At 39.6% G+C, this 144179-nt stretch overlaps 1 protein-coding gene across 2 annotated transcripts; it reads right to left on the minus strand.

Annotated features, from left to right (window-relative positions):
- Nucleotides 1–42283: 42283 nt before the first annotated feature.
- cplx1 (complexin 1) lies at nucleotides 42284–107131 on the minus strand. Of its 2 annotated transcripts, none has more exons than XM_006798911.3 (4): nucleotides 106743–107131; nucleotides 105854–105972; nucleotides 52529–52704; nucleotides 42284–46005 (listed from the first exon to the last, which is right to left on the minus strand). In XM_006798911.3, exons 2-4 carry the CDS (start codon nucleotides 105882–105884, stop codon nucleotides 45811–45813), a joined length of 402 nt encoding a protein of 133 aa, XP_006798974.1. In that variant the 5' UTR covers nucleotides 105885–105972; nucleotides 106743–107131; the 3' UTR covers nucleotides 42284–45810. The 2 variants fall into 2 exon arrangements, with proteins under 2 accessions (XP_006798974.1, XP_006798975.1); XM_006798912.3 differs by lacking the exon at nucleotides 106743–107131 and adding an exon at nucleotides 106202–106398.
- Nucleotides 107132–144179: the final 37048 nt, after the last annotated feature.

Genomic DNA, 144179 nt, shown 5'->3' on the forward strand with positions numbered 1-144179 from the left:
TAATATTTCAACAAATCAATTGCCCACTTAATTGCCAGTCCTTCTTTTTCTACTGTAGAATATTTTTTCTCCCTGTCAAACAGCTTTTTACTTAAGAAAAGCACAGGTTTTTCTTCACCAGCTTCTCCCTGAGCCAGTACTGCTCCAAGTCCAACATTAGAGGCATCGACTTGTACAACAAATGGTTTGGAAAAATCAGGGCTTTGCAAATTAGGGGCTTCAGAAATCTGTCTCTTTAAAGATTGGAAGGCATGTTCACAGTCATCATTCCACATCACTTTGGAAGTGTGTTTCCTCGTGAGATCTGTAAGAGGGGCTGCCAAGGTTGAGAAATGGGGAATAAACCTCCGATACCAGCCAACGAAGCCCAGAAATTACCTCAATTGCTTCTTGGTTTTGAGTCTGGAGATTGTTTGTATAGACTTTACTTTTTCAACTTGTGGCTTTATTTGTCCATAACCAACAATGTATCCTAGATACTTCACTTCTTCTTGTGCCCAGGCACACTTGCTCACAGTCAAACCAGCCTTCTGGATCTTTGCCATCACAACCTTTAGATGCTGCAGGTGTTCCTCCCAAGACTCACTGTAAATCACCACATCATCCAGGTAGGCAAGCTGCAAACATGGAACAACCATTAAGGATAATGTCCATCAACCTTTGAAAAGTTGCAGGTGCCCCATGAAGACCAAAGGGCAACACAGTGTGCTGAAATAAGCCCATTCCTGGAATTTGGAAGACTGATGTTTCCCTCACCACACCTCTCTGCGTAACAGACCACAATAGGCACCTCTGTTGCCCAAAATCTAGCCCAGGGCTCATTGCTTTTGCTCCATGGAGCACCACAGAGCCCCACGGAGCACAGGGCAGCCCACCCAACCCCATCGCAGAGGGAAAACTACACCCTTTCACGCATTCAGTCAACGACGCCTGCACAGTGGTCTGCTCAAACGTAGAAAGCACCTGCAAATGATGGTAAAACTCATTTTCATCCTCAGTAGCCACGAATGACAAATTAACAGCTTTAACAAACTTAGGACAGAGTGGGACAAATTTGGCCTCACTGAGGGAGGGATGGCAAATTTGAGAACAGAGGAGATTCAGCAATTTCAGGTGTAGGTGTAAACATTTCCTACAGCTACACCTTTACCAAAAATGATCATCAAAATTCTCTGGAGTGACAATTATGGACACACCACTACTTCAACAGATCCTTCCACTGGGGTCGAATGCAGGTGCACCATATGTGTGGGTGCTTTGAGTGCTACTGGGGCGATCATGGCTCGAGAGTTGGCAGTTTGTCTTGTAATCGGAAGGTTGCTGGTTCGAGCCCCGGCTCCGACAGTCTCGGTCATTGTGTCTTTGGGCAAGACACTTCACCCGTTGCCTACTGGTGGTGGTCAGAGGGCCCGGTGGCGCCAGTGTCCGGCAGCCTCGCCTCTGTCAGTGCGCCCCAGGGCAGCTGTGGCCACAATGTAGCTTGCCATCACCAGTGTGTGAATGGGTGGATGACTGAATGTACTTTAAAGCGCTTTGGGGTTCATAGGGACTAAGTAAAGCGCTATACAAATACAGGCCAGTTACCATTTACATCTTAACTCCTCCTACTAGCATGTTAGAGTTGAAGGAAGTCTTATAGAAAGCAGCAAAACAGTGCTCCACATGAACAAATTGTAAGTACCTGTCCCTCTGAGAACAGTGATTGGCACCAACTGTATGTGTGGAGAGAACGTGAGACCCCAGCTTATTAATTTATTTTGTTCTGATCTTCAATTACTGCTCACATCAATACACACAACTGGGAATCTCCAATGCAGCTGACTTGGAACTTAACACAGACCCTCAAAGATCAAATATTTGTCTGTCTCATGCCACTAAAAGTCTGTTATTCAGGGTAATTACACTCAAGTTTTCAGGATGTAGTGTTATTTGATCAAAGCACAGTTTTAATTCAAGCACTGTCAGACAGCAGAGTCAAACATGCGAATATTTCTCAGCTCGAATAAATTTACTAGGCCACATAAACACGTACTCCTTCAAATAAGAGAAATTTTGTCAGTTTAAAGCTCATCAACTTTTTAGGCTTTTACTTAAAATATGACATGTTTTTTGCTTTAAATAATTTGCAACAGGCACAGAAATGACTGCCTGTGAAGTGAATTTTGCAGTTTGTGTGACTGAAGCATAATGCTCCTTGTCATGGGCCTGGGTGGACCCAGGGCTCATGTGTTATTTTTGGGAGTACTGAATATGATAAGTCTTATTAGACTATCTGATTGTTTATTGTTGTTTGTGGGTGTGATCTGCTCCTGGTCTCTCGTTTCCCTGTGTACACGTTTGAGTGTGTGTGTGCTGTGGTGTGTGAGTTTTGCTGCCACACTAGGTATGGAGAGTCGTCTCACCTTTGAGCATTCCACACCTGGGAGTAATCACTCACCTGTTGCTGATCAGGAAGCCCTACTTAAGAGAGTAGTGGAGCAGCAGACTGCATGGCAGTGTTATAGAGGATTGTGGAAACATGTGGAGGGAGCAGAACACTGATGTACACAGGCACCGAGGAGGACACAACACTTACAACGAATCAAGGAGGAGAATCACTGCATGGGGATTGGAAATTGGTGCACGGAGCACTCACACACTGTGGATTGTTGGCACTGTTTTATGTTTTTTTCGTTGTAAATACCACACTGTCTTCATCCAGAAAGTTCTGCGTTTGGGTCCTACTTCAACCAACCCTGACACCTTATCATATCTAGTATTTTACTTCCCATTCTGCTGTCACCACTAAACTCTTGGGTAAAAAAGAGAACAACAGAAAAATAGTGCAAGGAAAAAAATGTCTCCTAACTGTCACACAACAAGATTTCAGTCTAAAATAGGACATAAATTAGGGCTTGGTTCAGTCATGATTTGAGACAGTCTGCATTTAAACCTGAAGATGTGTGTTATAAATGTAGCCCAGGTTCTGTTACACAATACTGCTTCTCCTCTTTAGTTTGATGAATCCAAAAACTCATCAGACTGAGACTGAAGAAGTCACTTGGATGAGTGACGAAACGTTTCTTCCACTGAAAACTTTACATCCAGATGAGCAGAATTAAATTTTTAGGATTTCCTTGCCTGGATGATTGAGCGTACATCAAGACAAATCCATTAACACGTTCCCAAAAAGCCACTTGAAGAGCATGTGAGGCTTTGGAGACGAGAATTTTCAGAGAATGAGCGAGCCGTATTCAACGCTGCTGACAGAATCTTTTATCTACAGCGAATGCGTAAGAGGTTACCTTGGAGAGAAGTGCACTTGTTAGAAGTCCTTAAGTTTTCCTGAAATCACCCATGAGTTGGAATAGTGCAAGTTCTTTAAATGTTCCATTTGAGTGAGGCTGTGAAATAACTCAAACGCTGCACTGTTATCGTTAATATTGAGCAGTCAAGGTGCACCGAATGGATCAATAAAGCAACCAGTGGCACAGGCTTCATTAGAAATATCCAGGCTAAATGTTGCAGAAGCTTTGGAACAGTTTTGGAGTAGCACTCGTTTAATTTGTCTCAGGCGACAGAGGTCTTCAAATTAGAGTCAAACTGAAAATCTCCCAGAGACAAAAACATTTCTCTTTACAATGCAGGAAGTGAAATGAATGAGAAATTTTTTCTCACCCCGTTCTCTCAGACATGATGGTTGACCCTGTACTCAAAATAATAAAAATGCGTTATTGTTGATAAAAAAAACTCCACTCAATTATAACCTGGAGTAAAGCTTCATACCTCAACAAATGCACACTCATATAGCAGCGCTCATTGTCTCTCACCTTTATTTATTTTGAACAATTCATCGCATCTTTGCCCTCTGAGGCATAACCGATTCCTGCTGTAAGTATGTCAAGCTACTTTAACATACATTTTGAGTAATACATCACATGGGTTTATGAAATGTTGAAATTTGACTTTTGGATATGACAGTGATCATCAGTCATCAGTGTTTTTAGGGCAGCGTCTAAAATATCTACTAAAATGTGTGATAAATCATATCTGGGGCAATTCTTCCCACATGTACCTTTCTATCTGACATGACATGAATATTTCAGAATCAGCTCCTTTGTTTCCTGCTGAGGAATGTCAAATTTTGTACTAATCTCTGTGTCAACATTGACTCTCTCCCTGTTGTTCAAAAGGAAGCAGAGCACTCAGTTTTTGATTTGCTGCTTCACAGCTGATGATACTTTGCTTAAGCAGTTCATGGCATGTCCCATCCTTAAGGTACTTTTTCTGTAGGTGGTTGCTTAGTTTTACCTGCACATATGTGTGCTCTGCTAAACCAAAACACTTAAAACACTGTGACAACACTTCCTCCTCTCAGGTAATGTCCCTCCCTCCTGGCTACAAAGTCAAAAGTTAAAATGGCTCCGCACACCCCGGCACTTCTTTCATCTCCCTCTTCCTGCTCTCTTCTTGAAGATGGTGGGCCTTTTCTTTGGGAAAGCCCCAAAGGCAGCCTGGCTTGTGGTCTTTGATGTTTTCTCCCTGTCTCCCATCTTAGAGACCCCAAGTGCTGAGAAAATGGCTGGAGAACTGACATCTGGGATACATGAAAAGACAGGTTAAAATGCCCCTCAATTAGATATATTACTTGAAACTTAAGTATTACAAACACAAGCAGAAAAATTCTAATAAATTATTCATAGGGGCCTTCTAATCCAGTCGTTAAGTCTGACGTCACTAGCCGTGTCTGGGCCTAAACTCTGCTGCAGGTCCATATATCAAACGATCACTATGGCATTACTGAGAGTTGAAAAACTGTCTAAAGTCTTTCATCTTTAATAAAATGATCAGCGTTCTGCTCTACCAGGTGTAACAATTGAGTTTAACATCCAGGCATTCATGAAAAAGGAATTTATGACATTTAACGGAGTTAGAAGTTAGCAGGAAGTTAGCTCGCTAGCTTCTATCTAAATACAATATAGCATGTCCTGACTGCGGGGATTTAGAAACAAATTAAAACGTACAGCTCTGTTATCACTTCCAACATAAATGAAGACAGAAAACGAAACAGCAGTGACGTTTGTAGGGTTACTGAAGTTTGGCTAGCTGGTATATAATGATGTGCTACGTGACCGCTAGCGACACAGCTATGTTAGCATAATATAAACAAGCTAATTTTTTTCCACTCGATAAAAGTTAACGTGAGTGTTCTCGGTGGTCAGGAACAAATGTAATTGCATGGCAGGATGCTGTAAAAGGACCAAACTTCAGCCAGGAGAACAACTGAGATAATCCCTCCACAATACGAGGTTAGTCATTCATATACTGCTGCATGAGCTCTGCTGTAGTTACATCCTAAGGTTTTAAAAACTGAGCTTAAATAAATGATTAGCGGTAATAAAAGCCGGGGGAGGTCAACAGTGACTACTTTAGGCCCAGAAGTAGGATTCGTCACGTCATCACTTATCAACCGGATTGGGCCTGTTTTCTTAAAATGTGAACTTGGGAAATGTTAGATTAGTTCAGAAATTCCCCACCTACTGGAAGAAAAAGATTTTGGCTTCTTTCCCAAGTTGTGTGGAAAGAAAGTCAGGCAAACTCTTAAAGCACTCTTACTAATAATGAAAAACTGAACTGACTCTGAGATATTTCCTTGAGGCCAAGGAGGTCAATATCATGGGAGAAAAAGTGTTTCAGCTTTTCCCTTTCTGAAGATAAATGTGTTTGTACCTGTTAATAATTGCCACACAGAGGAAAGGTGAAAAACCTGCCGTCACAAACTCATCCTGGTATCATCACTCTTCCTCTGTGATCTTTCATAGCTATATGGCTTTGTTACACTAAAAACAGTGGACTGCGATGCACACATGTGGACGCTCTCAAGGAGCTCATTAGGCAGCCTGAAAAAAAATTGCAGAAATTCTTTTTTCAGTCAATTTACGATAAAACAAGACTTTATTATCTTAAACCAATTTCTTAAAAATGTTACCCAGAAAACAGCATCTTAACATTTTTTAAAGATTTAGTAGTAAATTTAAAACTTTAAGTCATCATTGTAATGCAGCTCACGCTTCAGTGGTTCAGGTAACATCATAAACATATCCCCAGTGTCACAGTGGGAAAAAAATCCATAAATAAATAGCACAAACATGCATACCAGTTCTGTTCCTCAGTGAATTCATGACCCTAAACAGTCAATCAATCATGTCTTAGATTCAGCTGAAGCCCCCTGGGAAATTTGTGGGGTTGCAGATGATCCCTCGTCGTGGTCTTAGAACCAACTCCCCCTCTGAGAATTACGTTTTTGTGTGACTCTGGGGAAATACTGCAATATGTGCAAAATAAAAGCAGGTGGATATTTTGATTTGAATACACCAACCAATAAAACCACAGATGGGTGACGTAAATAGCACTGATTACTTCATTCCGGTGCAAGTTTCTGCTGGAACACACTGGATACTGTGATCTATCTGGGTATTAGATTGATGTGTACCACTCATCCAAACACACCTCACATAGGGACAACCTCCGCCAAGAGGATTAGCTAGTTTATTCTGCAATGTACAACATCACAGTGCATAAGAAAATTAAAATAGGCTGAAGTTTAGTTCAAAGAACATGACAAATGGCCCAAGACGTTACGCAGCCTCCAAAATCATCACATCCCTGAGTGTACAGACTCTGCCAGGCACCAGAGGACATCCCGGGGGTCCTATTACCCTGCTGGCTAACCACGCCTCTGCTGTGCTGGAGGTGTTTTTGCCAGAGGGACCTATACAATGCTAGGCAGGCCTTGTTTAAGTTGTGGTTTGTGTATGTGTGTTCAGTGTTGGTACAAAGTCTCATTTTTCTTGGTCTTTTGTCTTTGAAAATGAGCCGTTTTGTTCTCATTGTTTTTGTCGTCACTCATCCATCAGCAGTTTCCTACCTAATAATTAATATCTGCTGTTATTTCCATCAAATAACAGACAGCGAAGCCTATTGATTTGTGAGCATTTGTACTATAAGCATCACACAGTGTTTGAAATAGTTTCTTGCGACATATTCCCTACATTTCTTATTCATTCATTAGGAAGAGTTATCCCCTCCTTTACCTCAAAGAAATAAGAGTAGCAACTAAACAGAGACTAGATTAAAGTCCAGTGCTGTAGGTGTTTCAGGATCATGTAAAAAAAAAAAAAAAAGCTCTTTCTTTACAATCCTGATTTAGTGATTTGGAATTTAAAATGTAATTTGATGTGCCTTAATTGTACCCACATAAAAGTGTAACAGTTTTGTTTCTGTAACTCTATATTTACATCCTCACCAAATTAAAACAGCATCATCTAGCAGCGTGGTTGTTGTCCCACTTACATGTTGTGGGCAGAAGCAGGCAGCTCTGCGGAGAAGAACACTCTCAGCATGGAGGTGGCCAAAAGGCAGAACACTGTTTGGCAAGAACATAATGTGTCTGGGTCTATGCTTCATGGTCCTCGGCTACCAGTGGAGCAGCTTTTAGGTATGTACTGGAAAATAAAATAATTTTAGTCCAATTTTTTTTCTGAATACATCACACGAGGCAGTGGAAACATATTTCAATATCACTGTTCAACACCAAAATGTCTTTTCAGAGCTTATACACACATACACACACACACACACACACACACACACACACACACACACACACACACACACACACACATATTGTTGCTATTTTGAGGAGGGTTGATAGAGCCTTTACCCATTTAGCCATTTGTAGGAAGACCTGAGCTTTGCTAGCTGCTTGTTTGTTGTGTAAAACAACACTAAATGCTCTTTCCTGCAGGAGAAAGTGCATGTAGGCGCTGTGTGGAAACGTAAACCATGAAAAGGGGATGTTAAGCCTGCTGCTGATCTAGTCTGCTATGATAAAGTAACTTTTGATGGCTCCTTTTTTCATAAGGTATCACCACAGGAGGTTGCTCTGCATGTTTGATTTGGCAGGGTTGGCAAATATCCCTCTTCAAATTTGGCAGATGTGTAAATCACTACACTTTGGAGCCTTCTCCTCTACTTGACATGAAGCACAAAAATATACATACATGCTCATCCTCCCAAACCTGGTCTGACCCACATTTTTAAACATTTAGACAAAAAATTAGAGAAAACAAAAAGGTCTGCTATACTATCTTTCCTGAAATTATCCAAAAAGATGAACTGAAATAATTTGTAGACTTAATTCCATGTGAAGGTTTTCCACTAGAGAAAAAAAAGCTTAAATATTAGTGATTTTCAGCCAATGTCAGGGTTTGTATCTTATTTGATATGAACATTTAAAACAGGCTGAATCCAATAGCACTTATTTAAAATTTCAAGACACTTTGGTTAAAGTAAAACCTCAAGCTTGGTAAATGTAGAAATCAATACATAATAAGATGTTGTAACACTCTTAATACAGAACAGAGAGTTCAAGGTAGGATTTCAGCTATTTTACAACATAATACGTTTTGGAATGAATGCGGTCTTCATATGTAAATACACGGAGGTACACCATCTGCTGCTCTGAAGCTCTCTCTCTGCACTCTTGTTTCTTTTTAGGGGTTTTTCATTCAAGGCTTCTTCATGAATATACTCCTCCTGAGCTGCTACTTTCATCTGCATACAGCACAGACAGCGCACCCCATTCAGTACAATTTCCACTCCTTGTTGCCCCACTTTTTTCATTCCCCTGCTGAGGAGAATCTATAAAAGCAGCTGTGGCTTCAAACAAGACCTACACACTGAGGAAAAAACAGGGAGGTGGTTGAATGATGAAGAAAAAGGAACAACTCTTTAGGAGGGGGAACTATCAGTGCTGTTGCTGCTGATTAACCTTTAATTGTGAAATTTAAAAATGCTTTCATCGCTTCACCGCTAAATGCATCCAAACAGAAGACCTTAAAAGTAAAAGCTTATGTAAAACTGTCTCAGCTCTTTGCTTGTCAGAAGCTTAAATAAGCTACTTTGCCTTGTATACAAGGCGTCTCCACAGTGGATAGCTCCACATTTTTGATTTGGCAGTGGGTTTTTTTCCCTGATGGCCTTCCTGACAACTCCAAAGGGGATTTGTCTTGAACCATGGATCTTTCTCTTGTTAGGCTAAAATAGGTCAAAAAAAGAAAAAGGTTACGGTTTGGCAGCAGTCAGCAAACATAGATGCGTGCTCAAACACCAATAGCACACACGAGTGCTGCTAAATGGCTGCAGCATAGCGCAATAATAACATTTGACATGCTGCAGGGATCGGTTGGTCGACTGAGGGTAATGGCTTCAGCAGTGCATAGAATCTGACCGTACCGCCGCTGGTAATCCTGTAGGGAATTGTGGCTATTATAGAGATGTAGGCGACAGCCACCTTGACCAGCTCTGCAATGTGGCGAGTGACCTCTAAGCGCAAGCAAGGCAATTAACAGCAAATGAAATCCATGGAAAAGACTTGATTGGATTATTTTGGTTGCCTCTGCAGTGAGTTTTTTTTTTCAGCATGGGGAAATGAGAAGCGAGCTGTAAAGCACATACCAGGAAACCTATTTCTGCCCCAATTACTGTGGTGTCTGTGTCTTTTACTAGAAGGACAGAATGGAGTCTACCATGATACAGCTCTCAGGGTAAGCACAGTGGACCTCTTGTTGTGGTTCAGTAAGCTTTGGGCTACTGTTGCATCAAACATCGGACTTCAAAGGTTTGTGGCGTCATCAGAGAGAGTTCCCTACCAGGTGTGCAGACTCTAAAAAAAGGGCCCAAGCATAGAAAATATTGCATGCTCTCTCAAACCTCAAATGCAACATATTCACCTATTATGGCTGAGACAAAAGCATCTCTGTGCACAAATGTAATGCTATCCTAGAAGCTTGGTGGTAGAATTATTAGCGTGAACACTTGTATCCTGCCTCTGCTATCCCATCTGTAGCCTCTGGCTCACATTTTTCTGATTACTTAGTTTAAAGATTTTACTTGTTTACTATGTATGGTGGATTTATTATAGGTGCACCTTCGGGCCATTTATTCAAAGCCTCACAGTTCTCTACTTCAAAAGCATGCATGCAAAGTATCGTCTTTACTTGGACAAACCTATTTGCGTCAGTTCTTTTGTATTTACATAGCATTAGGTCCCCATATGGCACCACGTTTTGCATTTCATTACACCGATAGTGGTTTTTTGCTTAGCAGGAAGGCTGAACGTACATGCACTGAATCATTTATCAGCTGAATGCTAATGTAAATGAGTGTATTTGTCTTTTTTAACTGTGCCAATCACACAGCGGTCGAAACCCAAACACACCGTTTAAATTTGCAGAGCAAGAGTGATGAGCAGAATGCTGTGCCAGGCATCAGGAGTGTCACAGGAGATTTACTTTATATGACGACCAACGTATTTAACACAGGCACTGCCATCAGTATATTGTTCTGTCATTTGTAAGATCCATGTTTAGATTGCCAGTTTGTCTGGCAAACATGCTTTTGAAATGGCAATTGCTTGAAAGAGCACTTTGAATCTTAATGTCATAAATTGCAAGACTGGGAATCCCACTGACATGAAAAAAAAATGACTAGCTTTCAAACAAACAAGAGACAGAACAAAGGTTTGGTTTTCTCATCTCTTTTAGTGAGCATCCAGAGCTTTACTCTCTCGGGAGAGTGACTCACAGCTTCTGCACGTATCAGTTCATCCAAGGATTCAAACCGTAGTGGTTCCAGTTACAACCCTTTTTATGCTACCTTTACAGTACAGCTGACCTTTAAGTTGGTCAGGAGCTAAGTGACTATTCCTGTAGAAATCCCTGATGAGATTCTCAAAGACAGTGTCAATCAAGACTTGATAAAGTAGACCAAAATAAAAGAGTAGCCTTAATCATCATGCTGAAACAAGAATCCAAACTCAAACACGCCACAGAACCCTGAGACCATAACATCATTATTTTAATCATCATGATCATAAAAAAGTTATGTTTATGCACAGTTCTTTCAACAAAGGCAGTGAAAAGTGAGCGCTGTTGGTTTAGTTGGTGAATGACCGTGGCACGTGCTTCATTTGTATGCATGAGCAATAGGGGGAGTGAATTGCGTAAAGCTGTTAATTACATTTCAGGGAGAAAAAAAAACTATTGGAGATGAATGTTGCACCAGTATGATTGGCTCTGTTCAAATTAGTTGCAGTCCTGTAAGGCTGAACTTGTGAAGTTGGAGGAGGAGGAGCATTTAAGCACGTGCATCAGGGCCGTAATTATGTTTCTACAAGCCACCGGCACGCCACATATTGCCTTGGGAAGTAGATGTGAGAAACTGATAAACACGGTCCCTCCCCAGTCACTTGTTCACTGTATAAATTTGCATATGGAGCTTCTCCTACTCATTGTAACAGCTAAGTGTTTAGCCTCGCAGTTTCATCTTTGAAACTGCAGAAATTCACAAATGTAGCAGCAAATCATTCATTTGCCCTTAGGTTTGAAAACATATTTATATATTCTATGAATAATGAAAAATATTCAATGAATCACTTCAACATGTAATTAAAGTTTGAAAGGAAAGCATAGCTCTTTCTTTGTACTTTGTTTTTTGTTGGTGGTTCAGCATTAGGCAAATATAAAAACATCTCCAGGAAAAAATAAATAAATAAAATTGGATCAAAATTGGTTTTCAAGATTCTTGTTGTGCGGTGAAATAAATGTTTCTGTAAATTTTAGCAGGTTGAATCTTCCATTCCAAAAATGAGAATTTTTCTTTTTCCTTTTTGAGTTGTTCTTGTTTCTGTCTTATTTTCACAGGCCAGTGGTAATAGATCCTCCACTGTTTCTATTGTATTCTAAATACATTTGGAGTACAACACAATCTATAATTAGAAAATGCTTTGAGATTTGTAATAGCTTTAAATGGGCGTGTGAGAGGTGGAACCTAGACTCTCTTTGCTTGAACTGGGGCATTAAGTGCAGACTGGTGGTGTGACTGACTGTCTTGATTTTCCAAAGGTAGACTGAGTTGGATATTGTAGACCCCTGCCGACAGATTAGGCCATAGAAATTGAAGTATTTTACTGTGTCAATGTGACGCTTAGTGTTAAGGGTTATGCTTAATGTTTAGGACAAGACCCTATTTTTGATTCCAGTCAGAAGCTCACAGCACACCTAACCACCAGTGAAAACTTAATCTTGGGTCTGGGAGCTTAAAACAGATGAAAATAGGACCAATATCCCCTCTGAGGTACCTTTTTATTTGTTCCTTAACCATACTCATGCCCTACTCCAACTCAGATTTCCAGGATCGACTGCTGCTTTGCCTACATGAATCCCAGGTTACGGCACACATGCTGTTAAATGTATACCGTCTTAATTTCTTTTATTTTGGGAGAGGTTCTTAATTCATTAATTATGCACAGCATTGTATGTCATGGATATGACGCAGTATAGGAACACTCTTTACTTAAGTCTAATTACCAATTCATCTAAGATAGTTCTTGTAAAGTGTTGCTGATGGCTTTAACAAGTCATTCACTCAGGCTGAGCCTCCTACAGCCTCTGCTTGGTGAAGATAACTTCTGGGGGAGAGAGCAAGATAAATAAAAGCTAATTTCCATCACTGGGTGTAATTTCTGCTTCACTCCTCCTGACAGCTGGACGAGAATTGAGAAGCAGAGGCCCATAAATCAATTCACTAGGGTGTTTGCCCCAAGACAATGCTTTCACAGCACACAGTAGTAACAATGCTAACTTGGTTGGATGAGGACAAAGGCATGAGGACAATTCAATAGTTTTCATGTGGCCTGGAGTCTGGAGCAAAGAAAATGACAGAAGCTCTCACAGAATAAAATATTTTAGAGTCAATATTCAAGAAGGGAGTAAGCTTCCACATCCAGATGAAGACATTTTGGAAGTTTAATCACATTACAGCAGCACCAGTGCCCCATCTCCAAGAGAATCAGGTACTGTTTTTAAAGCAGCTCATTCATCAGTCATCTGTGATTGCACTGACCCAGTACACAGAGGCGCTTCATTCACCAAACATGGGAAAATCAAAAACTCGCAATCATGACACGCGTTTGTTGTTATGAGACACAGATCACAAAAGGGACAACAGCAAGATACAATTAGGACTAACTACAATGAAATATTTTTACATTCCTTATAGCTGTAGGTGACTCTTGTCATATCCTTCTCCCAAAAACAGAAAGAACATGCTGAGCTATCCACTGCAATAAAACAACAAAATATCCCTTCAGGAGCCTGTGGATGGTGTTTATTCTTCAGGCTGTGATTACACTAAATAAGCATATAGATGTAAAACAGGATACAAATTTAATGCACTGGAAACAAGAAAAATGTGTTCCAAGGCATCCCTAGTCAAGACAAGTATACTTTTCTTATCTTTGTATCTAGGCCTCAGGGCAACAGACTACAAATCCCATGTGAGTCCCATGCTGGAAAGGTTAGGTAGCCTTTGCCTCCAGGGCCAAGCATGCAGGCACAGGCATAAAAAAAAGCTGCTGACCTGAAGCAGTGGAGCACATATCTCAGATGTTTAGTGCAGTTTTCCCTGGACAGATAAACTGTGTTAGTATGTAACAATACCTTCTCCCAGATGTTCCTGGGTTGATGCTAAATTTACCTGAAAAAGGTCACCTCTAAAAAAAAAAAAAAAAAAAAAGATTTATAGAAACAAGGGGAAAATTAGCAATTTGTGAGTCTTTTCTTATGCTTCTACACATCTCATAGGTTTGATTTGTCATCTTCCTGTCTACTGAAGAGTTTATAGTACAAACAGAAAAATCCAATTAACCAGCTCGTGTGATAAAGTTTCATCCACAGGAAGTGAATAATCTTGTACTGTTGTTACCTTCTGTAACTACGTGCTATGTTTCTTCATCTTCTTTTCCCACAGCAGCCAGCAGATACAAACACAACCACAAGCACATCTGTCAGAGAGCAATAAAACAGACAGCAATTCCAGCAGCGTCATTGATACAAACATAGACGCAAGCTGCAACTGAAGAGAACCAATACATCAACTCACTATGAGCCTATCACACAAGGATACGAGCCAGCTTGCCATCTTAAGGAGATATGATTATTCTTCCACAAGCTGTAGCTGACAGCACATTTGAAGAAATAAGACCTGACAAATTGCATGTCTTTAGATCTCATGTGTAGCAGGCCCTGACCTGGTAAACGATATCTAGTCAAATACGTATTTTCCCCATTTAAATCTTCATGAGTCATTTTAAATTGAAAAACAAAATTCTTCACATTCTGAAAGGGTTTTCCCCATTTTTTACAACACAGAGCCTCTGGGATTTTTAAGAGCTTTTCCAAACTGTTTAAACATCCTTGATTTTTATTTTCAAAGCTTACATTTTTTTTTTTTTTTTTTTTACTTTGACCCTGGTATTTTTTGGTTTTTGTGAAAAATTGTGTTCTGTGTGCATAAATATTAGCTCCCCTGATAGTAATAGTGTCATGTACATCTCCTTAGAAATTGCAGCCTATTTTTCTTTTGGAATGTCTCAGGCTCCTCAGGCCTGTTTATGCCCTGTCCTTATCTTCAACGTCATGCTGCTCTGTTGTATCTTAATTGCCCCTTTGGGGATAAATAAAGTCTTTCTGATTCTGAGATTTGATGGTCTTCTAATATGGACCTTGGTCTTTAGTTCAGCCCACAGATTTTCAGAGGATTCAATTCAGGGCTTTGTGCGTGCCAGTCAGTAATGTTCACTTTGGACCTTTGGAGGTAGTTCTTCACCAGAAGCAACATATTTTTGGCATCATCGTTGTTTTGGAAGACAACGTAATCACCTAGACCCAGTTTTGCTGCTCACTGCTTGAAGTTTTCTTTCAAAATCTTTACGTCTTTTCTTCATGATTCTTTCCATCTTGACGAGATTTCCAGTTCCAGACTTACTGAAGTCACCCACAGTAAAATACTCCCACCACCACCGTTACTGTGGGGGATGCTGTTCTTTGGTTCGTTAAAGTTAAAGAACATCATTGTTGTTTGTGCTATGGCTCAATAAAAATGTCAGCTTTTCAGGGGGCTGATAATATTCGTAATTATTGGAAATATTGGAAAACGGAACAAAACTACTTTGGTTAGAAATGCTATACTGAAAATCACCTGCTCTGTTAAAAAAAAAAAAAGCATTTGGGGAGACTGTTATTTTTGTTAGCAGTGGTCTATGCATTTTATTGTAATTTCTGGCCATTTGATAAAGAAATTCTAGTTTATGTTTGATTAAATATCTCCCTGCTTTTAAAAATATATAATCCTAACTTCAGGGAGTTACCAGAAATATTATTTTGGGTTTTAGTTCTGTTAGTTTAGATTTACTAAGTGTGAAACTGTTGGCCATTGAATGGTTAGTCCAAGTTCTTCCTCACCCGTTTCATTTTTATTTATTTTTTTGTTAGGGCTCCCATCTGCCTTCCTTATGTTGTTCTTTAGTAGTAATTATATTTCTACTATTAAAAGTGTTTAACTGCAACAGCATTGTGGCATCTTATGTTATGTTTCTTTGAGTTAGGGATTTAGGAAGAGTAATATATTTGGGGGAGCTGTGAGCGGGATTTGAACACAGGACCTCTCACACTATGGATAGAATGCCAGAGAGCAGAGATTGATGTGAAATAAACTGGCCACATTCATTTGCTGTGATTCCATCAAATGCATAACGCAAAATAATAGCTAATGTGTTAGCTATTAACATCATAATTAAATTTTTTAAAGAAAAAAATTGTTTTTTGGTTGGCTGGGAGACATTGTTCTTCACCTTATGTGGCATTTCAATGATAGTTTTGTGTCTTTATTGTGCATCTTCCAGCACACTGTCTCCATTGCCTCCATCAGCATCGACATTATTCCTCAGTTGTTTTTGTTGGTTTTTTTTTTATTATTATGTTCAGAGCTCAAACAGAACAGGTAGTCCTGCTTTCAGCTTAGTTTGCAAATATTAATTTAGGGTAGTGGTGAGCAATTCTGCAAATTTTGGTTTCAATCCTGTACTAAGTAAATAGTATTGTTGATACCTTTAACCTTTAAAGGCAGGTTATGCAATGTGTCATGATTGATTACATGAATCATCATCATCATTATGTAAACTGGTTAATGGACTGGATCTTACGCAGCACTTTTCTACTCCGAACAGTCAAAGCACTTTTTTCCAACATATCTGATTCACAAGCATACAAGCACTTTTTTCTATGTTAAAATGCTTTTTAACAAAAAAAAAAATGTGTGTAAATTAAGGCTCGAAATAGCTCAGCTCTTCTTACTCAGGTATTGCCCTTCCCCCCAGGCTTTGTGATGGCTGACAGGCACTGTGACTACTGATGTGCTGTAACTTCTGGTTCAAATCCACTTTTGAGCATTATTTGGAGGACAGCAGTGTTGGACTAGTCTTCCAGAAAAACTTAGGCACACCTCATTACATTTTTATACTTCTGTGCCCTGAGGCAGAGATGCCTCCTTTCCTTCTTTTGTATCACAGTTTGATGGGAAGACCAAAATGTCCAAAAGAATAGAGAAAAAAACCCAAAACGTACAGCTTATCTTTGAGGCGATGACAAGTGGGGATTCAGGAAACAGTGAAGGCACAAAGAAGAGTTTCTAAAATGTCTTGGTGAGTGAAGACCACCTAACTCAGCAGCTTTCCAGCTCCAGCTTTCCTGGAGCCACACACTCACATTACCCATGAAGCTCAGGGCTCAAGCTGACAGCAGCGTGTACCATGCCAGGCACAGTTAGTGTTGAATTTAAGGTGGAATAGAAATGTCGGAATTTTGATTTGTTGTTTGTCTCCCTCACCAGAGACACTAGCTCTAATTAAGAAAAAAAAAAAACTAAAATAAAGCTGTTGTATGAGTATATTTGCAATTACAAAAAATTCATGAGAAAAGTCTCTGAGATGTAAAATGAAATTCTGGCCTCAGTTTGAGATCCCCATTAAGTTTTCCGCTGGCACCAGAGTATTGATCCAAAGTCCAGTGTCCCAGTGCCATCATTGCGTCTTTATATTAGACTATTAAAACTTGCGAAGCATTAAATTAAATACAGAAACATGTGATTGCCCAAATATTCATCATTTGCTATGAAAGCTTAATTAAAAGGAGAGAAGTTAAAATCATATTTTTAAAAATCTTTTTTCTTTATTTGGACATTTAGCATTGATATAACTAGGAGAAAAACATGCCTGTATTTGCTAAATGTAGATCCTCCTAAACAGCCATTATAACTGCTTTATTCATGATTATTTTACACCACTGGTGGGTAAAAATATACACTGTATATAACTATTTGAGATCATGGTCCAGATCTTCAAAGTTCAAGAAATAATTTTATTGATGAGCAAACAAGATGCCACAGCTAGGGAGCCATGCTTTAATGACACCATAAGAACTATGAATAGAAACAAAAACAGAAAGCTGCCATGCTTGAAGATCCTGACTATAACGGCTCAGCTTAACTTACCTTTTACTAATTTAAGTAAAGTTTACATTAATATTAACATTTAGCTTTCAACACAGCACTACAGTTTAACTGTTAACTGATAATTATGTCACAATGCATTTTAGGTCATGCTAGGTGAGTTATGCAAAGGTAATAAAACAAGTAGTGTAATTACTATACTTTATCCTGTGAGTAATTATGTACTGCACAAATTAATGTTATGCAATACTTTGAGTAACTCCATCATTAATGGAGGAAATATGGCTGTTTGGATTTATAAACAGTAGAGACACACAACTTCCTGTACAGTGCTGAAACATGGCATTAGAACAATCTGCAGATTTGAGATAATGGCTTACCACTTAATACAGGAGCACAACATGGCAGCTGTGAAGTTTGACAAACTGACTTTAAAGAACCTAGATGTAAAACAAAGTGTAACTTGAAGAGTAAGGGGGGGATAGAAATGCAGTGCAGGGCGTCAGTGCACAAAACTGTGACGCTTCCCTGTTTGTGCTTCAGTGCTCGCAGCTCTGGTGCTGAATGTTAGTGAAGCAGGATGCTGTCAGAACCTCCCTCGCTGTTCTCATGAGAGGTTTACTCTTCAGTTAACAGTGCTTTTTGCAGCCCAGCAAGAGAGATGCTCGGTGATGGACTGGAATTTTTTCAATGGCATACTCCTTATTTATGTGTGTGGAAATCTGATATTTTCACATGACAGATAATGAAAAAAAATATAATAAAATGAGACTCTTACTTGTCTGGGCTGTGTTACAGAATTATTAGGGGACTGCTGATATTAACTTGCGCCATAATGTGCAGTTACTGTAATGGACACTAGAATTTCTCAAGAAAAAAAACAAAACAGTTTAACAGTTAACCTTGTTAATAGTCATTATTTTCCGGTATAAATCGTTGGTTACTACAATAAAAAAATGTCAGTTAAATATATCATATAGGAGACACACACAGTGATATTTGAGAAGTGAAATGAAGCTTATTGGATTTACAGAAAGTGTGGAATAATTGTTTAAACAAAATCAGGCAGGTGCATAAATTTGGGCACTGTTGTCATTTTAAGGCTCACCTTATGATCCTATCCCTCCCCTTTTTCTACCATAGGTCTAACCATTTTAACCATTTTAAATAGCAGCCTTACTTCAGGTATGGTTCCAAAGAATTTCAAAGATGCAATTGTGTAACCACTTCTTAAGAAATCTGGGCTAGATACAAACGCTGTTGAAAACTTTAGACCAATATCTAAGCTGCCCTTTTTATCTAAAGTCTTGGAAAAAAAATGTATATGACCAATTGATCTCATACTTGAATGCACAAAATGTTCAGGAGATTTTTCAATCTGGTTTTAAAGCAATGCATAGCACTGAATCAGCACTTTTAAGAATTTTTAATGATATATTTTTATCATGTGATTCTGGTGAAAGTGTCATTCTTATTTTACTCGATTTAACTGCTGCATTTGACACTGTAGACCATGAAATTTTAATCTCGTGTTTGGAGCAGTGTGTCGGTATAACAGGTGTGGCTCTGAAATGGTTCAGGTCTTACTTAACAAATCGAACCTTTTCAGTTCGCTTAGGAAACTGTGAGTCTTCCCGTGCTCCGTTGTCTCATGGAGTACCACAGGGTTCCATTCTGGGCCCTATCCTGTTTTCACTTAATTTACTTCCATTGGGCTCAATTCTTAGAAAGCACAGACTCTCTTTTCACTGTTATGCAGATGACTGCCAGATTTATGTTCCTCTTAAAAAGAAAGATGGGTCATCTGTAAATCGTTTGCAAACATGTCTGGAGGACGTCAAGTCGTGGTTGGCGCTAAACTTTCTTTGTTTTAACGATTCTAAAACTGAACTAATGGTGTTTAGACCTGCCTCCACTGCTGTTCTGTGTGTTGATCTGCAATCCCTGAAATCATTCTGTAAACCAGAGATTGTTAATCTGGGTTTTAAAATGGATCCTGAACTTAAGCTTGAAAGCCAGATCGGGTCGGTTGTAAGGTCTAGTTTCTTTCATCTGAGGCAACTGGCCAAAATTAAGCACTTTCTTATGAGACAGCAATTTGAAACAGTAATCCACGCTTTTGTAACCGTTCGGCTGGATTACTGTAATTCTCTTTATTTTGGGGTGAGTCGATCTTCTGTTTTTTGACTGCAGCTAGTCCAGAATGCTGCTGCACGCCTTTTAACTGGCACTCGTAGATACGAGCATATCACCCCAGTTTTATATTCACTTCATTGGCTGCCCGTGCATTTTAGGATCCATTTTAAACTGCTTTTATTTGTTTTTAAATGTTTGTCCAATGCTGCCCCTCTGTACCTCTCTGAGCTTCTTCATCCATACATACCTTCCCGGTCCCTCAGGTCGGCAGACCAGCTCCTCCTGAGTGTGCCCAGGACTAATTGTAAGCTCAGAGGGGATCGGGCGTTTTCTGTGGCAGCACCAAAATTGTGGAATGAGTTGCCTTTACATGTTAGACAGGCACCTTCCTTATCTGTTTTTAAATCATGTCTTAAAACATATTTATTTACCTTGGCTTTTAGCACAGCAGGATTTGATGTCTCTTAATATATTTTCTTATTAATTATATTATTTTTAATTTTAAGATATTTTATATGTAATTTAAACTGTTTCCTCTCTGTTTTATATTTGTAGCACTTTGGTCAACATTGTTGGATGTAAAGTGCATTATAAATAAAGATGCTATGTTATGCTATGCTATTTTATTGATTCCAAAACCTGTAGAACTAATTATTGGAACTCAAATTGGCTTGGTAAGCTCAGTGACCCCTGACCTACATACACAGGTGAATCCAATAATGAGAAGAGAGTATGTAAGGGGGTCAATTGTAAGTTTCCCTCTTTTAATTTTCTCTGAAGAATAGTAACATGGGGGTCTCAAAACAACTCTCAAATGACCTGAAGACAAAGATTGTTCACCATCATGGTTTGGGGGAAGGATACAGAAATCTGTTTAAGAGATTTAAGCTGTCTGTTTCCACAGTTAGGAACATATTGAGAAAATGGAAGACCACAGGCTCAGTTCAAGTTAAGGCTTGAAGTGGCAGACCAAGAAAAATCTCGGATAGACAGAAGTGACGAATGGAGAGAACAGTCAGAGTCAACCCACAGACCAGCACCAAAGACCTACAACATCATCTTGCAGCAGTCACTGTGCATCGTTAAACCATTCGGCACACTTTACACAAGGAGATGCTGTATGCGAGAGTGATGCAGAGGAAGCCTTTTTTCTGCCCACAGCACAGACAGAGCCGCTTGAGGTTTGCTAAAGCACATTTAGACAAGCCAGCTTCATAAGGTGCTGTGGACTGATGAAACTGAAATTGAATTATTTGGGCATAACAAGGGGCGTTATGCATGGAGGAAAAAGAACACAGCATTCCAAGAAGAACACCTGTTACCTACAGTAAAATGTGGTGGTGGTTCCATCATGCTGTGGGGCGGTGTGGCCAGTGCAGGGACTGGGAATCTTGTCAAAGTTGAGGGACACATGGATTCCACTCAGTATCAGCAGATTCTGGAGACCAATGTCCAGGAATCAGTGACAAAGCCGAAGCTGCGCCGGGGCTGGATCTTTCAACAAGACAACGGCCCGAAACACTGCTCAAAATCCACTAAGGCATTCATGCAGAGGAACAAGTACAACGCTCTGGAACGGCCATCTCAGACCTGAATATTATTGAAAATCTGTGGTGTGAGTTAAAGAGAGCTGTCCATGCTCGGAAGCCATCAAACCTGAATGAACTAGAGATGTTTTGTAAAGAGGAATGGTCCAAAATACCTTCAACCACAGACCAACCAGACTCTCATTGGAACCTACAGGAAGCGTTTAGAGGCTGTAATTTCTGCAAAAGGCAGATCTACTAAATATTGATTTCATTTCTTTTTTTTGTGGTGCCCAAATTTATGCACCTGCCTGATTTTGTTTAAACAATTATTGCACACTTTCTGTAAATCCAATAAACTTCATTTCACCTCTCAAATATCACTGTGTGTGTCTCCTATATGATATATTTAACTGATATTTTTTATTGTAACAACCAATGATTTATACAGGAAAATAATGACTATTAACAAGGTTGCCCAAACTTTTGCATCCCACTGTATGTTACTGCAAGCGTGGGACACCTATTTTGAGCAGATTCTCCCTTTGCAGAACTTCTCTACCTCAATCAGGTTGGATGGAGAGTGTTGAGGCACAGCCAGAGATGTTCAATTGGGTTCAAACTATGAGCTCTGTCTAAGCCATTTAAGGACATTAAGAGTTTGCTCCCAAAGTTGCTCCTTTGTTATCCTGGCCTGTGCTCAGGGTTGCTGTCCTATAGGAAGATGAACCTTAACTGCAGTCTGAGATCCAAAGCACTCTGGAGCAGGTTATCATCAAGGATGTCTCTATATGTTGCTGCATTCAACTTTTCCTTGACCCCGACTAGTCTCCCAGGTTTGCTGCTGAAAACATCCCCACAGGATTGTGCTGTCACTACCATGTTTCACTGTATGGATGTTATTGGCCAGGTGCCTGGTTTTCTCCAGACATGATGATTGGCATTAAGGCTAAAGAGTTCGATCGACTAAATTTTCTAGTCTGAAGAAAAGAAACAGAAATGGTTGTCCTTCTGGGAGGTTCATCTCTTCGTAAAGCAATCCTGAAGCTCTGACAGAATGATCATCGAGTTTTTGGTCACCACCCTGACAAAGGCCCACTCTAATGCAATTGCTGAGATTTCTGAGATCTGGGCGCCCAGATCTCGGAACAGTTCTGATGGTTCCAAAATTTAGGCCACTGTGCTCATTGGGGCATTAAATTTGTCTTTGAACAAGTGAAGCAGTGAATACTTTCCAGATGCACTTTATTTGTAGAGTCTATTTTCACAACAGCTTAGGCAGATGCAAATCTTTTTTGATACAGCTTCACTGGCCAATTCATCAATTACAGGTTGATAGTCCTGGGTTGGAAGAACCCATGTGAAATGCATCTTCATAGAATCAATTCAGAAAGGTGAAACAACAAAAGCGCTCCTGAGAGATTTTGGTTCACATTGAAACAATAGCATCAAACAGTTGCTGCAGAGTTTTTGGTTGCACATCCATGAGACTCCATTGGATTGAGATCTGGTGACTATGAAGGCCATTAGACTACACTGAACTCATTTTTCTATGCATGACTCATCCCTATGTGACTCATCTCTTTAAGGGATGGAAATGGATGACTTGACAATCAAGATTCAAAGTCATAGTCTTTGCAGTACTGCTGCCCTTTTTGTCAGCACGCAGCAGTCTGGGCATTCTTCTCTAACCTCTGACATCAACAATGCATTTCCACAAAAAGAATTAAGCTCGATGTGTATTTTGTGCAGAAAATCACAGTAGGTCACCAGTTTCTGAAACACTCACACCTGCCTGTCTGGTACAAACAACCATGCCTTTCTTCCCCATTTTGATGCTCTGTTAGTTCGTGACCATGTCTACATGCCAAAATGGGTTGCCGCAATGTGATTGGTTCATTATGTGTTAACAAACAGTTAAACAGGTATACCCAATGAAGTTGCCAGTGAAAGGAGGATACACAGACTCTGGTCCGGTCTGAAATGCAGTGTCATTTTTACCGCGCATGCTCTTTTCCTGACTGTCACATCCAAATATTCAATTAACTGGAGTTGTCATCCATGACCAGTAATGTCAGCTGATAGAGCAAATCTGTCGCACATAAATTAGTCTTCGAGATACCTCCGTGCTCCCTACATCAAACATGGCTCAACTAATTGGTAGTTTGAAAGTGAAAACACAAAGTTGAATGTCATTCCAAAGAAAATTAAAGTGCCTTAAGAGAGCCCCAAGAGAGCCAGCTCAACCTGAATGCCTTCGTAGTAGCACATTTTTATTTTTTATTTTTTTATTAACCTTTATCACATAAACAGATGATGAACATGAACTTCTTGGGTGACCTTCCAGGGTTGTCTGTTAGGAAGTGGCGGGGGAAGAGAGAACACCGGCAAGCTTTGAGAATGCTGATGAGGAGGTCAAGAGTTGGAAGCGAGAAAGTTTGACACTTTTTAGCCATCTGGGACTCAGGTGTGGATAATAGCATCATGCTAATCATCACAGCTTTGGCGGTATGTGACTGAAGTTAATGAGCCTTTTGCTGTGCACATCAAAGGAGCGTAAGACTGAGGCTTTGCTGTCCTTCATGTATCACTGACTCACACACCTGAGTAATAATCCTGCCAATCAAACTCCGAGCTGGACCACAGAGCACCTGCACACAGCTTTTAAATATTCACTATTGAGTTTCTTTGTCCCTCTGATGACTGCATTAATGTTCTGGTAACTGACTGATTTAGGGCACACATATGCTTTTCCATACAGTGTTTTTTGATATAGTTTCCCTTTTCTTTTCTTTTTTTTGAGCAACAGCCTTGAGATTTTAGGCTCTTGTAACAAAATTCTAGTGACGTGTCGAAATTAAAAGAGAATTTTTCAGTGAATAGCTACCATCAGGGTGCCCTTCGACAAAGAATTTAATTGTTAATTGAATGTTATTTTTCAAATGATCTTTCTCGCTGGTTGAATGGATCTCACATGAAAAAAAAAAGTTATGTAGTCTACTGTATCCAAAGAAAATTCTCAATTAAAAAAAAATACAAAAACAAGATGATGAAAGGACATTTAATTTATGAAAAGACAGACTGCTTCATTATTGAAGTCAAGATGTTACACGTTATGCTATGAACCATCTTACATGCTCTTTAGGTCTGACCACATGAGCTTAACTGATGCAGTCAGCTGGCATGTTTTCTTCCTGTTACTTTCCTGGCTCCTCCACCTCCTCACTCTGTCTCATCGTATGTCTCCCTTTAAGTCAGATCTTGTGTACATATTCTTTTTGAAAGAAAATGTAGTTCCCTTTATCATGTGACATTAATGAAACTGGACTAAAAGTATCTAAAGAAACATCAGTGATTTTACGACAAGGACAGTCTCAAAATAAATCTCCAACATCTTCTCCGTTTAGGTAGGACATCATCAAAAGTCCTCAATATCTAATATATGTTTTTATTTTATGTTGAGAGAACCCACTAGAAGTGGTAGTAGCAGTAGTAGTTGCTTGTTATTAGGGTAGCTGGCATAATTATTATTCCTCAACATTTAGAACAGAACATGTTTGATACTGCAGTCAGTATGAGAAACCTTTATGACGCAGTATGTTATTCCAAATAATCATTTTCAAAGAATCAAGGAATTTTTGTGTATAACTATATAATGATGACAAAAGTATTTTTATTTAATTTTTAACCAGCATCTAGGCTGGTTTCGTAAAATAAAAACAAAAATGAAGAAAAAATTGAAATATGAAAATATCTGACTATATCTGACTGAAGTTTGTCCAGTTATCCTATAGCAAAATCCTGTTTGACACAGTCAAATACACATCTGCAACTAAAAAACAAAACAACACAAAAAACCCAGCTGCGAACTGTGACCTCACTGAATATTTCCTTCAATTAAATAAATTCTCTCCAGTCTTAGCATATATGACTCATCACTCACAAAGTCAATGACTTTGTCCCATTTCTGCCATTTCATCGACAAGCGGTGACTTTCATTAAAGACGACAAAATATTACACAGCGCCACTGTGGACCCTTCTGAGGTGACAACATGCATTTTCAGAGTCTTGCTACATTCATTTCCCATTTTCCCTTCAATCATATCTTCGTGCCTCTGTATAGAGTGAGAATGCTCTATAGGGAATTGATTTAATTATGCATGCAAGCAAATTGATATTCTGAGCTAAAGGTGGTCCTTATCATTAATTGTTCTCCTCTTCATTATGCTGTTATAATTCAAATAAATAATTGAAAATTCAATATTGTCAGTGTAATCAAAAGATGTCTCTAAGTGAAGAGTCAGCTCTTCAATTTTAGGTATTATGGGTTGTCATGGGTGAAGCAAGCAGAAAAGAATGAGACTTAGATCTGAACTTTCCCTCTTATCTGTATCATTACTAATTCTTATAAATTGCCACTGCTGTTCAAAATGATACAAGGATGGTGATCCGAGTGAATCTTGATCAAAAGAAACCCTACTAATGTTTTCAAGGGTTTTCAGCCTCAGAAGTACGCATTCATTTTTCAGATTTTGGCCCACTGCAGTGAGTGGACAGATGCGTTTATCTAAAACAAACAGCCATAACATACCATACAAGTGCAAAGTTTGGACCCAAATGCAGAAGCCTGGAGGCAGACTTGGCATTTGTTAGACTGGAAGAACAGAGTCCACAACAAAACTACAAAATGTGAAAAAGATGAATTTCATTAATGAGACTAACGAAAGATTGGCTATTACAGATGACCACAAATGGGGAAACCAACAAAATACAACCATAACAGGCTCTGTGACAAAGGATGAGGGGAAGACAGGACAATTTATAAACACATGGCTGATCAGGGAAGTGAAAACATCTGGGAAATGAGACACAGGTGTAAACAATCAATAACATCGCAGGGTGACAGTAAAACTCAAGACAGACTCGCAGTATACTTGGAATGAGGAAACTGAGACAGGAACCAAAACATCAGTCAACAAACGAGTCCAAACTCCAGAACAAATTAGTGATGTGTTGTTCGTGAACAAGCTAGCGCCAAGTGCCAATTCGTTGTAGCAAACAGCTATTTTCTGCCCTGCTGGAAAACCATGTAAGCCAGGGCGGGACTTCATTTTCATAAGCACACCATGTAGCCAGTGATATGCAAAGACAGACTAGGAACATACCATGATGTGCAAGAAGGAAGGGGGGCAGACACTCGAGCTAGTGTAGTGGTGCAGGCCAAGTAAACAGAACGGTTCTACCTATTAGTAAATACAATGAAATAAGACTTTTAATAAAACCCTAGAAAATTGCTTCCCAACACACAAACCATTCACAATTACTAAATTATTCACAAGTATTATATGCAAACAAAGTTTTACAAAAAATTATTAAATAAATAAATAAAACGTAATTTTTTTTTAACTGACTTTGAGTTCTTTGCAGGTTCCTGTCTGCTTTATCTGGGATTTAACAACAACCAACAAACAAGGTAACTTACCTAAACTACAGTGACAAACCAAAAGCACTTAAGGCAGCACTCCTACAACCTAAATGTGTCTAATTAGACAAACCTTCAGGATCCATGGTATGGTGGAAGGTGTAATCTAAGCTTGAGGCTTGGCCAGAGAGGCTCTTCACAGGTACAAGAAAGAACCTTTCAGTCTGTAAAGCAAACCAGCACATAAAAGGTGGGAGTCAAGGATTTCAGCCCACACCTACAAGTGTGCTTCGTTAATGACTCACAAAAAAAGAATACCACTGCAGCAAATGTAAAACAAGGTACAGACCTCTAATTAAAAATAGAGAGCAGCAACAAGGTGCTAAAATAAAATCACAGCCACCATAGCTAACAGCTTAGCTGTTTCTTTAGGTAGGTGAGATAGTGAGCTGGGGCACCCTGATTGGACCATGTGGCTGGGGTGGCAACTCAATAAGGCACAGCATGAAGGAAAAGCAGAACTGGAACATGGTACATGCCTACAGGAAGAAAAATAAAACAGGGATACAACACAGTTTAAAGCAGTTAAAGTGCAATATATCTGGCAAGACAATGCTATGTTCTTTCATAACCTTTATGAACTGTTGTTTTCATTTGTATTATCCCCTACCTCTCAGTGCTGCTGACACACAAACCCACCTGTACACCTTGATTTCATCTTGCAGTACTCTTATCAGTGACCTTGAGGAAAACATACTTGTGACCATGCAGCCTTTTGTATGAGCAAAATCTTCACAAATGTGACTAATTTAAAACAATCTCATTTACACTGTAATGCAAAAACGATGTTGCACACTTAAGGTGGTAAAAGCACAGTGAACAGCGTTAAAAGCTATCATAGGCTATACAGGCTGTTGAAAGGGGCCGATCGATAAGAGAGGACCAGTGGGTGTTGGTCAGTGAGGGGCTCACAAGCTGCACTGCACCAATCCATCATTTTAAATTTTCTAATCTTTTCCACACCTACTGCATATTGACATAGTGGATAATACAGGGTCATGAGGTACTTGGGTTTTATAATACAGTGTATAGATTTTTTTGTTGACAGACAACAACATATATGTCCTTTCAACCACTTCAGTGACTTTGTGAATAATTTATTTGCCATCTCTTGTGTGGTAGCTTAAGTGTATGTAGGTCAACATGTTGTGAAACCCCTCTTCTGCTTCCCCATGGTAATTCTGTGCAATTTGATAGCACTGGATATTAACCAGCTTCCTTTCAGCTCTACAATTGTGGCTTTGATGCCAAGTCTAGTCTGTGTTTTGATCTCAGATCACAAAAGCCAGCAAAAATCTGGTCTGGCAGTAATTTTCAGTTCAGATGGCAGATCAGGGGAGAAAAAAATCCAGATCAAGTAAAAACCAGCAATGATCACAAACTGGAAGGTAGTCATCTCCAAGGAAACATATGTGACAGAGAAATATGTGACAGAAATATGCTTTAATTATAATTTCCTTGCTCTTGTAATTTAGAAAAAGAAGATGATTATTGTGGTTTGTTTTTACTTTTCTCGCATAATGTGTGGGGTTTTTTTATATTTAAAAATAATCTTAATTATCCTAATATCCTAACCTGTTCCGCAGCCGCTAACATCCTTATGGCTGTTTTGCCCTTATAATATCATTCAAAACACAAAGAGAATGGCGTGTAACAGATTTATAATGCCACGAATCAATTTGTAATGTAAAAAATTAATATGGTGTACTATCAGTGTCAGCTATGATATTAGGACGTCTTTTTAAAAGGTTTTTAAATGAATGAAGTGCAAGGGGTTATGAACTGTTGATGGGTGGGCAGTTGTTATAATTAACTCTCCTACAAGAAAACTCAAATCACATATCTGGATATTAAAAATATCCCCTTTCACTCATACGTATCACTACTGCACACAGTGGTATGAAAAAGTGTTTGCCCCCTTCCTGATTTCCAAATGTTTTGTATGTTTTTCACCTTTCAATGTTTCAGATCAGCAAAAGAATTTAAATATTGGATATAGATATCACAAGTAAACGCAACATGCAGTTTCTAAATGAAAGTGTTATTTAATAAGGGGAAGTAAAACCCAAAGCTACATGGCCCTGAGTGAAAAACTGGACCTGCTGTGGCAAATGGAACCATGGATTCTGCTGTCTACCAAAACATCCTGAAGGAGAACGTCCGGCCATCTGTTCATGACCTCAAGCTGAAGCATACTTGGGTCTGCAGCAGGGCAATGATCCAAAACACACCAGCAAGTCCACCTCTGAATGGCTTAAGAAAAACAAAATGAATACTTGAGAGTGAACTACAACAAGTCTGCAAAGTTGAGTGGGCCAAAATTTCTCCACAGTGTGGTAAAAGACTCTTTGCCAGTTATCACAAATATCTGATTGCAATTGTGGCTGCTAAGGGTGGCCCAACCAGTTATTAGGTTTAGGAAGTTTAGGGCCCATGGAGGTTTGGATTTTTTATCCCCTTAATAATAAATGTGGCCACCTTCCCTGAGCCTATGGTTCATTTGTAGATTTCTTCCTGTTAAAAACGACTTTCTTTCTCCCCACTCTTGAGTCATGGACTTGAATCATGGACTTTAACAATAGTATATCTTACAATTTAATAAACTAACTTTAAATTTGCTCAAGGTTACTATTTCTATATTTGAATTCAAACGAAATGCTTGCTGTTGCTGCTTGTGTTGAGCAGATTGCAAACTTTGCTGCAGGTAACACAAAAATAACCACAACTCAAATATTCAAAATCATGGAGTTATATATACTTCTCTGGGCCTTGACTCACATGTAAAGTCTTTGTTTCGTCCCTGTTTCTTTCATTTAAGGAACATCTCTAAACTCCAACATATGGTTTCCTTAGCTGAATTAGAAAAAAATGTTCATGCATTTGTGTCATCACGTTTAGATTATTGTAATGCCCTGTTTACCAGCTCGGGCAAATCATCTCTTTCTCGCCTCCAAACGATACAAAAGGCAGCGGCCAGGCTACTAACACGTTCTAGTAAGCGTGCTCCCATTGCTCCCATTTTATATTCTTTACATTGGCTCCCAATAGATTTTAGAATTCGTTTTCAAATTCTTGTTTCAACATATAGAGCACTAAATGGCGAAGACGAAAGGGGAGAGAGCCTTTCAGTCTTTGGCACCACGGCTGTGGAACACTCTACCACCACAACTACGTTTGGTTGACTCTGTGAAATCCTTTAAAAAGCAGTTAAAAAGCTTTTTTGTTTAAACAGGCCTTCTTTTAATCAACGTTTTTGAATTGTTATATCTATTTTATTTTACTTAACATTTTCCTTATTTTAACATTTGTGTATAGCGCTTTGTGACTGCCTGTCTAATAAATAAACCTTACTTACTTCCAAAGTTCAACAATGGTGAGGTTATAAGGGCAGACTTTGTTATGCAAGATTCATATCTAAGTATCAAGATTCATATCTAATGCCATTGTGTGGCTGCATCGTGAGGGGATCTGGTGTGAAAATTAAAAACTGCCAAACTCTGTCACTAGCGATCTGTCACCTGATGTCATGACTTCTTGTGACAAACGAGCGTCCACAAGTAGCTTTTATATCAGTAATAATGAAACTTAACCTGACATGTAACACAGACTTGTCGTCACTTGGATCAATATGTGAGTTTTCTCCCTCTTACAGAATAAAAATTCTCCACTCTTCATCTGCAAGTTAAAAGCGAAAATATTTGTCAGATGTCACACATCGTCAGGGTTCTGTGAGAGAAAATTAATAAGATTTTCTCAGTATACCATCGCAGTGTTGTCACAGCTGGACTTGGAGTGGTTCGGTGCCCTCACTGGGGATCCTTGGTGATAAATCTTGTTATTCCTGAATTAATAGCTAACTATAGCACACCACAGGATGACAGTTTGTCATTAGTTTCTGAAATATCAAGCAAAACTGCTTTGCTAAATGAGCTGCTGCTCTAATTTTATTCCCTAACATATGTCTTCCCTTTTTACTATAACAGGACAGTGAAGAAAGTGGTTTGAGTTATTTAGAAGATTCTACTATGTAAGTGTTTCCTGGAGGTGACTGGGACTCTGTGTAGTGCCAGGGGACGAGTACATGTGTGCCCTCCACATCAATGTTTCAGGGTCTGTTCACTCCACTGGTCCCCACAGAAACGAGAGCACTGCTCTTTTTGCTGTAGGCCACCAACAAACACAGTGTATGGATCCAAAGCAGGGGTGAAGAAAGGATTGTGTTTTCTGCTGAACTGTTTACACACAGAAACATTTATTTAATCAAACACGACCTCTCGCAGTTCAGCAGCTAGAGTAAGACTTTTATTAAACAGATCCTCATGAGCCTTATTAAAAAACTAATTAAAAAATACAAACGATCACCTGTTAATTCAATTCATCAACAGATTGATTTTTTTAGAGATTGTAAAATATTGTTATTTTTGCCTAACACTATTTCTAGTATCAACAATCAAATTTCACCACAATATTTAGAACAACATGAATAAAAAGTCCTTAAGATTGTCTTGAACATGGAAATATAAATCCTCCATTGCAAAGATCAGTAGCTCCCATTGTCATTAACAGCTACAGGAATATTTTTATCAGTACAATTTTCTGTACATTTTACATTGTAACTCTCCCTTCTTGAGTCTGATAGGATACAGTAACTACATTATGAATAAGAGAGAGGATTTTGCAACCCTTCCTGCATTTAATTACACATAATTGTTAAACACTTGGTTATAATCAAGATCATTATGAATGAACTGAATATTTATAAGGCCTAAGAATAGGTCATGTGAAGATAATGGTGTTAAGCAAGTACCAAATGAAATTTAAATGACTGGTCTAATTAAATATCTAAGAGGGCACATGATTCTTTGAAAAGTGCCACACTTGTCTTTATTTCTAATTGAAGCTGCAAAGTCTGCTGGACCTGGAAAATTCTTTGCAAATAATCACCAGATTTTATTCAGTGATGTGACTCTTTGTAAAAGACAGCTGCATATCTTCATTCATGCTTTACAGCAGTGTTTTGAATCATAAGTTGTAATTTTTGCATGAATATCTATTGCAGGAAGAGATAAATTATCTTAGGACAAATCCCCTGGGACCCCTCAGCAGATCGTGTTTACAAAAACACTGAGAATCAATCAAAAGCAAGTCCTGACATGATAAATGGCAGCCCTTACCAACACAAAGTGAATTAAACAGCCTCACAGCGAGGCGGGGGGAAACTGGGTGTCAGGCTACAATCAGAGGCAGAGGCCCCTTGAGGTTAATCTGATCTCTCAAAGAAATCCAATTAAAAGGCCACAACTAAAGAGTCATACATTACTGGGCATCTTTTATTGTACATAGCTTCTGTACAAGAGAAACAAATCACCATGACACCTGGGGAAATAAAGCCTGGTTGCTGTGGCTATTATAAAAGTCAGCATTTCCTTTTGTTCAGGGGAAATGTGGAGTCTGTCTGATATGAAGACTCTTTGTTTCTCTGCTCTGATTGTTTTCCAGGGGTCACTTTGCCATCTTTCTTTGAGGTGACAGAAGGGAAACGTTAAGACCACAGTAGTAGCCACAATTAAAGTAAACAACAGGAGAAACTTTGCACCAAGAACATTTCTGCTTTTACTGGCTCATGTTGTGAAAAGAGGAAATTAAACCTTGAAACCATGCTATGCTCCAGCCAGCCACAAATTATTCAGCATCCATCATGCCCATCGAAACACAGTCTAAAATGGCCTAGTCGGTGATCTGTGATCTGTATAGGTATTAATGTGATCGTAAAATGTGTACCTTTCTACTAATGTTTTTTTTTAAAAAAGGATTCAAATAAGTATCTCCCTGGTCACTAATAAATACAAGCAGTGTGAGAGCTATGTCTCAAAAACTCTATTGACTTTACATGTTATTTGATCTTTATTATAAATTAGGGCTGGGCGATATGGCCTAAAATCCATATCACAGTATAAGTTGAAGCATGTGTGGTAACGATATATATATTGTGATATATTCTTTTCTTCTGTATAACAGATTTTACACACTATAAGGCACACTTAAAATCCTTTAATTTTCTCAAAAATTGACAGTGTGCTTTATGTATGAATTCTGGCTGTGCTTACTGTCCTCGAACCGATTTTATGTGGTACACGGTGTGCAGAAATCTGTCAAAAAATGTTTTAGTGCGACTTTGGTAAGCTATGAAGCCGCACCGCTTGATGGATTGTCGGAGCATTACGGCTACCGTAATCAGGAGCCTTGCAGAGTAATCTGGGTCCAAACTCCGTCAGCTTCAGGTCCCAAAGTCAAACGAACAGTGCGGCATCACTGAGAGTTAAAAACTGTCTAAATTCTTTCATCTTTAATAAAATGATCAGCGTTGCTGCTTTACCAGGTGTAACTATTAAGTTTAACATCCAGACATCTATGAAAAAAGAATTTATTAAATTCAACAGAGTTAGAAGTCAGCTCGCTAGTTTCCACCTAAGCATGATATAGCATGTTCTGACTGAGAGATTTCTGAAAAAATTTAAACGTACAGCTCTGCTATCACTTCCAACATAAATGAAGACTAAACAGCAGTGACTTTTGTAGGGTTACTAAAGTTGGGCTAGCTGGTATATAATGATGTCCTACATGATTGCTAGCAAAACAGCTATGTTAGCATAACATTAGCACAGTGAAGCTGGGGGATGACGCTAACTTTTTTCCACTCGATAAAAATGGTAGTCAGGGACAAATGCAATTGCATGGTAGGATGCTATAAACGGACCAAACTTCAGTCAGGAAAACAACTGAGATAATCCATCCACGATATGAGGTTAGTCATTATTATACTGCAACAACATGGGAATAGAGCAGCTGCGAGAGAATTCAACATTAATTAATTAATGGTAGGGAAGTGGAGGAAGTGCAGTTTTTGGCTTTCCCCATATTCCAAAAGTGCTTCGACTCTTTGCTATTACTGTCGCCCGGTGTAATTTGCAGATGATGTTGTTTGCAGCCGCTGCAATGCTTTCGACCAAAACAGGCACAGCTTGATGACGCCATCAGCAAAATAGAGCGGTATAGTCAAAGTCTCTACCGTTGGCCAAATTTATATAGTTTCTACTGTATACCGTTTATACCGCCCACCCCTATTATAAATCCAGTATTTCTTTAAAACAAAATCATGTGCAAGTCTTCACCATAGAAATATCATGTTAGTTCAGTCCTTTAAAAGTTTAAGTAACCACTGCAGATATCGAGTACAAACTACTTCTTCTGCTCCAAATGTTAACATTAGCAGAGAAAGCCTTGCTCAGAAACACAGGCCTGTGGTGCTGTTATCTGATTTACCTTAAATAAAAAGAACATGAGGTCATAATCACAGATGAATCCTAAATCCTGTCTTAATCCACCGCAGCAGCAACGAATAAGAAAGCTGAGTGAATTAGCTCCTGCAGTTACCCATCTAGCTGATCGCTCCTGAGCACCCACAGTTGAAGGTACACCTCATCAGAGAGAAGTGATGCAAGGAAATTCTAAATAATGCAAGAAAACATAAAACCTGAAATGAGGGAAGCTCCTAAAACTTGTGAAGAAAGGCAAAACTTATTCAAAGTGATTGTAGAAGTAGATGAAATTCTCAATTTGACTCTTTGGTGCTCTAAAAATCTGACAATTTCTTGTTGAAATATTGCAGGTATTAAAAGAACTAGCCATTCACATTATTGGATAGGGAATGGTTAAAAACACTATTTATTACCTGGAGTTGAAGTATGTGGGCTAGCTGATGCTCCCAAATGATTGTGGGGACCAAAGTGTTCGAGTGACCCATGCTCTTCTTTTTTCCAATTATAATGACATGCAAGTAGATCATGTTTGTTCTCAGTAGTCCTACGTCATACTATAGACATGGAGGTTCACTAAATAATTTGGTACTGTGCTCACCCGGTGTCCTTCAAGGTCTGTTTCTATTTTTAGTTCCAATTAAAGCTGCGAGAATCTCTACTGTTGAATTCTCCGCAGAGAAAATTGCATGTGTTTTAGGTGCACTCAAGCAATCGCATGCTGTGCCTGGCTTAATGAGCAGTCTTATCTGGAGCTTCTAATAATACTGGATGCAAGTCGAATGTGTTTAATGAAAATGCATGTCGCTTTTCTAACTTATTTTGATTGAAGAAAATCATTTTGTTTGGATTTATTTGTTCCGAACAATCATTAACATTAGCATGACTTTAGATGCTGTGTGTTGTAGATCTGTTAACAGACTATTTTAGACTCACATTGTCACCATTTTATCAGCTCTATGATTGCTAGGTCAGAAAATCCACCTATCCCTAATATCAACACAACCTACATTTTCAGTTTATTCTTGCTGAAGCTGAACATCCATATGGATACAGAGATAAGGAATGTGCCACAATAAAAAACAAAAATATGGGTGATCTATTTTCATCTCTAAATGGGAAATTTTTAGTGATTGCAAGATGACTTTCTAGTTTATAATCCGACATCTAATTTTAAAGACTTCAAAAGAGGAGCCCATGAGAAAAATCAGGTCAGAAATCTTACAGGCATCGGCATGGGAGATTACCTAGACAGGGAACTGGACCTGGGAACCAACAACACTCCGATTTCTGATCCAGTCGATGTATGATGTTCTGCCAAACCCTTCTAACTTGCATTGTTGGGTTCTTGCACCTAGCATACCCACTGTTCCAGGCAGGATGTTTCCTTGAGCATGTTTTGAGCTGCTACCTCAAAGCCTTGGTAAAGTAAAGAGATGCATGGCGCCACAATCAGTATTTGAAGGCAGTAGCTGACGCCATCTGCACCTGGATCCAACAGGCCTAAACTAGCCGTCAGCAAGGTGAAACATTGTCTTCACTGAGGCAGCGATTCTTTAAGCAAAGGTAACTTCCAGTCACAGAGCATTAAAATTAAATTTTGTATTTCAGTGTTAAATTTTGGATTAACAGTATAAAGCAGAGCTCTGCTGCTTAACGTAATTGGGAATCTGCATTTTAAGCACATAAATCTCCTAAAACACACTGCACTGACAGGGATCTCAAATTAAACGACCTGCTCTTTAAGTCACTGGCTTCAGATTGAAGATCACAAGCTGCCCACTGGTTCCTCTTATACAAAAGCCAGCATTTCAATTTCAAAGCTTCCCATTTGTTCAAAGCAACACAGCATCTCTTCTGCATAAATTGCTGCCCATCTCTTGACAGTGGAACAAATGAACGACTTAAATTAAATTTGAGTCAATTAGGCCGTCTGCTATATGTAATTGGTTTTCTGGATGGATCACAGTGCCAGCTAAGGCTTGGATAAGAGGAAATGTGGGTGGATTCAAAGATGCAACAAGGGGGAACATGGACTGAGAAGTTCCAGATGGTTCAACAAATAAAATACTAATAAGATATTACAGTTTTTGACTGGGGACCGGTGCAATCTTTACCTCATAGTCTGATTTCCTCTTTTTGTTTTTTCCACCTTTACTACATTGCCAGCCCACTGATAGCCATATAGAGGGTGATTTACCTTATAGCGCTCTCTGCCACAGCTACTTCAGAGTGAGAATTCAGACATCAGGCTCAGAGCATTACCCTCTGTTATCAAATTTCCATAGACGACTGGCAGTTCAATTTTGCAGCTCAGCAGAGCTTATTCCAAAAGAGCACTTTCTGGGAAGTAAGGCTTCAGATTGAGCTCGGCTAAATGTACTGTTATAGTTCATGCATCACGTTTGAAAGTAAGTAAGAGTACACTGAGGAAGCTAGACCAAGACTCTGATGTTGTGAGATACAAGGCGGCCTTTTTTATGACCATAACATGTAATGTACTGTGTGGGATCAATAACTAAGAAATAATTTTGGTGACAAAGTGTGTCATATATTTTTAACAGACACCAAGAGAACAATGCAGGAAATCTTTTTAAGTGTAAAAGGGAACATTTATGATCTCCCTTGTCCACTAGAAACAGCATAAAAATGTAAACGGAGAAGGCAAGTGAAGATGCCTAAAATGAAGTTAATGCAATCAATGAATGAAATCCGCACAGATGATTTTTCCTAATGTGTTTTAAAAAGCGGCGTCAGTCAGTCTCTAAAGACTGTTGATGTCTCTGAGGCAATGGGCCATAATTTCCATGCTCAATCAGTGTAACGTAGTTCCAGTTTTAATTAGAAACAGCAGTCCTCCCAGCCTGCTCATCAGAAACCATCTCCAGATCACATAAACCCAACTCTTTCAGTTCCGACTTTTAGCTGTAATAACGGAGTAAAATGTGAAGGACGTGAGACACACGTGACAAAACATACATGTGTTAGTATCTAAGGACATCTTAACCTTAGAAAAATAAGAACAGGTTGGAAAAAATTGACAACTCAGCTGCTTACATTTTTTCATCGGGGTGGAAAAATAATCGAATGGTAAATTGCCTGTATTTGTATAGCGCTTTATTTAGTCCCTAAGGACCCCAAAGCGCTTTACACATTCAGTCATTCACACTCTGGTGATGGCAAGCTACATTGTAGCCACAGCTGCTCTGGGGCGCACTGACAGAGGCGAGGCTGCCGGACACTGGCGCCACCGGGCCCTCTGACCACCACCAGTAGGCAACGGGTAAAGTGTCTTGCCCAAGGACACAATGACCGAGACTGTCTGAGCCGGGGCTCAAACCGGCAACCTTCCGATTACAAGACGAACTGCCAACTCTTGAGCCACGATCGTCAAGGTAAAAAAAAAAACTATTCTAAAGCCGTTTGACTTTTGCTGCCATGATGCCAGGTCTCTCTTGGAAATGAGATTTTTACCTGGAGAAATAAAGGATTAATAATTTAAAAAATATATAACTTGCTGCGTGCTTTTGTACAGATCATTGAGGAAGTCTGCACTCTGGGTTTAGTGAGAAAAGTCTAGGAATCAATTTGGATGTTACTGAGTATATACACATGTTCACTTATAGATCCAAAAAATCATTATGGAGGTTGCCAAAATGCAAAAAAAAAACAAGAGAGGCTTCATAATAGTACTTCTCAAACCAATGATTGTCATCATGCTGCAGGCTGCAGTATGTCCATCTTTTATATTCAGCCTAGTCAAGGTCAAAGCCTGCAGGACTGTCATCACAGTGTCTCTATTGTAGAAAAAAGGGCAGGGCGAAACAGTTACACACTCTGACACTAATAAAAATTTATGTCAGGTAGTACCACATTTATTTAGCTCTGAAAACAGAATAACAGAAAAGTTTGAGAATCCTGAGCCACATCAGCTGAATCTATAGCACAGCTGCTATCCCAGTGTGAATGCTGGTTGATTTATTTTATTTTTCTTTTGGGAGACAGAAGAAGCAGCACTTCCGACTGACAGATTCCCAGAAGGAGACGTTACTGAAGCGCTGTGGTATTTATAGAAGGAGGAAAACATCCTGTTTACCTCCTTCAAATCCTGATTGGGGGGTTCATGCAGTATTCATATTCCCAGTCTCCCTCTTCTGTTTTTAGATGGAGGGAGTTTTATAGATAATGCAGGTCAACTCGCTTAAGGTTTCGAGGAACAGTGACAAAGACTGCGCATCATCGCATGTCAGCTATGTAGCACTTCATACTCGGAGGAGAAATGCTCGTTAATTGAGGTCAGCAGTGCTCTTTAACTGAACTTTTTAAATCCTTTTCTGCCCATTTGTCTGCTCCTTTTAACACAGTGAAATGGAAGATTGTTCCCTGGGAGTCCTCTGCTTAAATTAAACGCCTTATAATACGTCCGACCTCTTGTCACCAAGGTGGATAAAAAACCGCAGCTCCCTTGTCTGTTGCTGATATGTGTGGGGAAGGTCTCTGAGCTACTTTTTCATTAAATGGACCTATTATAGCTTCACCTGAGCTTTGCCGGCTGCTGCAATCTTATGTCAGTGGACTTGTCAATCACAGGGTCCCCAGGATGCTGCTGATACCTATCTGAGTCCAGTGGATACAGGGCTGAAAATGGAGAGTGAGGTGTTTTCACAGACTTGAATCACATTTACTTCCCAAGAGTTAATTTGCATATACATAATCACCATATGCTAATCAGAGGAGTCAGCAGGCTTATCTGTTTGGAGCAGTGTGTCCATTTTGGATTTAGTTGAATGAGAAAACACACAAACCTTTTTCAGAGTGATTTCCTGTTTCTGTGTTTTGGTTTTGCTCTGTAGAAATATGACCACACTGAACGCACACTGTTGGTCCTACTGTATGTTTCACTGTAAAACTACACAAGCACACACATGTGTACTGTTGTTGTTCGCAGACCTATAAGAATAAACTTAAACTTACAGGAGATAGAGCTTCTTTAAAAGTAAGGCGTCAGTGTGTGGAACGGGTTCACCAACTTGCTGTTAATCAAATGATTGTGGGTTTGAAATTATGCAATGAGCCAGAGAATTAAGAACGGTGAACATTCTGCTGGTATTTTGGTTGCTGCCAAAAGCATCGACTACAGGATCTCTGAGCTGATGGCCTTTGGGATATCATACAAGGACTTCAGCTGCTGATCCTTTAAGCCTGTAAGTTGCAATTTAGGATAGCGCTTCATGTATTCCCAGCATGATTTGTTCCAATATGCTTATTACAACTGACTGTACCGTACAGATTGTGTAATTATGCAATAAAAACCTATTCATTTCATCTGTCAGATGTGTTTTGGCATCTGATTCAGAAAACGATTCCCTCCAGCATCCCCGTCACGCAGAATAGCAGGTCAGTAAGAGCACATAAAATATGCACTGATATTGTTAGTGTCACATGTTGCCTCACCTTGTTATTAAAAAGCTTCTTCTCTGGTAAATATAACCAAACTTAGATCTTTTCAGAAGAAACCTGAAGTAGTTCTGTTGCTGTAACCTAACCAAACAATAACTTAAAAAGATAAAGATAAAGATAAGATGAGTAAAACCTCACAAACTAAAGTCTGAAAACACTCTTCTGACATTACGAGGCACAAGTCTCTTGGTAAACAGTCCAGGAAAATGACCTGTCCATTCACAATAGCCTACAGAGTTTTTCAGCAAACATGCACATACTGCATGTATAATGCTCCTTCCATTCAGTGAAGACCTGAGGATCCATCTTGAAGAGTTATTATTCTCACACGTGTGATCGGCAAAGAGCTGTAACAACTGTTGATGACTTTTTAATGGTCTGATAAATGTAAAATGACAACAAATCCACTTTAATGTTGGAGCTCTGATTTATGTCCACAGAGATTGGAGAGTCACACTCCATGAAATCATTTCAGCTGAATCAAACTGAATTCACTTCAACTTTATTCAAAGTGCCAAATTACCACAGCAGGTGCCTTAAAATACTTGTAAAGACCCTACAATAACACTGAGAAAACCCCAGAAACCGGGCACCGCCTGTCAGCACGCACTCGGCAACAGTGTGAAGGAAAAACTCCCTTTTACCAGAAGAAACAGAACCAGATTCAGGGAGGGGCGGCCATCAGCCGTGACCAGCTGGTGGGGAGGGGAGGGAGAATTTGCTTTAGCATCTATACGGTAAATAAATATTACGTAAAGAACTAAATGCAGTATGGCTGAGTATTTTTCATTTGCTTCATTCAGTATTGTGGGATTATGAAAAAAGCTATAAAACCTGGATTGTTAGATCATGAATTAACTGTGGTTAACCACAAAAAGCATCAAGTCATGCTAGCTTTAGTTGGACATTTACTTTTTCACATATAGACAAGTAGGTTTGGATAGCCTCAGGTTATTACTCAGGTTATCTGGCTATTATTGTCATTTAGATTTATTGTTAATAGAGTTATATATTATATCACAACAGTGCGACAGCAGTTCTGTCCATGTTCCCATTAAGTTTTTTATAAAAGAGAAAAAAACACTGATTCCCGTTTCAGTGTGAATGGTGTAAAGCCAGGAGTCAGTGCCCAGTAGAGAGCAGTTAATTGACATCGACTGTTGCATGTCTATAGGACACCAATAGAGCTGTGGCTCTCCTGCTGCCTAAGTGCTGCTCAGAGAGCACAAAGGCTGCTGGGTGTGAAAAAGCTGCCTCAGTGCATGAATGCTAATGGAATTGATTTATACCTCCATTTCCTGCAGGGAGACTTGTGGACTTTTATTGCAGAGGGGGAACCAAGACCCTTCTGTGTGCTCAAAAGTGTGAGGAGGTTGAAATCGTAGGAGGCAACTACAATCAAGATTTAAAGAGTCCAGAGCTGTTATGAAAATCCACTGGGGAAATGACTGTGAGAATATAGTGGCACACACAGAGACAGATGTTGGTGGTTTGGGGTGTGTTTTAATTTATTTTGAAAACTTTTTAAATCGTATGTAAAGTGAAAGAGAAAATCTGTCCCGTCTTTTCTTTAACAGCGATCTCAGTTAGCGTAGTAGTAATTTCGCAGCCTCGACTCAGGTGAAAATAGAAGAATATATGGGTTCATGTACAAACACAACTGACATAAGCCTTGTTTCTCTGAGTTAAGCTTGAGGAAATGCTTTGAATACATCTTTGCTTCATTTGGTGTTGTGAATGACTCCAGGTAACTTTAGAAAAGACATTTAGTCCATTTTTTATTCAAAAATATGAAGGTTGTATTTAGTCGTTAATCTTAATATATTGCTGTTAATGCCATTTTAAATACTAATAATAACAACCTGTCAAGTGATGGGGGTATCTATGCGTGAAGAGCCGGAAGAGCATAAATTGCTCAGCATCTGGTGGAACAGACAGTAAGAAAGATTTTTCCCCATGTGCACTGGAAACCACATGTGGTTTCTGAAGTGCAACAGAATGCATCCAAATTGCCTGATTTATCACACAAGTGAAAATACTATTATTTATGGATACATTAACGTGTTTGTTATTCTTGTAAAAAAGCTGTGTATTTCTGAAAACGCACGGCAGCACTGCAGAGAAGAATGAAGAATGTCAGCATACCTTTACCAAGTGGAACTTGCTGATGCATGAGTGGGAGGTACATAAATGACAAGCCTTGAACAGTAAATGCTAAAATGTGATGCTTGCAACCTTGTGGGCAAGCAACATTAGAAATCCAAAATAGTGAGATAAGGAGTAAACTCAGAAATGTCAAAACACATTAATTGAATAATTTGGTTTTACTTTCTGCCTGCTTTCTGTTCCCAAATTAAAACCAGCGCAAAAGTCGGGCACCATCCCTAATCCCTCCTCGGCATTCCTCCATTATCTTTTCAGTGGATTTGTTTGATGTTAAAGGTCTGCCGTTACTCGTAAACCCATTATGACAGATGCACTTATGGCAACCAGTTTGCTATGAGAGATATGCCATTTGCATCTCTTTGATGTCTATGTACTCACTGTGACACGATCACAAGTCAGGTCTGCCTCCAATCACGATTTGAACGACAAACTGCATTCTGTTTACAGCCCTTTTCGCTTTTATTGAATAGATGTTGAAATTCCTTCTGAGAAAAAAAAAAAAAGTAAAAAATGCACAACAGTCATGTTGAGATGAAAAACAGGTTTGACTGACACAAACAGTAACATGTGAAATACATTAAAGGTCTTTGCACATACTTCCTCAACGAATGCCATGCAATGGGATATGATCCATGACGGCAGGCCACGTCTCAGAGTCACAAAGCGGGGATGATCCCGCCTCCCAGAAACACACTACATCACTCTACCACTCCTTCCATATATTGTTTTCTTTTTTTTCTCTTGTACACACAGGTAGCCAAAGACTTGCTGCTGTACTGTTTGAATGCAGAAACACAAGACGATGAAAAATCATATGAAATCACTTTATTCTCAGTGTGCGGTGATTCCATTTTTGCAGGAAAGTTACAGACCGAAATATTAGTCTAAAATGGCATGCATTGAGGCTAACAGGTGGAGCTTTGAAACACAGAGAGGACACAGAACGATTATATCAACAACCTTGCCTACATCGCACACCATAAGCATGCATACATGTTGGTCAACAAATAGGGAGCTACAGAGAAAGAGAGAAAGAGAGAGGAGGAGGATGAGAAGATTTTGCAGTACAAAAGAATACACTAAATGAACATGTTTTTTTTTTTCTTCTCTCAAAATATCAACCACCAGAGGACAGGACCGGCTACAGACAAGAAAGAAAAACATACTGCACCAGACTAAATATCTTCTCAACAAGTACAGAAAAGAGAGAGACAGATGCAAGAAGAGAGAAACGTCAGACAGTTACATTCAAGTCACATCAAAAGAATTTTTTTTTCCCTTTTTTGTGCCATGTTTTTCAGGCAGCTTTTTAAATTCTATCAATGGCTGTATGAGCGGCACAAATGACTGACTGGGTGTCCGACACAGTCTACTGGACAACAGGATATTGATTACGCATGACTTGGGCAGTTTGTTTAGGCAGTGATCAAAAAGCCATTTGGAGCGCAATCAACCGACATTTACAAGATGATGATGATGATGATGATGATGAATGAGTCCATGATGATGTCAGTGGATGAGAAGCAAAGCTTGATCTGATTTCAGAGCACACTCACTCATAGCCTGAAGGAATGCACGCGCTAATGACGTTTGCTAAGGTGTTGTCGTCCTTTGCAGGGGCAGTAATTGTAGCTTTCTAGATTATTATCTGGGCCAAAAAAAGAGATATTTCACTCATAAAGAAAGAGCGTAGCTATAAGCTTGCTAATCTGCTAGCAATGAAAATATAAAATACTTTAGCCGAGAACCCAATGAAACTCTAAGTGAAGGCTAATTATGTTTAACGTCTATGAAAACATTACTAGAATACCTGAGAATTTTAAAATAAATCAGATATGCAGGAACTAAATGGGAATGACACCCCTTGACTAGGTCTAATACTACCAGCACTATTCTTTGGTTTGACTGAATAACTGCTGTGATGATGGATTTGAGTGCATGAAACATCTACTGGCTTCTAGCTAGCTGCTAACACACTGTAGGAACAGAGGCTGGCAAAGGCAGTTTACAGGTACTATAAAATCACAGGAAGTTCAATAAATGTGCTCTACAGATGATCTTACCACACTGTGCCATTTGATTTTGTTTTAACATATTCAGGGTATATATGTATATATTCACCATGATTACAGAGCTCACAAAACACAGAGAGAAGCTAAATTTCCCTTTCTCTACGCCACAGAAATACACAAGATCAGAATTAGTGTCATTTCATGGTTAGCTAGCTTAATAAAAACAGTCATAATGTGGCGAAACAGCTGGTTTTGAAAACCCTAATTTAACACCTACCTATGGCTACTGTGCACAAGTGGATCACAAAAGTATTTTCCAACAAAATTTGTCACAAAATTTAACTGATCACTGCAAAAAGCACATTTATGATTTCCCCTAGACTTCATGCGGGACTTTTCCTAAATGGCAGCTAATATAACCTCTCCGCAGCAACATTTTAGTGCCATTAATTTTGCGGTTACAGCATCAAATTTAAGTTATTCATTGTGATGTACTTGTAGGCTGAAAAGGCATTTACTGAGGTGTAGTGTAAATCTAAGTTTGCGTGTTACCAGCTCGAGTCTGGTGGAATGTCTGAAATATCTGGAATGTTTAACAAGACACTGGGAATGATGGAGAAATTTAAAGAAAAGGCATGAGGAGAATATATTTATTCCATCCTCATTTGTTTTTAAATTTGTGCTATTACAGTTACCTGCAAGGCAGAGTAAACTGTAAGCTATAAACAGCAGGTAAATGTTATTTTTTCATGATGCCAAGGATGACTTTGATTTGTTAATGTCTGCTTGTAAAAACCTGCAGTTTGTAACTTTGAACACAAACCCTGGATGCCATATGTCATGTGGATGAACACTTCTCACAACATTAAACGAATCATCCCACTTTCTCTCTTCCTTGTTTTAAGTAAATACCTCTGACCAATGAAGGCTTAAGTCTCGCTACAGTAAGTAGCCACCCTCGCGTCTTTAACATCGACTAACATTAAGGATTAACTTCAAACACACAACAATGAAGATTGTCTGTTATTGCTGATTTGGGACGCGACTCCCATCAGTTAAACCAACGGACACGAGACAACTTCATTTTGAACAATATATTGCACTATTGTCACTGTCTGTTCACATATAGTGTATTCACAACATAGTTGTGTTTGGGAAGTGTCTTTTTAAAAAGTAAAATGATGAAAGTGTTAGCACGATTCAAAATTAACAAGCCTGGCCAAATGTTTACATTTCCTATTACAAAAAGCTGAGTGCGCAACACCACAGAAGGAAAAGAACTTTGTTTTTTTTTAAGCCTCAAACATGTATAGCCAGTGACTTTATAGAATTTAAGGATTTCATCTTACTCTTTTTAAGACAAACTTTATGGAGAACATTTATAATTTCCTCCATGGAAGAACATTTTAGACACAAAGTCAATTATCGCTTACTGTACACGGTGGTGGATGAGACGTTAACTAAATAAAAATGGAAAACCAGTTATTGCCTCAAATTTTCAGTGTATTTTGCTTCATCATAACAAAGGAAATGGTATCCATATATGTACTTCACAACTTTACTGCATGCTTAAAAAAGTAAACAAAACAAAGCAAAAAAAAAAAGTTTCATTTCAACTGAATTCCTTCACTTTTGAGTTTACAGATATATTGGCTCTGCCAGTGTTCGTACTACACGTTTACATTAAAACAGTGAGAACATATGGGACAATTTGTGGGACTGATCCTAACCAAGGAGAACCAATAAAAATGCAAGTATATATATATACACTGTATGTATCAAATATTAGCAAGAACATAACAGGACGATTCAATTAAATTTGATATGATTTGGATCATTTCTTACAAGTTAAAAATATGGCTTATACTCTTAGTTATCTTGTTATACGTCATATTTCACTGATATATAGTACTCTTTTTATATAACCGAGGCTATTTACAAACAAAAAGGGTGGATGATGGGTGATATCTGGTCGTATTCTAAGTGCTGGGCATTTTGAAAACATGCCATCAGTTTGCCTTAAGTAAAGACATTCGATCTCTGTAGGTGTTGCATACTTTTTAAAACACGATAATAATCACAGGTTATCAAGAAAGATCTCTGTCAGAGATATTAAAAAGTATGACTCACCGTGAGATCAGAAAGTTTAACTTAAGGGCAAAATCACAGCGTGTTGTGTAATTCCAGGACACTTAGAAGTTGAGTTGACTGGGTGGGAGGGAGGTGAAGAAAGGTGTGGCTGCAGCTGGAGGTGGGGCAGGGTGGTACAGCATTGATTAGATGGACGTTGTAAGAAGTTAACCATTTTTCTGCCAGAACGCTGTTACTTTTTATTGAACATATCCATGAGTGGTGCAGGGATGAATTTCATGACCGTATCCACGATGCTCTCTTCTTCCTCCTCATCGCCGCAGCCAGCAGGAACTGCTTTTTTCGGGCGGGTGAGGCTGCCCTCGGAGGCCTGCTCCATAGCAGCTGCTGCCTCGGCTTCCTTCTCCTCCTTCTTCTTGATGCCATACTGCACGGTAAAAGGGAAAACGGGTAAAAACAAAAAATAGTTAGAAAATGAACACAGTTTAGATGTTGCAATCAAGACAGAAGCAAAGACAGAAGCCTGCAGGATGTTACCATAAAACCACCAATTCTGTACAGGTAGGCTAGATGGATGAGTTGACTAAAAATTGAATTTTAGCATAATTCCTTTAAGTTCATATAGTCAGTTTTGTTACAATGATGAAAATGGTTCTTTCAGTTGAATAAAGTCTATCCTTCAAGCTTGGATCCTCTACCAGAGGCCTGGGAGCTTGAGGGTCTTGCGCAGTATCTTAGCTGTTCCTAGGACTGCGCTCTACTGGACAGAGATCTCCCGATGTTGTTCCCAGGATGTGCTGGAGCCACTCGCCTAGCTTGGGAGTCACTGCACCTAGTGCTCCGATTACCACTGGGTCCACTGTTACCTTCACCCTCCACATCTTCTCCAGCTGTTCTCTGAGCCCTTGGATTTTCTCGAGTTTCTCGTGTTCCTTCTTCCAGATGTTGCTGTCATTTGGAACCGTTACATCTATCGCTACGGCCGTCTTTTTCTGTTTGTCTACCACCACTATGTCTGGTTGGTTAGCCACCACCATTTTGTCTGTCTGTATTTGGAAGTCCTACAGATTCCTTGCTCTGTCATTCTCCACCACCATTAGGGGCGTCTCCCATTTTGACCTCCAGGCCATACTTGGCACAGATGTTTCTGTATACTATACCAGCGACTTGGTTATGGCGTTCCATGTATGCCCTGCCAGCTAGCATCTTGCACCCTGCTGTTATGTGCTGGATTGTCTCAGGGGCATCTTTACACAGCCTGCACCTGGGCTATGCTTCATGCATGAAACAACACCCCATTCTCATTCACATACTTCCACTATGTGTCAAACCTGCTTGAGTCTCACAAGATACACAAAGTGTCCTTTGTTGTTGAGTTGTGTTGCCTAAACATAACAAAGCAATGACCAAAATTTCTAAACAGAACAGTGTCCTGACTGACAAACTTAAGCCTTTCCCTACCACAACCCCCTCAAATCCTATTTACCTAATTTGTGCTGTTCTTTGTTACCCGATGAAGGAGCTCTAAAATCACTCAGCATCTGATATTAGTATGAAGGGTTCAAAAGACACCTTGTATCTATCGCTGCTATGACAGCAAGATCTGACAGCAAAGCTGTATCTGATGACAAGGGATTAGAATATGCAGTTTTATTAAATTTGTATTAAATATTCACCAACCAACCTGCATAGTTAAGGCCAAAATTCTTCACCAATTATGATCAACTAATTTTGTCAAGAACTTAGGGATAGAAATATGAATGAGTAATAAATTTTATTGTTACATTTCATTAAGCAGTATATTTGCGTCTGTCCAAAAACGTATTTATTATATTTGTAGACACAGGGCCTTAAGCTAGTTAATTGCTTTTTTGTTTGTTTTGTTTTTGTTTTTTGCTTTAATGCTGGTCACGAAGCTTGCAGAGAAAACTAGGATTCACTTTAAAATATCAGTTTCTTTTAAATATAGGAACATAAAGACATGAATATTTCAAGCAATTCCAGGAGGTGGTGACTGGTTAATTGGAAAGCAATAAGTATTCTTATAAAGTAACAGATTTCTTAATTTGCATGGTTTAGCTTGAGGCTACACGCAAATTAAGTTAAACACAATGTATACAGCAACCTTTAGGTCCTGTTGCAACTGATTTCTGCAATTAGATGCAGAAAGAAGTTCAGGTTCTTGTTTTATTTTTGGTTATGTTTTTGTGGGTGTATATGGAGGCTTGAACTGCTGCTAGCTCTAATTTAACCTTCCTGGATATTTTATGTAGCAATTACAGAAGCACTTGGCAGGTGTCCTGGACAAGGTTTGCTTTTAAAAAGCCCATTATTAAGACTACTACTAAATCAAGAGTATGTTTGGAGAACAACAAGCTTGTTAAAACATTAAAGACATCAGCTGGGAAATGCATTCCACTAGTAAGTCCACTGACACAGCCATACTGTAATGTCTGTGAAGAACTGCATGGAAGATAGTATGGAAGTGATTTTGTATTTTATGATATACCCCATAACTAACCAAACACTGTGACAATATGACATGAAACATGAAACAAACACGTCCAGACAGGCTGAAATAATTCATCGTTATTTCAACACGTTAGTTCAAGCACCACAATTGAACCTGAATCTTTTATGAATTCAGAATAGATGGATAGATTAAATTTGTTGCCATACGGAAACTAGGATCCTGACCTCAATTTCTGCATTAAACCTGAGGATCTGTGTCCAGTTTGGTGTATTTTGTGCATTTGTGGTCATAGATTGAGAAAAATCAATACGGGAGGACTGCAAGGAAAAGGTTGCAGTGCACGGGGAGGTCAGCGGGCCGATTGATAGTTGATCTTGAGGCAGGGAAGGGGAAAATGAGCTGCACTCCTCCATGACCTCTTGACTGCTTTGCCAGGCACACACTAATGTGATTCTGTGGCAATAAATATCTTAAAGGAGGAGTTGCATTTCCACTGCAGAGAGGAACAATGTGGGTATGTCTGTGGAGTGAAGCTGTACGACTGTTTGAGAGAACAACAGCTGAAAAAAAACTGTTGCTTTAAATATTTTTTGTTTTTTGCCTTCATGACTAAACCACTCTTTTGTCAAGATCTTGTGTTTTTTTCTCTTTGAGGTTTGAGCCTCAAAGACTTGATTACAGTTTAAAAAATGAAAAGACAATCTTGGAAATAAATATGTATCAAAGAGCTGAATCAACGGAGTTGGACACACTGACAAAGCACTTGTTATTTCTGGTTTCTCATTATTTTACTTGAAGCAGTTATTCTGGAGCCAGTCATGACAGAGATTATATCTAACATGATCTGGTCTCTATCCTCAGAATGTCTTTGTCTAAAAATACTGGCTACCTACAAGATGTTCCAGGGCTTTATTACATTTTGACAATTTTAGGCCTAAATCAGGTATCATAAGGAAAGAGTGGGAGTCGACCCTGGACAGGCCAACAGTCTATCACAGTACTAACGCAGCGACAGACTATAAGTCACATTTATGGCTGATTTGGATTAGCCAACAATGATTTTAGACATTATTTTTCAATTATAGCGCATACTAAATTGTGTTTTATTACAATAAATTATTTTAGGCTAGACTGGCTCAGATCAGGCCAACAGAAGAATCCTTCAGAACTGTTGGATTGTAGGTTTTCATTTCCTCCTCGGTTCAGTTAAATCCACTGATTTTCAGAAACGGCATCAAATACTGATGTTTTGTCACATCTCAGCCTTAACCATCAAATGGTGAGGAATGACATCAATGCTAAAGGACAATGTTTGTGTATCTTTAGGTGGGTCAAACTGACAGCTCATCAGGTGTGTTTGCTTGTAAACAATCCCTTGCATACATACACTGGGTAATATGCAATGTTAATGTTAAGTTAACATCTTTTCCAAAACCTAACTAAATGCTTTTGGTGTCCTAAACTAAGAGGTGTCTTAAAAACAAAAAGAAAAAAGAAAACCTAGTGAAAATTAAGCAAAACAAAGACATGAAACTTCCATATAGGACACAAACTGCAGTTCCTAGCAAACATTTGACTCACTCAGCCCCTCCAGGCTGCAAACGGACTGTCAGAGGTTGAGTGGTTGGTGGATGTTGTTGCCATTTTAAAGAATGACGTAATCTCTCAGCACTGATGCTTTCCTGTGTCCCCAGTAGTACACATGAGCATAGATATCTCTTACGGTGTCGACTGCTTTACTGACAACATTTTATATACGGGTAACAATTCATAAACTGTCACAAATCTTTCAATACCAAAATTATATTAACACTCCTGTCATGGTCCTGGGTCGGTGACCCAGTGTTTTTGGTTATGTACTTTTGATGGTTTTGTATTTTCTAGGGTTTAGTGGTGTTCCCTCTGGTTGGTGTCTTCCCTCCTTAGTGTAGTAGGTCTCTGTGTTTAGTCCGCGTCTCTGAGTCTGTGTCATTACGTGTATATGTTTCCTGTTTTACTTTGAAGGGCTGTGTCTTATGCCAGCGTGTTCTGTTTACGTTTCCCCTGCCTCGTCAGTTGTCATGTATTCCAGGTGTGTTCCCCTCCTGTTTCCCATCCCCTGATTCCTGCCGTGTGTATTTATAGGGTGTGTTACCTCATCCTCGTGCTGGTTCGTCTGTGTTGTTTCCCCTCGGTCTCCCCGTATGTATTTCCCCGGACCTCCCTGCATCTTCGTTTCTGGTTTGTTTTGTTAGTTTTACCCAGTTTAGGTTTTCCTGTTTCACCTTCACCCACGCCATTGCTGTTTGTATTTTCTTTTGTTAAATAAACACTCATCTGCACCAGAGCTGCCGCATTTTGGGTCCTATCTCCAATTCCACACGTCTGCCACACCGGACGTGACAACTCAAGCTGCTGCAGTTGGAAAATGTGGGAATCCTCATATACATACCTTCAACAATGACTATTTTAAAGATGTGACTATGAAGAAAAGTTTAAGTTCAGCAAGATCGAGAAACTAAATATTTTTTGACTGGGTGGAGGGGTGTATCTTACTTCAGTACCTAAGAAATATTTCTTCTGAATTTCCGACAGAAATAAAACAAACATTGGTGTAATTGGTTGATGTAGCTCTCTTCTATAACTCCCTCTGTTTCCACTCAGTCTCTCTCTCTTTTTTAGACTTGTTCCACAGTGACAAAGACTTGCATCAGTTGAAACGAACAGCCCCTTAGTGCTTAGTCAGCCCCTCTCACCTTGCTATAATCAAACGCTTCCCAAAGATATGCTGTCATATTGTTCTTTTTTGCCTCTTTTCTACCATTGTTTCAAAAAACAAAAAAGACAGAGAGAGCTAGAAGAAAAAGTGCTGCGGCTCAGCAGAGTTTAGAGTTGATCCCCAAACTCCAAACATAGTTTTATAAGAGCTACACATAGAAAAGTTTCAGTCTCTCTCAGGGCATTCAAGTCAAATATCTAATGCATTATTAGCAGTGTCAATGGTAACCCTTCCCGGCAAGCTGCAGACACTTTGATCATCATATCTTATTACAGCTTAATCAAATATTAATTTATACATTATCAAAGCCAGAATTATCTTGCTGACATAAAAAGGGCCACTAAGTCAAGAATTTCTATTGAACTTTGAAAATGAACTCCAGAAGGGAATATGTTTAAGGACCTATATGCAGTAATTAAAAAAAATAAAATAAAATTAAGAGTGCAGAGTTTTAAATCAAAACAGAAGGACTAATATATAGTCCAGTTTTTTAAACCTCCATTCTCCATTAGCTAATTCATTTGAAAGTGCAATTTGCAGTATAAAGCTTGATTTATAGTACTTGCTGAATCCTTATAGAGCCATGCCAGAGAGGCTGATGCTGTTGATTATATTTGTGCAATGGTCTCGCTGCACTGTTTTGTGACCATGAGTGAAGCTGAGCTGTTTATGACGGGCCTGAAGCTGATCGATCTCGAACAGCAGTCACCAAAATGCAAGAGATGGTTTTTTTTTAGAGCAGATTGAATTTATTGCAGTCAGTGTATAAAAGATGGATGTAACCACCATGACTTCACCCTCTGGTTCTGACCCTGCAGTTTGAAGCCTCAGTATGTTTATCACTATGTTTTTCTGTCAGATGTTGCAGTTTTTGGATCAGAAAGGGTAACTGTTGAGTTATTAGCCAATACCACCTAGACTGGTTTGCAGCCTGGATTCATGGCCCTGTGTGGGCTGAACACAGACACATATATCACTGACGACTTTAGCTAACAAACTAGTAAAACCAAAACTGAAGCACAAACTTCTGGACAGTCTGTACCTCATCACAAAAAACAAATATTTCTCAAATAATTTCATTACAAAAGCTCAAGCAGCATAAAATGAGCAGAAAGGTCCAGATCAGCGACTCCAACTAGTTTTTAAGGAAGCCTGAGGAAATGCAGTTTTTGGGATGTTGAGTTTGCTGCTTGGTTTATAGACATGTTAGCAAAACTATACGAGAAGCAAAAGCAGCATCTCTCTACGACTAAAGCCAATCCCACTTTGTTTTACAGAAGTTATATTTGTTTTTTTACACTGTTTCTATTCTCTCCTTGTCCAATTTAGGGTCAGTCGGAGGCTGGAACGGGCAAGCGTTCACACTCACATTCACAGCTAACGTCTATTTAGAATCACCAGTTAACCTAACCCTACAACTTGCATGTGTTTGGACTGGGAGAGAAAGCTGGGGGAGTACCCGGAGAAATGACACAATCTCCACACAGAAAGGCCCCGGACAGGTGGCAGAACTCACAACTTCACGACCTTCTTGCTGTGAGGCTGTAACCATGCTGCCCAAGTTTACATTGCATATTTCTACTAAACAGACCTGTTTGTAACCCTGTATAACAGCTGAACAGCAGTTTGTTTAGTCCGTGGACTGGATAACAGTTTAAGAACAATGAGAGCTCTTCGACCATGATTAACTCGTGAGGCTCTATTAGTATTGAAGTTTACCTTATCCCTGATGCCCTGTCGGATGTTTTCTCTCTCTGCCTCCATTCTTGCATATTTGGCCTTCCTCTCCTCTTCCTGTTGCCTCAGCGCTTCTTGCCTTTCCTCTTCTTTTTTCTGAGCATCAGGATCCTTCTCCTCCTCTCCACCAAGCATCTTGCCCATGTCTTTGGTGGCCCCTGTTGTTGGTAATAGACAGAAAGAAATTGTGGAATAAAAGAAATTCAATCATTTCTTTTATGGAGTGACACTGGCAGTTCATAGCGATTGCACATAATAGATCACAGCTATTGGGCTGGTTTTCAACATTTGATGTGCCCAGCAGTACATCTGAAATCTGGATAATTCAATAGATACTGCTTTGTATTTAAATCCTCTCTCAGGCCAGTGAGAGAGCAGCACTTGACTGAACCGAAGACAAAAGGGTCTGACAATAGAGAGAACAAGAGGTGAGCAGCACGAAGAGAGCTGAGATAAAAGACACTGTAATAAATTATTAGCAATTCTCTTGACTGCCTTTGTGCTGCTCATTTTGGCCCTTTACTATCTCCAAGAGCAATTTAGATACAAGCGCCCACTCGGACCATGGGTTAAGACCAGAGAACAAAGGGCATGGGGAGCTTTTGAAGGGACAATAACAATCAGACACAGGGGCTCATTCTGCTACTGACGTCTGAACTTATTAAATATGTAAAAACTGAGGATGGAGAATGTGGTAAAAAGATCATATCTTCTGTGCTTCACAGCTGGCTGCTGAAGGTTTAACCAATGTGTGTCTTATCTGTTCAATTTAAATGCTGCTTATCTTGGAAATTAAACATTCTATCACTGATCTGAATCTTAAATGTGAATGTTTGTCAGCGATGTTTACGTGGCATTAATGAAACACCTGATTCTTAATTTCGGGAAGTGTAAAAAAGAATAGGGAGAGAGAGATGCCAGAAAGTCTTTTTAATGGGGCGCTCTCTTGATGAAGGCTGGATTATCGAAAGTCCTGCTGGTGCTAGCAAAGCTGCAGCAGGCACTGTCATACTGCTCTATCTGGACCACTTCTTTTGTGTATGTGTGTGTGTGTGTGTTAGTGGATTATCTGGTGTGTGTGCTGCAGGCGTCAATTGACATTCCTCATACGTCACTATATGGCCAGTGTGTTTATTTCCACCCCAGCGCCTCTTGGAATCATTCTGTAATTTACATCAAGCTTCAGCCAAGGAACACGCCTGCCTTTGTAGAAATACACGGGATGTAAGGGTCTGAACATTAATCACACACGGCAACCGTGAACTTTTTATAGGAAGAAAGAATATTAAAACATCGGCTTTGGAAAAAAAAATGCATTAAACATGCCGGCTCCACACTGTCAAAGCTGTCAGAGCTCAAAGTAAGCCAAATACTGCGCTGGAAATTAATCAAATAAAAATATCTTCCACACAGATCTTTGCCCCTGAGAGGAAATATTTTGTTTGTTTTCCATTTTATTGTGTTTTAAAAGGTATGATTACTGGCCTAAGATAGAAATCCATCCAGGAAAACATAACACTCACAGGTATTGATGCTTTATGCTTAAAATGGTGCCCGGTGTCATTTCAATGTTAAGCAGTTCAGCTAACCAGTTCACGACCCTTTTAGTGTCCTTCGGGATGAGTGTCCCACAGTTTTATTCAATACACTCAGAGCAACAAGAATGTTGGTTTAAGTGAAAACCCCCCGCTAACATCCTTAAAGTGACAATCACTTGAAAAGCCAAAGATCAAATCAGGAAGTTACCCAGGCTAATCCTGACTGTCAGTCTGCATGTTGAACTGCTCCCGAGGTGCTTTTGCACACTGGCTTAACACGGAGCCCAGCCTGTATGTGCAAACTCCAGAGGCATTAGCTCTTCTTTCCAGCTCGCTGGCTGGAAGCAAGCCAGCACTCTAACTGTGGTCTGACGAATCTTGAACCCATGACTCTCTGCTCACTTCCAACTTGAAAGAAGGGAATTGATTTTAATGAGAACTGGACCTTTGGACATGGGTAAATTTGAAATACACTCGGTTCTCCCTCTGCCCTTGGCCCAGCGTACTTGCTTTCACTGTTAGGGCTTTTGCTTCCTCCACCGCTCTGGGCTTGACTGTAAAGCTGAGCTTCACTGGTTCTCTGGAGGAAACACTCAAAGACTGAGCCATCTGTTTAGGCGGTGAAATTGATGAGACAGCGATGACCTTAAGGTTCTTGGCTGTAGTTTGAGCTTGCCATTTTGACATACCAGTACAAGCCCCAGTCGTTACTCACAAAGCGCAGGGCGATTGCTAATTAATGTTTCTTCACGGTAACTCTTTAATGGCTCTCACACGTGGCATGCTGTCATATTGAGAAGGTTGTGCATCATCATTGATATCTGTAAGATTTTATGATATACATGTCAAACATCTGCTTGCACAGTGAGCAAACGTGAGCCCTTTAATAGCAGTCTATGTAAAGTCTTATTTTGATAGTTTTATCACTGCTAACCAGGTGGCACATTGCTTTTGATAGTCCTCAGTGTCATCCAGCTGCCTCTTCAGTAAGTCTCCTCGTCTCTCAGTGACCACAGACAGACTCTCTATGCCATCTTGGGCAACTTGTTCTTGTTCTGCTCTCCAGCCTTGGGGAGCTTGGCATAGTAGCCTTTCTACAAGTGCAGTTTCTGGTGGGAGTATCCCTACAACTTGCAACAAAAGACTGCTGCTTCTAACTGAAATCATGAAATCATAGAAAGAAGAGAATCTCTGGAGATGCCATGACAACAGTGGCCTTCCTAACCTGCAGGTAGGAAAACTAAAGATGGGACGAGGTGGAGGAGGATGGCTGGTTACTTACAACTACAATTTTTACAATAAAGATTGTATTTGTTGTCAGTTTTCATTGTCTCTGCGGGTAGAAAGAAATAGCTGCTAGCTGTCATTATAGTTTAGTCTCTCTCATATTTGCTATAGATGCCATAGTTTATTTCCATTTCATAATATTAGTTAATTGATCAGGATTACGATGCTGTTTTCATCTGCTGTTATGATCCTCTTGCTTTCTGTGCAATCACATGTTTTCCTTGCAGGCACCAAGGAACTCTGGGGTTTAATTATTTAAAACATTTTCTATGCATTTCTAAAGAATTCAGATTTGTTTTAGGCTACTTTTTTGGTATAACACAGAATATGTGTAGCCTAGAGATTATTTATTTTTGTCTGTGCCTTGCCTCGGGTTGAAGTGCTGAATTAAACTTTGCTTTCCTGTGACTTTGTTGGTAGCTTGAGGAGATTTTCCAAATCTTGTATGAGCAGCAATCGCCGCAGAAGCTGAGTAGACTCTACAAAGAAGATACCCTTAATCACTTAGGGCTAATACAGTCTTCTTTGGCCAAGCTGAACAGAGAAACTTTTAAAACTCAAAGTAGTTATTATACGTTAGAGTCTGCAGACACAAATTAAAATGCAGCACGACAGATACTGTTACCTTGTCTGGGTTTATACTTTATTAGATATATATTCCTACATTCCTGTCATCATGAGCTATTCTCACCATCTCATTTGCACTTCCACTGATACTGAAATGTAAATTTATGCTAGCAAAATTGGATCACACTATGCAGAAAATGTATTTCTACCCCAAATTAAAGTCATATATAAAGGAGGTTTTGAAGGGTGTTTGATTTTTGTTTGATTAAATTGTACTCATCAGTATTGTCTCATATAAATAGGTTTTCAAAGTGAATCATATTCTTCTTTTCCAGTTAACGGAGATATTTCTAATTGTTCAGATGAATAAGCTGTGTTATATTTAGGCATTTTTCAATAGAAAGAAGCTGTAACATCAGACTGATATATCGTCTGTGGCTGATATAACTTTTTCTTCCTGATTTTTTGTCAGTTCCCATGTTGCTGTTATTCTACGCTCGCTTCTCCCAAACCTCTGCATGACTAATCTCAATGCTCAAGCCTAATTAGCTCATCTGATTGTGACAAAGTTGTTGTGTAAAACTATGAGACATTTATTGTTCCCCAAAGCCTTGGTATCATCAAAAGATGCCAGCTATGAAGTCTTGAAGTAGTACAGTGAGAAAGCCCTAGAGGAAGAGCTAAGAGCCTCAGTTATGGTTAGAAAAACATCATAAGATGGTTTAGAGTACTCCATTAGAAGACACAATGCACCACAAAATCAGTCTTTTACAGATTTATAAGATGACTTGTTGTTGTTGGTTTTTTTATGTTAAGACCATAAGGTTTTTAGTGGGTTGCTACATTACCTGCCCTTAGAGATTATTTAACCAAGCCAATCAAGCTCATGCACAAGGAGATATGATCTGTAATGTTCAAGATCAAAGACACATCATCTAAGTCAACCCGGTTAATGTATCCAAAAAACATTATATTATAAACCTTTCATCATACCCATGGCTCCTTTTTAATGCAAAGAGAAAGAGAGCGGTTCTTCATGGTATCTTATAATGTCTGTTAAGTAAGAAAACACTGTTGAAATAACTAATATCAAATATATATCAAAGCAATCCCAGACTGTATGAGGATACCAGATCCAAACTGCAACATGGTCAGCAATCAGCCAGGAAACAATGAACAATAAAAATAATAATCTTAAACATGGGATAGAAAAAGCCTCCAAAGTCTCAAGACTATTTGTTGTACTATTTGAAAAAAAAAAAAAAATAAATAAATAAATATATATATATATATATATATATATATATATATATATATATATATATATATATATATTACCTCAGACTGTGAATAAATCCACACATAATATACATTTCATTCCACACATATTTAAAAAAGTTGACTTCTTTATCTTAAACTCAGAATGTATTTTCATTTATTCAGAATGATGCACGCTACGGTGCAATGACTTGAAACATGACATAAAACAAGACAATTATGTCTGTCTGCATGCTAACACATACAAAACGTATACTGAGGAAAACCAAACTTTTAATTTCAGTATATAATGAAATTTTTGGACTGATTAAACACTTGAGATTTGAACACGGGGAAAAAAGACCCTAAATCTGACATTGCAATTGAGCCACCAATCTGAACATTTCAATCTGAGCCACAAATATAAAACTGCTGATATTGCTGGAGGAAAATATAACAACAGGACCACTGAGTTCTGTAGCAAAGTTCATGGCAATCCATTCAATACTCGTTAAGACATCTAATTATAAAAAATGTCAACCTTAGGGTTGGTGAGCAAAAATCTCTTTCAGGGTACCATGAAAGGCAAAACCAAATTTCAGTGCAATTGACTGACTGGCTGAACTCATTCAATACCTGACAGACAGATGTTGCCATTTCATAAATTATAACGCTTGAGTGTCTAAAACCATTTTTTTCAGTCACTGCAATACACCAGAAGCACACTATCAATGCTAATAATCACATCACTTCTATAAATACAGTAAGCTGTATTTATGCGTGTCGTCTCATCACGGCTTTTAGGGGCCTTTTTTTTTTTAGTTCAGCTGAGACATAGGGGCTGATTTTAAAGGAAGAAAAGACTTGGTGAGAATAAGGGCGAAAATTTAAAAGGGGATAAGGAAGAAGTTGGAAAGTTGTGGATGGTTGAGTCTAGGGACGGATTAAACTGTGCAGAGTTACATAAAAGCTGGCATTGGATTTGGAAAAATGTGGAAGCATCAGTGGTACTCTGCATGTGTGCATGGATGAAACACTGGAAAATGAAAACAAAATGTACAGGTCTCCATTGTGCTATTAAAGTAAGATTGAGTGCATGTCCTCCAGGTGCATTTGAGCTCCAAGAGCATTTCCTCTGAGTAAGTGCGTGAGCTACAGTAGCGTGTTTCATCCTGATAGACTCGGTGAGATCACGAGATGTGTCCCCTGTGGAGCACAACACATCTCAAGGACAGAAAGGGAAATGGGAGCAAAGTCAAAAGAAGGGAAAAGGGAAAGAAAAAAAAACCAAATAAACAAGGTAACATGTAAAGTGTGCGCAAGCAAATTAGAGGTTGAAATAAAAACTGGCAGTTCAGAAGATTTAGAAGAAAACAGTATATCCGAGATAAGTTAAAGAGCTAAAAACAATGACAACCAAAAAAAAACAACAACAATTAAAAAGAAATCAAGAGAAGAAAAGAAACTTTTGTGTATTCAGTTAGGAGAAAAGACATAAGCAGAAAGACAGGGCAGTGACTGGTAACAAAGGAAAAGCACAGAGAATGATGACTGAATGATAAATGAAGTTAGGTGGGAGAACAAAAGAATAATGAACATATTCCTAAATGACAAAAGATTTCTCAAAAATTATTTAGTGCACTGTGAGAATGAGATTGCTGCTGCAGAAAAAAAGTGATAGCATAAGAGAGGAAAACAGCGGGACCAGCTCAAGGACTCTGTGTTCCTGCTCTCCCATCTGTCACTACTCCTCAGCAGTCCCATAGCTGCCTACTGACAGGTCCCCCTCCCCGTCTTGACTCCAGTGGGTCGGACCGTCTTCATCAGCCTCCCACCCCAACCTGGATGGTCCATAATCCCAGTGGGAAAAATACTAAAGACACCATGCATGGCTGCATTCTCTTTCAGTGCCTTCCACAAGTGGGATCCCACATCTTTTAGAAGCTATGACTCGTTCCCTCAAATTGCCAGACAAAATAATATATAAAATATATTTTTAAAACCTCAGAATGGTGTAATGTTACAGAGGAGGAAATTCACAGTATTGCTGATAAGAGGTGAAATGTGGTTTTAATTTATGATGGGCAAAAAAAAAAGGTGGGGCACATCCTGGAAAGGTCAGCAGCCCATCACAGGGCGAGCACAGAGAGAAACAATCACATCCACGCCAGTTAAGTTAACAAGCATGTCTTGGAAATCTAAATTGAGTTATTTAGATCAATGAATGGGCATGACGAACATCAGAGGAGGTATTATGTACCATGACTCATCAAAAACCAAAGTAAAGTAAGCACAAAGCTTTTACATTTACTGATAGATTAAAAAGGATGCTCCAGTTTTTCACGATTTTAGATTTAAATAGTCTAAATACGATTTTAGATTTAAATAATATAAAATAACTATGTGACAAAATTGCTGACCATTTTTTAATTGGATTCAATAATTACCTCACATGCATTTTTCCTTGACTGGATTAAAACAGTCATGCGGATGTCAAGGAACCAATGGGGCGTCAGCGTAGGTGTTTATAAAGTGTCAAAATTTCTTGCCAACTTTTTAGAGGTGCCATAGAAGTTGTGGTTGCATCGTGATGCTTTAGATCCGTGGCTGTGTTTCAACTCCTACACAAAGTTTTATCAGTGTCAGACCTTGAAAAGATCTTTTGTTGAAGCAGCACTGAGTCACTTTTCACACTGAGCTGTCTGTTCCAGTCCTAACTATTGACTCGTTCTCTGAGACTAGTCTGGTTTTTGGAACACAGCTGTCCTTGGAGAGCTCTAGCCACACTTAGTGTTGGAGAAAAGGAGAAAGCCCCATTCAGTACAGAAGATTACTTCTCTATTGCTATGAGTGACAGGCTGACCAGGGAAAGATTTTATAATGCAACTGCGCCAAGTTAAATCTTCTCTGTCCTTGAGCGAGAGACAGAACCATCTCCTTTTCATTCCTTGTACATTCTTATGGATAAGAGAGTGGCCTTTAAGTGGCCTTATGTATAACACTTTTCTTCTACCAAGGTAATTGAAAGCATTAACTCACTAAAATGAAAGCATTACGCTACGACAATAATAAGGAAAAACGGATGGCATATTGGTGGATAGAAAACAGATTCACTGTACAAGTTTGTATAGGGATCCCATTGTTTCTTCATTAACACTTTGCATTATAGCATATCATTACAACAAGCCAATAAGGATCAGTTTTATTTAAAAGAATTACATAAAAGACACCATGTAGCCTTCACGGGGGACATGGCTAGCAGAAATAAAAATACTATGTAAATGAGGCATAAAAGAAACACCGAGCATTCTGACTATCACATCTATGAAAACTATAAAGCTCCAGATTTTTTGAGTGTACACAGTAGTCCAATACAGATGCTATGACACTGAGAGAAAAGACTGGTGTAATACCAACCTAATGCCTAATTATGGTAACCAAGGAAAAGCCATGCAATGTGTTTGTCATTAAGCATGTTTTTAAAGCCATTAAAGCCATTATTCTCTGTAAATGTAACCAAAGTGACAGAAAAGTTAAAGTCAAAACCAAAGTAACATGAAGCCAACCCTACCCCATTGTGTTAAATAAGTTTTGGAAGAGTGAAACAATGCGATGACGCGTTGGGAACTGAGTCTGTCCTTGCTGTTATAGGTTAAAAGGCAGTATGACAAAGGTAAGCTCAGCAGTCTTTTCCAGGGCCAGTACTGACAGACAGAAAGACATTCACAGCTCTGACCAATTTATAATCAGGACACCTGCACAGCCACAGGGAGAACATGCAAACTCCACACACACGGATGCTAAAGTAAAATTTGGATGTCCTTTTTGATCTGAACAGGACACATTAAACTGCTCTCCTTCCCTGTCAGCCACACACAGCCAAGCAGTTCCAGTGATATTAAAGTAACACTAGAGAGTGTTGTTTTCAACTTCCTGTGGTATTTTTAGTGATTGCTTGAGAGGATCGGGAATATGACAGCCCTCTAAAGTGGAGTGTGACTGGCCCTGATTTGTATCCATCTCAGGAAATCCCAGATGGATGAGTTCAGATTTACTGAAGAGATGCAATACAGAAAAAGATACATGAAATAAAGAAGTGTGAATGAGGCCATATTGTCACCATCTGCAAATTCAGAGGAAAAACAATGTTTACTGCCCCATTTGGTTACAAAATTTGATTTATGATGACAATCAATCTAGAGGATTTTGGTTGAGTATTTTTCTTTAATTTTACTTTAGGAATAAATGTTATTTAAAACCAATTTGAAGAACTAGATTAGAAAAGTATTTATTGAATGATGTGGACATCCCAGTGTTCCAGCAAGTAAAAACTGATAATGCACGATGGGGGTAAAGTGGCCTTATTTTTCCAGATTCACTGAATACCTCAGTAAATCTCTGGGGCACAAGGGAAACGGAGGCTTGAGCTACATCATTCCTGTGCTTTATCACCCATTTGCAACCAGTATCATTGGAAGACAGCCTCGCAGAGGTTGGCCTTGGAGATGTGCAAGCAGCGACAGAGCACATTCATCACCTCTGAGGATGGCACCAAGCACGAGGCAATCCATCCATCCTCTTAAACACACACCACACGCAGAGTTGTGTATCAGTAACTTGAGGAGACATTAACTTAAATCAGTTTCCTAAAGACTCTAACTCAATCTCTACCCAAACCAAACATTACTAATACAGGGAACACATACCTACACATTTACACAAACAAAAACAAATCAAAGTGTTGAATTGAAAATCAAAACAGCTGTATTATCGCATCATATTATGCAAGACGAACATTTTATAAGAACTTTATCTATCTAGGGGAAAAAAGGCAAATCCAAGTAAGCCTTGAACAAAATCAAGTCAGGGATCATTTCCTTCTAAGATTACATAAAAAAAGCCCAAATAACCCTAAATGTAATAATTTCTGCCACAGTTATCTCCAGGGTAATACCACTCTAGGAGCCACTTTCATCATGACATCCAGGCCTCATTATGATAACTGGCTTTGTATATGGAATCTAGGTCTGATTTCCTTTTCTGCCTCTTCCAATAAGGACTATCAGCGTTAGAGCGTGTTCACCCAACCCCCCCCACAGCTCAGGGTGTCACGTTTGGTCGCGTGCCACAGATCACTGAGAGCAATAGCAGAACTTCATAAGCAGTTACTCTGGAGTCACTGCAGTAATGAGTCATAGGAGGGGACACAGCAGCAGGCTGAAACTCCACCAGCAGCACCAAAGATACTGCCCCCATTGGAAGAAGAGGAGCAAGAAAACAGCAAGAAAATAAAGATCAAATATCAAAGTTTTAAATGGGAAAATCCCAAAAAACAGATTACGTTGAAAGAAGCACACACACACACACACACACACACACACTGTGCTGGTGTTCTCAGCCATGCCCTGCACAGTAACCTTTAAGCAAAAGTCACATAACTGAACTTGAAAACAATGTAGGAGTACTTTAGGATGATGGACAGCAAACATTTTGGCATCAGAATATCCTCGATAGATAATTAGATTCTAGTTTCATTGATCAAATATTTGGTTTCTACATTGTTTCAGCTGTTGTTTTGCTGTCCAAGGGGACAAAGAAGACACCAAAAGGCAGTTTACTGGTTTAAAAAATAACTTTACTGCAGGACTCTTTTTTTATTTAGCAACCTTTACTATAAGATTTAATGATAGTATTCGAGTACTTCAGTTAACTGACAACAGCAAGTCTAGTTTTACAGAATGAATAGCTGATGAACATGTGATGTAGATTTCATGTACAGAAATTTCTCATCCTAAATCAACAACTTCCTTCTCTCACCTCAACCGGTCGCAGCAGATGGACGCCCCTCCCTGAGCCTGGTTCTGCCGGAGGTTTCTTCCTGTTAAAAGGGAGTTTTTCCTTCCCGCTGTCACCAAAGTGGTGCTCATAGGGGGTCATATGATTGTTGGGTTTTTCTCTGTATGTATTATTGTTGGGTCTAACTTACAATATAAAGCACCTTGAGGCGACTGTTGTTGTGATTTGGTGCTATATAAATAAAATTGAATTTAACTGAATACATGAAATTAATTCATTATATGACACTAAGCTTTTGGTGACTGTGGGTGGCCTTGGTAATAAAGATTTCAACATTCTGTCATAGTAAATTTTCCAATTAGTTGAGGAAAAAGTGTGGTATCATAAAAACCTCATTGTCTCCTATGCCATCTGTTGTTTAAGCATTAAAAATTTGGCTTCTTCTAAAAGTTATTCATTGACTGTCCCCAAACTTGCACAGTCAACATATACGACCATGAAAGCGTCCATAAAAACACATATAGGAGCTTTTTACAAACACATCTGCTTCAATTGGGAGACAAATTAACTTTCAGCTGGGACCAATTTTTAGGTCTTGATTTCACTTCCTGTTCACTTGTGTTTGGTATCTGCCCTTACTATTATTGGAACCCCCACTGTGTAGGTTTCCAACTCCATCTGAAAAACAATCTAAAAATGTAATCAAACAAGCCGGTGTTTAAGCGCCTGTTAAATATAGCTACAGTGCAGGTTATAATAGCAACTTACACAAATGACCTATCGGATCATTTACTGGGGGAGGGCAGTCTCCACAATTTATGAAACTGCATGGCTGTGTGGAGGTTAAGTCATCAATTCAAGGTTTCAACCTCTATCATAGCACTGCTGAAGAGTTCTTCAGCAAATTACTGCATATTTGACTGCTTCAAGGGCCCTGCTCTAAAAACCACAGATCTGTTATGGCAGACTCTGACCTGTCGACAGGGGATGAGAGATCAATAAGGTATCAGACAGTGCTTTGAAGGCATAATCTTATACCACGGCTCTTTTATTGCTATGTCTGAGTTTCTGAACGTTGCATGTGCTCGCATTAAAGAAAATATCCAAACACAGCCAGCAAGACAGCTCATTAAAGCAGCGAGAGATGAAGTATAAAAGTTGGCCTTTTAAATAAAATAAAGAACCTTTGTGCACTGAAGGCCAAATTTACAGTAATCTTCAGGTCAGATTTTAAGTTTTAGTTACAAAAAAGTAGATGAAAAGTGGGAGCTACCTCTACTGACCTGTCATTTCCCCTTCCAGTTCAAATCTTCTCAGCCCATTGAACTGTTTAGACAGTTCAATGGGCTGCATCAAGCCAGAAGGTGAATAACCCCAGAAGTAACTCCTTTTGCATCAGTCTGAAGAAACACTGTGGAGAAGTATCCTCTACAAATCTGTTTCATTTTGGTGCACTTATGCTCAGAAACATTTGACTGCATGTATCTATACATTTTTGTGTGTTAAAATGTGTAGAGTGTTACTGAGTCGTTCTTATCCTTGGTGCTTTTCAAGTCTTGGATTGTTCATTGTACATGTTCAGTCATTTACTGATGAAAATTAAAAAGCACCTGTTTCATCTGCACCACACACAAAACAAACAGCAGCTGTCAGCTGAAGGCCACCTGGAAGAGAATGAAGCAAGGCTTTACATCCATTTTTGATCCTTGCCGTCAAGATAACATGCACTCTGCACTCTGCTATAGGACGATCTGAGGTGGCGTTTTAGTTGCATAAAGCCACAGTGACGTGTGAGAGCTCACCTGGGGGACGTGTTCTGAAAAATTCAGACATTCCTCTGGTTTACTGTCCTCATTTTAAGGAATTATTAAAGAAAGCACTGCAGCTTTAAGCCTAAAAAGTTATTTTAGCATTAGTTACTGCTCTACTACTTATCCACACATTCACTCCATTCATATTTCACTTCAGCTCTCCACTGCAGTTCAGACACAAATGTTGACTAGCAAGCTAATTAGCTCTGTGAAGACGCTGTTATGTGACAGGGGAAAAGTGAGCAGGTAATCAGCTCTACAATCACATTTAAATGAAATGTTCATTGATTAAATCTTTTATTGCTTTTCTATGAATGAACAATGGGAGTGTACTAAACATAGTTTTTTTCAGTATGCTGGGGTAGTTCAGCACATTTTAAGGGCATTTCGCTGAAGCTAACAACCAGTTAGCTCACAAATTACAAATGTAATATAAATACATGTGTATTAAAATGTTTTTAGATGGATCAGGTGATTTTCCAAATTTTGTCTGAATGAAAAATCTGATTCACTGTCAGCTCTGTAGCTCTCTTATTGACAAGAATATTATCAAGGACATGCTACAACACAGCAATGAAAGACAAGTTAACCCAAGGAGCCATGCAAGAGATTTGCTTTGAGATAGTAAACGGAGAAATTTGTTTTTTGTGGACAAATATTTTATTAACATGAAGACCTGTGACTGTATGTCCATATAAACTAAAATGAGTGTTGCACAATTTTAATATCCTATAGAATCTACGATTTGATTTTTACATATTTCAGCCACTTTAATGTTAAAAACATGGTTTCACAGCAGTTGCTACATTTAAAATGTCCTCATGTCTTAAACTGTAAAAGTGTAAACTGCCAATGAGTCACTTTCAGGGCTGATTCATTAAAAGTGTTTTAAAAACAAGCTGTACAAACCTGTAGATGTAAATTATTCCTTCCTCACAAATTCCTGAATACATTCGCTTTATTTTCGTGTCCTATTTATACATGTTTTTTTTTCTACATATGTGAGATGTGACTTCTAACACATCAGAATTCATACCAGAGCTAATTAACAGGTTGATTAACAAATTCCTTCATTTTCCCTTATTACAGCTCAGGTGAACAAACTCTCATGCTTTATAATATTCATTAGCAATAACCAGGCAACCAGGGGCTATGTTTAGGAGAATCCAGCATTCATACATTTACATTTAGAATTAGTATTTCCCACATGGTTAAAGATGCTAATGCAACTCCCTCGTCAGCTCTGCGATAAAATTCCCCATCAGCTATTCAGCAGACAGACTCTTTGATGTTATGGACAACAGCCTTTTCCAACATGACTTTCACTTTAACCCATTTCTGCATCTGTCATCTAAAAACCAATCATCCAATCACTGCCATAATGACATCCCGATCTGCCTGAACAGCCCATCACATCTAAAGGCTAACATTAAAGTAAAAGATCCTCATGATCATTTAAAATACAGGAATAAATACAACTAGACGTTTTAAACCAACCAGTGAGATTAAGAATCTAAGCCTGCAGCATTCAAATCCCAGCAAGATGATTAAAGAGAGAAAAAGCTAGATGTTTACAGTTTAACAGACTTCTTCAAGTGGGTCAAACTTTTTTTTATAAGCCAGCTTGTTTACATTATTAGTAAGGAATTGGGGCATCTCAAAGAGTCAGTTCTCTGCTGCATTGACATTAATGAAAAGCTGACTTTATAAATTGATATTCAAAAATTCAATCTACATAAGCCAAGGTAAACAGAGTCTAAATCCCAAATTGTGGAATGACCTTTTTGGAAAGTCATCTTTTCAAATCCTGCAGCTCCTTAGAGAGCAGCGTGAAGCTGCTGTCGCCTCCTGAAACAGGAATTATGAAAAAGCCAATGGAACCGAGCTCACTGAGATCCTCCTCGGGTATGTGTTGTCAGTATTATGCACATGCATATTGATCCCTAAGACCCTAGGCTTTGCTTGCCTTTCACCCTCCCCTAATATTCTTTTAGCTTTTTAGCTCCAGTTTTGCCTCCTGCCTCTAATATCAGGGGCTGTGATTCAATCCTCTGTGCCTCCTGACAGCTTTGGAGAGCTTCGGTTTGGGAATTAGCTAGATGGATTCATGGTATCCTGCTATGCGTTATCACTCTAGTCTCATCTTCCCCTGCCACTCCCTGAGTATACTCATCGATCACGTGAGGGAAATCTGATTTCAATGATAACCTAACACCATTACTCAAACATGAGATCGCGCCGACCTCCACGCCGTCACCCGTGCTTTGGATTTGTGCAGCTTTGGAGCATTTTGAGTGTGTGAAATATGAAAATGCAATTCATACCAATCCCTCGCACAGCATGAGTGGTCATGCAGGGGCGAAGACAGTGCGTGCATACAGAGCTGGACTGTGGAGCTCTGCATGACTCAGATGAGGTTGCAATTTATAAATCTGCAGCTACAAGTGTGGAAAAACAACAACTGCCACTTTATTTTATTTAATCTGCTGAACTATGCTTGTCTGCAGTTCAATGTTCAACTCATGTCATTTTGAGGTAGTTGTAGTTTAAATATTTCTATTATAGACTAATTAATGGATGAAGGCACACTGTACTTTGCTGACAGAACAATTTTGCTGCTGCTCCTTTATGTGCCACCATAACAGCCATGACCCCCTGAGGCTTGGAGTGCACACGATTTCCCTGTTGTCCCTAACACCAGTATGTTAATAGCCACTAATTTAAACTGACTGGGAGCCAGCATTGATCAGTCTCATTACAGCACATTTTCCATCACATAGAAGCTTTAACCTGATTAACAATAGTTCTCCTCATTAAGTATTTTGACTTGAGAACCAGCTTTCTGACTTACCACTAAATACTAAAATATAGCTGACAATCATTAAAACCTTAGATAACAGAGAAATTTTATAAACATGTTTTTTAGGTTGATACAAGCACCAAAAAAATAAGACCACGTAAACCACCTCAAACCTGGGTGTCGAAAATAAGACCAGGGACTCAATCCGGATCACTTGTGAATGTGAAGGAAAGCATAAATTTTTGGACTTTTAAATGTTTTTTTAATACCTTTTACATCTTTTTCTGGTGATAAAGGACTCCCACATGGCCATTCATACTACACCACACTAATTAAGTAACAGATAAACAATTAAATGACTAAAGAAATCTGCCTCCACAAAGAGGCCTTTTTTAAAATTAACATAAACTTTCTATTCCATAATTACAGGACAGTCTGGTCATGTGATGCCAGATTTGTTTCTGTAATTTTACACATTTATTTCTTCAAAAATGTATTTTATTTATTACAGCAGCATTTCTATATAGTGAAAATTTGGGACTGTTGGAACTGCACTTCTTTGTCATATATTAAGCTGTCTCAGGGATTACATGTGCTGTCAATTTACATATTCCTACTCTCACCTATGGTCATGAGCTGTGAGCAGTGATGGAAAGAATAAGAACATGGGTAGAGCGAGCGGAAATGAGCTTGGGTTGAAGAGGTTCAGGCATCTGACCAGGATGCCTGTGGGGCACCTCTTAGGGTCAGGTGTGGAAGGAGGTCTTGGGGCAGAACCTGGACACGATGGATTGATTACACCTCAGTGATCCTGCAGAAAACTTGGAGGAGGGCACCAGGGAGAGGGAGGTCTGGGCAACTCGTTTTAAACTGCTACAATCTGGACCCGGATAAGAGGAACAAACGTTTTATGAAGGAGCAAAAAATTTTAAAACTACATTTAAAAGTGTAACGGGAAAATACCTATAAATATTTGCAGTAACAATCTGCATCCTTATACACAAATTACTGCTTCTGTTTCGAAGATTAAAAAGTCTCTCTGTCTCTCATTAGTGAAGGTTCAAAGAGTGAATTCTAAATTTTAAAATCCCAATGGGGTGATATCGTTTCCTATGATTACACTTCTACAGAGAGACCAGGTGCTCTTCATAGTTTATACATTCAGACTTGGGAACTGGGTGAGTGCAAAACAACGTAAAAAAAAAAGTGACACTTCGAAGTCAACCTGGCCTCAATGAACAAGTCTGACTGGCGGAGAAAGAGATGAATACAAATGCTAAAATATATTTTAACTCTTGGCACCGAGAGTAATAGAAACTCTGACTTTCCACTCCTGAATTATTCTGACTTATCATCCTGTCTGGAAGTAAAGCGACAGTTGGTAATGGGATACAGCCGAACTGATTCATACTGTGAATCAAAACCTGTTGAATAATTATGGCCTCTCTCTTTGTCTTCAGCTCCATAGAATCTTCTACTGAAATGATATGTAATGTGATATTATCAGTGTTGGGACGGTTACTTTTAAAATGTATTCCACTACAAATTACAGAATACATGCCCCAAAGCGTATTTTGTAACGTATTGCGTTACATTACTCAATGAGAGTAACGCATTCTGAATACTTTGTATTATTTAATATATTATCATGCTGTTTACAACTACATGAATGTGATTTATTACTGTTACTGAAGGTCCGCGGCTCCGAACCGTAGTAAAGGGACCTCTGGCTAATACGTCGGGTTCCGTGTTGGGCTCATAGCCGAAAACTAGCTTTACTTTGTTGTCTGGGTCAAGTTTGCTAGCGAGAGACAGAGAGAGGCGCTGAAAGGCTGCTGCAACAGAACTTATTGTTTCGGAGGAAAACACAAACACAGTGTATAGTCGAGTCTTAATAGCTTACTTACAACTGGGCTCGTCAGGCACTCTTCTTGGCTGCAGTGGTTATTATTATATTTACATGCTTCCAGCTCCCGTTTCTGCTCAATGACAACTCGTACTTTTCCACTCTCCTTTTTCTACCACCTCGCGCTCACAGACACATAACGGGTATGGCAGTCCATTCTCCCTGCAGCACGGACTACACTCAGTGTTGCCAACTCCTCAGTAAGGAAAATCACTATTGGCTGTCCTAAAAGTCGCTAGTAGTCGCCAAATGATGTCATCGCCTAATTTGCATAATTGATCATGCTAATGTAATTGTAACCTATGTTGTTGGAGAGAGAAATAACATCGTGGAAGACACATAAAGTGAGTAAAAAATGTCCTAAATGCAGTTAGAATTTGTTTAGCACTACAAATTAAATTTCTTTTAGCAATTATTGTTTTTTAATGTCACAATTCCAACCCTGCTCTTTTATCCGGGCCTGGACCGGCAAAAGTGACCCGAAATTGGCACTCTGGTGGAGTTACTTTGTGTGTGAGAGTGTTTGCTTATAAGTAGTTCTAAACCTTGTGATCCACAAACAGCATAACAGTAAAAGAACTGACTGCGCTTTGGCACGGGTGAGGTGCCCAAGGCAGCACCGCTGCTTGTTAAGAGTAAGAGCGATACGTGTTTTCACGTCAAAAAGTCGTCATAAATAAGTCTCCAGTAATACCAGAAAAAGTCGCCAGATTTGTCGCTAGTCGCTTTTTAGAAAAAAAGTCGCTAAGGGGGTCTGAAAACTCGCTAAATATAGCGACAAAGTCGCTAAGTTGGCAACACTGACTACACTGCCCATGAGGCTACATTCTTTAGGGCTATGTCTGTAACACTCTGCCTTTTAGCTTAGCACAACAACAACAACAAAAAGGCGCTCTCTCACCCAGGAAACAGACAGTCGCAAAGAGAGCGTCACCATGTAACCATGGCAACCGTAACGCTGCCGCCTGGAACAACAGAACGTATTATTCCCCAACACTGGATATTATGCAATAAAACGTTTCCTGTACCCCATCATAAAGGGTGGCCTTATTAATTATCAGACTCATGAATTTGCTGAAGATGCATTTGGATTTATACCATTGCTTTACACTTCATGAAACGCATTAGTAGCTTTATTATGAGCCTCAGTTCGGCTTTTGCTCTGTAGCTGCTCGCCATTTTGATTTCTCGCTTTGCATTTCTATCTTACCTGCAAAATACTCTTGTCATTATACCTGATTAGACAGTGTGCATACATTACTGTCTTTAAGTATACTAATTCATAAACAAATAACAACAGAACTTCTTATTTAGTGAGCTTTACATGTGCTGGTAGGCAGGCACTCATCTCCCAATAGAGCTGTTTTTAGCGTTTGTGCTTAACCTATAACACTAGCCCTCCTGTCGCGTTCACCTCCCGCCCCGTGTTCCCAGTCGAATTTGACCGGTATGTTTTAACAGCTCTTAAATTAGCACAACAAACATTTTTCGGCACCAAATTCAGTTCGGTGGGGGTCGTTCAGTGGGCCATTCAGTGAGTAAGTGAGTGGATTCCCATTAATTTCCTATGGCTGTCACTTTTGACCGGGAACACCATAGGTGTCACGGTCCTGGGCCTGTGACCCAGTGTTTTGATTTGTTTATTGTTTATTTGCGGGGTTATTACTGTCTGTGTTTTGGCTTTGGTTCTGGTCTCATTTGTTCCGTCTGTGTTCAAGCCAGTCATGTCCCTGTGTGAAGCCCATGTCCGTACACTTCCTGTTTTACTTTGGTAGTCTTCAGTCTGTGTGCGTCAGGTTCTGTTTTTTTCTGTCCTCCGTCTCATCATTGTAGTTCATGTCAGCTGCATCTCCAAGGTGTTTGCTCTTTGCCCTGTTTCCCTTTTGTATTTAGTGTCTGCTCGTTGTCACGTCGTACCCTCAACCAGCTGTGTGTTCTGTCTGTCTATCTGCCTGCCTGCATACTTAGTTTGTATTCTCAGTTAAGTTCAGTTTGTGTACAGCAATAAAGCTGTTTTTCAGTTCACTTTCCACCTCCGTGAGTCTGCATATTGGGTCCTTTTCCTGCCTGCCTGCACGCAGTCATGACAATAGGTGTAACAAGGTCGATTAAAACACTCAAAATTTAGTGAAAGAGGTGATCGTCACTTTTATATGTTCAAGTGCATAGTGTGGAGGATATCATAAGGCCTTCAGATGTAAAACACAATATTTATGAGTGTTTTAAGTTGTAATTGACCCGAACACAACGGGAAGGCTAGGTCAAGTCTTAAAATTTCTTATGGTCCACATATTTAATGGTTTTCTAGTTTCTGTGTTTTCCTATTTATGGCTTCATGTTTCCCAGATATGCACTCTTTGAAGGTTATTTTCCCCCCACGAGTGTTACTGTCTTTGTTCTCGATGTTCTGCACTGGCTTGATTGTTTCCACCTGTGTCTTGTTCCTCACTCAGCCCTCTCCCCGTCAGTCGGTCCTGTTTGCATCACCTTCTCCCTTCTTCATGCTCCTTTCTGTATTTTGAGTTTCTTTGATTTCTAGTTTGTTTATCTGTGGGTTTTGTGTAGTTGGTCGAGCATTTTTTTAAAGCTCATTTTTTGTTGTTATTCATCCTCATGTGTCCTCTATTTAGATTTTTCTCCCATGGATCTTAAAAAAAAAACACCTTTCAAAAAAAAAAAAAGATGAGGTGATAATGTGAAAATGAAAAGTTTTATTATTTGTATGCTACAGAGGACAACGATAACTTAAAAAGCTCACACATATGTAAACATTGTTTTTGGCTCGCACCTTTCTCCAAATAGACGACTCCTACTTGTCACCCACTGTGAGAGCGGTACGGTAAGTAGGTGTAGCTGACAGCGATCCAACTAAAAACAAGCCGAAAGGTTATCTCTGCACAGCACACATTTACTTTATTTCACTTTCACTATTAATCCAAAGGAAGTCATGTGGCTGCAAATGGCTTTTCATAAATGAAAAGAACTTCCATTAAATGACGTTTTTTTTCCCCTCTTAAAGCCTGGCTTGACCTTCAGTTTGACAACCTCTGCTGTGACACATCCACTAAGTTAGGTGTGAAAAGTGGAACTGTCTGCAGCATAAAAATCCCATCATGCCTTTCGTCTTGACTGAATCTTAATCGTGCCCCATGCTCTGGCACGCTTTCAGGCTTGCTTGGTGCTTGAGTATTTCTAGAGGTCCTCTGATGTTCACCGGGTGACTGGTCCCCTGCCTAACCCACAGCTCTTTGAAGTTCTTCTCAGCAAAAAAGAGGACAAGGAAATTGTAAGAATCAAACTCAGAATTCGGGTCAGCACACTTTCGGAAGCCTGATATACCCTCAATTTTTCTGTCGCCCTTTCAAGAAATTTAATATCTACGTCATAGAAAATGGAGTAATAGGAGAGGGTGAAGGTGAAAAAAGGAGAGAATCAAAGAGAGATTGGAGCAGCAGACAAAAGGAAACCAGGGAACCAAAAAAAATCAAGAGAAAAAGAAAGAGGTCGAGAAACATCCTTTTTCTCCTGGGGAGAAAAAGGAAGTAGAGTGTGACAACAGGGCTTGCGATGCTGACTCATCCATATCGGTGACCTTGGCTGGCAGAGGAAGAGGAGCAGCACAGAATATCAATGTTTTCCCCTTGGATATAGAGTAGAAGGAAATGGGTCATACTTTACATGTTAAAACCTGACAAATCTGACAATTGAGGAGTTTTCTAACAATGTTTTTGGTTACATTCAAACATAACCACAGTTGGCTTTGTTTTAGGAGGTCTGTTGATGAACTAGCTGTACTAATGAGTTAATTCATTGGGTGGTACAACTGGGAATCCACTGACAGCATAGAGACACTTGCTCAGTAACAAGAAAAATAAGAAAATCATCTCACTGCCTGCTTTCCTTCTTATTGCTGTGATGTGTTCATTGTGCAAATGTTTTGTTTGGGATTTTTTTTTGTCATGGTACTAAATGGAGTGACCCTTTTTTGTTAGTGGTAACTTAAATGCAAGTTCTTAAACATCTCAACAAATAAAAGAAATATGAACATTTAGCTAGCAGACACATTGGCTGACAAATGTGACTGCTAGCTAAATGTACAACTACTGTGTGATAAATAAATATGTGACGCAGAGATGGAGAAGAAGATGAGATTATTTTCAAAGATAAGGACTGCTCGGCTCACGAGATTAGATCAACTAGAGTTTTAAATCATATAAGTAATGTCCTCAGTCATTTTACAGTTTTGAAATCAGATATTGTGTTATTCAAAGGTTGCATGAAAGTACTGTACTACGCCATTTAGTGCGGACAGACTCGGTTAGCTTGCGTATGTATGTACATCAAGTATTACATCAAGGGTAGCAGATATTAGTTTATATTCCAGCTGATGATGTTGATTAGATTCACTCACTGAATCCTTTTATACTAGCTTTATCATGTCAAGAAGGTAAAAAAAAGATTGTGATACATCTGCATCTATCTTGTTGAATTTAGTTAGCTAAACAAAGGGCAGCAGTGCAGGTCAGCTGATCCCAGCCTGTAACATTTTATTAGGCAACTTATTTCAAAGTGATTCTTCTCGCCTTGCTACAGCGCTACACACTTTAACTCCACTTTGACCCCTGACTGTAGTACAGAGGCGGTTGTCCCCTCTATTAAACAAATGCAGTATACTCCTGCTTTGACATGCTAAAATCTTGTTTGCTAGCTAAATAAACAGCAAGTTAAACGTAAGGGATTTTTAGTGAAAAACTGGCTTTTTCATGTCTCATGGCTTGGTTTCAACCAATAATATATTTAGTTCAATTATTTGAGCAGTGGGTGGACTCAGCCCTTTAAAAGACCACACTTCAGGTACATTATATGTGTGAAGGGAGTGGTGTTGGTGAGTGTCACTCCTGATAAAAGTGCTCCTCTGTGAGATACGCAATCACCTCCAGCTGCAGACCTGCTGCTGTTTCTCTGATGTGTGACCTCAGAACGGAGGAAGGGCAGAAAAACCAGCATTTAATAATAAATATATTTTTGTTTCTTACTTCTATTGCTTTGGATTCATCATGTCAAACAAATTCAATTAAATCTGATGAAGTCAGGGAGTCTATTGAGAATTTTCTGACCTCTAAGAGCAGAGCTGTATCAAAACACATTTCAAAGCCGCTTGACTATAAATGATCTGCCGGTGTGCTGATGTATTATGGGACGCTGTGGAGGTAAGGTCAGCGAGGACAGGCAGAACAGAGATGGATGTTCTGTACTGGAACTCTGAGGGAAAATCATTAGTGTTAGTTTATGGTGTCTTTATTACAAACATTGATAAAATTACATAAAAGGATTTCCCACATGAAAAGGTAATTATGTTCTTTAGTGAGCCCACCTAGTCCCAGTGGGAGAGTGCATACAGAGGGCATGCATTTCACTGTCTTTGGATAATTACAATGTCCTCGAATAAGCATGGAATACCACACAACACAGGAATGCACACAAACCATAAAAAGACAGTATTCTCCCAAAGTTGGAGGACTTCGGGGTGCTGAGGGTGCTGCATCACCCCCTGGTGAATGATGGAGGACTTGCATGTTCACGATGACAAAATAAATCAACAAATGAGTTTTCATTTGATTTTTTCCCTTCTATTACAGAGCGCTATGATATTTTAATTATAATATTAATCATTTTAGCCTAAGTGTTTAACAGTTGATCTATGGCGTGGTCACCACAAATCTTCCAAACAGGAGCAACAGCAAAGACAAAATTTAGTATTTCCTCATGGATCCATCAAAGAGAGCAAAACTAGATTATCAGCAGCTCACAGCAGCAACTACAGTTCACAGGTAACTTACCTGTACCTTGCTAACTCTTTGGATGCAAGAAAGCAGAAGGTAATATTTATGAAGCTAGTAAATGGATACAACCATTTTTTTAACTCTCTGCCACCATACAGTCGGCGTATATGCACATTAGCACATTATTAACTGTCGCTTAATGATCCAATGCAGCTTGCTTTGCCTGCAAACTCTGTGTCGTATCATTAATAGATTAGATCATTGTAGGCTTTGCTGGTAAATAACGGAGTAGCTGCTTGCCATTTCTTTGAACATTATTGCCAGATACTGTGTCTGATGTATAATATATTTTGTGCATGTTTTTTGTTCTGACATTATTATATATATAAATGTATTTAACATACAATCCAAAGAGAAAGCATGAATAAAAAATGTATTTTAAAGCAACATCACTGATGCACATCTTTCTTGTATCTGTGTTCAGGCTGTCACGCGTCAGCTCATACAGCTTTTCCTCCCTGAAACAACTTCCCTCAGGTGTGCATTATATCAAGTACTCAAAGCAGAAGCGAAAGCATTTCCAAGACCTCTTACAGTACTCTGTTTTCATGTGTGCTGATCCTTTGAGTTGCGCAGAGGATTATCACTGTAGCAGGGTGTTGGTTTGCTTTAAACAGCAGAACATGGAACATGGAACATGAATTAAACACGTACAATAAAACAGATCACGCAGAGTGCCACAAAATTCTTCAAGCAGCAACAGATTATTTGGCAAACAGGAAGCTGAAGGAAATATTCATGAATCTTTGTTTGCTGGGAGTCTTCATTAGCATCAGTAGTCCCCGTTACTTTCTTTCACTACATCTGTATATAATCTTATGAACTGAACATTAAGCTGTGCCCTTTACCCTTTTATATAAATCTGAAAAAAGTATAACAACATTCACTTGCATAACCACAAAGCACAGCAATTTTTGAGGTGGTCGTTTGTTTTTTTAACCACAAAGTAAAACTGAATTTTAGTATCCTTGTATTGGTAATCCTAGGTGTAATCTGAAACAAGTATAACACAATTCTTCTGCCTCCTACAGCAAAGAAACATTTAGGCATCTTTTAAATCACCGTTTTTGTGTTGCAGCCCACAACTTGACTAATTTTGGTTCAGCCTCAGCTCTTAGACTAACTCTTGCTTCCCATCCCAGCAAACAAGCTGTTTTCAGTGATAATACCACCACTACCCACCAGTAAATGGCAAGCAAATTTAGGAAATAGACATGAGCAAGTGCAACATTTAGCTGCTAAAGAGGCTTTAGGAGATGTTGGAGAGCCAAAAAGAGCTGAAAGGAGAAAGAATAAAGGAGCAGCTGCTTGATCGCTGCTTGATGCTTGTAATCATATATATGATTATATATATATGATGATATAGATATACAGTGGCTCATCTGCCTTCACCTCATCCTATTTCCATCCTCCTCCTCTCTCACATCAACTCTCTGCATGTCCTTCATTACATCCATGAATCTCCTCTGAGGTTTTCCTCTTTTTCTCCTGCCTGGCAGCCCCATATTCAACATCACTAGTCCAATAAATTTCTCCAATCCTCATGTCCAAACCCTCTCAGCCTTTTCTCTCTTTGTTTCCAAACCAATAAACTTCACCTGTCTTCTGACAAAGTCATTTCTAATTCTGTGCATCCTGGTATCTCCCAACAAAAACTCTTCCACTCAACCTGCTGTCTTTTTGTCAGCACCACCCTCTCATAGCAGGTTTATCATCTTGTAAACCTCCCCTTTAAGTCCCGCTGCTATCCTTCTGTCACAAATCATCCCTGACACTTGTCTACACCCTTGGAGACCTCGGTGGATGTAAGCAAGATTTTAATGAATTGTTAACATGACCGCGCTCTGCACTCCTAAAAAGTTTTTATCAGAATTTATTTAAAACTTTTCAAGCTGCCATATTTACAGATAGAATAACAAACACGATGCAAATGCTACTGTGGCAGCAAGTGGTTTGCGACTCCACTGCAGGTGAGATGGACGCACCAGTGTGGCATCTACAGTCATGCCTCACCACCTTAAAAGCTGTACCGGGTCCTGTATTGAGGGTTGTTGTGTGCGTGTGTAAATAAAACCTGCTGAAACCATGGTCCAAAACCATGGTCCTGTTGTGCCTCTTACCTGTCACAGCTACCAAAAAAACAAACTCCTTAGGGGAGGTAAATATATTGTAGATACTCATAGACAAATTATTGAATATATTAAGTTACTAGAAAATATTAAAATGTGTAAGTTGCTAAATAGCAGATTTGATGTTTCCAGGTATTGAAGGTATTAAGCATCAGTTATGATGAGTACTGGGTTTCAGTGAGTAATTTTATCCAGATATAGCAGAAATCTGTCTTTGTGGGACTGATCCAAAGTGTCACACACACACACACACACACACAATATGAAACCACTCACCACTCATATTCAGCTTTTTTTTGTTCTTCCTGTGTCTGAGCTGGACAGCAGTACCGGTCATGCCAGAGCTCACTGAAACCTTCTGACAGTCTCGATGTCCAAGAATCACAATGAGTCACACAAGGTCACGAGTCAGGGCGAGATACACTCTCTGCCTGGAGTTGTATACATATCAACGCAGAGCCACTACACAGTTTATGAATTAGCATGTTAATGCAAGTGACAGGAGCAGCTCAGTCGGAAAATTAACCTTTTTTCCTTAGGGTTGAATGGCGGTGGCTGGCCATGTTCAACCCGGGAGGAGAAGCTTGTGTTTATCAGGTTTTAGGAGGCTAAATGGACCTGGAAGATGTCAGATGTGGAGTAAACTGATGTCAGACCAACTTAGATCACTCAGCTGCCTGAAGCTTGGCAGGAACACCACACTGTCAAAATAAGAGCGTGAGTACTTACATCATAAAATCGGAGACTGAAATCTCTCAATTTATAATATATGTACAGTATCTCACAAAAGTGAGTACGACCCTCACATTTTTGTAAATGTTAAACAGAACCCATCAGGGCAACATTGACACTTTGATACAATGTAAAGTAGTCAGTGTACAGCTTGTATAACAGTGTAAATTTGAAGTCACCTCAAAATAACTCAGCATACAGCCATCATTTGTCTAAACGACTGGCAACAAAAGTGAGTAAACACTAAAATAAAATGTCCAAATTGTACCCAATTAGACATTTTCCCTTCCTGATGTCGTGTGATTCGTTAGGTCTCAGGTGCAAATGAGGTGAAAGTGTGTTGAATTTGGTGCTATTGCTCTCACACTCTCTCATACTGGTCACTGGAAGTTCAACATGGCACATCATAGCAAAGAATTCTCTGAGGATCTGTAAAAAATAATTTTTATTCTACATAAAGATGGCCTAGGCTATAAGAATATTGCCAATACCCTGAAACTGAGCTGCAGCATGGCCAAGACCACAGAACAGTTTAACATGACAGGTTTCCACTCAGAAAAACAAACCTCGCCACAGTCGACAAAAGAAATGGAGTGCACATGCTTAGCATCATAATCAGAGGTTGTCTTTTGAAAATAGACATATGAGTGCTGCCAACACTGCTGCAGAGTTTGAAGGCATTGAGGGTCACCCTGTTTTTTTTTTCTGCTCTTGCTCTTGACGAAGGCAATCGCACTTTTCTCCTCTCCTCCTCTCCCTTAGTTTCCCTGCTTAGCCTCTTATGTCCTTGCCTAGTCTCGTGTCTTTTGTATTACTTCTCCCTGGAACACTCTCTCACAGTCTGTTCTCTAAAACCTAAAAGAGGAATTATGGATTTGATCAACTGGTCCCTAAATGCAATTGACACCCCTTTAATGAGAAGTCTGGGCTTGGGTGAGCCTGAGTGCTGAAGATATCTACCTATTCGGAACCATGATAACAGGGTTCTTGCTGATCGGAGCTGGCTTGGCCCTGACTTATCGAAGAATTAAGAAAGCGGAACCGGCTGTTCAAACCCCCACAAGGCTGCCTGCTGGGATTGAAACGATGGGAAGAGGTGTGAGTTTCTCAAAATGGGCTCATTGAGTGCAGCATGGATAAGATCTTGGAGAAGCTTACGGCTGCTGTGAATACTCAGAACAAGACCTCTGAGCACAAATTGGATCACATCTTGGGGAGGCTCACTGCGGTCGTGAGTTCTCAGAATCGTCTCTTTGAGCACAAGAATGACAACATCACAACAACAACATCATTGATAACATCATGGAGAAGCTCACGGCTCTCCAACGGGAGATTGAGAGACCAGTGTTGGACTGTTAGAACATCTTTGAAATTCATATGAGCTGTTCGCAGTAAAGTAAAAAGCACCATCACTTCATGCGGATACCCTTTCGGCGCCAGCTGCGGTCGCAAGGTTGGAGCCGAACAAAAACACCCTGATAACGACTGTGTTTAGTCTGTTCCTTCCCATTCAAGGCCACCTGGATTGGCTTGAAGACTGTTTACTTAGCCTAGCAGGGCGAAGGACACTGTCTCAGCTGAACTCTGGACACGCAGACACAAACATACACTGATATGCAGACACTCATCCCCCCTCCCTTTCCAAATGCCTTCGATGCTTGTTCCCTCCTGGGAACACGGCGGGTCTGAGCCCGCGCTGGAATGGTAGTGCTGGGTAGGATGGCTGCTGTGTTTGCTTCGGAATACTCCTCACCCCCCACCCGACCATGTGGCTTGTCACATGTTCCATACTGTTGTGCTGTGGACATTTATGTGCTTTTTTGTGCAGAGGAGCTCTTTTGTTTCCTGTTCTCATGCTGTCCTCCCAGGAGCCCAGCATGAGTACAGGTCTCTTTTTTTCCTCTTGTACTTTCCCATTGTAGTGTATATTTCAGTGTTTGTTTTCTGTAACACTACCGATCTCCGACCTGTATCCCCATGTGATGTCTGTGTTGTGTGTGTAAGGTCGGGGGGTCCTATTTCACTGCAGGGCAACCTGCACGTGGCGAATAAAGCCTTGATTGATTGATTGATTGATTGTCAGTGTTCAGACCATACCTGCACACTGCATCAAATGGCTGTCTTCCCAGAAAGAATCCTCCTCTAAAGATAATGCACAAGAAAGCCTGCAAACAGTTTACTGAAGACAAGCAGACTCAGGACATGGATTACCTGTGGCCTGATGAGACCAAGATGAACTTATTTGGTTCAGATAGTGTCAAGAATGTTTGGCGGCAACCAGGTGAGGAGTACAAAGACAAGTGTGTCTTGCCTGCAGTCAAGCATGGCGATGAGAGTGTTACGGTTTGGGGCTGCATGCGTGCTGCTGGCACTGGGGAACTACAGTTAATTGAGGGAACCATGAATGCCAACATGTACTGTGATATACTGAAGCAGAGCATGATCCCCTCCCTTCAGATAATGGGTCATGGGGCAGTATTCCAATGTGATAATGACCCTAAACACACCTCCAAAAAGACCAGTGCCTTGCTTAATAAACTGAGGGTAAAGGTACTTGACTGGCCAATCAAGTGTTGGAAAATAATGGTTGCCACACAAAATATTGAAATTTTAGGCGCAATTCAGACATTTTCACTTAGGGGTGTACTCCCTTTTGTTGCCAGTGGTTTAGACAAATGATGGCTGCATGTTGAGTTATTTTGAGGTGACATCAAATTTACACTGTTATACAAGCTGTACACTGACTACTTTACATTGTATCAAAGTGTCATATCTTCAATGTTGTCCCATGAAAATATATAATAGAATATTTTCATAAATGTAAGGGGTGCACTCACTTTTGTGAGTAAGTGCATATAGCTTATAGTAGCCTGAGTGCAAAAGGACCTTCAAAGTACAACATGAGGCCTCTTTGACGTATTGCCACTTTGGCGTTTCTGTCGTTATTCCAGTGTTGCCCCCTGACAGCGAAAACAAAAGAAAACTAATTAATCAAAACTTCTTATGTCACGTGACTCAGTATCATCTCATTTTTCACACCAGCTCGAACCCTCATTAATTAGCAGCTTTACATTAGCATGCCATCAGTGCTGCTTTGCAAATCACTCTCTCCCTCTCTCATTTGCATGCTCTTCATCACGTCTTCTGAGTCTCATTGTGTTTTTCTCAGCTTTGAGCTGAGCTTGACAAGCACAAGAACACACAACAGCCTTCAAGTGTAACCTCCTGTTAGGATTTCTTCTGTTTCCTTTTTGTAAATGTTGCCTAATGTGAGTCTTTGATGCCCCTGGAAATGTTAACGATATCTGCATTGAAGATAAATGAAGTAAAAGTTTAGTAAAGATATAAACTAATGTGATTGATGCAGAGTGAGCCTATATGGGGAGTGAGCGCACATACATTTTTCAGCCTAATGGACTATGGTTGCTGGCATGTATGCATTAGCTGATAAATGAATAGCTCTAATGAAACCTTTATTGTACTCCCCAGTGCTTTGTTTTCTGCCGGTGCATCTTAAATCTTAACGTGGAAATAAACTCAAAGGCCTGAAATCTCAAACCTGTTTTTCCTTCTGTAACTCTGGAGGTAAAATGGCAGTTTGCTGCTTTTACAGGCTGCTCAGCGAACTGTTAAGAGGTACAAATATCAGAGATTGTCATTCATTAGCGACATAGCTGTGAGACAGCGAAAATATATGTGTATACGGAAACAACGTAACTGATGCAATATAGGTTTGAGGTTGTGACATAAATTCATTATTGTTAAAACATTTTAAAGCATTTCTTCTTGTTTAATTTTAAAGACCAGCTAAAAAAGTACATTTTAAAAACACAAAAATCACTTTCCACCACCGGCATTTCACACATTTTTTTTTTTTACAAATAGCTGGTAATCAACATGCAGTGTTTAAGTTTTCATGAGTACATACATTAAAATAACAGAGGTGAATACAAAATAACAAGCAGTATGTGTTCACTGAGAATGTCGGTGATAGATTTGAGAGATAAACATATAGTTTCTTGTCAAGTAACTATAAGATTTCAGTTTAAAAGGTTGAATCAACCTCATCACAGCGCAGACAGCAAGCTTACTGTTATGCCTGCAGTAGACGACACAATCAAATTAAAGCCTACTACTCAGAAGCCTGGAAGGCAGAAATTCCCCTGAGGAGACATTTGTGTGTACTGGATCTTTCGCAGGACAAAAGAACAAACTTGTTTGGATGCTCTGATGGGTTCTGTTTAACAACACCTACAAGGCAATGGGCAGATGCAAAGATGCTGCTAGTTACATAACTCACACAGATGCACCTCCACACTGAAGTGACTGTGTGGCATTTCACGTCTGTGGTGTGATAAATGTGCCACGTAAAGCCAGTTAATGCGTTTCTGATGAATGTGTAACTTCAGTTCAGGAGAATTTCTGAGCTTTTCTTATATATTTATAACTATTTTTTCTGGCAAATGTATGACTTTATACTTTTTTTAATACTTTTATACTTTTTTATGCACCCATTTTGACTTTAATGACTTTAATCTCAGCAGTTGTAAATATTTTCTCAAAATAACAGCCCTATCCTTGTGCACTACTTTAAAGAAGACACACTTTATTGCCTAAAATTGTTACCTCTGAAGCATGCGAGTGCATAAACTCTTTTTTCCTCCTGAACAGCTGCTGTCCTGTTTCTTATCTGCTCTGACAGGTCGAGGTTTTTATGCTGCTCGTTTGGCATGTGGGACAAGTCTCTTTGTAGCTCTATAGATATGGATTTAGAAGATATCTTCTCTATTGTCTTGGAGGACAAAAACCAGCATTGGCGTGCAAACTGTGCACTACCCTGATAACAAAGCTGTCAATTCTCTGTCACGATCACAGTGGCAATAGAAAGAGCAGCATGGCCCTCGGGCTGTTGTCGATTTCTTGTTTTTTCCGTCAGTAGTCAGGAAGGTGACACGATTACACTAAAAATATATGTAGCTTTGAGTCAGTGATAGTCTGAATGCCTATAGAGAGAGTGACCTTCACAGCAAAGTGCATCTCTACTTCTCTTTTAGAGACTTATGAAATCTATTCATGTCTGCATCCTTGGGCAGCGTGCTCATAAATGTCTGACAGGAGCTACTTTTTCATTCACCTCATTTCTGACCCTTAAATCTGAGAGGCAGGCTCACCTAAGACTATTTGCATCAAGGTATGCACAAATAAATCATGTAAACAACAAATTGCCTTTCAACTTGCTTATTATTTCTCCCATCTAAACACATCGTTATATCTCTTAAATGTTCACCACACATACCCAGAATCTGATAGTTTAGTGCGTCTGTTGTTGTGGCTTGAGGTCCTAGTTTTGTTGGGAGGTATTTGTTAATGTGACGCTTATGTTCAAATCGCACCTTAATACTTTCCCGATGTCCTCAGTGATTCATTATTCAGCTGGGAGGGATATAAGCGAGGCACACTAATTTGATGCCTCTCTCTTTTCCTGCCAGTGACACATTTAACTGTCCCCAAAATTGAGGCACTTGCCATCCAATTCACATCTGCAACCTAATTAGCGCTGCATTGTGGCAGTTGGCTTCTTTTTTATTCCTGTTTTTTTCCCCTAGAGTTTCTCTCTTCTTGGTGGTTTGGCATCTTACAGAGGATGTATTTGCTCAGTTCTTTAAACTAGCCTTCAGTTAAACACTGCACAGAACGTGGACATGTTTAGCTGAGAAAATGCTACTATCGCAAAGACCAAATATGTCAGATTATGCAGATAAAAAAGCAAATATATCAAAATAGGGCTTTTTTTGGATAGAAATAGTAAAGGAGAAAAGCCACCTGATAGTCTGTTGAATACAGAGTGTAGTTCCTATAAGTTTTACTCCGGTTTCTGCAGAGATTTGTTCTTTTTATTCATCCCCATGGCACAGACACGTGACTCAAAAGCTGCTTCCCTTGTGGGCAATGGTCAGTGAGAGTCAGTGAGGCATGCATAGTGTGCTTCAAGTGCACTGGCTGGAAGCTTAAAGGTCCTGAACATATATGCCTACACCAGGAGCCAACAGTTATGCCTGCAGCGAACTAGTTCAATGAGACAGCCCAGAGCTGAAGGAGGGACCTAGTTGATGAAGGGGACTCTCACCCTCTTGGTCATGACTGGATGAAAGACCAGTGTCAGGTGACTTATGGTCTCAATCTTGCTGCTAAACACAATTTTCCATTACTAGTTAAAAACAGCTAATCTCAGGTCCCTTCTGCCAACAATGATGGTTTGATCCAGTTTCTTGAATCCCACCTACTGCTCTTTAGGTGGAATAATCCAGGTAGCTTCATAAAACCTTTTAGCAGTCAGTAGAAGTTAACGCCCCCACTCACAGCAACCCAACTGCTTTTTCTCCACACTCATACTGCATGTAGCTTCACAAATGTTCACAATATGAAGGCATCCCAAGCAATCTCTTTAGCACTTTGCCTTTAGTACTATAGGGGGAAGAACTGATGAAAAACAAGGTCAAAACGGCTAAAAATCTATTATGAAGTTTCTTTCTGAAATCTGTTGTGCAGTGTTTCTGTTGTCACACAGGTCTCCCTCCAGATGAGTATTTTTTTAACCAATATCTGTAAAATATTGAACTTTAGCAAAATTGAAAAATAAATCATGTTATCTTTTAATTTGGCAGAATAGCTTAGATTTGTGTCATTTCACAGAATTTTTTTTTTTAATGAAGAAACTGTTCAAAAAGTAAATCAAGGAAGCAAATTGCTTCCTTGCTGCTACAAAGCAGTAGTTGCTATTGGAACTACTGCAGAGCTGTATGAAAACCAGAAAATCCTTAATCAGCTTCAGGATTGGTGAGTTTATTCCCCACAATCATCACCTGATGTCAGGAGTTTGCTGGAGGATGCATGAATCATGTTATGACTCAGTGCTCAAGTAGGAATAAATAAAAAAGGAATTCCACCCTCTGAAGGATTTCAGGTCAGTAAGAGACAAACCATGATACTCAATCAGCTGTGCTATTTTTTTTTTTTTACAGCATTTCCTTCTTAAAATCAATATAAAAATAAATAAAAGGACATTCGGTAATGAACACTTGCCTGACTTTCTGGATGAACTTACCTTAAAATCAGAACAGGACAAACAAAAATGAGTTAAACATCTTATCTACTGTTTTAAACAACAGTAGAGCATGTGGAAAAAATATAATTCTACTGTAACGTGCTTCTACCTCCCTGTACTTCACTTCTGTCTGTACAAACTTCCCCGAAATATACGGAGGCTAACGTGGTCCTGAGCTTGGCAGCATAGTCAGGGCAGCATTGGGCGCTCGCCATCATCCTGTTCTCATCTTCATGTCCCGTTCTCCAGCAAGTTCACTGCTACCAGGCCAAATACCACAAGCTATTAATCCCCAGTACCATACTATATCGTGAGTGTATACATTTTCCACTTGGCTTGTTCCAGCAGGATTCGAACCACAGAAACCTTGGCAGTGCTTGAGACCAAGGACTGTTGAGGACACTCGGCATACGACAACCAGCAGGCTATAAAGCTTGTCCTGTACAGACTGTAAAAAGATAATGTTCATAGTTACGCTTCTAGAAAACATCTAGATGGATGGGATAAGCTGGAAGAGTGACATAAAGAGCAGAATTTGAATTTTTATTAATGCATGACTTCCTGTTTCAGTTCTGTTTGAACTGGACTTCACAGCGTTGTCGATGAAAACAAAAGTTCCTGCTCGCAGTCCTTTGGATCCAAAGTCCTGTTGGCTTTTATTCCTGCCAGCTAATCAGGGACTAATCTACACCTGGGAAGCCATGTGAATTCTGTTAACACCAATTAACTAAGAAGAAAAACCAGCAGTAGTCATATCTGTAAAATACAGAGGAAAGAACTGCCCACGATTAAACAGAGGAAAAGATTTAGCTTAAGGTATTTAGACCTAAACTAGTGCATATGATCATGGCTGCTTTATATGCCAGGTGGGCCTATTCAGAGTTAGATGTATTAAGATAAACTAATGAGTTTGTTTGTTTTTAGTTTATTTTGGATAGCAAGAATCTAACATGCCGTTTAAAATCACGTAAAAACATCTGAACAATTGTCATGACCAAAAAAAGTATCAATACAGACAGAATTTTTCTCCACTTGTTTGTATTCTGTGAACACAGTTCAATGTTTTTTTACATTTTCGTGACATGCTAGACTTGTGGTGTGCTCAAATCTGACACTAGTCTGACAGACTTATGTTGCTCTACCTTTACCAAAAATGTCTGAAGCATGTGCACATCTGTGTCCAGTTTTAGTATTTATAAAATAAATATTTGCCCAAAAAATCTGTTTATCCAAAAAAAGGAAAAGATTCCTCATGATTCATGTTGAACTCAATGATGTACAGATGCACTTACATTTGACTAGAGTTGACTAACTTGTCCTATCCATCATATCAAACCACACGTATCCTCTCATGGTCTTCATGTGAATATATCCATATCGAATATGGAAGCATGTCTCTCTGTATGCTTCGCTCTGTATGGATATAATATGGATGAGGGAGATGCTGGAGGAGGCCAAAAGTCCACTATACCTTACAAAGCTCTCTTCAGTGATCTAAAGGATTAAATTACTTCCCTCCTTTAAGTACACCCGCCTTATTTCATTTGAGTCAGAAAATAAAACCCAAGTGATGGAAGCTAAAGATGGTGTAGCTGCTGTTCACTGACTTTAAAAGAAAGAACACATATTTTAGATAATGGCTGTCCTCTAGGTATTGACTATTTGTTCCACCGGCAGAGTTGAGATGAGCAGAATCATAATTGTTCTGCTTCCTGGCTGAAAATCTCCTTTTAACCTTCATGGAAGTCTCAGTGGGTGTTCTGCTGTGTCTCTTTGATCTGCTGGCTTTCAGCTCCACCTTTCATTCCATCTCAGACAAAATCACCAGTGTGAATCCTTCGGGCTCACAACAACAGCACTAAACATGTCTGGATGAATGCCTGTGTGCAGGGTTAAGAAACGCACACTTGCAATGTTTGCAGCAGGCGTTAGAAGTGTTGTGATTAATGATATAGCAGAACAAATGCAGCTGAACAGTTTAATGGACCCACAGCAGCTCAGCCTGCGGTAGATACAACTGACGGTCCTGTTTGTTTTCCATGAGAAAAGTGTGTGTGCTCAGAGCGTGCATCCATATGTTTGTGGATACACCGTGCAACGTAAAGGGGAAACACCCCAAATCCCATGTTCCTCAGCAATGGAGCGGAGAGCAATGCCATGCCAAGATGACATATTGAAGGGGGCGGCCATTTTGGATGCTGGTCAGGAAGGTGTAGAGAAGGTCAGCTGTTGCTTTTTGCCTTCGCCAGAGAATTACACATTGTTCTCATTGGAAAGAGCTGCACAGTGTGCTGCAGCAGAGAGCCAAGTGGAAAATTAGTGATTATCTAAGTAGGGAAACGTCACAATAGATATTTTAGGCAACAGTGTTTCCTTTACATAATCAGCCACAGATTTTGCATTAAATTCAAAGAGTCTTCTTATCACAAGCTTTTTTTTAAACACTGTTATCCATTAAAACAAAATTTAAAAAAAGATTCTGTTCTTGCCTTCATAGTCTGCAGCTTTAAGCAGCCTGTAGCTATCAACACTTTAAAGATTCTCATTGAAGCAGAAAACTATATTTATACATAATTATCATATATTACCATAAAAACACAAGAATTTTTTATATATCCCTGTTGTTTTGTGTATAGCTCTTTTTATTCCTATTTTTTATTTCTTTTTATATTTTATAAAGAGTCTCTTAAGTATCTTAATCTTATTCTTATTTCACAAAACTTGATCCTCAATCACAAAACAGAAGTTTTTCCAGAAGTAAAACTGGTAGTTTGTGCATTTCCAAGCGTTGGGATGCCACAAAATCCTTAAGCAACAGCCTTAAAAAGGATCTCCTTTGTTACAGATGTAGTACCTATTAGCTTGGGTAAATAGTTAATAATAGTACACTTTAATTTTATACTTCAGACTAGTTCTGGATGACTCGGCTGTCTTTGTGCTGTACTTTACAATAACAAGGTGTCCTTTATTCAAACATCTGATGGTCTTCCTCTCCATGGCGCCAATATTGTGTTTAAAGCAATTTGACCAACATCACACAACACAAAGCAGCAATTTTGACATGTTGTTGCCAGAGATGGGCAGTAACGCGGTACTTGTAACGCATTACTGTAATCCGATTACTTTTTTCAAGTAACGAGTAAAGTAAGGGATTACTATTGCAAAAACGGTAATTGGATTACCGTTACTTTCCCGTAGGAACGCTGCGTTACTGCGTTACTAAAACCATGATTTTTTGTGAGAATGTCTCATGACAGTGACGTAAGCAAGTGCGACGTTCGTGACAACAGCTGTGTACAGAGCAACAATGGATAATATATCGAGTGCGGGAGAGAGTATGAGCGTGCAGCGTTTAAAGCGTGGAAGTACTGACCTTACTTTGAGTTTGATTCCATAAAAAGTGACATAAAAATTAGTGTCCGTTGTGCGTGGGAAGAAAACTTATTTTTACAGCGAAAAAAACCCCTAAACTTCCGTGCAAACGCCGAGTGCGCTATGACGTAATGGGAAAGTCACAGAGAAACTCGCGGATTCTTCCACTGACCGCTGCGGCACACCTGCACCAAGGTAAACCTCCACCCACCTGCTTTACAGGTGAAAATAGAGCAAAAGGACCGCTGAGTCTTTGACTTTATTTATTTTCTGCTGTGTTTTACTTGCATCTATTTGAAAGAGTGAGTGTAAACACAAAAAATATTTTATTTTATGTGCTGGAATGTGCAGAAAATAGGTTTAAATATTAAACAAATTTCTTCCAGTCAGAGAATGTTGCATATAATTAAATTTTTGCTTGATGCATAAAGTTAAAAGATTAAAACTAATAAAACAAGTTTTAAAAAGGGACTTTTCCATTTGATTACATTTTGTATGATGGATTATGTAGAAAAAGTAGAATTGGGCTGAAAGATCTATCACTTTATCACCTATTCAGGTTGTAAATCGTGTTTTTAAAAAGTAACTAAGTAACTAAGTAATTAATTACTTTTGAAAATAAGTAATCAGTAAAGTAATGGGATTACTTTTTGGGGGAAGTAATCAGTAATTAGTTACTGATTACTTTTTTCAAGTAACTTGACCAACACTGGTTGTTGCAAGGATTAACACAGGTGCAGGTAATTAAAATAAATATGATCATTACATTTAGTTGAGCGTAGAGCTGCTGGTTTGGGAACTCGTGGTATCTTTCAGATAAAGATACAGGACAGGAAAGCCTGCTCATGTCTACTGGATAAACAGTATAAAGTAAATGGATAGATAAACCGATACGCTTCCAGGGCCAGGGTATCTACTGACTTACTGGAACACACAGCAAACAGAATGGAACTATAATTAATGTTATAAATTACACCTGTATTTACCCTGCTAAGACAGGTCAGAATGGCTGCTGTGAATGGGGCCAATTCACTGAAGAGTTTCCTGCTATGAATAAGAGCCTTTTAGCGGCAGAACTGATTAACTACACTGTGTACATTTTTTTTCCTCTCTTTATATTCAAAATTTTCCCCCAAAGTTATTGCAGAGGCGCTTCTTAATCTCCTCGAGTCCCCTGACTCATACTAAAGCAGTGTTGCTTGATGTTAAATCGCCATTAAGTGGACGGTGGAGGCCGGCACAGTGTTCCATGCATAATGTAGGTGCAAATATCCAGGACAAACAGATGACTCGTGTCCTCACAGTTCAACCACTGCCGAGGTAGCGAGCGAGCCCATCTGTGGTGTGCATATGAGCGGCTAACGTGCTGCGATGTATGTTTCTGCACACTGTTACATGCGAGTGTTAGCGTATGTGTTTATTTCTGCATCTAGCGCCTTCATGCATGCAAATATGCACACATGAATCGGTCCCAGTTTGGCATGTTTGTGTTTGTAAGTGTTGTATATTTGTACTGTGTGTGTGGAAGTAACACGACTCCCATTTATAGGCAAATTTATTCATGAGCATATTTATTTTTTTGTGTATATGTTACTCTTGGTAGACATTCATATGTTTATGAGTGTATGTTTTAATGCCGTTGCCACTTGATGGATTGAACTGGCTTCACTACATCTGCAGGGGTTTTTATAAGGTTACAGAATGACTCAGCCACTTCTTGGCCACATGCATGAAAATCCACTTCACAACCCAACTTGTGCAAAGGAAAACAAACTGCAATATCTAACACTCCTGCAGCAGCCATTGATAACTTCTCACCCCTTGGTGAGTGCATGTGTCACAGTGGCAGGCGGTGTCTCTTTGCATCAGGATCCTACGGGTGGCACAGCGGGCCACAACACATCACTGATTCCTTCTGCCCTTGGTTCAGACAGCCCTGCCGCTGCCAGTGTGTGTGTGTGTTTGCCAAATGTACAGCTGCTGAACCCTGCAGAAAGTTCTGGATGCTGCTGGGCTTCTGACAGGATGTCCTGGCCAATTCTTCTCTCTGTGCACTGTGCAAAGCCTGAGATGCAAACTACGTGCTAATTTATAAGCAGCCTTTTCCGATTTCCAGGGCTTCAAGTATTGCACTGGGATTTTGTCAAAACCCCTGGTGTCTCACACTTGATGAACAAAGTGTCTGAGCCATGTTGAGCACTAGGTTATGGCAACAATGATACAGGTCCATCATTTAGCTGTAAAGGAACTCTGGTGTCTTATTTAAAGACAGTAGTTCTGCCATTTTTGGACAGTCAAGCTTAATGTTGTAATTCTGTGCATTATGACCTAATTAATTACATTTTGGTTGCTAAAACTGAGTAAATCTAAAATGCAAAGGAAAATTAAAGATTGAGTGAGGGCAAAGTGGAAAAACAAAGCTCCCATTAACCGTGGTCTCCGCCGCCTCTTCCTGCTGTGCGATACTGCAGAATTTGGTATTGATCCAATACCAAATAAATACAGGACCACTACTGACAATACGTGGCGATCGCGGCTGAAGGTGACGATCATGGCTCAAGAGTTGGCAGTTTGTCTTGTAATCGGAAAGGTTGCCGGTTCAAGCCCAGGCTCCAACAGTCTTGGCCGTTGTGTCCTTGGCCAAGACACTTCACTCGTTGCCCACTACTGGTGGTCAGAGGGCCTGGTGGCGCCAGTGTCCAGCAGCCTCGCCTCTGTCAGTGCGCCCCAGGGCAGCTGTGGCTACAATGTAGCTTGCCATCATCAGTGTGTGAATGGGTTGATGAGTAAATGTAGTGTAAAGCGCTTTGGGGTCCATAGGGACCAAGTAAAGTGCTAAAGAAAGAATCTAAATTAACCCAACTAACCTTACCAGACTTAAAATGGCAAATTTTAAGGCTTTGGATAACTTGAATCTCTAAAAATGTATTAATAAACACATTTCCTTACATTGCACTTTTACTTTCATTTTTACAGCCAGCCAGTATGTAACACTGGATATTTTATGGTCTTTATCCTACAATACTCTCTATAGATTGGAATTAACTAAATTGGAACTGTGACATAATTCATTTCTTTTGGTGCTTGCCATCATAACATTACATTTAAGTCTATCCTCGATATACAACAAGCCTTTTACAGCCTTCTATAGCCGCATGGACAAAGCATTATAGTATATAAGATGCCTTCCATTATGTGTGTCTGGGGTGAGAGCAGCCCCAGCAGGAAGCCCTTTAGCTTCACTTTTACATTCGTGCACTGTACCACTGTGCAGAGCTGGGAAAAGTCCTCCTACTGCCAGGAAATCATACACGATTAGTTTTCGTCTGATTAAATGTCAGGAACGCTGACTGGTGATGCATAAAACCAATGAGCAGATTATGTTAAAGAAATTATAATTGACTTACAATATATTTCTTAAGATTTATTGAATAAATTTGAAGGAACAAAAAGATAGGAGGCAAAGCTGAAGGTGGAAAAATTGAAGATTTTTGATGGGAGTGACCAGGATGGATGAATTAAAAATGAGTGCATCGGAAAATGGAAGGCTGAGATGGTTTAGATAAAGGATGATGAAGCTCGAGCAATAGGAAAAAATGATTTTGCAGATGGGGTAAAACGTTTTCTATCTTATTTATGTTTTGCAGTTTTGCAGTTACCGAGCATGTTTACTGTAGTTTTCAAACTTTCGCCACAAAACCACGTGTTAAAATTAAAGATGTTTGGTGTAAAATGGCACCATACCAACTGATCTTATAACTGACATTTCAGCTACACTAATCTTTGTTCACCATTTTAATTTCTGAGATATAAGAACAACAGAAGCAGTTTTTGGAACGGATGGAATTTTATATCCAAAATTATGAAAATGTTTTCAAGTACAGGACTACTTCTCTGTCAAATCTAGCCTGCCATGCTGGTGTTACACTAAATATTTGACAACAGTATCAAACGTGTATGAAATGTCAGCAATCAGCCAACAAAACGATATCATATTCTACATTAAGCAGTGAAGCCGTTATGTACATGTACAGAAGCTGTCAAAAGCACAACATTAATATTTCTATACAGTTATATTTTACATTACATTTGAAAGCACTCGAGAGCCACAAACCTGTCCATAAAAAATAAGAGGTGAGTCAACTGCAGATGTTGGCACCGTTCCTACCAGATAATGCTGATATACTGTATAACACTGCACGCACAAACTCAATCACGTAGGTGCTCCATAACATTAATGCGCGCTATCCAGTCATCCCTCTCACTAGCGTATAGTTAAGTGCCATGCCGGCTCGGCGTACACTATTAACTGCTTTCTAGGTCAAAGCGTGAATCAGTAATAAGCATCAGTGGCTCTCACACAGAACAGTGTCTCTCAGCTCTCTGGCGAGGCAGGTAGGAGTGTTTTGATTCCCTGAACTCCTCGCCAAGATCACACACACACACACGCACAAAAAAATATCCATTTGGAGCTGTAATTAGCACCGAGAAGCAAGAGAACTGTGGTGTTTGTATGTTTAGGTTCAGAAAGGCTCATTTGTCTGCACGGCTCACTGAGCGGAACTGCCACGTGGTGAAACTGTGCGTGTTTTTGCTTATTTGTCATGCCGATGGCAGTCCTAGTAATGCCATTTGCATTATTCAGTAAATATGGATTCACTCAGTTAATTAGCGAGAGACATGGATTTGCTCACCTCTTCAAATGAGAAGGTGAAGGGCAATAATCAAACCAAGGATAAATGTATATTCAGCTGAGCACAAAGACTAAATGGATGCCTCTATCAGTGAACTTTGTTTCTGAGGCTGATGAGACATGTTAGAAAGAGAGCAGAAAGATTTTCACTAATTACGTGTGTGATAACATCGCTGATCTACATGCAGATACACACAGTTAGTTGCTTATACACTGCTACAGGATTAATGTGGGGGAAATGAGTCTAAAAATCTAAAGAAAACCAGCACAAAAAACACTTTTCTTATGTGATGCTTATTGATATTCCTGATCTGTAGCTCCTCATTTAACTACATTTAAACAAGAATGTTTGTTTTGGTGTCCAGAATAGGTGTGCGTTTATGCCTGTATGCTGGTTATTTCTTTCATGTCTTCACTCACAATAGAAGCCTGAGGGAATTTCCCTGCTGAAAGTGAAAAGTTTAGATTGACAGACGTGTTGGTCACATGGGGACTCCCTTTGCAGTTGATGGGCTGCCCACTCACGGCAAGTTGTTGCAGGGCAGAAAACCCCCACAGACTTCTGAATGTCAGTCTATTGTTGTTACTATATAAGGAATATAACTATATAACACTTTGCAAAGAGCATATGGTAGGTTGTAGCTCCCGTAACCTGAGAAACTTGTGCTTTGATTCACACTAAAACCTTGTTTTTGTCTTTGCATCGCTGATGTTTGATGTCAGATTTTCACAAACTTGTATTGACTCAAACACCAAGTCAACTGCTGCTTTTCTTTTTTAACACTTTTTGCCAATAAGTGGAGATTTTATTATGTATCACGATAAGCTGCTTCGGCTCAGATGTTTGTTTTTTGTTCACTTAAAGATATACAGTGCAAAAATATGGCATTTTCTCTGATTCGCGACTATTTGTGTACCCCAGTTAGACTCAGAATTATTCAAGGTTAAGGGAAGATAATTTTCCTTTTTAAATTATAACAGTATCCTTGTGTGTATACACCTCAATTTGCTTCAAAACCTATGATAGATGATTTGTTAAAAAGAATGGCCAGTGCCCAAATCAGAATTTAATTCAGTTCAATTCAATTCAAGGACTTTATATTGTAAGGTAGACCCTACAATAATAATAAGAAAACAGAGAAAATGCCAACAATCATACCATATGAGTAAGTGCTTTGGCCAACTTCCCCTGACAGGTGACAGGAAAGCCCTGCTTACATTTCTGGTCCAGCTGCAGCTGTAACACTGGCTGGTAGCCTTTGTGATGTTTTTTAAGTGGTCATCTGAATTGTTAGTTAGTTTTGGTTTTGCCTACAGAAGAATGCAATTGTTGTTCTTCTTCACTCACATAACTTGTGAGATAGTGACTCATCACAACAGACAGAAGGGGACATAAGTGCACACAAAGCTGACCCAATAAATTCACTTTTTGTGTATCTGATGTCATTAAATCCCATGCCACACCTGGACTTGTGTCACGGCACACCAGTGTCGCTCTGCACACCATTTTGAAACCACTGGGCTGTAACTTGAGTTTCAGAAAATTCCCCCAGGTTAGTCCCTGTCACTTGCTCTGTGATCATCGCCCAGACAAAAACACAGTGTGACATGAAGGCCTTCAGGGTGACTTGCTGGACCATGATGACAAGTAAAACATCCATACATCAATCATCTTCAGGCAGGCATTTTTTTAAATTGGCCCTTTCAGTTCAGCCAGGTGGAGGGAAAAAATCTTTTGTGTGGACATTCTTCCTTTTTCATGGCGGCTTTGAAAGTTTTTCTTAAGTATAACTTTAGAGCCGAGTACACAAATATGCAGTTAGCATCTAGCGTTTGTCTAACATCTGTCAGCTCCTGATAGAAATATATTACATTTCATTTGAAGGTGCTAATGTATCCTTTTCGCCTTCTAGTACATTACATTTAAATCCCATTACACAATAATGTAGTTCAGAACCATGTTACCGTTGATGTTTCTAAGTTAGCTAATTTTGATGGAATCTGATTAAGATATATCAGAATTACTCAGTTTAAAATGTTTCCAGACACAATGAGCAATTTGGGATTTATTTTTCTCGTGTAAAGATTGATCCATTGATCCATGCATTTTCTTCCAGTTATTCAATTCATCTTCAAGGGGATATGTAAAACAATAAATAAATAAAACATGCATTTATAAAGCCTGCCAGAATACAGCAGTTGGTCACATTGTGGTTTAAAGGAGCTGAATTGTGTATTCAGAGATGTGCACTCTTAAAAAAAAACGTCTCTGCACCATGCATGATAAAAACTGCTGCAGCGGAGGTGTCTAAAAATGGCAGATATCATTACCGCAGCTCAATTTTTCAGCATTACATTGCCTTCCTTCTTGCCTCATTTCTTTGAATTCACTTAAAATTGGTTAATATCCACCATAAAACATTATTCTTTATATGCCAAGTCAGCTGAAAGCCATTTAAGTGTGAAGAAACTCATCTGAATTGTTCACGGCGACTGCACACTCGGGCACGGAGGTTTTACATGAAATCCAGCAGGAAGTGTGTCATGTTGAAATTACATGTTGTGTTATCTAAGCTTGTGGTTTAATAGTCAGCTCTTCTAAATAAAATAAGTTATGTTTTAAAACGGATGATTTTTTTTTCATTACAGGCCTGAGGGACCAAAATAGCTTGTTGCAATAACACAAGCATGCCGGCAGGACTTCAGCTGCTTTACGATCGCACTTCAGTTTCCTGTTTTTCAATAGTTTAAATGAAAGAATAACTAAAAAAAAAAGAAAATTGTGCCTTTACAGTTTTTAAACTGACTCTCTATTATCAGTGCAAAGGCTGCTCTGTTTAAGGACAGTAAGAGGATGGAGGTCATGCCTGTAGCTCTAAGGCTCATTAGTGAGAGTGGACAGAGCGTGAGGATGAGTGGGGTGGAAGACGAAAGGCAGAACTCTATGAGGACAAGCAAAGAGTAAAAGCATGGAGTAGAGGGCACGGAAAAGCCATTAATTTACAAATGTAGGATTGTTTAAGGATTCTTTGAAGGAAAGGAAATCCACATTAGTGCTAAGAAAAGTGTGATTTGAAAGCACAAAAGTAATTACTGTATGTACAATACAGAAACTCATGGTGCTGTCTGAACGAGCAAACAGCATCAGCGGGTGAGTGAGGTCATGTGGGAGTTATATATCTTCATACAGACATACATGCTCCAGGGTGCTCCAGCTAATCCTAATTAATCCTTTAGGATAATTGTGTTTTATCACCTATGTAATCGCACAGCCACAGTAACACTGTCACTATTAGTCATGACACTTCAAATTAATGCATTTTTTTTTTGCACAACTCTATGTGGACTGTATTTTCACACAAACATGGCACCCACGTTAGCTTAACATACGCACTTTATGTGAGTATTTGTGCGACTAAATGTAGCGATGCTGTTATTTTCAGCAGTGGTTCAAAGCTTTTTATGTGTGACGACTACAGATGAGCTTATGACGGAACCGTCAGATTGGCTTATGTGTCCCTCCACTCGTCAGATGTTTAGTGCTTATACTGACTGTAATATTGCACATAGTCATAAAAGTTTAGCTTGGCCATAAAATAATTTGCACATTTTTCTCTTTTTCTCAGCAGGCCTGGTGAAGTCGCAGTAGAAGTAGTCAGTACAAATATACAGATGTGTTTATGAGTACTGAACATTATTTTTAGGTAAACCGCTGAGAATCAGAGGGATGCAATGAGATATGACATAACTATGATCAGTCGGAAATTCTGATAAAAGCAGATAAAAGATTAGGTCTGTTTGTTTTCCAGTTTTTATGGAAATCCCTTTGGAAATCACTGGATGCCTGAATGTTAGAATATTCTTCCTCTCCGTACCTGATACTGTGCGCTCTTGGTTCACGTCTCAGACCTTCGTTACCACAGCTGAACTACTCTTGAGGACTACCTTCAGTCCATAAGCACTTGTACTCTGGACACTGAAAGCACAAGTTATTGTCAGAGGTAGTCGCTATGTTTGACAGCAATTGTACACAAAATGTGCACGTACAATTCATTTTCTCTTTTAAATCATATACTGCTGGTAAATCACAAGTAACCTATGAGATAAGAAACGTGTCACAGAGAAGAGCTGGAGCTGAAAACTTACAGTATTGTGGGCGTTCTTTTACGTCCCTCGAATGTGTATATTGGTATTGGCATTCCCCCCAAATGCCTGGCATAATAGCATTATATGCAACAGTGTTATCTAGTGTTATTAACTGTTGACACAGAAGTTTGTCTAGAGAATGTTTACATGTTTGCCAAGTGGATATGTGAAGCTGCAGGCTGCTGTATCTGCACTGTTGTGGTGCTGTTTGCCCTCCTGTGGTTTATAGCTGGGGGCACGAGGCCTGTCGCATCCCACTGATTATGGCCCCCGAGTGTGTGTGTGTGTGTGTGTGTGTATGTGTGTGTGTGTGTGTGTGTGTGTGTGTGTGTGTGTGTGTGTGTGTGTGTGTGTGTCTGTATGTATGATCCTCGGTTTGTTTATCATGTCACTAACTTTGAATGTGATGTTTTTCTCTTGGTTGTGTGTATCCATGTTCATGCATCTGTTGTTTGCCAGTTTCATGTTGTTTGTGCGTGTTTGTGTGTTTGTCATTTCTGTTGCAGTCTTACTTGGAAAGGCAAAAAAACACCCCAGAAACACACCTACACACACACACACACACACACACACACACACACACACACACACACACACACCTACCTTATCATCTAATGCCAGCTAAAGCCAACTACTAAGGTCCACCCTAGTCTCTCTGTTTGTCACAGACTTTGTCACTCTCTCCCTCTAGCTCACTCCCTCTCTATCCCTCTGTCACCACGCACAAAAAACACACTAAGAAACACACACATGCACACACACCTACACACATATTCAGACAAACATATCCTTCTTTCCCCTGTGGCTGCCTGATTGAGGTTTCTTTGCCTCGCCCTTTAGATTTACTGTAATCGGTGAAGGAGGATGGCAGGAAAGAAATAGATGGAAAGTTAAATTGAAGGATGGGAGAGCAAAGAAGGGATAAAATGAGTGATGCAGTAACATAAGAGAGGCTTAGGGAGCCATTCTGAGAGGGTGGGTGGAGGGGGTGATGTGGAAGTGAGAGAGGTAGTGACACGAGGTGGAGTAAAGGTTTGGTCTCAAAGAGCGATACAGTGATGCAACCAAAACCTTGGTTGGTTGCTAGCAGTGGTGAAATTGAGTACAGAGTACAGAAAACAGAGACTGTTTACCTTCAAAGTAAAAGTTGCACATTTTGAAGCATGTTGGTTGGAGAAATAAGCCACAACCTTTACTTTGGAGGTGAACGTTCTGTTCCAGTTTGTGTGAGTGATGGCGTAATACCACTCTGCACCACAAGATGGTACACTGAGTTAGTGTAACTTTAATTTAACCAGGCACATGAATACCTTTCAGTGGCAGCCGGGCAAAACCAAAAAATATCAAAAGTGAAACAGCAGCACACATCAAACAACATCAACACACTCAGAGGTAAAGTGCTGCCCCCTGGTGGTGAAAGGGTAATTACAAAATGTACCTTTAAGTATGATTTGAAACTTCCAATAAATACACATTTTAAAAATCATAAAATTGTATAAATCATTTTTCTATGACATTTTACCACAACTTCAGCTAATCAGATGAATCAGATGATGCCATGGCAAAGAAGAAAAAAAAACAGAAATTGGAGAATGATGAGCTTTGAAAGCTAGCAAGCCGCTAGTGAATGAAAAACTGAAAAAAGTCACTTTCAATAAAAAAGGACTGGGGAACCATCCATCTCATCACATTTGAACAGCATCCATAGCTGCAAACTCAGTGGCTTATAGTTTCTCATATGAGGCTGACTGGTCCAAACTTCCTGCTGCAATGAGTTTCTCCACCACTTCTGTCGCCTTTCTACAAAGGTCAGACATTTTACATGCACTTATGTACACATGCATGTGCACCAGTCATTTTAACTTCCTTCAAAAAAAAAAAAAAGAAATCAGCTGCTATTGTCATTTCTGTGTTGAGGTCTGGCTGGAAGGCGAGAGAGAGAGAGAGACTCAGAGGCTGCTGAGGACAGAAAACAACTCAAATTAAAGAGAGATTACAGCTTCTGCCGGTCCACAGTGCAGCGTGACTTTACAACATCTGCCGTCAGCGGCCGATGATAAAACACCAAGTTTTAAAGATCAATTTGTCACTTTTCATCTCTTCCTACACCTCATTTACTTCCAAGGCTGAGGGCAGGAGGAGGCCAGAAGAGAAGGGGGGAGGAGGAAGGAGATGGAACTGCAGCCTTATTGTGAGAAAGAGGTGAGAGTGAGAGAGCTGACTTCTCTTTACGAGCACTTTTGATGATGTCATTTGGAATAAATCCTTCCCTCTGTCCCTTGGCATCGATTCCCGTTTTTGAGATAAGAGCTCTTCATGCACACACAAACATGCACACATTGCTTTAACGGCAATGGAGATCAAATCAATTCCTCATTTGTCCTGATTTTTTTCTCCCTATGTGACACTAATGAGCTGTATCAAGCAGTTATAAAACACAGATCCAGGAAGTTCAGGGTGGGATTCATCCCAATAAAATGTCTAGTCTGCATACAAGTTGTACGTTGTAATATGTGTATAAGAAACCTTTTATTTTGTGTCATATTTCCACCACACATAACTGTTTGAAGCACGTTTTGAAATATGTCCTTGGAGAAGTGAAGGTTAGAGAGCTACACCTGATGTAAACAAAGCCAAACACACAGAAGGATTGCATGCTTAGGAAGAAGGTCTCACTTTCATAACCTTCTTTCTCTTTTTCATTTCTTTCTCACGCTGTTTTTATTCTGGCTCGATAAAAGTTTGAATCTGGGTTCAGCTGTGTTCGGGATTACATGTTTTAATAATAATAATGATGAATTTGCTTCACCCACACTGGTACATGACAGCTAATGATAGGGTGATGTGATGTCAATCGAGCGCAGACTGTATACACTCACACAGTCAAACTCTTCGTCACACTCGTTGTGTCCTCACCCTTTTTACTGTTTCTCTGTAATTAGCATGACGATGGACCTTCACTGTGAAAATACAAGTCCATACGTTTAGTGTGTTTGTCACAAATCACGTGAGTTGCCAGATTGTCTGTGAAGCACAAATTAAGAATCTATTTTAGCAGATTTAATTTGGTTATTGCAAACACTGTTTGTTCTGCTATACACATCTGACTGTGGTTACTCTCAGCATTAGTTTCAAATATTTTAACAAGCATAAAATCCCCCATATAAACACTTAAAACAAATCCTGCAAAATTAAGAAAAGCAATTATTTTTGACACTTAAAAACTGATATGCACAATCTTGAAATTAGCCTAAGGAAGCCAAATGAAAGAAAGCATTTGGCCTCCTTAGGCCAAGGAGGCCAAATGAAAGAAAGCACATGAATGACTATTAATCATTTCATAGCTGGATTAGCTGTCTTAGGTGAGTTTAAAATTATATATTTGTGAAAAGTGACTAGAAACAGCAGAAGGCAGTTAATTATGCTACCTTGATCTGTTCAATATAGACCACACTAGAAAGAGCCACTGCAGCACTATGGTGCACTTAGGTGGCATATTGACTAGTCAGAGGAATGAACTGTTACGCTACCACAGAAAGCTAACACCCAGCCACTGGGCATGGCAGGATTATTTAGTCATGTTCTCCGAGCTAGCTGACATACTAAGTTTCACCATCCAGTTAATAATCAAGAAATAAATGAATAATAAATGATTAAATTCGCATTTGGGAAACTGATCTGAATAGTTTAGGGCAGCGGTCCCCAACCTTTTTTGCACCACGGACCGGTTTATGCCCGACAATATTTTCATGGACCGGCCTTTAAGGTGTCACGGATAAATACAACAAAATAAAACAAGTACCGGTACCGAAAAAAAGAAGATTTATTCATAACACACATGAAAAGACCCAGGAAAACCGAGTTAACGATAAAAACTATAACAAAATAATGCTGAAAACCAATAAAAACCCTGAAAACCATACATTTCACACTTGAACCTCAACTCTCGCGGCCGGGTACCAAAAAACTCACGGACCGGTACCGGTCCGAGGCCCGGGGGTTGGGGACCGCTGGTTTAGGGTGTTGTGGAGCACCTCCCTCACTCTCTGACCTCAGTAAATATTTTCCTGATGACTTTAAGGACTCTGATGTTAGTTTCAGGTTATTTTGATTAAAGTGTGAAGTTAATTTTGTAAGTTTTAGTCAGTCTAACAGTCAGAATGGAGGATCATCCAGGGTAGTCGACAACTTCTGAATTGCAAGTCTTTAACCGATCCGGGTGCAGTGTTCTTAAATTCACAGTCAGATTGTCACAGTCCTGGGTCGTATGACCCAGCGCCTTGTGTTTTCTTGTATTTTGATATTCATTGTTTATAGTTAGTCCTTTTGGCATTAGGTCCTAGGTTCCTTAGTTGTAGTTATTATTCATTGTTTAGTATGTTTAGTCGTCTTCCCATGTGTTAAAGTTCCCATTGTTGTTTATTGTGTCTTATGTGTCATGTTTCTGGTCTGCCTAGTTAATGCTGTCATGCCTGTGTCTTGTCATATTTTCCTGTTTATTTTGAAAGTCCAGTTTTCATGTCGTTGTGTTTTAGTTTACATTTCCTGTGCATCATTATGTTCATCCTAGTCAGCTGTTTCCTCGTGTGTCTCCACTTCCCCTGATCACCTCATGTGTGTATTTAAGTCCTTTGTCTCTTACTGTTCATTGTCAGGGCGTCTGATCATGATAACCTTTTGTTATCAGTAATAGGTTTGTCATAGTTTTTCATAGTTATGCTTGGTGTTTCATAGTTTCATGTTTTCAGCCGAAATAAAGGCTCGCCTTCTGTTTGCAAACCAGCTCCTTGCCTCCAGTGTCTGCTTTTGGGTCCACTTTAACAAACACACCGGCACTCCCCGGCGTGACACAGATCCACCACTCCCTTGCCGTGTCCAGCAAACAAGATGGTGAAGGTGAAAAAACACAGCTTAAGGCTTCATAACAGGACTTTAGTCACCAGTGAGTGACATCACATCTTTTATACTCTCTATGGTAGCAGGGGACTTGGGTAGAAGTGGATACAGGTGCAACAGTGAGGATGTTTTGTGATAACTTCTACTGTTTTTGCCTCTCTGGGTGTCTCCTGCCTCACAGCTCAGTGTTGTACAGAGTTATATGTCAAAATACACCAAAATGGAGGATGAGGGGTTGAGGATGGAGTATGTAGTTACCACTGGTTAGCATCATTACTCTATCAGTACACACAAACTTTGATTGACAGAGTAAACACGCAAACACAAACCAGCGTATTTGTTCTCACATCTTTTTCAAAGTCTTCTCTGCATGGATCCTTGACATGAAAACATTTTTGAGACCTCCTGATCTATGACTTGCATTTCAAAGGATGAAAGGCTCGCGGATGGCAGATGAGTACACCTTGCGAGCGACCTTTCTCTTCAGCGTATGAAACAGACAGAGCACAGATCGGTGCCTAGATGGGAGCAGATGGAGTGTGAGTTTCTCCTAAGAGTGCGCAGAGAGAACGAGAAGTGAGATAATAGCTCACAGCTAATCCACTGCACACTAAAAACTCATTACTTCTTAAGAAGGAAACAAAAAACTTGCTCCCCGAGATGGAAAGAAATACTCTGCTCAAGGTGAAGACCTTGGCACAGCCTGCCTGATTTTCCTCATGTGTGCAGTTTCTTTTATGTGCGGTTCAGCAGATTTGACTCGTTTTTATTGACGGGGAGCTTTGTACCAGCCTGGCAGTGGGCACCTGCAGCTCCCAGGACACCCACTAACTTAACAGCCAAATGTTTGAACACATGATGAACACATTGCTACGGAACCTGTCAAAAACATAAAACAGGAAGCTTCGTAAGTACAAATAATAAATATTTTACATGTGTAGACTTTTCGATGTCATATTAATCATCAGTGCCATCGAATTATAAGTATTCAATGGGTTTTTCTTTGCCTGAATCATAACAATTTCTTAACGAATTTGTCTAGGATCGTATAGACTGGAACAAAAGTAGCTGTGTGTTTTACATCAGTGATGGTTGCTTTTACATCGCTGAAGAGAGAAGCAACAGCAATAGGAAGATCCCCAAAAAAGTTTCGGGTATTTGAGATTAAAAGAAATTTGCTGTTCAGAGGAGCGATTAAAGTATATTTTTTAAAAAGTCTTTGTCATCTGCACCTGTCATTGTGCCTCTGATGATGATCGATGCCAGACGTGGGAAACAAAAGCTGTGCATTCAAGGTTTAAAAGAAGATTACGCACCCATTTCACCTTGCATTTCACTTGATTATTCAGTAAATGCCTCCAGATTGCTTTGATGCTACCCTGACTAGTAACAGGGAGCATTATGCTGCTCCTGTTTTTGCATGATGTAACTTGGGATGATTGGTTACAGCAGCCTTTAGGGCACTACGTCAAACTGCAACCCAACTGTGATCTTCAGCTACCTCTAAGAAGATGTTAGCTAAGGATCTGGAGATCATGGCGGAAGAAGAATCGGGGGAAAGGTGGCAAGCAGGAGGTCCAGTAACAGTAATTTTCAAACTGGCTTTTAGTTTGGTTTTTTTTAGAGCTTCATGAAACAAAAGTCTGCGAGACAGACAATGAGCTGATCTTTTTGCTGTGGGAAAAGTAATATTAGCATGCTTGCTTTGTCTTACTGTAATACACTAGCATTGCATTTCACAGTTTCACTGCGTTTGACCAGCGACTAGCTCTCCAAATCTTTTAACTTGTTAAAAACATGCATGTGTAGCTGTCCATATGGTGGGCAGTGGAGGGTTGCCAGGGTGGGATTTCTGAGTCTTACAGTGGTGTAAAAATGAATCACAATTCAAACATGTGGGGGTATCCAGCTGTAAAACTGTATGGCCTTAAAAAGACATTTTGCAAGAAATGAAATTCAATCCCCAAATGTAACATTTTAATAACAAATACCTGCTCGTCAAAGAATTGTGATGTTTAAAATAAATAACTAAAGCTTTCGCTTGACTACTCTGTAAATGATTAATTAGTAGTTTCCATCCAAATGTTTTTATTTATTTATTTATTTGGAGAGACCTCCTTGTAGAAAAGTGGAGTAGGCAGGTTTGTGTCTCCTATAGCAATGTAAAGGCTAAATAGTGCATGGAAGAAGAAGAAGAAGCCATTGTAGCATAGTCATCATATTAATGAACCACTGACAAAAAATAAAATTAAATAAAAAAATGTCCAACTGGCAAAATGACAAGTTCACTGAATGACACCAGATACCAGAAGCATCATTTTAAATCCAGCATCCAGCGAAAATGTCGCCATTCTGTTATATATTCATGAATAAAGACAATCAGAAAATACATTCCCCACCATACATTATGCACTACATTACGTTTCAAAGAAATTTACTGTGATTCATATTAAAATATGTTGGATCCTCCCTCGATAAAATAATTCACATCGTCATCGAGTTTTACGATTTTTTTTTTTGGATTTTTTTTTTTATTTTTTTTTTTGCGTAACGGTGAAAACAGACACGCAGTTGGAGAGATTAACTGCTCTGATCACAAAGCGACCTCCGCAAACGCAGCTTACATGCGCTTGAAAAGTCAAACAGCCTTTCGGTACCTTTGCTGTTCAGGGGGAAGGTGGACCACTTTCATTCTTTGAACTGTCCGACGAATCATCACGAACCATCCGCTGCTTTGTGAAACCCATCTCCGTCATTTCACCTTCCACTGCACTGTCTGCACATTCATAACAAGTTCATACTCCTTCAAAATCAATTACTCTGTTCTAGTATTCACATATTCAGGGAGTCACTGCAGCACAAGCCATTAGAAAATCACCCCCGTGCCTGCACGCGGGAATGAAATTATTTAAGATTAGATTGTGCCTTGATTATCTTTTCTCCCTCAGGTGGAAAATGTGCATTCAGCATCTCGTGATAAGGAGTCGCTGCAGAGTCCCGGTCAAAAGGCATCTGTGTTTTTGATGGGTAAGACTGAAAAACGATAAAAACGTTTTTAACTCGTCTTGGTGAAAAGTTTGAACTTCTTCGAACATAAAATGCCCCTTTGGCCTCACTGGTTTAATCCGCGTTAGAAATCATGAGCTCACCGAAGTATGCGCCACAGGGGCCAACTGCGCCACGCGCGCAAAGAGCCACCAGCAGATGTGGGAGAAATGCGCAAAAAAGCACCAAAGCGCAAAACAGGAAAGAAAAAGACATAAATTCTTGAGATATGACAATCCAATAATGTTTGTGTGGAAAAGGAGGGTGTTGGATACAAAAGTAATCACTTTGGAGAGTAATTAAACCTCTACAAGAAGCAGAAACATCGGCGGACCCACACTCATCACATCCGTCGTTACAGCGGATAAAAAGGGAAGAACTTACCTCCCAGCGCTTGTTTCATAACGAAATTCATGATGATGGCTTTAAATTCCCTGCCTTCCTTATCCGAGCGATGTTACATTCAATAGTTGCGGAAGATGAGAAGTCCTTTGTTGCCAGATCTGCAAATTAAAACGACAAGCACGTTAAGCACGGAGACGTGTGTTCAGTTTAGACTACAGTCGACGCTCTTTATACTACATTTGTTAAGCTGAAATATGAAACGGTGATTTCTGAAATGTTTGCAGGAGGTGCTTTTGCGTGTAAAACACATTTCTTCGATGCGCCAACTGAAGGGCACCGAGGTCAATGGTTCAACACAAAAGCGCCAAACATGTCACAACTACTGACCGGCTCAGAAACTACTGCTCGCGGTTTATCTGCGAACGTTTTGTTTTAAAATATTTTCCAGGACAGCTGACGGTCGTTCAAACCGTGTGCGGCTGAGCTTTGCCTGCAGTCAGAGCACTTCTGAGAAAGTGCACCGTGAAAGACCCTCAGTCTGGCAGGACGGTCTGCTGTCACGCATGTGAATCCCGGACTAAACCACTCCTGTGTATTTTTCCTGATCATGTGGTAAAACTTTCCATCCTCCATTGGAGGGACGTGGACTCAGCCATCCCGCTTCAACATTAGAAAAAAGAAAAAGCTACTCGCACGTTAATGAAGCAGAAATATCGAGCTCAGCACGCATGTCTACAGCTGAAATTGCAATTGTAACATATGTTCAAAATGACCCCCCTTTTATGCATGCATGTGCTGGGATTGTGTGAAAGGAGAGGCACACATGCACTTCCTAGTAGCTACGAGCCTGGTTTCAGCACCACGGCGAGTGGATAGCTCCCTAAACCGTTGGCTTGTGTTGAAGCAGCCGCATCAAGCGTCGATTTACCTCCGTCCGGCGCCTGAATGAAATTCTCCTGGCACACTCACACACCGAGCACGGATCGAGGAGCAGAGCTTCAGCTGCAGTACCCTCCGGAACGAACTTATCCTGCAGCAGGCAACAGCAGCACGGGCTAATCTAACTGCTCGTTCCTTGCATCTCCGTCTCCCGGGGCTGGAAAAAGGACGTCCTTGGTGCTTCCTCCTGCTTGCCGCTTCGTCTTCCTGCACTCACTCACTCACTCACACTCACACGTAGAGAGAAGGAGGAGGAGTGGAGGGGGTGGCGGTTTGCGGAGGGTGAAGCAGCTGCCGTTAACACTGTGATGGGAAGCAGGGTATGAATCACATGGAGGGATGGAGAGAGAAACGTCCCACTAACGTCCCCCTGACCGATAGAGAGAGATCAATTATTCAGCCCTGACGCTGGCTGGCTGCTCGGTCCTACAGCCCGCCCTCCCATCTCTGAAACGAGAAGGGGGACTCTGTGTGTTCTTAAAACGGTGGTGCAGAATATCAGCTATAGGCTGGGGGTGTTAAGACACAACATTTCTCGCTTCTTGGTTTGGAGGTGTCGTTGTTTGAGGTGACCCACATTTGGTTTGCATTCAGGTGTCCCCATGTGTGTGTGTGTGTGTGTGTGTGGGGGGGGGGGGGGGGGGGGGGAATCACATCATGTTCCAGATGGCTCGCTACCACTATGTTGGAATTCTCTGTATCCAACTGTTCGTTCCTTCCTTTTAAATTATATCCACTTCTCTCTTTAAACAGCGTCAGTGTCGTGCACACACTCTGTAAGGGACACGGACCTAAGGGGGAAGAAGGCACCTCTGCTGTTTTACATTCATTCATGCTGTGGATCGCGGCGGGGGGGCTCCAGTATTTAAGGATATGCAAAAAAACAAAAAAACAAAAGTCAAAACAGAAACAGTTCCTTTATGTCCAAGAGAGTGGTGTGTGTCACTGTAATACTACCCTGCACACAAATAGATTTTCTACTCTTACCTTTAATTTGACTTTGATTACATAAACACTAGCTTTGTGTTAGTGTGGGATGTACTTGGCAGGAAAATAAATTGCAGACATGCATGAAAAATGAAGGTGTCGGTTGCACAGCGTCAATAAAATTGATAACAAAAAGAGTAAAAACTGACCTGAAAGAGACTCAGAGACGACACACAAACTAAATGAACATAAACAACAAAGGGGCAATAAGGCATAAGTGTGCAGGCGGGAAAGAAAAGGAGTGCCTCACAAAGAATTAGGCTTTGAAGTAAAGCGGGAAGTAAAATGAAAGAAAGACCAAGTCATGCAAAAAGCAGAGACACACAGACACGGGGACGCAACACGAAAAAGGAAAACACTCAGCAAAGAATGAGGTAAGCAAAAATTACCAGGGATAATTACAAAAACCATGACAGTGTTGTAGAGTTTGTTTTATATTGAATTTCTCATTCAGGAAAGACTTTCACCAACATCTGGTCTACTAAATAGAAAGATTGATGCTTTTTTGCTTTTTTTTTCATCTGCATGGAAACAAATGTTTATATTTCATCTTTATTGGAAATCAAATGCTGATTGAAACTTTAATCATATAGGATTAGTTTAAAGATTTATGGATGTAGTGATGAAAGGTTGGTGCAGCAGAGGAGAATGGCATGACCAGGGCGACCTTGACACTGATTATCTGCTGTGGTGACAGCTACACGGAGGAGGAGGAAGAAGAAGAAGACTATGCTGATTTAATGATGTTTACTTTTCACAGCAAGTGAAAAGTAAACGCATGTCTCCTGCAGGTCTGGGGGACCTTTGAGAATATGTTAGGCATAATGTACAGATTTTATAATGCTGTAAGGAATTTAAGGACTTTGATAGCAGTTCCATCCATGCATTCTCTTCTTCTTATCCAGGTCACAGGGGTGTGGAGCCTATTCTAGCTTGAGAGCAATTCATCTTCTGAAAAATAATCCAAATTCTATTAGAACTTTACACATAGAAATGATAGACAAGCTCTCTTGGCCTCAGGAGCCTTGATTTTGACATTTTTTTGTAAAGTTGTCTCTTGCTATTTACCAATGGTTTTTTGAATTGCAGGAGTTTTCAATTAGCAGAAGCTAGTCGTTTATTAAGGCTGCACAAAAATACAAAACGAAGGCAAGAATAAGACCCTTACTAACAGTAAACTAACACTAAGAACTTGGATCGTGGCAGGGAAACATGGAGGGAGAACTGACGATCTGACAAAAAGCAAGGGGAGACTGGGACACACAATGCAGGTGTTTAGGAGAGTGGAGACAGCAGGGAAACGAAGCTGGAACAAATTAGACACAAACAGGGGTAGCAAAACTGAATATAACACACATGAGATGAGGTACTGTCAAAATAAAACAGGAAGTGACACGTATACGTGAGCTGACACTAGGATGGGGACAGCAAACAGTGGAAGACATGACAGGCTGAGGAGAGAAGGAGGAAACACTAGGAAACAGGTCAGGAGACGAAACACAAAGGCATGACTTAGACACAGGAAGGGTGAGCGATATACACAGCGAGAGAGAGAGGGGGCAAACAGAGACATTACTGGGGAAAGACACATGAAAACAGAGGACATGACAGATTCTTACTGGAGACACAGGGATGAGACAAAGATACAAAAGGAACCCAATATGAACCAAAAAACCCCAAACTCAGGGACAGTAGAAGAACTGAACTAAAGAACTAAACTGAAGACTAAGCTGTATAGAGCTTAAATAATCATTATAATACAAAGAAAGAATCAAAAATACAAAACAAACTCAAAATGCTGGGTATTTCTCTTTTTATTTTTTTAAATCACCTGTCTTGTGTTCATTAGCGTTTACTTTTTCCCTGTGTCAATTTGCATGAAGTGCTCTGCATATTTTTTGCCTGATTTATATCCAGAAACTTTATTTTGTGTGTCTTGAATGTTTGTGTTTCTCTTGTGTGTTTTCAGGTCAGCATTTCACCCGCTCTTTCAACCTCTTTGTTTTCCAATATTTTGGGTGCCTTGCTTGAACTTTACTTGGACTTATCTTGTTTTCTCCTTTAGCTGTTTTTCAGCATCCATCGGTTGACTAGTAATTTTGGTATTTTACAGCCTGTTTCTTTGTGCATTTCAGGAAGATTTTGGAAAGAACCCTGCAACATAAAACCAGGGGTTCAAAAAAGGATCGTGTTAATGTGAAGAAAGTCACAACCACACCGCTCTGACCTCTCAAAGCTTTTTTAAAAATAGATGCAACTAAAATCAGATCTTCACCGGATTTAAGGTCTACTCTAGTGTGAAGGCAAACATACACCAGTTAATAAAGCCTGGTTTATTTGTCTTGCGAATAAAGATGATTAAATGAACATTGTTGTATTGTTTTTGTTGCTTTGATTTTATAACTATGTATCCACCTGTGTAGTGAATGGGACTCTTTCATTCAGCTTCATTCTACTGAATTATATTCAGCTTTTCTTATTGCTCTGTTTGATGGGAAAATAATAAGCCTCCACTGATTTGCACATCATTTTGTTCACAATATGTCAGTCACTGATGACACAAGCATATATTTTCTCTCTCTTAAAATCAATTTTACATTTTTTTTCCTTTTCTTCTCTTAACTCATGTCAGACCCTAAATTTCACCCATAAAATTAGTTTAAGCTCTGTTTAAAGAGAGAAATCTACCTTCAGCTATTTTTTTTATTGATTGCTGTGTCTTTAGCATTTGACATGCTGACCGAGGCCTGTAGAACTGAGATGTAGCTCTTGGTTTTTTTGCAGTTTCTCTGAGCATCGCACAGTCTGACCTTAGGATAGATTCGCAGGGACATCTATTCCTTAGAAGACTGGCAGCCGTCTTGAATGTTTCTCACTTGTCAGTGATCCTTCATGCTGAAGAATGAACTGCAGATTATTTGGAAATGGCCTTACGACACTTCTCATACTGACAGGTGGCAGCAATTGCTTCTTTAAGCCCATTGCAGATGTCTTTCCTCCCTGTCATCATGTTAACACACACCTGAATGCTCCAGATAAGAAAACTGCAAAACGTCTGCTTTCATAGCGGTGCTCACACTCACTGATGATCAGTTAATCAAGTGTATTTGATTAACAGCACCTGGCTACTATTTATGCTTTTCGTTTTGAAGCAGTAAGGATGTATTTGATTTTTTCAAACAATGTTTCTTCATTTTGTCTTATTTTTTACAAAATCATAATTACATGGCGCATATGATGTATTTTGTAGTTCATCTGAGGTTTTGTTTAAATAATTTTAAGACATCCTGAGATGCACATTATTCTTTATTATGTCCTGATTATGTTCTTGTATTTTATTTGTGACCACGATTCTTCACCTTCACACTCATCAAACCATTCAGTAAACTTTTTTGTCCTGTGGATCAAGCTTGATTACTCCCATCACGCATCAGGATTATCTCTCAGAGAAATGTAATGGCAGTGACAGTACCAAAACTGTGCTGGCAACATACCCCCATACCAATACAAAAACCCAACAGATTCTCTCACTGAAGGTCTTCGGCATGTGTGCAATTTGCTTTAATTCGTCGCCCATCTGTATCCACCTGTTTCCCCAACTTGTAATTAGAAGTCACATGTATCATTTTATACATTTAGAACATTTGTATATGAAATTTTAACATTGTGTTCAGTACACGTTAGATGTAACGCTACCTCTGTCTACCGAGCGAGCTTGAAGCCTGGCAGACGTTATATGATTTTAATTGAGCTTGCTTCAGTCCATAATGCCACTTGAGCCCTTTTTGTTCCCAGTTCATAACATTTTTTCTTATCAGGATCTTGCTTTCAGGGAGGTTTAACCTGCTAGGCGTATCTCCCAACATAATACAGTATTAAATTTTATCCTGATAGATGGTGTGCTCTGCAAATTTATGCAAAGCTCTGACACTAAAACTTCCACGTCTTACATGCTTTCAGCTGTTCCTCATTTAGCATCCCATTCAGCATTCAACTTGCTCTTTGGTTTGCATGATTTGTATGTAAAATCATGCCAATATGAGGCCCTTCACCATTCAGCTGTATTGCAGGGACTTGACATGTTTCCTGGAATTAGGCTTCATGTAGAGAATTTTAATCCCCGCTTTCGTTTTATCTTACTTGCTCACCTATTTGAGGATTCTCAGTAACAAAAGGTTGAGCAGTCTGCCAAACTCAGGTAATTAGGCTTCCTCAGTTTTCACGAATACTGTACTCAGATGGGTGAAAATTCTACCAATTTTCAAGGTTATGTGTTTAACTGCATATACATGAAGCTTGGTTTTCACAGAAGTCACTGCCAGTGAAAAGATATCACAGCAAACTGGAAGGAATATTGTGTCCAAAGCTTTTCCTTGGGTTAAAGTATTACATAGAATGCATTTGGCTGTCCTTGGAGAGGCTTCAGCATAAAGGAAAGAGTATGTAAACCCTGTCTTTTAGTTTTATAACAGGTGTTGTATATATACAGAGAAATTATGAATACATTTTTGTAGTTTTGAACTCATTTGGTCAGGAGGTGAACTTAAACTTAAATGTGAGGTATAGAGTTTCTAAAAAACGATTCCTTGCAGGAAGAGCAGAATTCACCACTGCTGAACCTTTCCTAATCCCTTTGGCTCCTTCTTGACATACGCAATCAAAGAGCCACTGGGAAGAATAGCAAGGCTAGATTCTGCATGTCTTGCTAACGTCACCTTACAGGATTTCTGTAAGTCCTTAAACTTCAAAGTGACCTCTCCTTTTCATTTTGCACTGAGTGCTATTTTCATGCAGACTCTCTATTTTCTATTTACTGTTTTTTTTTTCTTTTTTATCCAGTTTCTCTGTATATGTTTTTAGAGAACATGTCTTTCCACCACAGCACAGCATGACTAAAGCTTGGATTGATATTTATAGTGAAAGAGATGTAAAATGAGCTTGTAAGGCATAAAATGGCATACAGATCTTTGGAAATAGTAAATATGTTGCACAAATAAAGTGGATAAGAGATACAAATAAAATAAATACACCCAGACACTAAAAATATACAGTAACAAATTTGAGTTCTGCACTTGACACAGGCTGCCCTCCAGGATGCCTTCGAGTCAAAGCACGAGTCCACCTATAAACCTCCATCTGTGCCTTCCATCCAGTGCAGTCGTAATTCACGTGAAGTGATTTGTTAACACAGAGCTGATGGGGATTTGTTTGATCATTATTCAGCCACTTGATCAACTGTACTGATCAATTATAGAGCTGTAAATATTCATAGCACTTGTTGTATCTGGGCACTAAACACAACCCCGAATCCTTGAGCAATCTATTAAACAAAAATTAAGGTCAAATCAAAAGGCATGTGAAGTTTTATATTTTTAATGTGAAACTTAATATTTAATATTTTTACATTTTTAAAGGCATTCCGATATTTGTTTTTACTTCTGGGGCTCTAACCTAGAAGTAATGTATCCAGTGAGAGTAGATAATGTGTTTTGGTTGGCTATAACAGATGGATAAATGGATGTAGCCTCCGGGCCAAAATCCTGCATTCTTTCTATAGATCAGCAGGGGGCGACTCCTCTCGTTGCAAAAAGAAGTCAGATTATATATAAGTGCACAAAAATAATGCCCTCATAGCTGATTGGATTTATGACCCCAGTGAATGCTGTTTTGGGGTTGAGTCACAATTTTTAAGTCCTTTTTATTAAAACATTATTTATTATGACATTATGTCCATTTTGCAAATAATTATTATCCTGTTTACAGTAAGATAACTGAAAAAGCATAATGTGTGTTTTAGAAAACAGCTACTTTAATAAATCGTTGAAATGGTCACTGCTAGAATGCTGTTTTTTGCAGCATATGTATTTTAACTTTTTTTTTTTACTTGAAGTAATTAATCAGATTATTAAGGCGTATGTACCTTTTGGTTTATTATTTTTCAAAGCCCAAGTATTTGGAAGTTTTACACGCTGACTAAAGCCCTTTTCATTTGATGATACCAGTGTTTTTATATTTGGAGCCACTGGTGCTGCCAAAAAGACAGGAGGGCGAGCTAAGGAATTTAAGATTTTCATTGGGATTCACCAGAATGGACAGAATAAGAAACAAGTACCTCAGAGGGACAGCTCAGGCTGAGCAGTTTGGAGACAAAGAGAGGCAAGGCTGAGGGGATTTGGACAAAGGAGGGATAGTGGATATATTTGACAAAAGATGTGGAATATGAGCTGCCGGGTACAGCTCAGTGAGAAGATTCATGGATGTAGTGAAGGAGGACATGCAGAGGGTTTGTGTGATAGAGGGGGATGCTATGGATAGGGTGTGCTGGAGGCGGATGATGCAGTGTGGCAATCCTTAAAAGGATCACCCAAAAAAAAAAGAAAAAGATGATGGACGGGAGGAAAACGAAGATAAGTAATGAGTACCTTTAAAAATTGCAGAGTTAAATAGACTGTTCACATCTGTCCACACAGAACACAGCTAGAAACTGTAGAAACTCAACGACATGATGACACAAAATACCACATTGACTGAGGGTAACACGTTGCTTGCGGAGGAGCTGAACCACTTCTTCGCACGCTTTGAGGTGAAGGGACCAGAGGCAGCAGCAGCAAAAACATCGGACAGCAGCAGCAGCAGCAGCCCAAGCCTCATTGTGCAGGAATATGAGGTGAGGCGCACACTGAGGGCAGTGAACCCCAGGAAGGCCGCCGGACCAGATGGGGTAACCGCAAGGGTCCTAAAAGAGTGTGCACTTCACTAAGATCTTCAACACTTCACTGTCCCAGTCCTGCATCCCGCCGTGCCTAAAGTCAGCCACAATTGTCCCACTGCCAAAGCGTACTAACATTAGCAGCTTCAACGACTACAGACAAGTTGCTCTAACACCTGTTATAATGAAGTGCTTCGAGAAACTGGTCCGACGTCACATCATGTCCTGCCTGCCACCCACACTTGACCCGCTCCAGTTCGCATACAGAGCTAACAGATCAACTGAAGATGCCATTGCTACAACGCTCCACACCACCATCTCTCACCTGGAAGTGCAGGGCCGTTACGCCAGGCTGCTCTTTGTTGACTTTACCTCTGCTTTCAAAACGATACTCCCGGACAGACTAATAGTTAAACTGCTGGAAATTGGACTTCCTTCTACCACCTGCCGCTGGATCAGAGACTTCCTCTCAGATTGTGTACAGAGAGTTAGAGTGGGGCCTCATCTTTCCTCAGCCCTCAGCCTCAACACCGGCTCTCCACAAGGCTGTGTACTGAGTTCCCTACTGTACACTCTGTACACACATGACTGTGTTAGTACCCACCCAGACAACACAGTCATCAAGTTTGCAGATGATACCACCGTGGTGGGGCTCATCTCTGGGGGAGATGAGACGGCGTAAAGAGCTGAAGTTCAGAGGCTGTCAGATTGGTGTGTAGATAACAACCTGGACCTCAATACCAACAAGACAAAAGAACTGGTAGTTGACTTCAGAAGGAGGAAGTCTGAGCTGCAGCCTGTCAGCATCAATGGCGAGTGTGTGGAAAGGGTCTCCAGTTTCAAGTTTCTGGGTGTGCACATAGACACAGACCTCCAATGGAGCTCTAAGACCTCTGCGGTTTTAAAGAAGGCCAAACAGGGTCTCCACTTTCTGAGAATCCTCAGAAAAATGGACCTGAAGAAGGAGCTGCTGACCGTCTTCTAATGCTGCTCCATTGAAAGTGTGCTGACATATTGCATCGGTGTGTGGTTCTCCAGCTGCACCACAGCACACAAATAGGCACTCTAGAGGGTCATTAGTATGGCCCAAAAAATCATTGGACATCGTCTTCCCTCCCTGAAGGACCTGTACAGCACTCGCTGTCTCAAGAGGGCACGCAGCATCCTACGGGATGGTACACACCCAGGACACCGGGTGTTTAAGCTGCTGCCATCTGGCAGGAGGTTCAGGCTGCTGAGGTCCCAGACAAACAGACTCAAGGACAGCTTTTACAACAGGGCAAAAGCCCTGATCAAAGCAAACAGCTGACCTGACTGTCTACCTACCTGGACTTTTTTGGGGGGGAGGTAACAACGGTAAAAACAGTAACAATAATAATATTTATATTTATAACAAGGTGCAATAACAATTAATGTGCAATAATAACAGTGTGCAATACAAATACACTTATTCTTCTTTTTTATTACTAAGTTATTATACTGTGTTGTGTTGTTTGTGTTGCTTTGTGATGTGTCGTATCGGGTCGTGTTGTGTTATATGTAGTGCCGACGTAGGACAGTTTTCCAATTTCATTGTACTATTGTACTATGTATGACTGTGCAATGACAATAAAGAGTTATCTTATCTTATCTTATCTTATCTTAAAAAGAGCAGGTCCTGAGATCAAACCTTTCTCAACTTCAAAGTGAGAGACTGAAACAAGGGACTGCTTTGACTGACACGTGACAGGGTGGAAAATGCATTAAAGGGTTACCTAGACAACCAGAGGCTTGAATGGGGAACACCGTGGCTCAGGGGGTTGGGAAGCGCATCTGTAACCGGAAGGTCACCGGTTCGATCCCCGGGCTCTCTGTCCTGGTTGTTGTGTCCTTGGGCAAGACACTTTGCTCTACTGCCTACTGGTGTTGGGCAGCCTCGCTTCTGTCAGTCTGCCCCAGGGCAGCTGTGGCTACAACTGTAGCTTGCCTCCACCTGTGTGTGAATGAATAGTAGCATTGTAAAGCGCTTTGGGTGCCTTGAAAAGCGCTATATAAATCAAATCCATTATTATTATTAATGTCCACTAGCAGCCACCCATCACCAGTGATGAGCAACTTCCTGTGTGGACATCCCTTCAATGTCAGAGGTATTGTGCAGTATATACTAAATATTCTGTCTTCATCCATGGAGAAGCAGAGTTTTACCATTGATACCTTCCAAATCTGCAGAGCGTTTGATCAGATTAAAGTGACGGATAGTCCAAATCTAGCTGTTATTCCAGATCCGAGTTCTACTCTGTGCTTTAAACCTAACCTGATGTAATAACCTTGGGAACTCTGTCAAAGGAGCAACAACACGATAAGTTCACTTTTCCTCGGTGCACAAGGAGTACAAAAAGGCACAACACACACTCACATGTACACTCTCCTCTCTTGCACACATGCTGTACTCCCCTGACGTCTTGTTAATGCAGCTCAGGCCCACTCTTAGATACTAGATCCTCCTATCTTTTCCCCTCTCACTGTATATCTACTAGTGACACACTCACACACACATGCACACACACAGAAAGTGTGGCTGAAATCAGAGGATACCCATTGACCTGCCAAACTTCATTTATGCGTTTAAGCAGGAAGGTGGCCTGCAGATCAACATGGGAAGCCAGCAAGACACCACTGAAGCACTGTATTATTTCCCCTGTGTGGCTGCTGATATGTGCTCAGCTCACAAATTTCCCCAGAGGACGTGTTGTGTGACCTGTAGACTGGAGTATGAGGGCAAACGCTTGTTACTTGTAATGTCGGCTTGCTTCTTGTGTGTTTGTCCTCACTAAATACACTCACAAGCAGAGAAATCAGGCAATCTGCTTTGAAATGAGGATTATTAGTTGTTTTATGTAATCTTGCATATATAGTATTATCCTTCATAAAGATAACGTGTAGACCATATTTGATTTGAAAACAGCTTTATAATGTGTAAATTATCTTAGGTCGACATGTCGTTCATCATGGCTTGTTATGGAAATTATGATGAAACCAGGTTTGTCTTGTTCAGGAGATGCCGGTGAGTAATATAAACTTTTATCATTTTTATAATGGAAGGTGCTTGATATCAAGGACGAGAGAGATGAACATGTTCCAAGTGCTAATCTCACACAGAGTTTCATTTACTCCCTTCTACAGCTACTTTCAACATAAGTATGTCTCTGCTGAGGGGCAAATGAAACACTGGTCACCATTATCCAACAGACTCCACTGGGCGTGACCTTTCAAGTCTCCCCAGAACAGAAAAGCCTCATCAAATACAGTGATTGGCACCAAAAATATATATTACACAAACTTTCTATGTCTATGTCTATATCATATCAAACAACAAAATACTCTGTAAATAATACAGTTTATTGGAAAACAACATCATTTATCTGTTCCTTCATAAAATGTTTTCAAATTACTGTTGAAAAATAAACCCGCTTTATAAGTTATTTAATTAGGTTAGTTCAGTTCAATTTGATTCTGTTTGATTTCATTTGGCACTAAATCACAACAACAGGTGCCTCAAGACATTTTATGCTGTAAGGTAAAAATCATACAATAATACAAAGAAAACCCAAACAATCAGACGACTCCCTCTGAGCAAGCTATTGGTGACAGTGGCAAAAAATCATCATCTTCAAAGTTCTCACTGATGGAAGGAGGTTTTGGCTCAAAATCTCACGATACTTGGCCCCATTCATTCTGTCCTTAACACGGATCAGTCGTCCTGTCCCCTTGGCAGAAAAACAGCCCCATAGCATGATGTTTCCACCCCCATGCTTCACAGTAGGTATGGTGTTCTTGGGATGCAACTCAGTATTCTTCTTCCTCCAAACACGACGAGTTGAGTTTATACCAAAAAGTTCTACTTTGGTTTCATCTGACCACATGACATTCTCCCAATCCTCTGCTGTATCATCCATGTGCTCTCTGGCAAACTTCAGACGGGCCTGGACATGCACTGGCTTCAGCAGCGGAACACGTCTGGCACTGCGGGATTTGATTCCCTGCCGTTGTAGTGTGTTACTGATGGTGACCTTTGTTACTTTGGTCCCAGCTCTCTGCAGGTCATTCACCAGGTCCCCCCGTGTGGTTCTGGGATCTTTGCTCACCGTTCTCATGATCATTTTGACCCCACGGGATGAGATCTTGCGTGGAGCTCCAGATCGAGGGAGATTATCAGTGGTCTTGTATGTCTTCCATTTTCTGATGATTGCTCCCACAGTTGATTTTTTCACACCAAGCTGCTTGCCTATTGTAGATTCACTCTTCCCAGTCTGGTGCAGGTCTACAATTCTTTTCCTGGTGTCCTTCGAAAGCTCTTTGGTCTTGGCCATGGCGGAGTTTGGAGTCTGACTGGTTGAGGCTGTGGACAGGTGTCTTTTATACAGATGATGAGGTCAAACAGGTGCCATTCATACAGGTAACGAGTGGGGGACAGAAAAGCTTCTTACAGAAGACGTTACAGGTCTGTGAGAGCCAGGGATTTTCCTTGTTTGAGGTGACCAAATACTTATTTTCCACCCTGATTTACAAATAAATTCTTTACAAATCCTACCATGTGAATTCATGGATTTTTTTTTCACATTCTGTCTCTCACAGTTGAAGTGTACCTCTGGTGCAAATTACTGACCTCTGTCATCATTTTAAGTGGGGGAACTTGCACAATCGGTGGCTGACTAAATACTTTTTTTGCCCCACTGTATATCTGCAAGTTGGAATCTGTCAGCGAAGCCAATATTCAGTTTACAGACTCCCTGCTCTGTCTTTCCCCTGTGGTGTTGTTTCTTTTTTATTGTTGATTGACCTGGAGAAATTAATGTTTTATTAATATGCATTCACAGTGGCTGCACTTGCATGATTAAATTGCTCACAATTAAGTACTACTGTGGAGTTTTGCACTTTACTCATTCTAAAATAAATGCTTGAGCTGTGCCTCTGAATACCACCCAAAGGCCTTATTCTAGTGGACTAATCCAGGACGATGTTATTAATGCTGCTCTTTACTTGAGCAGCATGAAAGTCTGATATTGACTGGGGAGGAAAAAGCAGATGAAGGTTTAAACCTTGTATATCAAAAAGTGTCAAAAAATGGATTTACAGTCTAGGCGACCGAGTGGTCCTTTGATATCCTGATCGAATGTAAATGAAAGAGAAGGGGATGGAAAACTTTAAAACTATTGTTGCTCTGACAGCATTATTTGGTTTTCTTTACCACCGAGTACGTTTTTGTTGCTCATGCACAAGAGGACTGCAGCAGTAAACCAGCCTGACACGGGAGTGTATAAGTCAACTGCAGCAAGTACAGCTACTGAAATCTGAGTTAGAATCTACGCTGTAGAAGTTTGTACTCCATCACCTTTCCTCTGACAGCTCACTACAGCCAGAGGGAGGTACACAGACGCAGAGACAAATACACTCACAGCTCTTTTGCAGTGAGTTGATACATACCCAGTCATTTCACTGGGATCAAATGACTTTTTTGTGGGATTGTTTTGAGAACAATTGTTGCAACAGAGTGGAAACTCCATCATGAGATCTTAAAAACTGAAAATTGCGAATATAAATAAATATGACTTCCAGTTTCATGCATAGTAGGGCTAGGCGATATGGCCTAAAATCCATATCGCAATATAATTTGAAGCAACTAAACATGACATACCATGTTCTGACTGAGAGATTTATGAAACTAATTAAAACGTACAGCTCTGCTACCACTTCCAACATAAATGAAGACAGGAAACTAAACAGCAGTGGCGTTCGCAGGGTTACTGAAGTTGGACTACCTGGTATATAATGTTGTGCTACGTGATTGCTAGCGACACAGCTATGTTAGCATAACATTAGCACAGTGAAGCTGGAGGATGAACACCAACTTTTTTTCCACTAAATAAAAGTTAACGTGAGGGATTCTGGTGGTTAGGGACAAATGCAATCGCATAGCAGGATGCTATACACGGGCCAAACTTCAGTCAGGAGAACAACTGAGATTATTCATCCACAATACGAGGTTAGTTATTAATATACTGCAACAACATGGGAATAGAGCAGCTGCAAGAGAATTCAACATTAATGAATCAATGTTACGGAAGTGGAGGAAGCGCAGTTTTTGGCTTTCCCCATATTTCAAAAGTGCTTCATCTCTTTGCTATGACTGTCGGCATAATTTGCAGATGATAATGGTTTTAGCCGCTGCGACGCTTTCGACCAAAACAGGCGCAGCTTGATGACATCATCAACATGCGCTATCGCGATAGAGCGATATAGTCAAAATCTCTATCGTTGGCCAAATTTATATTGTTTCTATCGTATATCGTTTATATCGCCCACCCCTAATGCATAGTGATTCATATTTTGTGTGGTGCTTTCCGAAGTCTCATACAAGTTAAAGCACTCAAATGTTTGCTTAAAAAAATCACAAACTAAAGTTACCTAATGATCCTGCTTCCTATATTCAACACATTTTCATTCCTGTAACACATTCATGCTTGTAGATGTCAATCAAAATAAAGTGCTTATCTTCAAATGTTGCAAATGCAAATGCAAATGTTCGACTTGCTGTGTGAACTATATGTCTCAATATCAAAGGAAATCCTTAATGTGTATTTTGAGGGTAATTTCTGGTCCCCATTGCACTTCTACATCAATCTTAGGGTTCCTCCACTGTCCAAATCCTCCTTGAGCCCCTGGACTGAGGTATGACTTCCTTTTTATTAGAGTTTTTATTAGATCCAGTAGACTGAAAAGCTTTATAGCAGATGCCTGCAATACTGAGCATGCATTGCATCCATATATCATACAGAACATTAGTCAAAATGTTGTTGTGCAAGAAGAAACATAGATTTTGGATAATTGTGCAGAGCGGCAATTGCACATAAAAGGGTTGTCTTTCCAGTGGTTTCAATCAAGATTTCTTGGCATTTTGTCATGGACTGTTAAATTCCTGATTTTTCTGCTTCAGTCCGTTGATGAAGGAAGCTCTCTGAAGAAGGAAGAGTTTCTGCAGTCACATGTAATTTTTCTTCTTCTTTCTTTTGTAGTTGAGTGTCTGTAAAAGCTGTAAAAAAAAATGTACCACATTCATATAGGTACGTATGCTATCCACCCACAAGTGTTTTCAGTTTTTAACTAAACTATACACTCATATTTACGTTATTATTTTTTTGCCTTCATAATTGTCTCTGGTTTTTGTAACATGGATTCAGCAAGTTGCTGGAAACATTCCTCATGGATTTTGTTCCATATTGACATGGTAGAGTCACACAGTTGCCTCAGCTCTCCAAATCCCAAAGGGATTGGGATCTCATTACTGTGGAGGCCATCTGAGTGCAGTAAACTTACTGTCATGTTCAACAAACAGGGCAATCCACCCCAGACGATGGGTACACTGTGGTTATAAAGGAATGGGCATGGTTAGCAACGATGCTCAGGTAGGTAGTGGAAATGATGGTTGGTTGGTGTTAAAGGACTGAAAGTGTGTCAAAATAAATAGCTGCCACCATTACACCACCAACAGCAGCCTGAATCATTGATACGAGGCAGGATGGATACATGCTTTCATGCTGTTTATGCCCAATTGTGACCCTACCTTCTGAACGTTACAGCAGAAATCAAGGTTTGTCAGACCGGAAAACATTTTTCCAGTCTTCTCTTGTCCAATTTTCAGTCAGCCCATGCAGATTGTAGCCTGTTGTTAGTTGACAGTAGTGGTAGCTGGTGTGCTGCTTCAAGGTTCAGTGTTGGAAGGTATAATCATAATTAGCTATTGTAGGGTCTTTGCCTTACAATATAAAGTGACTTGAGGCAACTGTTGTTTTGATGTGTTGTTTTGCCATGTCAGTAAAATTGAATTGAATTGAATTCTTTGGCTATTGTTACCTTTGTTGTAACAAGTGATTATTTGAGTTACCTTTGATTTCCAATTAACTCAGAGCAGCTGGGCCATTCTCCTTTGATGTCCAGCATAAACAGAGCATTTTCAACTGCTGCTCACTGGATATTTTCTCTTTGTCTGAATATTCTTTGTAAAGCCTAGAGTTGGTTGTGTTGGAAAATCCCAGCTGGTTCTGAACTTGTAAGACCAGCCCATCTGGCACCAACAACCATCCATCCCCATTCTGCTGCTCTGCTTGAGCTTGAGAAGGCTGTCTTCACTATGTCTAAATGCCTACATGCATTGAACCGCTAACATGGGATTGGCTAATTACACTTTTGAATTAAGAAGCAGTTGAAGACATGTAACAAAGTAGTATACAAGTATACAATTTGATATGCTTCAAACCCCAAACTCTGTTTTGGCAAAAGAAGCTATGTTTGAAATTTCATTAGATTTCAAAGTCCATGTACCAGCTACAGACTCACTTTCTGACAAAAAGTGAAAAGCTGAATATTTTAACAGCTACCACAGAGTGCAGATGATTAATCAGTAAATCTCTCTCTCTCTCCTCTCAGCTCTGGTGTCAAGCAGGAAATCCTCAGCATTTATTCCTATGGAGATGCCACATGCACTGATAAGGACATAATTGAAAACACCCAGAGGGCTGGATTGTGTGTCACTCATGTTTCAGTCAGAACCGCAGCAACCCCCAGACTATTATATATCTTGGAATATATTCCTGCAGTGTTTTCCAGGGTTTTGCTTTAGTCTTTGGGTGCAAATTGGCATATTTTTATACTTTATTAACAAATTTATCTTCCTCTGAACCTTGTTAGAGGAGGTCATCATCTTGAGCAAAGGAGCAGAGTGATGCTGAAATTTCCTATTACTCAACATCATCTGCTACATTCTTTTTTCACCCACATCCATCTCTCCTCATGTCTACTTTATTATTTTTACATCAATCAAATTCTTTACGCTTGCATATATATATATTTTTTTATTATATAGCCATATTATATTTTTAGACTGATTCAGATTTTACGGGGGATATTAAAGTATCAGACAATCATTTGCAGACAGATGCGTGCCTACATATGTGTTTACTCATTTTTTCCAATCATTATCTTTTTTTTTCCTGTTTGGTCCCAGCATTTCAGCTCTTGATGATTAGGAAATGGATCACAGGTAATAATGTTCTGTGAAAGAAAATGAGCTGCTGAAATGAATTGTGGTTATGCTCCTAAATTGGTTCAGCGACTGGATGGTGTCTATAATTCACATGTGAAAGGACAGCAGATGTGATGTATCTCTAAAGAGAGGAAAACTGACAGCTAAAATCAAAGGGTACAGCCTCAGAATGCACTTATGTACGAGTCCAGGCTTTCAGGGTTCTGCTAGTACAATTTGCTCCATTTTGAGCAGTGACTATGAAAGATTAACTATTTTCCCACTTATAAATCACTTATGGCCATAATAAATAACTGTTTCGGAGATTTAGCAGCACTTCCCAAACTCTAATTAAGCATCGTTTTGGTAAGAGGATGTAGCAATGAAGTTAATTAAGCACTCTAATACTGTCTTGGTACGGGCTGTTCCCATAGTTTTCCTTTTGTTTATCCCCTGTGTTTCTAAGTGCTGTCCTTTCCCCTGTCATCTACTCTTTCCTACCTCTCTCTCTCTTTCTTTTTACTTATTTTCCACACTAGCTACTTACCTATTTATATGTTTGCTGACATTTCAGGTTTTGGCTGCACCTGATTATTCAGTTCTCAGTGTATTCTCGGTGTCTGTAACCAGATTTGGCAACTGGGGGTCAGTCAGCCAGGGTCTCCACAGCACTACAGCTGCAGCCTGAGCCTGGATGGGCAGAGGGCTGGCTACCAGGTGTGTGTTACTCCTCCACACTGAAGAGTCAAGTCAAGTCAAGTCAAGTTTATTTATAAAGCACATTTAAAAACAACCAAGGCTGACCAAAGTGCTGTACAATAAAATACAAATATAAAATACAATAAAACACAAGTACATAAAACACCTCACTGATAAAAACAATAAGTTAAAACAGTAAGTTAAACCTTGCTAAAAGCCAATGAGAAGAGGTGAGTTTTAAGAGCAGTTTTAAAAGTTCCTAGGCTTGTGGAGAATCTGATGTGAGGAGGTAAACTATTCCACAGTCTGGGTGCAGCCACAGCAAAAGCCCTCTCTCCCCTAGTCTTTAATCTGTACCTGGGAACATCTAAAAGCATCAGGTCTGCTGACCTCAAAGATCTCCTGGGGCGGTAAATGCTAAGAAGCTCTGCCAGGTAAGGAGGTGCAGTACCGTTAAGAACCTTAAAAACCAGCAGAAGAGAGCAAGTTGAGGTGGTTTGGGAATCAGCCTCCCCTCCTAAGTGAGGTGTTCTGGACATGTCCTAACTAAGAAGAGACGCTGGGTGATACTCAGGATATGCTTGAGAGATTATATTTCTTGGCTGCCTTGGGACCCATACTGAAAAGATATATATAAATCTTACAAAGTTTGTATCTGTCTTGTGTGAAACTTGTATGAAAAGCATACAAGAGTGAAAACAGATATAAGATCCCTTGAAAAATTATATAATGAAACTTGTATGTTTTGTATACTTACTAAAACAATATATGAAAGTAATGAGAAAGTGGCCACTTTCATGAGTAAATCATATAAGTTTTTACTATTTCTTTTCCATATGGGGAACACCTTCTTCTTCCACCCAAAGAGCTACAAGTGTCACAGTCAGCACTGGTTTGTTTTGAATTTCTGTCCTCTAAGCCTGAACTCCCTTTGGAGTGGAGTTCTGAAGTTTCCCACTCGACAGCCAGACCATCTGTTCATCATCATCCTCATCCGCCACAGTATGTAAGGGCCAGCTTTTGCATCCAGTCTCCGCCAGATTGTCTGCCTCCTAAATGGGTAGCCCTCATTTGCTGAAGAACCCAGGCCTCATCTCCATTACCTACTCTTTCCTGTAAACTGACTGTTTTCTCAAGGCCACCTGTGGATACTCTCCTCTCACCTGACTGCTCACCCTCCAGCGACAGCCATCCTCCCAAGAACAAACCAGTGCGCTCATTCCCTTCTCTCAATTTATCTCATAAATACCTTTGTGGGAAAATCTGGACCATGTGGATTAACCTCTGTCTCCTCTCTCTTCCAGTGAATCTCCTCAGACCTGGAAAATAACAACTGTGTCCCGATCCGTGCTCCCACTGCTGCCACTTCCCTGTTCAGAATAAAGACTGAAAACCTGTATTTGGGGATTTTTTGGTCCTGCTCTTGAGCCATTGTATGATTTAATGGACACACAATGGACCTATGAAACTTTTAAAAAGGAATATGAAGTTTGGTTTATGTCCATTAGTCATGTGGTCACATTAGGGGTCAGTTCAGTTTTTTTTAATGGACTTCAGTTAAAACTTGACAGAATAGTTAGTTAGTTAGCAATTTTTCCTCCTTTGTTAAAGAAAGAGAAATAATCTTCTTCCACAGTTGTAACAGTATATTTAACATGAGACTATTAAATGTCTAGACTCAATATACTATTCTTTCCAAGTTCCAGTGAAAAACTATTTTCTACTTTCTTTCGAAAAGTTTTGGGCTTCTGCTGATTTTAAACAATTTTGGCTGCACAGCATGCCTTTGGAGTGATGGAAGCTCCACTGGTCTGTTTGTGTGGTTTCAGAGGTTAGAAAAGGGCACTTGGAGACCCAGTGGGAGAAGCATCATGGGTAGTCCACCCCCACCAAGACTCTGTGCACACCACTGTGATCATGTTCCTCAGCTTTTAGAAAGAAATATGTTTTCTACAGCTCTGGTTTTTCAAACTACTCTCTGGTTCTCCTTCTCCAACTTCTTTATTAGAAGTAAACAAGTATTTTTTTCACTTCTGTTGAGCATATTTCACAAATGATTTTGATACCAGGTCTGCAAGAAGAAAAGTGTGGTAACACAATCATAGTTGCATGATTATATTGATCTTTCTCTGGACCACTGGGAAAAATACACTTACTCCCCTCTTCTTCCTCATTTCCCTCTATATCCTTTTCCTTTTACCTTCAAACATCCACAGATATGAGAGCAATGTGATAGCCATTTATTTTACCTTGAAGTGTGGCAAAAGGGGAATGTTTTTTCAAAGTGTATGAAGCATGCATAATTGGCTTTTTGTCTTGAAGTGCAACAGTTTGGTTAAAATCTAATACTCTTGTGGGAGTCTGTGAATAGGTTCTTTTGTTAGAACAATGACTAGTCATCGTAGGCCGCAGAAGATTCATTTCTGCAGGGAGTTTCCACACCCTGTTTGCTTACAGGCTGAAGAGGAGGGGTAAACTGAATCTCTTTAGTATCACTTGTCAGTGTTAATAATGCACCCCACCATGCAGGTCTGAGTCATGATGGAAGAAGGTTTAGCCAGAAAGTGCAAATTTTATTCAGCTAACCATGCCCTGCACATTCTGAGGTGGATCCAGAGTAATTACCAGGCCTAATGAGATGTGCATTGCCTCTTTTGTATTTTCAGTCTGCAATCTTTCTCTCAAGGTAGACTGGTCCCAGGTAAGGGCTCAGAGTCAATAAAAGGTCTTCAGGGCAAATAATGTTACATATATATATATATATATATATATATATATATATATATATATACATATATATATATATATATATATATATATATATATGTATATATATAGGGTGATGTTTGAAACATTTCTATCTGAACCACCCTCTGGCTAGGAGGTGTGTTTGTATTATGACAGAAAATGGCACGAGCTGATTAAAATAGAAAATAAATCTCATTCTGTTAGTTTGCCAAAAGGGGCCTGGGCCCAAAGTCTGCTCCTTTGGAACTGTTAGACTTTATAGAGCAAAGAAGCATTAAGTTAATTTCTCAATTTCACACATGTATACAAGAAGGCAAAGCTATATATAAAATTAAAAAGGCCATAGGTTTTATTTAAATACCATACCAAAGTATTATAGACTATTAGAGTATATAGAGTAAGCATGCAAGCAAGGTTTGAAAGGCAGTAATGAACCAAATACCAAATCAAAGTTAAATTCTCCAACATGATTTGTGGTTAAATGTTACTTTCTTACTTTTTTTCCCCTCAGAAAATTCGACAGGAGCAAAAGAATGGAGAAATCCAACACTACGAATACAAGCCAGCGTGTCCTGATGCCGGTCCAACTCTCCCCAAATAAATGGGGAGAGAACAAAGGCAAGACTGTGGAGGTGTGTTGGGGTAATCTTGAAGGAAGAGGATGTGAACAGTGTTGTGGATGTGTACAGAGTGACAGACAGGATCATGAGATGTGATGTTGAATGTTGTCAGTCTGCATACCCCACAGGTTGGATGTCAGAAGAGAAAGACCAGCTCTGCAGTGAGCTGGCTGAAATAATGGAGAGCATTCCCAGAGGGGAGAGAGTAGTGATTGGAGCAGACTTCAGTGGCTCTATGGAGAGGATGTGGCTCAGGTGTTAGAGCAGGTTGTCTACCAATCAGAAGGCTGGTCGATCCCTGGCTCCTCCAGTCCATGTGTCAGAATATCTTTGGGCCAGATACTGAACTCCAGTGTTGTCCCTGAAGCATCTATGGATGGGTGTGTGTGTGTGTGTGTGTGTGTGTGTGTGTGTGTGTGTGTGTGTGTGTGTGTGTGTGTGTTAGCTAAAAAAGCACTTAAGCATACATAAAAGCACTGTCTGAATGTGTGTGAGAAAGTGCTTTGAGAGCTTAAATTAACTAATTATGAAAGGCGCTATATAAGTACCGGTCCATTCCAGAGATGACGATGAGGTGTTGTGTAGGCAAAGAAATGGAAAAGGATGGATCGCAGTGGGCTCTGCAAAGAGCATTGAAATGGCTGTGGTGTACTTCAAGAAGAGGGTGGAGCATAGAGCGACACAGAAAAGTAGAGGAAGGTGCACGCAGGTGGACTACATCTTAAGCAGAAGGTCCAATCTAAAGGAGACAGAACACTGCAAGGTGGCGTCACGGGAGATTGTAGATAGCAAGCATCAGATGATATTCTGTAGGATGACTTTGAAAATCAAGAAGAGAAAGTAATGACCAAGCCAAAGATTAAATTGTGGAAGTTAAAGAAAGAAGAATGTCACACAGAGTTCAGCAAGGAGGTTGAAACAGGCTCTGGATGGTAGGATCCAGTCATTCAGAAACGACAACGGCTGGACAGAGGTAAGAAGACAAAGAGTCTTAGTGGTAGAATGAGGAAGTACAGGAAAGTATTCAAGATGGTGATGAAAAATGATGAATGTGTACAGGAATACTGGGTGACTAACAGCATACAGAAGGAGAGAGGAAGCAAAGGAAAAGGCTTATAGTGAGTTGACAGGCTGAACAAGAAAGACGGACTAGCTAACAGTTAGCTAAATAGTGAAATGTATGTAAAGAAACATAAGGATCGGAGCTATTGCACTTTTGTATTTTCTAATTGGTTTTTATTATAATTTTATTTTGACTTTTTAGTTTTAATTCAGTTACTAAAACTAAACTGTTCATTTCAGTTTTTAGTTTTTTGAAAATGTTTGTTTTCATTTTTTTTTTTTTGTTAGTTTTGGTCTTAGTTTTAGTCTTTAGTAATTATTATTGTATGGGCGGCATATATCAGAGGCAAGATTAAGAAAAAAACAGTACAGGTATTACAACAAAACCACAGAGCGTTTAAAAAGCAGTTGACTCAGTAGTTGTCTTGTAGACATCAAATGTTTCAATTAATTCATGTGTCAAAGGCTCACAAGGCATGTTTTGATAAAATTATTTACCAGACTAACCAACACTAAAACTAATTATATTTCCTCTCGATTTTCATTTCATTTTATTTTTCCCAGTTGACTTTGAATGCAAAAAATGAGATAGAGAGAAGAGGAAAGATGGAGGAAAGTTAATGAATCAGTCAAGAGTGGAAAAGCAGATGAAAGAGAGCCTGGAAAGGTGCAGAAATCCATTGAAGAGAAGAGGAATTAAGGTCAGTAGAAGCAAGACAGGATAATGTGTGTGAATGAGAGAAAAACAGGCGGGAAGGTGAACATGCAAGAAGTAGAGAAGGTGAAGTTTGAGATGAGTTTAAAAACCTGAGGTTAACCATCCAAAGCAATGGAGAGTGCACAAAAGAGGTGAAGAAAAGAGTGCAGGCAGGGTAGAGACAAGGGTCGAGGGTGATTTGTGACAGAAGGAGAACCGCAATGGTTTGGTTTGGACATGTGCAGAGGAGGCATAGTGGATATACTGGACAAGGGATATTGAAGATATATCTATCAGGCAGGAGGAAAAGAGGAAGACCTCAGAGAAGATTCATGCATGTAGTGAAGAAGGACATGCAGAGGGTTGGTGTGACAGAAGACGATGTTAGGAATAGGGTGAGGTGGGAGCAGGTAAACCCACTGTGGTGACCTCTAAAGAGGAGCTAAAGAAGAAGATAAACATCTCTTCTAGCTTTCATCTTGAACTCCAAGGAGCTTGGAAAGAAAGCAACTGAACTTCTGTAAGTTTTTTGAAGACCTGAATGGCTGATTACTATAAAGACACTGGGAACTCGTTTAATCACTACACTGCAATCACTGGGATTTTTTCTAGAAATGAAAGGTTGAAAATCAATAAATGTAATTAAAAACATATTTTAACAGCATTTAACCTGTTTCATACATCTTACATTTACCAAAGAGGGCACCAAGCCATACTATAACTAAAATGGATGTGGCATAATTTGTGTAGCATTACATTTGTTGTAACTGCAGTTGAAGATTTAAAAGGAAGTGTTTCATTAAAAATAATGTGTGATGGCTTATGATCAAAATCTGTTATTATTTATTCCCTAAAATAAGCTTTGATCAAAGTCTAGATTAAGCTGACTTGAGCATCAGTATTTAAGTGTCTCATATTCAAAGAGATCAAGATTCTTCATGTTATTTTTTACATTTTTGCAAATGTTTTTGGGTTGAAATCTTTTGTCTGCCTGCCAGAAGGAAGGAGTATTTTCCATTGCCATTGCACAAAAAGGCCAATAAGCACTTCAGCTTTGGCATTTGCACTCATTATTACTGGTTGATTGTAATATAAATCTTTACTAGAGCAGTTATATAACCTTAATGACCCACAGTTTACTTTGGCCTGTCTCTGACCTCTGAAATCTGCTTGCTTTTCAGATTTTAACTTGATTATATCTCTGCTATTGCAGACAAAAGAACATTTTTCAACTTTCTTTCCAGTTACTAAATTTCCTTTTCATATTTGAGATGCTGCTGAAGATTTCCAGCTACAGGTTCAGACTAAGTTCACAAAGACAATGCTGCTGCATCATGATAGATCAGATACCTCGTCTTCTGCAGGGCAAGAACTACAGTGACAGTGACACTCAGACAGAGGAGAAGAAAATAAAGAGTCTGATTTCTCAGACTAGCTTGAAATGAAATGTTTGCTTTACCAAGTTTTATTAAAGGTTCTGCAAACATTTGTTTCATTCTAAGATTTTTTGAAGAAGAAATTTTATTCATGGCACTAACAGTTATATGTAGCTTCCTCCTTAAGTATAATACAATAAAGGGAGGAATCAACATGGAGTGTTGTATTCAGGGTTGCTATCGCTGGCTGCTAGAGCACCTTTACTGTGCCTTTAGTGTGGACATCAAGTTTTTAAAAAGATCTTAATTTCTTTGAGGTTCTGGTCAGACTCAGTTCTATGTGTGTAAATGGCAACAGATTTGTGATTTCAAAGATTTATGTCAATTGTAAATGTGTTTATACAATGAACACTAGCGTTAGTGTTCATTGTATAAACACAAAGAGAATGCTGGTAATTACCAACTTGAGCCAATTCAATCAGATACTGAGACTGACTCTCTTCTTGCTGTTGTAATGTATCAAAGTCACTTCGAAGATAGCATCTGGTACACATTGTTGAAGCAATCATTTCAAAGGAATTACATTGTAAGTTCATTGCACGTAGTCTTCTTCAAACCACTGTTTTCCCTGCTGACTGTAGCATAAGCAAACTCCACACTAGAAAATAAAATAATAAGAACTGTGTATCCCTGGTTGCCACAGCTGTTTTTGCGTGTGTGCTAAAGGGAACATAATATCTTCTTACGACCTACCTTACTTCAGTGTTTTATTTCCATCATCCATTCACTGTGATTTGTCTGTGGAAGAGTTATGGTACCATTACTATACAAATGTTTCATCGCAGATGAAAATAAAAATGCAGCTCTTGGTGGATCCTTTCACTTCACAGCAGCTTGAGTTTAAAATTTACCTTCTAACATTTAACTTACCTTAACTTACTATTTGACTTTTTTCTGTGTTACTATATCTGTTAAACCACTTGCTAGGCAACTGACAGCACTGTTAGTGCTTACTGTTGCATGAGTTAGAATAATTAATGTGCTGGAATAACAGGAATCACAGGCACCTGTGATGAAAGCAGTCCGGAGGTGCACAAGAAGATGACCTTGGAGGGAAGATTTCCAAATTTAAACGTATGTGCATGAGAACACTCAATACATCTATACATGCATCTTTAACTTTTTTACTCCCAGACGATCTCAAACTAATAAACAATACTTACAGCACAGACTGGATATAACGAAAGGATGGCATCACAGTTTCAGATGCAATACTGTGCAATCATGAATCCACATTATCTTCTACAGCTCCTGTGTTGGTTTGTACATGTCTGAGAAGCCGAAGAAGTCCTAATAGCAGACTGTAGATTTTAGCAGCTGAATAAAAGTGCTCAAATGTAATCCAGACCCTGGATCAGAGCTCCGAGGAGGCTACAGTTTCTGTTTCTTTCTTTTTTTTAACTTCTTGATTATAGGAAACCTTCCACAACTCCCCTTGCATGCCAGTGTGAAAGCAAAGAGGCTGTTGCTGCACTGCAGTCAGTCTCAGTGGGATAGGGGGCCAATGGTGGTAAAAATAAAATGTTTGACCAGAGCTGACTCATTCTGGCTGATTCCCAGAAGACGACAGAACTAGACCTGGTGCCCAAGAAAAAGGGCTAAATGAGAAAATAACAAGGCAGAATTTTAAGCATTTAACGTATTGTCAGAGGACTTAAAATGTAAAAATGTATAACTTATTTATTATTTAATTTGAAATATATAATTTTAGTTACCAGTGTGTGGTATAAAGGAGTAAAAGCCTTGTGATAAAAGCTTAAGATCAACACAGAGAGTAGCCAAGACTGTTTACCACAGAGTTACACCATGATGACTTTTTCCCCCCAAGCAAAAATAAAAGTGATCAATGTGGAACACAGTGCAGGTTTGCCTTTCCCTGCTATGCTCTCATTTGGTATTAATAGAAATGATCAATATTTAATGAAGGTCTGTGTGGGTTTTCAGGGAACTTGTGCGAGGCACAGGTGTACAAGAGAAAGTTATAAGTGCTGTATTTATTATTTCAATACATCACGAAGGAGGGAAAAGTTCTCAAAGTGTCATGGTCCAGGTGAGTACGGGCTCCACCTTCAGGCAGAGACGCCAGTCAGCTTCCACACCTGGTTCCAATCAAGTCACCAGCATATAAGACCAGCATTCACAACAGACTTCTGCCAGATCTTCTGCTAACTCACGACCCACCTGGCAGTCACACTTCCCAAGCTAAACTACTCACCTGGACGCTGGTTCTGTCATCTGGTTGCTTCCTTTCCATCATTGGACTACACCTGCCTGCCTCCCTGCCAAGTGCCTCACTCCAAGTATATTCTGGATCCTCTCTGGACACTCCTCACCCAGAACTCCTTGGACACCCCCTCCTCGCATGACACTTTAACCTGCAACACGTAAGCCCTAACCACCATAGTCTAATCCTTCAGCTGTGATTCACTAGACTGCCACTGACTACTTGTCTCCTCTCATTATAGTGACTGCGTACCTCCATCCAAGCCGCTGCCCCTTTTTCCATTCCCAGGATCCATCCATGAAATCTAGCACCTAGTCATAGCACTCAGTTTCATGTTCATAGTTTGGCCTCATAGTTCTCAGTTCATAGCTTCCACAGTTCATAGCATTCGTAGTTTCCTGCTTTGTAAGTTAACTAGGCACTGTAAATAAAGCACTGTGTTCACGCCCGTTTTGCCTCCCTCTGTGTCTGCATTTGAGTCCACACCCACAGCCTGGGCCTCTCGGCCGTTACACAAAGATCATCAAATGCTGTTGAAAATGTTGTTTGGTCTGTTTAAACCACAGCCTTAAGCTGCTGTTTTAGGACACAGTTCAATTTACCACTTGATTAATGGGAAAATGTCCAAAACATTTAGATGAGAATCCTAAATCGATCAAACTGAAGTCAGAAGAATCTGAGGCCAAAATGCACAACATCATTTTTTCGGGCCCAAACATATAAAATATGCAATAATTACTGACTAGAAGCGAACACTGCATCGTGTTTCAAAGGTGTTCAAATGCATTAACACCTGTAAGCTTGACATTTTAAAGTGCAGACATCTGATGAAGAGTGCAGTGCTCACAGCATCACCTTGCGGATGGCGATAATTTCGTACACTTTGACTTTCAATTCTTATTTGTTGCACTTGTCAGATCCACCTCACCGAGCAAAACATCCAGGCAGACAAAATGGAAGACTGGAAACACAATGTGCAGACAGTAAATGGGCACATCATTTTATCTCAAGGCTGAAAGTAAGCAGGGATATGAAAAATACTGGACAAGGATCAGCAAAGAGCATTTCCTTAGAAATACTTTCTTAGAAATGGCTTTCACCAAGACAAATTTCACATCTTTCATTATTGGCGTATTTTTTAAGGTGGTTTTGTATACTTGACAAAATGTAATGTTACATTTGAGATTAACTATCAGTTATTTGACTGTTAAATAAATTAAAATGTGATTAAATTAAACAGCTTAACTCAGACATGAGTTAAAGCAAATCCATCTATATGAAAGAAAAATGTCCTTTAAGCCCTTAAGACTGGTTACCACTTCCAGTTCACAGATTAATTATAATTTATTAATTTTTCTATAACCAAATAATTAATTACAATGGAAAAAGCCAAAAGCTAAATGAGCAAATTATCATTTTTAGGTGGCAGCTTTCTGAGGAGTATAATGTGGAGGAGGTTCAACATAACCAGGCTTTCTTTGTTTAGCTGGTTTGACGAAACCTAAAGCCCAAGTCAGAGATAAAAAGAGTCACGATGGTTGTTATCAACTTTCAAACATTGCAAACATTAGATGAAGCCCAAGACTACCCGGTGAAGACAATGAAATGGAACAAGAGTCCGTTAAACAGCTGTATTGATGTCTCCGTTTGAAAATGCTAAAAACAGAGGTAGGAGGACAGTTTGTACTGGATCCAGACTGATCCACAAACATGTACTAAAATGTCCGACAAACATGACTAAGCACCTTTGTCAGAAACACTTCTTAATTATTTTGCTTGCTGACTTGTTACTGTAATAGTTCAGTTAAAAGATGACCTAAGAAGACGCCTGGAGCCAGAGTAAAATTCAAAATCCTAATCTTAAATTGTCAGGCAGAGTAAGCACACTTATCAGGTGAGGAGCAGGCAAAAGGCTAGAAAACAGTCCACAAGGAAGAAATGCAAACTAGGAAAATAAAAAATGAAACTAAAACACAAAGAATACAATCATGGAAGCTGAACGGTAATAAAAACATGGAACGATACCTCTGGGTCACTTCACAAGTAGTCCTAGTCTGTCTGTGATTCTGATAACTGATATCAGATAACGAAACAGTTAGAGGTGTGATGCTGCCACCTCACCAGTGTTGGGGAGTAACGGAATACATGTACCTCCGTTACGTATTTAAAATACAAAATATGAGTAACTGTATTCCGTTACAGTTACCATTTAAAAAGGTGGTATTTAGAATACAGTTACTTTGTTGAAATAAATGGATTACATGGCGGTACTTCCCTGTTTCATATTGTGGCGGGTCAGGCCTGTTTGGGTTTTGTTTGACAGCTACGTTCTGTTGTTCCAGGCGGCAGCGTTACGGTTGCCATGGTTACAGGGTGACGCTCTCTCTCTGCGTGTTTCCTGGGTGAGAGAGGCATTTTTGTTGTTGTTGTGCTAAGCTAATAGGCAGAATGCTACAGGTATAGCTCTAAAGAATATAGCATCATGGGCAGTGTAGTCCGTGCTGCAGGGAGAATGGACTGCCATACCCGTTATGTGTCTGTGAGCGCGAGGAGGGAGAAAAAGGAAAAGTACGAGCTGTCATCGAGCAAAAACGGGAGCTGGAAGCATGTAAATATAATAATAACCACTGCAGCCAAGAAGAGTGCCTGACGAGCCCAGTTGTAAGTAAGCTATTAAGACTCGACTGTACACCGTGTTCGTGTTTTCCTCTGAAAACAATAAGTTCTGTTGGAGCAGCCTTTCAACGCCTCTCTCTGTCTCTCGCTAGCAAAGTTGACCCAGACAACAAAGTAAAGCTAGTTTTCGGCTACGAGCCCAACACAGAACCCACCGTATTAGCCAGAGGTCCCTTTACTACAGTTCGGAGCCGCGGACCTTCAGTAACAGTAATAAATCACAGCAATAGTACATTCATGTAGTTGTAAACAGCATGATAATATATTAAGTAATCCAAAGTATTCAGAATACGTTACTCTCATTGAGTAACGTAACGGAATACGTTACAGAATACATTTTGGGGCATGTATTCTGTAATCTGTAATGGAATACATTTTAAAAGTAACCTTCCCAACACTGCACCTCACAGCAAGAAGCTTCTTTACTTGAATCTCCTGGTTGGCCTTTACTCGAGTTTTCTACCACAGTCCAAATTGTTAGTTTGGCTGCTGATTTGAACTGGCTTTAAGTATAGACGTGCGAGTGTGTGATGGTCTTTTCCTGTGTGTTAGCCTGCGCCCTTCTGTACTATGATGTTAGGTAAGCTCCAGCTGACTGCAAACCTACATTTAACAAGCAGTAAAAAACTTTAACTGTGTCCCAGCTCACTGTTTTGCATGATTTGCAGTTGTCTTCGTGAGCTTGTAGTCTGAATCATTGGTACGTTAAGATCCAAAGTACACAGTAATTTTCAATGTTTCTCTATTCTGAGACAATAAAAATAGTGTCTGACGCACACACTGCAACGGGCGGAGGCAAATATTCTTCCTCATTAAATTCATTAGGAGTCTAAAGGTCACAGAGGCCATCATCACGCAGGCTTTAGGTGATTTGGGCAGAAGGGTGAAATCTTGTTATATCTCCTAATGAGCAGAGAATAGCACCAACAGCACCACAACACATGACAATGTTGAGGGCCAGTCTGGAACCTTGTTTTGGTGACATTCTTGTCCCTGCTCAGGCTTCAGAAGTAAGGACAAGGTTGGGGACAGCAAAAGTGTACAGGGACGCTCTCACCCGAGCCACCTCCTTCCTCTGCTCGTTTTTCCCCAGTGAGTCAGCCAACTGACAGCGAGTACAGGCGGCTAATGAGGGCAAAGCTCACTCACTGTGACTCCCGGCTTATTGTGAAGGTCGCTGTCATTACCAGAGCACACACTGAAATAAGTGAGAGAGATGCGGGTTGAGGAAAAGTGATTAATTGTCACACCACTTTCAAGGACAGATACGAAAATCTGCTTTTGCTTCGCCATGATTAATACAGAATCGGTGTTAGGAGCTGTCCAGGCTCTTTCATTTTTAAGTTATTTACAGTGTATTGGTTGAAGTGTTTTTCATATATTATTTCTTAGCAGATAAAAGGTAATCGTACCTGTGCTGAGTGTTGACAGGGCATTCTGTAGAGCATTTTAATGTTCTTTACAGTATGACAGAACTGAAAAGCTTGCTTTGTCAGACCGACTAATGCATGCCATTAGCAGAGAAATGAAAAGCAGGAGACCAGATGAAATAAAACAACAAACCCGAAAGCACACAAAGCCACATAAAAAGGCTGCAAATACTGAAGCTTTTTAAGACACTGTGCATTGGATGTGTCATTTGATACAGGGGATTAATTAGTTAACCTGCTGAATTATAATGAGCTTAGCTATCACACAGTTGCTTTTTAACTTCACCTTCTCATCTAACCAAATATATCCAAATTGCATTGTTTAAAAAAAAAAGAAGTGATCCTGTGATCCTGCTCATGTTATGTTTTTTGATACCTTAAAGTCATAAACAAGGTAAAAAAAAAATGCTGGTAAGTCCATTCATTGTCAATGAATCGAATGAAAACCAACTTGGTCCTCCTAAGAATTGGATTGGATTCCTCTGCACTACAGAACTCCTTGATTAATTAATTCTAATTGTACTAAATAATAAATAAATTGCACAATATATTTTAAGCATTACATTCCAAAAAATGCCTGGTGTAGCAAATATGGTATGATACAAGTTTAAACTCATATGCAAATTTACACTTATTTTTTAAAATTGTCAGAAGCTTTAAAAGGAGAGGGTAAATTAAACAAACAAAAAATTCCCCAAAAAAACAAACATTTTCTGGATATTATTCCAGGGTTTAGGCTTAAAACGGTTCAAGAAACAGATGCAGCTAAACAAAAGTGCATATCTTTAATTTTAAGATTTAAACGGAAGAGATAAGGAGGTCATGTTTTTACACATCTGTATGACTGTCACAATGCAGCCCTGTTTTTCTTTTTTCACGTATCTTTCTTTCCTGATTTAGTGTTGAGTTTAACTTATGGTTTAATAATAACCTGATGATCAAGTTTATTTTTGTTGCTCATTCTGATTGGAAGATGAGTGAAGTTGTAAGTCTCATCTCTTAAAGTCAAGTTTAATAAGTTTGTTAGTGGTTTTTCTTTGCATTACACTCTTCACTCTTCACCAGCTGATTACACAGACAGCTCTGCTGCCTGGGCAGAAGCCTGTAATCCCAGAGGATCTGAGGAGGTAACAACTTGTTTTCAGAGCTTTGTGCTATTCCAGCAATCATCATGCGGAGTGTGAGGTGTTGGGCAATGGTAGAGATGGACTGAACGAGTTTTTGTAGCCTGAATATTGAGCCACTGGATGTTGGAATGCATCCATGTTACTTCCTCGGGGAATTCATCATTGCTGTTGCTGATTGAATCAAACATTCAGTTTGGCAACCTCCATCAGAGGTCATCCGAATGACGGTGGCTGTGGCGAATGGCTATGAATAATTAATGGATCCTGACTAACCTCTGTGTTTCTTACTGGATAACCAGCTGAACACTTTCTCAAACATCTGTATCCGATTCACTAAAGAAAGCTCAGATATTAAAAAAAAACAAAAACATTTACCAATCCATACCAGAATACAAGCATTCATTTTTGTATTATTTTATTATTTTTAAGTTTTGATTTATGGAATGACCTCGCTCACTTGTTATATTTTTTTTTCTTTAAGTCCATTCCTTTACTTTACTTCTCTATTTTATCTGTCTGAGCTACTTTGTTCAACAGTGTGTTTATTTCAGTAAATTAAGTTGTTCAGGTTTCAGTAAGTTCCCAAGTTTTTCTTTATAATAATAAAATTCCACTTTATCAAGTCTGTAAGGCTGTTTTTTGCATTTGTTATTAAACCATCTAAATATCTTCTTGACTACCTGGTTTGTCTGGAATCATTTTCCCTGCTTTCCCAACACATAACAACCACATACCTGATATAACCTCAGAAAATGTAATAAAACGCTTTGTATGCCTGCTTAAAACCTTGCACATCCTGTGGGAGCGACATTCAACATCCAGACTGAGATGCAGCTTTACTTTACAAAATTTTGATGCCAGTATATTTTGTGCAATGTTTGTAGGTATATATACACTTGCACACATGATAACATACATCCTTCTGTTCCTGCCATCTTTTAGCCTGTTGGATCCTCGACACTGATTTGCAAACTTGTTATTCTGAGTTACCATTTGGGTGGGTATCATCTTGTAAACTTCTGAGTGATGAATTGGTTATTTTCTATAGAGAGAATAAACGTAATATTTCTCAGACTGAAAATGTTAAATTATGGTTGTGCAGACACTACTCAGCGATCTCTCTGAGAGCGGTAGAGTTATAAATGAGATAGGCATCCTAACAAGATGGAAATTCAGCTGTGCTACCAATTCGGATTTCACTACTTCTTTCATTTCCACATCAAAAGCAGTTTTTTCTTCAGTGAAAAGAAATTTCAGAACTGTAAACAAAAAGACTGAGTGAGCACACACATTCAGCTTCTACTGCAAAATCCCCTTTGCTTATATGGAAACACTGTTTTTCAAGGTGTGCATGCACTGAAAAGCTCTTTTTATGTGTTTCTTGTCTTCTCCTGTGTGGAGGATACATGCCAAAAGCATAAGAGTAGCCCACATTATCAAACGCTTGACATATTTTTGACACTGACCTCAGGTGACAGCAGATGACATATAAATATAAAATGCAAATCTGCGTAGCACCTATAGACTACCCACGCATCATACCTGGACTTTAACAGAATATAATTTGAATATAAGTTACTTCTGTGTTATCAGAGCAGTACAGGCTTGTTAAACAACCATCTTAACACCCACCCACACACCCCTTGTCCTTCAACATCCTCACACTTTTTTCCAGTCACTGGACCCTTCTCTTCCATGCCGACCGGTCCCTCATTATCCAGCTCTGCAGGTTTACCACCTGGTTACTCCAGTCTCATGTCAATTTGTGTTTGTTGCCTTGTCTCAAGTGACCAAGCCTTTTTTTCCCCTCCGCATGCTTAACAACCAGGCTGTCTATTTTTTTGACCTTGGCTTGTTCCTAGACCTCAGCATATCCCCATAGAAAAGGTTTATATGTTTTGGGCAGACAGCCAGTGACTGGGTAGAAATCTGCCAGCTGGCTTTGACCTGAAATTCTCTACTTTAGAGTTCAGCCTTCTCAATTCGTGTTAACATGCTCCTGTTATACTCTCTTCCTTTTAACTAAACTTCTCTGGAAAGTTATTTATTCTGTTTTTTGATTGGTAAATGACAATCGTTAGGTTTTAAATAATCTAGGTAAGAGCATTTATTTTCTTTATGCAGGGTATCTGCAGGTACTATGTGACTGTGTGGATGATTACACAAAGATTTAAACATTTTTGAAGTGGGCAGATTTTAAATATAATATTTATGTTTGCATATTTATATCCCTGATTATGTTCCTGCAAAATAAACCAAAGACAAATATCCAGCTTTCGTTGGATTAAAATGTTTTCCACAGTATTTTATTTTCCTACCACTGGAAACACACTTGGGAACACAACTCAAAATTTGCACAACAAAAGTGTTTTTGCTAATGTGGTAAACCTGAAACATTTAGTTGTCAGAGCAAGTCAAAAAAGTGAATATTGTTATTATGCAAATGCTAATTCACTCTCCCTGTCTGAGGAAAGAGCAGCAGTGGTGCCTCTTTCGGGCTAATGTAATATTACATAGACGTCTGCAGGCTTTGTGGTTATATCTGAGCCCCTAAAAGCCTCGAATGGACTCAATTATGCTTCCATCAGAAAAAATGAATCAGAATGTATTCCCCTTATCTCCTTTGGCCCCCAAGCTTCTTTCTCCTCCCCATAAAATAGACACTAAAGTCGCAGAATGCAGCCCTCAAAGAGATTAGATCCACTCAGGTCAGCCGCAGTAATACAGGCAGAGATGGGAAATTAATACAAGCCAGCAGCCAAGTGATGAAATAAGAGAAGTTAATAGTGGTCAGTTTTAATTTCATGCTAATGTAATGATATTTGGATGGTGTTTAACTTCATTAAATGTTATAAACTTGGTAGGCGCTTTATTAGGAGGACCATATAAAACTTTGAATGGTCAGCCTTTGCTCTCCAATTAGCTGAAAATGGTGTTTGGAATCATTGAGATAATGAAAATATTCATTTGCAATTCTGAAACCCTGGCAACATGATTGCATCTCATGATTTCTGCAGATTAGTCAGTCTCCTGTTTTACCACATCTTATAGTTTTTCTCTTGGATAGAATTAATGTCAATAAAGTGCTCGCCTCACTAAGGTTCATTATGTGGATAGAAATGCAAACTTACCATTGCGTTTATGAAACAGGAGTACCTGACTGTATGTTAGTGAGTCAGAATCATTCCAAATCAATAAAATATGGAAACGCTTTTTACCTCGAGACAATGTTGTGAGAAAGAAAGAAACTCGAACAACAGGGTAAGAGGAGGGATTCAAAAAAGTGGAACCTTTCTAAACTGTTTCCGCAGGGGACTGAATTAACAGTTTGGGAAATCATTTTAAATAGACTACAAACTTTAAAAGAAGCATACGGAGCTTCTGTGCTCATCTCGGTCTTAAGCCCAAGTTCAGTTCACTCACTGCGATAAAAAACATCAAGATTCTCCCACATCTAATAGAAAGCCAGGAAATTAGACAGTTAATGATGACGTGATGTGATGTGAAAATATTTAAAACAGAAGATTAAAGCTTACAAATTTTCATGCAGTTCTTTGTTATTTCTTTTAACCCAACATTTGTCTTTGTAAACTTTAAATACTCAACTAAAGGAAATAATATTAAAAATAGCAATAATGGTATAACGAGCAGTAGTAGTCATATCACCTAGTTTTAGTAATAGTAGCAGTACATAAAGTATGAACAAATTCAGGTGTGAAAAAATGTATGTATCACAGATTTGTGCATTGTCATTTTAAACCACTGTGATGTCATCCTTATTGAAAACGACTGTCTGAGGGATCAATAATGTCACGGTACTGGGTCTGTGACCCAGTGTTTTGTGTTTGGTGTGTTTGTTGATTATTAGTGTTATTCATGGGTTTGGTTCTTCTTATTGTTCTGTTAGGATTCTTTAGGGTTCTGTTATTATGGCTTCCCGTGTTCCACATTTCATGTCATGTCTCCAGGTCTCAGTGTCAAGTCTGTGTCTTTGTGAATGTCTCTTCTTTCCTGTTTTACTTTGACAGTCTCGCGTCCTAGGTTAGTGTTTGTAATTTTGCTTCCTCTCGGTTTTGTTGTGTGTGATTACTCCCAGCTGTGCTTTCCTCCTGTGTCTCATTCCCTCGTCATCCCTCTGTGTATTTAAGCCCCTTGTCCTCCTCTGTTTGTTGCTGGTCATCTGTGTATCACCCACTGCATTTCCCATGTTCCACGTCTCGGGTTCTCAGGTCTTTTGTTTATTTGTACTTATTTTTAGGTTTTTCCCAGTTTAGGTTTTGCTACTTTAGTGATGGTCGCCTTTTGCACCAAAAAGTTGATTCTGTTGATTTGGACGTAGCATTTTCAGAATCAATCTTTTGGGATTTACTTACCTGGATGATGGTGCAGGCATGAAGACGGTCGCAATTTGCTTTTGTTTGCATTTTGCTCTGCTGAAATAAATGATCACTTTTGCTTTAAGTCAGTCATCGTCTGTGTCTTCATTCGGGTCCACAATCTCTCTCCAGTCTACATGTCTGCTATGGCAGATGTGACAGATAACACCAAACAGTGGAATATGAATGCCATTCCATTTACCCCTTTTTTCAAAGAACATTAACCTCCTAAGACCCGAACTCTTCCACATCATGCATTTTTAATTTCTCTTTGATATTTGAGCTGATTGGGACCTGATGAATGTAAAAACTAAGAATTACCAGATTTTTTTTTCCTAATTTTTATATCTAAGAAAAATGAGAGCCACATATGAGGATATTCATTTAAAATTTTGATAGAACAGTAGCAGTGTAATGTCCTTATAAGTGGATATCAGGCCCTTGTAGAGCAAAATTCAGTATTTTGGTCTAAATAACCCAAAATGTGAGGTTAAAATACAGATACACATTTAATATTTTGGAATCCTTGGACTGAAATACTCAGATTCGTGTGTATTTATGCAAAATTATACTTTATTTATGCAACTAAGAATAGAAAATAGCCTCTGCAAAGACATAACACAGAGTCAGAATATATTTTTGGTTGACTGGATGTGCTCTGAATGAAACAAGGAACAGGAAGGACTGGAGCATTGTGATAACTGCAGGTTGAATCATGTTTGCACATGAGCAACGTCTCCATCAGCCCTGTGCCCCATGTGGCACAAGCCACACTCGAATGATTACATATCATATTACCTCACCTAAAGAGATAAGAAAATCCATTTTAAAAGGTTCACGTTATGACATCGGAGATACTGCAAAGACAGAGGAATGAGTAACACCCATCTCTCTTCCTCATGAACTTGTTTTCTTTGCGTATGAGATAGTTTGCATATGAGATGAAACATGAGAAGCTGTGGACATTGACGGGCATTTCTTTGTCCAGTACCACTTCCTTTTCTGGAGTGCTGAGCTGGTTTATATCACAACAAATCATTTTGAGGAATATTACCCCGGCGCAATAAATCTCAACAATAAAAAGTGTCATTACCCTTCTATCGTACAGCAATTTTGAAAGTCGTGCTTTTTTATGTGCTCCAATCTGTTAGGAATTTCTGAAACATTGGTGTTTGGCATTGGTGTAATATCAAATGATTCACTGTAACCAGCTCGAAAGATGTCAAATTCAATTTTGCTGGAAAGAAAAATGCCCAGAGTCAATACAGTATTGATGTGTCTTAAACTAGAAGCTTTTTAGTGTCTGCCATCATTCTGTTGCACACTCACCAGTGTCTCCTCTGATCTGAATGTTTGGGCAGCCATGAGTTTTAAACCTCATGAAGATTTGAAGTCATCATTTATTTTGCACTGTTTGTAGCTGAGCAGACACTGAAGTCTGACATCACTGGTTTCAATAAATAATCTAATCTTTGAGTTTGGTCCTTATTTTTGTTTCTGAATTTCTGGATTCCTGTTTTAATTTATTACTTTAGTAAATAATTGTGAGTTTTATTTCTGGCGATATTAAGTCTTTG

This window comes from Neolamprologus brichardi, chromosome 2, assembly GCF_056152115.1.
Source record: "Neolamprologus brichardi isolate AB-2024 chromosome 2, ASM5615211v1, whole genome shotgun sequence".
NCBI classification, from domain to species: domain Eukaryota; kingdom Metazoa; phylum Chordata; class Actinopteri; order Cichliformes; family Cichlidae; genus Neolamprologus; species Neolamprologus brichardi.

Bases quoted from the DNA above. Each gene is read 5' to 3' on its own strand.
- cplx1 (XM_006798911.3), bottom strand. From the start codon at position 105,884: ATGAATTTCGTTATGAAACAAGCGCTGGGAG. The intron at 52,705-105,853 runs GTAAGTTCTTCC...TACCAACAACAG, and splicing joins TATGAAACAAGCGCTGGGAG to GGGCCACCAAAGACATGGGC. The intron at 46,006-52,528 runs GTAAACTTCAAT...TTTACCGTGCAG, and splicing joins GACAGGGCATCAGGGATAAG to TATGGCATCAAGAAGAAGGA.